Source organism: Diadema antillarum, unplaced genomic scaffold (genome assembly GCF_040938485.1).
Source record: "Diadema antillarum isolate AM-2024a unplaced genomic scaffold, OU_Dant_1.0 seq00001234_RagTag, whole genome shotgun sequence".
Classification (NCBI taxonomy): domain Eukaryota; kingdom Metazoa; phylum Echinodermata; class Echinoidea; order Diadematoida; family Diadematidae; genus Diadema; species Diadema antillarum.
Genome location: NW_027272022.1, coordinates 1,915,225 through 2,059,403, shown reverse-complemented (window position 1 = coordinate 2,059,403; position 144,179 = coordinate 1,915,225). Strand labels below are relative to the sequence as shown.

General features: G+C 37.5%; 5 protein-coding genes and 1 long non-coding RNA gene across 6 annotated transcripts; 3 read left to right on the top strand and 3 right to left on the bottom strand.

Moving 5' to 3' along the window:
* Positions 1-37,961: 37,961 nt before the first annotated feature.
* Positions 37,962-43,705, bottom strand: LOC139745137 (uncharacterized). Its single transcript, XM_071655557.1, has 4 exons — positions 43,539-43,705; positions 40,758-40,783; positions 39,490-39,626; positions 37,962-38,526 (listed from the first exon to the last, which is right to left on the bottom strand). The coding sequence occupies exons 1-4, from the start codon at positions 43,615-43,617 to the stop codon at positions 37,962-37,964; spliced, it is 807 nt and encodes a 268-aa protein (XP_071511658.1). The 5' UTR covers positions 43,618-43,705.
* A 21,254-nt stretch (positions 43,706-64,959) lies between these two features.
* Positions 64,960-115,954, top strand: LOC139745115 (histone H4). The gene is made up of 2 exons (XM_071655535.1): positions 64,960-64,970; positions 115,550-115,954. Exon 2 carries the CDS (start codon positions 115,567-115,569, stop codon positions 115,876-115,878), a length of 312 nt encoding a protein of 103 aa, XP_071511636.1. The 5' UTR covers positions 64,960-64,970; positions 115,550-115,566; the 3' UTR covers positions 115,879-115,954.
* Positions 85,480-91,873, top strand: LOC139745112 (uncharacterized). The gene is made up of 4 exons (XR_011711868.1): positions 85,480-86,218; positions 87,363-87,428; positions 88,793-88,870; positions 90,668-91,873. It is a non-coding gene; the product is annotated as an uncharacterized lncRNA (long non-coding RNA).
* On the top strand, positions 96,379-117,857 carry LOC139745136 (sodium- and chloride-dependent glycine transporter 1-like). Its single transcript, XM_071655555.1, has 14 exons — positions 96,379-96,384; positions 98,713-98,962; positions 101,515-101,646; positions 102,245-102,476; positions 103,045-103,177; positions 103,830-103,964; positions 104,760-104,863; positions 105,534-105,658; positions 106,148-106,260; positions 107,105-107,245; positions 107,837-107,936; positions 108,963-109,063; positions 110,426-110,596; positions 117,576-117,857. Exons 1-14 carry the CDS (start codon positions 96,379-96,381, stop codon positions 117,708-117,710), a joined length of 1,878 nt encoding a protein of 625 aa, XP_071511656.1. The 3' UTR covers positions 117,711-117,857.
* LOC139745114 (histone H3, embryonic-like) lies at positions 114,431-114,844 on the bottom strand. The gene is given in 2 exon segments (XM_071655534.1): positions 114,431-114,807; positions 114,809-114,844. Coding segments are annotated over 2 exon segments (411 nt in total). The 3' UTR covers positions 114,431-114,432.
* Positions 117,858-127,188: 9,331 nt separating the features above from the next.
* Positions 127,189-141,016, bottom strand: LOC139745135 (medium-chain acyl-CoA ligase ACSF2, mitochondrial-like). The gene is made up of 12 exons (XM_071655554.1): positions 140,794-141,016; positions 140,183-140,361; positions 139,006-139,124; positions 137,943-138,108; positions 137,173-137,271; positions 135,953-136,092; positions 132,877-133,048; positions 131,837-131,944; positions 130,387-130,538; positions 129,263-129,404; positions 128,397-128,507; positions 127,189-127,323 (listed from the first exon to the last, which is right to left on the bottom strand). The coding sequence occupies exons 1-12, from the start codon at positions 141,014-141,016 to the stop codon at positions 127,189-127,191; spliced, it is 1,746 nt and encodes a 581-aa protein (XP_071511655.1).
* Positions 141,017-144,179: the final 3,163 nt, after the last annotated feature.

Below are 144,179 nucleotides of genomic sequence, written 5' to 3'. Positions count from 1 at the left end.
CTTGTATCGAAAGGTACGGTCAGGCATGACAGGCAAAAACATTGTTCATGGTACATGTATATATCGGATATAACACATACATTGATCTAAAACATCACAATTGACCAATATACTGCTTGATCATTTGTTTAGCTCCTTGCATATATACGTTATACTTATCTTTGAATACCGAAATAACTCTGCAGATATTAACTGTTGATAGAAAGAGTGTCGTTTTGTTTCGCTGCCGGCTTCAGCCTCCTTTACTATATTAATGGATCCTCTGTTATCATTCTGATAGAAAAAAAGAACAATAGTGTGGAGGAAGAGACGGAGTATCCATGTTCCAGTTTATCTTGTTATCGTTGAAAGGCAGGCATGATTTGATGAATTTCATTGTACAAGTGTCAAAATTACATGCGTGATGGAGAAAAAAAAAATGTTTACTTTGTGCAATGATAGGTTAGGCCCCATCACAAAAACAGAGGTCAATTTTTGGATGATTTCGATATCTTATTAGACATGCATGATTAATACAGAAAATAAAATAAAAATGTGTTTTTGCTGGGTAATTCTGATATTGATGGTTTTAATATAGAGCATATTAAAAAAAAACTATGCCTCATTTTGCAAGAAGCTTTGTGGAACATTACAATTGAAAAACCGTGGGGAATCATAGTCAAATTATCAACGTTGATTGATGACAGTTATATTTACATACAATGATTAAAGATCAGGCCTTTTTTGTGAAGTGAGACTTCTGATCATTTACCTACATTTAGATTTGTGATGACACAACCATTTTTATGGTAAACAAGCAATATGTAAGACGAAGCGCAAATTTACATTAGAAAAGACATTATCATCGAATGACGATAATAATCTCGGAAATGTTTTATGATATATTATCTTGCGTAGACACAAATGATTGTCTAAAATACGTTCTGGGATAGATTTATATCTTCTCTTGATAAGAAAGCATACCCAATGTGGAGAAGAAAAATTGTAACAGGAATAGCGAATTCTTGGATAACATACGGAATTGTTTGTTCAATAATGAAAATAAATACGTTATTTGAATTAGCGTCCAACATCCTAATGATGCTAACGTTAATAGGCATAAATTTTATAGAAATAAAAGTAACCATGAATTTATAAGGCTTTCCAGCAATTTGCATATTATGAAAGCGTTCGAAAACAACGGAAACAGTATGTCAGCCACCTAAAGGTTATCAATGAGGTCATTAATAAGCAAAACAAGGAGTCAGCATTTCAATTTGTACATGATTGACAAACGCTCTCTAATCATCTTAAGATGTAGCATGCTTATTTAATGACTATATTTTATCAACGTTGGTCCTACTCAAACCTAAAAAAAAAAACAACAACAACAGATTTTGCGTAATATTCAGTCATGCCAAATGACAATTCATTATATTTTAAGCCAACAGATAATAGTGAAATCCTTGACATTGTTAAGTCTTTCAAAGTAACTTGCACAAATGGACATGGTGAAATTAACTCGTTCCTTTTAAAGCAAACTGTTGGCAGCATAACGACACTTCTAGTAAATATTTGTTACCGTTCAATCTCAACTGGCATACCTCCGAACTATGTAAATCACAAAAAATTGTTCCAATTCTCAAAAACAAGATGACCTCCTCTCTTGTTTCTAGCCATCGTCTTATCTCTATTCTTCATAGTCTTTCTAAAGTCGTAGAAAAAAAATGTCTATAACACATGATATGATTTTTTTTTTTTTTGTGACGCAAGATGATTAACTTAACCACGATCAATATGGTTTCAGGAAATTCCATTCCACAGATATAGCATTATTAAACCCAGTTGTACGAAAAAGTGTTGAACATCTTACCGGGGCAAAAACATGCCATCGGTATGCTCTTGAACCTAAGCAAGGCATTCGACACTTTTAGCCACGCTATCCCTTATACACTAGTTACAGTTTTGTGGAGTTCGGTGCATTTTATTAGAATGGTTTAAGATTATTTCAAAGAAAAAATCAATATGTATGCTATGAATCACTGAACTCTGAATTAGTACATAATGTGGTGTCCCACAAGGCTCTATACATTCCGTTCCTTTCTTGTCTTTGTGTACATTTAAAGTCACTTATGTTATAATACCACAATACTTTCTATTTCCTGAAGACACCAATGTATTCTGTTCCAATTTAGATTTACAGTCACTCCTAAGAACTGTATCATACTAAATCACAACAGTTGTCTATATTGTGTAAGACCGATACGTTAGCACTCAAATTAGAAGAAGAAGACCAATTTCATTCATTTTCATAATAGGAAGAATAATGAAGATACGCAACATCGTAAAATTATGATGTAGGGTAGGCCTACATTATCAGAACCAAAAAAGACATTGCTTTTCTTGGGATTTATCTACATGGAAATATTAAATGAAATGTTTGTGAGCAACATATCTCTGATGAGATTTTCCGTAATGATGACAATGTGGACTACCTTCATTTGTCTGTAAGTAATCCTTCGAGAATGCTTCATAGAAGTTCTTACGTAAAAGTCCCACCCCCTGCCCACCTCTGACATCTGCATATCGAGATAAAGACTGCATATCGAGAAAAAGACTGCGAAGCATGCTAACTATTTGACATATTTGAAATTTTACCATTGAAACGAAAGCCGGGTGGCAGCAAAAACTACTTGGAACTACTCGAAAAGAACTGTTAAGAAACTATAACTGAACTGTAAACTGAACTGTAAAAGAATTAGGAATTTTCCATAGATATGAATGCAACAGAGAACTCAATTACCACATGTGTCTATTTGTACGCTAATAAAACGACTAACGAAACCAAGTTTGTCGTGCTTGTGGAACTTGTGAATCAACGTCGGGTAGTTTTTTTTTTTTTTGTTTTTTTTTAGATAAAAAGTTCTCCTTGAAGCTTTGAATGGAAAATGGCGATGGCGATACTTTGAGTGAATATGCACTTTGCTTAGATATCTCCATTGCAGTCATAACATGCGAAGCCATTGGCCGTGACAGTATCATGATTACCCACACTTGTAGACCAGCACGTCGTGGATATGAAATCAATTTCCCAGGTTCGAGTTAATGAACTCGTGTCTTGTTGGGGCCTGTTTATTATTATCATTATTATTACTACTAGTAGTAGTAGTAGTAGTATCATTATTATTAGTAGTAGTAGTAGTAGTAGGCCTAGTAGTAGTAATAGTATAACAAGGTGAAGCTGACATGCATGGCTATCATACGAAGTATCGACAGGCATGAAAGGTAATGCTATGCTTACATGAATCAAAACATAATGTTTACAAAGTGCGTAATGAATATCTCTTATAAAGAAAAAAAAAGATCCTCACCTTGACTTTAGCTTGCATAAGTACAATGTATAAGTCAGCGATAGTGGTTTTTTTAAATTTCCGTCGATAATACACAGTCTGCAATGGTATTAGAAGCAGTTTTGTAACTACAATGTTCTTTGGAAATCCTCTAATTTGAACTTTATTTTACAGACATTAGCCTTCTCACGATTTTCAGTTCGGAAAAGTAGACAAATAACGTCAAAATTTCTCTAGTGAAAGAATTAAAGAAAAAAATTCTAGTCATTAACATCTCATTTTGATGAGCTGATATACATTTTATTAAACTAGAAAGTGCGCATCAATACATAGTCGACTATTGCAATCATAGTCACAGCAAGTGTAGTACTTGCAATTAGTTAGCCTAGAATCAATTTATTCTTTTCATAATGTAGTAGGCCTATATTGCTTACATTTTCAGCTCGATTTGTAGGCCTAGTTGTTTGTTGTGCTTGAGAAATTGGACATAGAAAAAAAAAAGCTTTATTATTTTCATTTGGATTGTCATAATATAACTAAAAAACTTGCTTTAAAACAAGTCGGTTTTGAATCTATATGTGACCTGCCACAACAAAAGGATCCTTAACCCTAACTAGGCCAGGCTATTTAGGTAGATTATAGAGGCGGGGGGGGGGGGGGGCTCCCAGCCCCCCCCCCCCCCCCCCCCCTCCGGATCTCGGCCGTTGACCGCGCGATCGCGACGAAAATTGGCACACGCATTGCCTATGATGTAATCTAAAGTACCATGAAGTTAATTTTTTTCAAAAATTATCATTTACACTAAATTATGCTAATTTATGCATAATGATGCATGAAATCAGACAATCATAGTATAAAGTATAAATTATGGTATAAAGCACTAAATAAAGCTCAAAACAGGCACATTTTTTGTGTAAATATTCTCTTAGTGTTCTTAGCAAATGTAAGAGAAAAAATTGCACAATCAGAAAAAAAATTCGAAAGTATTCTATTGTTTTTTGAATTTCTTATGTATTTCTTTGTTTTTTCGACTTTATGTTTTTCATTGTTTTTTCGATGAAATTTGTCCGTGACATTGTTCCGAACAAGAAAATGCATTATTAATTGATTTTAATCAATAGAACCCCAAACTAATCATGCTTTTATGAAATTTGCCTGTAAACACAGTTTGCATTGAAATTGTACACAAATTCACGTTTTTGAGCAATTTTTGGTCTGACATGCACGTGCATATTTATGCGCAACTTCGGAACGGATTTTTCGACTTTCAACGGAACAGAAACGTGTCCAAAGATTAGGATTTAGCGCCGCAGCTAGACTCCACCCCTAGCAATGAGGGAGTGATCTTATTGGTCAGCGTGTAGCATCCTGGTTTCTAATTGGTCATGCGTAGACCACTGGCGCTAAGCTTGAATGAACATCGCAGAAGTTGCTAGGAGCATACCTTCTACTGTCAAGAGGTGAAAACTGTCTTGCCTCCACTTGATCTCGGAAGGAAACTTTGAAGGCGGTTTTCTCGAAACGCCGATTTCCTACACCACTCAGGGGAAACTCGGTATAACGAACACTGCTATAACGAGATATCGGTTATTACGAGGAAATTTTCCCGGTCCCGAATTTCCTTCCACACAAGTCTATGCAAAATGCTACTCTTATAGCGAGATCGGCTATAACGAAATAACTGCTATAACGAGATAAATTTTGTGACTTCCAAACAAAGAAAAACATAGCCAATCAAACCTGTTATAGCGAGGTAAAGCAAAATGTCTTCGGGTAGGCCTAAAGCTTTACTTCGCCTGTGCTATCACCTTCCGAGATTGTACAGCTCGATGCGCCAAAAGCTGTCTTGTACACACATATTTTCTTCAGTGCACTCCAGCTAGCACCGTATGTTGTACGTGTATGTGTGTGTGTGGGTGCACACTGATACATGCAGAAAATGTTTTGGGACGGCCATGTATACATGACATCATCATGACGTTTAGCAGGTGTGAGGCAATCTGATGCTGTGATTGGCTTTCTACGTAGGGAATTCCCGATCTTCACACACACGCAGTTATAGTGTACATGCAGAATGTGTCACATACACGCACAGCATTGTGCAGACCATACTCAAGCTTTCCACACACAACACACACCCACATCATAACCACATACCAATCCACAGACGATCTTGACACAATCGCAAGCTATATAGATTTACAAATTCAAAACATCTACAATTAGTAAGAAACACATTCTTGATATTGGATTTCATTGGCGAAAAACATCTTCTTAGCCATAAAGGTGAGTAATTCCCTCACACACATTATCAAGTTATCAGTATTGATTGAAAGATGATGGGTAGTCCCACATGTGCAAATTAATGTCTTTATGTTATTCTTTCTTTTATGCCTACTGATATAACGAGATATTGGCTATAACGAGGAAAATGACTCGGTCCCGACCATCTCGTTATATGGAGTTTCCATTGTACAATCATCGATATCTCCGCAGCCGCGTACTTTTATGAGTCATGTCGTTCGTGACCCTGCTTTACAAAACCAACAAAAAGTCGCCAGACATGGATTTTCAGTTAAGGGCAGATTCTGAAAGAGCACACTCTAAGCTTCAAAATGATATATAACTCAATTCACATTTAGACTGATGAGTTACTGGATCAAGGTCCATGTAGTTGGGGGGTGTCCTGTCTGCTGCAAGCTGGAGTGATGTTACAGACTCATTGACGGACGATTTCTGAGACGACCCGGTATAACTGAAATAATATCATGGTCAATGAAAATGGAAATTTATGATATTCGGCAGTAAGAGGTATAACTCAAATACTGGGATCGATTGTTATGTTGTTTGAAGAATTTCAGTTGCTCTAATCAATGAGAACTTCATCTCTCTTTCGATCATTAAGTATGATTCTATCGATGGGAGAGTGAGTTTTGTGATACTGCAATAGTTAATCATTTTAGATCAAACAGTATGATATAAGTGAAAGCATTTTGGTGTAAAACGATCAAGATCTGAATTGCGTACATGACTCAATAACGTTCTCATTCCCCAATCTAAAAAAAGAAAATATCCTGTTATTGGGGAATGTACGTTGTTGTTGTTGTTGCTGTTTTTTTGCTGTAATTATCATTTAGATTTGCTCAGTACCACGAGGAATATGCAAATGGATAATGAAAATATGTTTCAGTGATGACATCCAGAAAGTACCGTGCTAACTGAGCCAAATTCATATTTTGGCGAAGTTATTTCCAATCATATACATAATGCTATCCTTGAAGAGTCGCAAACACATATCATTAGGTCACACAAACAAACAAGTCTCTTCAAATGTCTGCTCCAGAGACACACACAGACGCAGACACGTATACACAAAGTGATAAATTAGGAGGTAGAGAAGACATTGCCATGCCGCAGAATTATCAAAACTTGGAAATGATTCAAAGCGAACATAAACAGCAATATCGTGCATAACACAGGACAAAGTGGATCACAGTTTTGTTCGGTTTTGCGTTAAAATAGATACCGTCAGTACTCGCTGCACGCGCAGTGAGTGCAAGCATAAACATACCAAAACTCACAGGCAAAAGTACTGTAACATACAAAAGCATAGACAGAAACACGGCACATTGTGTACAGTGAGTGATCTTACACGCGGACACACACATTCGAACTTGCCAGGTATTCATTCAAACTTCAGAATGTTGTAAAAGAAAAATATTACAACTTTTGAAAAGCACACCTAAAAACAGATATTATGTGCAGACGTAAAGTGGCGATAGCACTGAAAGAAAATATCCCCTACATGGCTGCAAGTGAAGATAAGTTCAGTTCTTGTCAATACCGATTTGTCGTCTTGAAGACAAAGCCGATGATGCAGATATAGACGATAACAGCGACGGCAAGACCCACCACGACAGTAGCAAATGGTCCTAATACCATGACGAGATGAAAGTTTGGGATTTCCTTGTTATACATTGTAGACTGGAATCACATCTATGAATATGTTGGTATCATGTAAATTTCCTCTGTTTTTTGCTTCAACATACACGGATTAGATTATATCACAAGGTGTATAAAAAATTTATCTACGAATCTTATTTCTCGCGAATATATGTTGCGTCATGATTTCAAATTTAACGTTTCATTGTAAGTCATGTTTCTCAGCAAATTCGTCCGGAATCAAAATGTAAAATATGTTTTATATCCATTGAAAATGTTGCCTTTTAGCCTTGAAAATTGATAGTGCCACACCTCGGTGCTTAAAACGAATCCTAAAATTACTGCTTAATAGATTATGAGTTTTCTCGTAACTCCCTGTATCTTACCCACGAACAAGAAGAATAAATATGACAAAGGAAAAGAGTAGGACCAAACTGATGATCAGCGTGATAATGTGGATATCAATAGCACTTACATGAGAACAACACTTTCAAAACAACAAGAACAGTCACATCGATACAAAAAAAAGGATCTAAATTCCCCCCAAAATTGTATCAGTTTTTCCTATTTGAGGTTCAATTTTGCGGTCATATTAAATTTACTCAAGATTAATTAGGAATTGAAGAAAAGTTATTTTCCCATTCTCTATGTAACATCAAGCAGCTTCTATCCATAGATATGATAGAAGTAAATGCGACCCTGGACCACCAATCTACCAAAAGTCGCAATGTACTGATTTTTTAGTGGAATATATAAGTTTGTTCTTATAAACTTAGGAAAATATCAACTTTTTTCATTTTTTTAAGATGTTTGTGGAGGAAGGAAGGATATTATTCATGAAGAAGGGAGAAAATGAGCTGTGAGTCGATCAAATTCTTCCCATTCTTTTTTTACCGAAACCGCTAATCTATATTTTTAACAAACATGTCAAAAAAAAAGAAGAAATCGAACCATTGGTATTCGAACATGTCAAGCTACTTCCCAGTAGCAGTGTAGTTGACAGGAAAGGTAGTACAGTGTAGATAATATGATCATAGAAATGACAGCTCGATTAACTTCCTGCAGTTCCCTTAGAAGACGTATCTCTGATTTAATGACAATGAATATGTTTACTTTTTTCAAGTCAGTTTTCAGCTTGTTTTCTTAAAGAATAAAGACCATGACACTAACACCAGTAAATGAACATAACAAGTGAGGAAAAAATTATTCAACCGCACATTTCTAACATCTTCCTGAATGGTTGTTGGTCGTCTCAGAATACAGTCATGAAAATGACACAACAAAGGGATAAATGAATGCATATGAATAACTGACTATCTAAATGATATGAACGTGTTTCTAGTACAACTTATTTGTGACCCTGCACCTCAAAAGAAACAAAAAGTCGCCAGACATGAATTTTTAGTTAAGACCATATTCTAAAAGAGCAGACTTTAAGCTTTAAAATGATGTATAACTCAAATCAAATGGACTCTCCTAACCTATCTAAATATTGGAAAGAAAGCACAAACTCAGGAAAAGTGTGAACTGAGAAAAGAGGCTCTGAGGTACAGTGTCTATTCAAGCGCTTAATCTTTACCAAACCGTGCTGGCTGTGCGATGAATGGGATAAAAAACAGGAAGTAAACCACCAGAGTAACAACAATGAAGGGATTATCAGATTAAACTGAAATTAAGCATGCCTCATTAACACATTCTGTCCATGATTAATGCCAACTTTCAAAGCAATAGCACTATCCTTTCAAAGGTTATTAGTCAAGAGTTAAAAGTGAAGAGTGTGGACAAGGTTTTTCAGAAATAAAAAAGGGATTCTAAAGACACACCTATTCACACTATTCTACCAAAAATATTCGAGATAAACTGCTAAAAAACACACTTTCCTGCCCGTTTTATGATACCAAATTAAAATTTTAGCATAATGTAAAAGAAGACCCGCTCTTTCAGAAAATATGAAAAAGTCAGAATTTGTTAATTAGGCATGATTAGTTTCAGTTTAATTTGATAATCCCTTCATTGTTGTTACTCTGGTGGTTTACTTCCTGTTTTTTATCCCATTCATCGCACAGCCAGCACGGTTTGGTAAAGATTAAGCGCTTGAATAGACACTGTACCTCAGAGCCTCTTTTCTCAGTTCACACTTTTCCTGAGTTTGTGCTTTCTTTCCAATATTTAGATAGGTTAGGAGAGTCCATTTGATTTGAGTTATACATCATTTTAAAGCTTAAAGTCTGCTCTTTCAGAATATGGTCTTAACTAAAAATTCATGTCTGGCGACTTTTTGTTTCTTTTGAGGTGCAGGGTCACAAATAAGTTGTACTAGAAACACGTTCATATCATTTAGATAGTCAGTTATTCATATGCATTCATTTATCTCTTTGTTGTGTAATTTTCATGACTGTATTCTGAGACGACCAACAACCATTCAGGAAGATGTTAGAAATGTGTGTGTGTGCGTGGGTGTGCGTGGGTGTATGTGTGTGTGCGCGCGCGCAAGTGGGGTGACTAGACTTAAAAAAAAAAACTTGTGGTTCTTTACGTCGACGTTTTTAACATTTGAATTTTCCACGCAAAGACAAGAACACGGTATCGTTAATGAGCGACGACTCACCGGGATAGAGTGTGTTGTGGATGTCCTCGTTATGTGTGCCTTGTACCCTCACCCCAGGAGAGGCTTCGGTTGTGCTGTACAAATGATAATTAGGGTATTCTGCTCGTACACATGAGGTAAGGAATCAAAATCCAATAACTCCTCCAAACACATCTATGTATAAGATGAAATAGAAGTTTAAAAAGGTGCTACTTGGCCACTTTCAAAAAATTAGGAATTTTTCCTGTCATAAATGAGAGATTAAGGATAAGCCTTATTATAATACTCACAATTTCTTTTAAACATCTTGTGATTATAACTTTGCCTCTAATTCATCCTGAACTATAGCATAGATAGGAAAATGATCGCAAATATCTGTATCTAGTTATCAGAATAAACATATTTTCAAAGAAGGTTCGTGTATACATCTAGCATGATCGATCAAAACACTTGATAAATATTATTCACCTCTGTCAGAACCTGAATAAATTGTTGAAATTGCATACACTGTAAAGCTGTAACAAAGAATTATGTGTACTACCTTGATTAATAACATCAATGTTAACCTCACCCATTAAATCACATTGCACTTATCTGCTTTCAGATTCTCAAGTGTATCAAGTAAACTTTCTTGAAATTTAAAGTCTGTATGAGGTCTTCTATTATATGTCATCATAGATGTCAAAATGAAATGTATGCTTTACAAATGATGCTTCAATCCAAAGAAAATTGGCGTTCTTCACTTCTAAGCTGCTACTTAATACTCTGTATTGTACAGATGAATGAATGACATATGCACAAATCCCCTTTTTTTTGTGATGAGCTTCACGATACCTTACTTCGCATAGTGAATATCCTTCTAGACTTATGTCTACATATGTGGTATGGAGACATTGCAAACTGTAGATGACCCAGACAGAATTACTTTCTAGAGAGAGAAGAGTTTGACCGTACATCATTTTCTTATCTTAAAAAAAAAAACAACAGCAACAACAGCAACAGCAACAACAACAACAACTATATTCTAAATACGCCTGTTTAATTCGAATGAATTAAACCACTAGTTTGGTAAAACAAATACCTTGAAAACGCCATGTTGTATTTCATATACATAATGTACATTGTGTACCAAATGCTCAAAACAGCTTTGAATTACTTTCAACACTGAATATTGCTCAGTGGTTTTCTAGATGTAGTAATATCGGCTTAGAATGTGAAAAAATGCATTTGGTTTCAATTAAACCAAATCCATAGTTTTGCACACTTCCGCTTACTCCTTGGCCGCGGTTTGACACTAATTGTATCAAGAGATCTCGGATTCGAGTGACACCCCGACTCAACTGTATGTTTCTGTATGTCACAGTCAATCCCGCATGCATTACTCTTTTGATGACCTTCTGAAGGACAGCTGATATCTTATCCGCACAGTATCACCTCCCTGGTCATGTTCAGAAACTTTGCTGCTACTGAAAAATGCCAGTGCTCATTATCGCCACAAAAATCTCCAATATAAAGAAAGTCATATCCGGCACGTAGCCAATGTGAATCAGACGAAACCTAAAATTTCGTCTCCTCAGTGGTAGTTCTTTCGAACGTTTCGGGTTCCATGACGTTCATTGCTATCACTGATTTGTTTCAATTTACATTTAATGATCCTAAAACAAAACAAAAAAGGCAACGACACTGTATTTAAAAAGTTCGATTGAGAGGTCACAAAAGAATGCATGAACTGAAAGCTATATCACTGTATGTAAGTTTAAAGCACTCACAACTGGAATTTCATCGCTTTTACCAGTGTGTACATCAAAATACGATCGTGACGTATAAGAGAGAAATGAGTGTGATGCTCGTTACTCCAAAATTTCGCTAATCCAAAAATAATACAAGCTTTGATATTCCGAGGCTTTATCTATATTTTGAAACACAAAAATACCCTGTTTCTCGAGGTTCGTAAATCCGAAAATAAAAAAGGATTTGTTGTTCCGAACATTTTTGGCTTTTACAGAGGATTCGTTGATCAGAAAATGAAATGAGGTTCATTTTTCCTGAAGGTTCTTAACCTTAGTTAATCTGACAATGAACTAAGGGTCCATATTCCAGTAGTGCGTTATGTCTAAATTTTTAAATCCAAAATTCAGTTTTGAAATTATGAGGCTAATTTTATTTTCGCATGATTGAACTTTATTTCATCTTGGATTAATCAACTTCGGTAAAACGAACCTCTAGACACACTTCTGATTAAGGAACTTTATACTTTTACAATACAAACCTGTGAGATAACAAACCTTCAGAATAACCAACCAATTGAAGATCTGTAACGGAAAATTAAGTGTATGATCAAAAACTATTCAACTCTCTGACATTCAGCATAGACCTTTACAGTTGTGCCACTTTCTTGTCCAACGGAAACAAATTCAAGAATAATTTCTGAGTGATTCACTAAAGATAAGGCACAACCGTCTTTAAACAAAACAATTGAAAAATGTCTTAGCACCGTTTCTTTTTCTTTTGTAATTATTGTTAGCATATTAATGTAGGGAGTACATTGTCAATTTATCATAGTCCTCGGGTAATCTCATAAAGATGAATTAAAAGTTTATCTCTGTTTTTAACTTTGAATGGAATTTCAACATAATTCCGTCATTAGAATACGGATAAGATATCGGTATTTGTGCCTCTCGACAACATGTTTCTTCGTGTTTCGAGGGATTTTGATATGATGTTATAATATTACCACTAATTGCAATTACCCCACGTTCAGGCATTTCCAGGCAATGTCATATTCTAGGAATTACTTTACAAAACAAGACACATCAGGTTAGAATATCGTAACGCTCATGAATTCAAATAAAGATGACAGTCTTACTTGTTATCCCTACAGTTAGATGAATACACCAGGCGAAGACCACAATCACCATACTCAGACAAGCCATTTTATACCAATAATCCGATGCAATCAGAGGTGGTCTGAAATTCTGGCTTATTGAAATCGGTCGAATGAAATGCACTTCCTTTTTTTCTGGTTAATAGAAGACTAGTATTCAGTAAGAAGTGCATGGCAATCAATTTCATTTCAAGGTTGTTGATGACACACACACACGCACACACGCACAAGCACATTCCCCCCCCCCCCCACACACACACACTCTCTCTCTCTCTCTCTCTCTCTCTCTCTCGCTTTCTGTCTATCATACTTCACTTCTGCACTATCGCTTTCTAATTGGCATGGTGGTGGTAAATATTCCGCAACAACAATCTTGTTGCATAAGCATACGTTTAATACGGCACCATCGTGATTCCTAAAGTACATGGTAGATGCATTCCTACAAACATCATCTATATCTATTATAACCCTCTGTGTCCGATCAACAACCACTACTTTGGTAACGTTACTGTTTAGTTACGTTAATGTAAATTTACAAAAGAAATTCACCTCAGTTATTACCAGAAAGATATTTTCTCTTCTTTTTTTTCCTGTTTTCGACACTCGAAGAATCATTGCTTTCACGCTACCAAGTCATTTGAAATATATCTATATGATTTACAAGTTCACTTTAATAATCTTGACCAACCGTGTTGGCTGTTCGATGAATGGAACAAAAGAAATGGATGTTGACCACCGGAGCACCAACAATGAAGGAATTATTAGATTAGGCTAAAATTGAACATGCTTTATAAACACATTCTGTACATGATTAATACCGACTCTCACAGCAGTGGCATGATTCTTTCAAAAGATATTGGAATTGAAAGTGAAGAGTATGAACCGGTTTTTAACGAAATGAAAAGAGGACTTTATGAGAAACATCTAATGACAGTTTTCTACCAAAAAAATGCTCGAGAAAACCTGGTAAAAACATAGTTTCCTGTTTGTTTTATGATAACAAAATTGTAGTATAATGTAGAAGAAGACTTGCTCTTTCAGAAAATATGAAAAACTCAAGATTGGCTGGGTTGACTCATTTCACCTATTTTCAGTTCTAACATAAAATCAGTGCGTGCGACTTTTTGTTGGTTTTGTGGTGCACAGTCACATGTATTGCTTATTTTTGCTATTAACTCATCGTGACCCCGAAACGTATACGTATGTGTAAGTTTATTCACATCAATAAACGATCAAAATCCTTCAGGAAGAATATTCAGCCCAAAACCTTATCTCATCTACACCTTTCCATGACGAGTAGAAAAAAAAAATAAAGTTTTGAGCCTGTGAGAAGACGTTCCATTCAGTTCACTTTATAAACCATCATTATTAGTACAATAAAAAGACACAAAAATATATAATCATATACAAAGTAAACTTTAATAGAAAAAAGAAAGAGGAGCCCCAATAACTTTGAAATATTAGTGTAACATATTATGCGCAAAAGTGAAAGAAAAAATAATTCTACCTGTAAAAGTCACTCTTCATTTTAGTTTGCTTGGGAGAGAAAAGATATTGTGACGAACTCGCCTTCTCGTTATGAAGTAAGTGAGTGTATTCGACTGTTTGTACAAATGTCTCCGCGAGCCGTGTCAGGATGGCCGAGTAGGCGGGGTTCGTTTTGTTGCAGTTTACAACGATCCCTTTAAATCATTAAAACTACTAGTCTGTACGTTACCATGTATTATGTTGTGTCAGAGGCAGCTCACCAACACAGGCGGCACACATACCAAGTTCAGCATCACTTAAAGTATGTCACTCCCAAGCGTCACTTGTAGAGGAAGTTAAACTGGTATACTTATTTTGTTTCCAACTTTTGCTACCAACTCTGCTACCAACTCTTGCTACCAAGTTGTGCTACCAAGTTTTGTTACCAACTTTGCTACCAACTCAGTCACGCTAACGTGGAACACCTTTCACAACCATAATGGTGGCACAGGTATCGTTGATGGCACGGGGTAAAAGTGCTGTATCGCACCGTTACCAACTTCCTCAAGCGACGACTGGAACTTGGATTGGGCACAGGGCATATGCGACAAGTCACATTACCACTATTCCCGAAATCCATCGGCGACGACTGGAACTTGGATTGGGCACGGACTATGCGACAAGTCACATTACCAATATACCCGAAATCCAACGGCGACGGCGACGGCTGGAACTTGGATTGGGTACGGACTATGCGACAAGTCACATTACCAATATACCCGAAATCCAACGGCTTACTAGTTGGTCTTCTCAGGAACATGTGCCACCACTTTCCAAGCCGGAGTTGGTATTAAAATAATCCAAACTTGCCCATGACAAACAAGTAACCACATATTTAATAATGACTGTTAAAACTCATAATACTGCACTACCACATTACAGCATTTGCCAAACGTTCCAATAGTGCCCCCTTTCTATGCTATAGGCACAATCGATCATAACGCATTATAATCGAAACGGTTAAATCGAATCGGTTCCACCGAATTTCGTTACAATATGTTATAAATATACATGGATGCACTTACAACTGGGAAATCTGGGATAGAAGAGAGGAGAGTATAGGAGACAGGATGAGTTACGAAACAGCAAGAGTGTCTTAGTCAAGAGTTCGAAGAGTTGGAGTCGATATAGCCTCGTGTAAGCATCCATGATAAACAACTTTCATTCGTCATGTGCATGTAAGAAAGTGACAATGATGATAAATTTGTCAACTTTCCCTCGGCACGTTGTTTGGGAGGCGCAAGTTAAAGGACAATCTCTGTAATCGTGATAAAGTGGACTTATGTTTTATGTTCTCTGGAAGAGCCTTAATTGCTTTTGGTAATTTTACTTGAAATTAGTTCAAAACTAATATTGTGCGTACCTTGCCTTATCGTACTAAGTTTCTCTGACGTTTTCATACGAATGAATAGAGCTATTAAAGATGGATTTATCATTAAACAAACTTGGCAATAATTTAACTTGAAGTTTATACATAAAAACCAAAGAATCATATGATCTTGAAACAGGTATGGGTAACACACTTAAGGGGTGTTGCAAGAAAGTCGAGTTGCGATTGATTGCAAATATCTATTGCAACTTCGTAAAAGATAGATCGATTGCAACTTACAATCAATTGCAACTTTCTTGCAACACCCCCTTAGTTGAGGAAAACAGATTACTTGTGTGGACATGAATATAAGAATCCGTTGTAGCTCTGATTATCTTTTTCTAAAGCATTTCTATTTTCCGAGGTTGCGGCCGTAATAAGGCAAAACAACGTAACTCAGAATATCATGTTCTGAGAAAAACGAGTTTGAAAATTCAATTGGTTCCCATTTTTCCGTCATACGAGTAAAACACTTTTGAAGCTGCAAAGTTTCTGAGGCATTGATAAAGAATATCTCGGGAAAATTTCAGTAACATAGGACTTCCTGTTTCAGAGTAATTGCCATGTTTAGAATAGATACAGCACTTTACCGAATCACAGCACTGTGCTGATGAGTAATTGTAGTTTGCCAAAAGAGCGTATCATCACTTACGTTGTGCGAGAATCCTCACGCGGCAACATATCAATTAGGCAAAAGAACGTATCCTGACTTACGGCGCGTAAGCATTCTCCCGCGAAGCCACTTCAGTATGCCAAAAGAACGTATCTTGACTTACAAATATCTGCGCCTCAACCCTTTCATCAATGTAATTAGGCAGAATGACGTATCCCGACTCAATGGCAACAATCTCTATCATTTATTTACTTTGACAATTTTGTTAACTGGATGATAAAAGTCCCGTTATATGTTTTTAAATATATATTAAGAATAGTAAAACACAGTAGCTGGCAAAATAATCGATGCAATTGAACATTTTCGGGTTTTTTTTTCTTGAAACTTACCGAGTATATACTAAAATGTAATTAGTTGTTATCTACCAATTACCGTAAATTGTTGTTTTACTTCATTTGCATATACAGTTTACAGTTTATTGAGATGTCAATTCTTTTTTATTATCTTTAAGTGTATGGTTTTTTTTTAATCGCTTCTTGATGTAAGATTTTTCATTGGGAACATAATTATATTTGGTTTATCATTCATGTTGATTTAACAAAAACATGGATTTGGATTAATATTCACAACTAAACTACGAGATTGGGTAAAGTCTGTAAAATGGATTTCATTACACGTCTCATGCCATGTGATACAATTAAGATGAGCTTGAAATATGTATAATTTTTAGCATGACAATGCATGAGTGGCTACTATGATTGTATGAGAAGTGGCGAAAAAAAATAAAATGGGTATACAAACAATTGTATAGACTTTTGAACATACACTTCGGTTCAAAGACACATACACGCATTTAATGTGTTAATATTGAGACTCCTATTTTAATTTCTATCTTTTCTTTTATTTATTTAACGATTTCCATTGAGATGAAAGGATTTGAACAGAAAGAATAATATTGTGTACTTTGTTTATCGCTATAAGTTGTTAATGTTTCGTTGATTGCATGAATTGTATCCGTAAGGTTAAAACTTCTAATGATAATATGGCTCAATTCTTTGAACAACAACAATAATAACAATGATTTATCAGGTAATTATGAATCCAGGTTTTAATGTTGTTAGGTGTAACTTGACCAAACTCACACACACACACACAACCAAGCAAGTACAAAAACACACAAAACACACACACACACACACACACACACACACCGCAGACTTGTTAGAGGTGCAAACATTCTCTCAGTAGAATAACTTTGAGATAGACATGACAGAAACGTAGATGCAGAGACTAATTTACATCTTCTCAAAGGTTTATAGGGAAAAATGTGTGTACATCTGTTTCTCAAAGTCAACAGCATTACATAAATCATTCGATTATTTGTAAGTCTTAAAAATATGAAATAGATATATACGCTTTCTTTTTACAATTAAAGAGAGAGTTTGATATGCCATTATGCTTTTATCACATTGAAAGTAAATCAGCAGTAACTAAACATTATCATGATGGTAAATAAGAAATAGAAAAAAAAATAATTTACTTCCCGAGTAAAGTAGCTTACATACGTACCACAGTTGAACAAAACCCTGGGAACAAAATTTTCAATTTCAATAGAGCAGAACATAATTGTGTGTTTTTTTTTTTCTGGAGATTAGCTATACTATTACCATATCAGACCTTCGCATCAATTTTTTACCTTGGAAGATCAGAACATCTACAAATTACAAATTATTAATAGCACACATAACATTTTTAATCCTTATTGTTGTTGAAGAGTAGTAAAAAGTAAATACTTGGGTAAAGAACAATTATAAGGCAGCTGAAACGAAGGGAAAATTTGCAACAGTATTCACTTTCAAACATATTTCAATAAACGTCTTATCACAACAGTGACTTGCTGTGCTGCAATACATCTGCGTTGTCTGAGAGCTCCCGGAGGGATTAGGCCCAAAATAAATCAAAATTATGCAGGAAATAAGGTTTCTATTTCCCTGGTTTTCTGAAATATGTTGACATGTTTCAATCGACATGATATTGCTTTTGAGGGAAAGCATTTACAACAATATTTGATATGAACAAGTGATAGTTTTACCCAAGTTGGTAGTCATCATTTCAAAGGGCAATGAACCCTCATCATATTTTTTTTTCGAAATAGAATCTTTAGTTTCAAATCAATATATAAAAAAAATCTTTCTTGTGCCTTCATAACGTGAGAATAGTCATTAACACTTCACAGTTGAGTTTTGCGAGTTCTTGATTTAACTGTGAAATATTTACCTGATCCTATATAAACAATCCGAGTATTATCATTTTTCTTCTAGAGTTGACTGATCTTGTGCACAGTCCACTCCATCTTTCATGAGATTCTGACGGGCGTGCATAGCTGTTCTGAAATTTGTCCAGTTGCTCTTTTCTCTGCTTTTGAACTGTTCGGTAGACCACTGCAGGAAAATGTAAACGAAACGGAAGAGAATAATTAACAGAAAATAAGGCACTCTGCATTTTCCATAAAAGACAGCTAGTGAATTTCAACTCTGTTTTAGTTATATTATGTGATTAAATTCTTCATTAGACATGGTTGTGTGTAACAAATCCTCTCTCACAGACCCCCCTCCAAAAAACAAACAAACAAACAAAGATAATGAGAATGAGTATTTATGAAACACACTCACAATATCATTTATTCAACATCGTACAAATAACCCCTTGAGGATGTACAAGGCTGTGTGTTTGTTTTGAGAGAGAATGGTGATTATTTCATCAGTTTTCATTTACTATTATTTTTTATCGCTAAGGAATGAACTGTAAAATGTGGTATTCTCAAATTATCAGAAAGTCATCATCATGGATTCTGGCTTCTTTTCTTTTTTGCTAATAATTTTTCCAAATGCCGGCTTGTGTCGCAGTGATAATGACAGAGGGGGGTTCATTTCTTCCCCCTTCTTTTACTTTTTTTTTGTATGAATTAATAGGTGAATATTCAACTTGTACCTTTTATTGTACTTGATACACTGCATTCCTTTTCTGTGCTGGTCTAGGCTGGCGGTTGGTGTGGACACTGAAAAGAGAGACAAGGAAATATGTATTTCAACACGAATGTTAATATAACCTAAAGTAGACGATTGGGTCTTAATATTTGAACTTTCCATAGTATTCAAAACCACCTAACTTAAGAATAAATGTTTGAATTCCATGAGCTTTTGCCCTCAACATATTTATGGGGAGGGGTGGAACTTATAGCATGTATAGGATCTACCATGGCTACAATGCATTATATTGTATCGAAATGAAAAAAAAAATAAATGCTTTAAAGAATATGTACAGCTGACAAAAGTTGCACAAAGAATTTAAAAAAAATAAATGAATCAGTCCTCCATAGTGAGCTGGTACAGAGTACCATTAAATATGACTTTATTTTTAAGGCTAATTTTAAGTGGGTAGATTCCTGTATGTATCGCCACAATCACATTCTTCATCCTTTTAAGGAATAACAAACAAGATCTAAGACTAATTGTGTTTAACCAAAGATGGATGTATACCAAACATTATTTTTGTCCTTACTTTTCTTGCCAAAGTAATTATGTTAATGACATTATTAGAACATAATTATCGTCTGCCATCAGTTCATGTTGCCACTGAAGACTAAATGGAATTCATCAGTATCAAGCTTTATTGTCACTAGCTTGAAGTCGAGTCTACTGTTTACTAAAGATCCATGTCTAAAGCTGTTACTTTTTTATACTTTTAGATGAAAACTGAATTTGAGGTAGACGACGTCAAGTCGAATGATGTCGATGATTATAACAGTATATTGGGGTCCACTTAATTTATTTGCGCATAGGTAAATTTCTTTTGAGAGTCAGTACTTGATCTACTAGACCACTAGTATAGCACGAGTATCCTACATTTACATAGTCCTTATTACATTAGTAGAACCACAACCACAACCACACCAATAAGCCACGTTTGCCAAGCCCACCGAAAGGAAAGGCTCTCATACTCATAGCTCTAAGTTTGCTCTTTATTTTCATAGCTTGCTGTGTTTTTGTTTATTTTTTTTAACTCATCGGGTTTTTTTTTTAATGTTAGTGAAAACTATTATCGAAAGTACTGGACCCTACACTAGCATAGCGTACTGTCGTCCACTCTGTACAGCCCAATCACCGTACAATGTACTTCGCACGGCGTCTGGTCGGGCTAGACTTAGACCTGACAAAAAAAAAAAATAAATAAAACTTACCGGTGTTACCGCTGATTTTCTTTGTAGTGGCATTAACTGGTCAGGAGAATGTCCATTCCATGGCTGCAAAACAGAACAATGGGCATGACTTCACGGTTCACACTGCAGCAAAGCTTGCCTGCCAGTCAGCCAGAGAATACTCTGCTGCACCCATCTGCTACCAGCTGTTGTCGCAACCGGCGCGGAAGCAGCGGCGGCACTACAGTACATGTACATTCACTGTATGCCGCGGCTGAAATGGATCTGCAGCACGTAGCCGTAGGTATTACGCATAGAGTTATGCAGCGTAGCGTGTGTTGTGATGGCCACGATGTTGATACGTTGTTTTGCCGTGCTGACTGTAGCGCGCATGGCCCTGATTTTATACAGCAAAGCGCTGTATGATGACATACGTTCTTTTGGCGTCGCAATTTCTTTCTTCGTTCTTGAGAAACCACCATGAAAAAACAGTGTATGTAAAGATACGTTCATTTGCCGTAACAGCGAAAATGCTTTCTTTGTCATTTCTATACGTATCTCAGGTTACGTTGTTTTGCCTAGCTGGAAACGGCAAAGTTGTGGAAAAGGTGTGTGAGATACGCTTTTTATCTCTGAAATGGTAAACATTTGAGAATTGAGACATTCACCATTAAAAAGAGCGCATTTTATTTAGGAGCCATATGCTCATAACTCAAAATGCCCAAATTTTGAGTTACGTTCCTTTGCCTTATCACGGCCGGTTGGCTTTTGTATGTATGACCTTAAATTGTATTACAATAATTTAAATGTGGCAATATTTATAAACCTGTTAAATAATATCTTAAGTATGGTTTGGGGTAAGATCTCTTTTGTTATTCTAAGAACACCAAGGTTTTTAGATATCTTGTGTGAAACGACATTGATGTAAGTCCTTCAGAAGAGATATTTACCAGTTTTTACACCAAGGATTTTTGTACCATCCACCATTTATGATAGTGTGGCCTCAGATACACATACTTCGTGGTTGCAGGGTATTCTTCTGTTTCTTATTCGAAACAATGTGCATTTAGCTTAATTAAGTTTTAGAAATAGTTTGTTACAAATGAACCACTCAGGAGAATTAGTAAATTCTGCTTCTATTTTATCATTGTTTTTTCTTCCATTTCTGATTTACTGCTGTACAATTGTAATATAATTTATTTCATTCGTCAATCGTTATCACGCTGAATCAAGTGTGTTTTGTGTTTGTATATGTAAACATAATGTAAACATATGTAAAGATTATAATAATAATAATAATAATCATCATCATCATCATCATTATCATCACCATTATCACCATCATCAATCAAGAGCAATAGCACAGTCAACACAACAATCCAGTTTTATACGTAACAGTATGTGGTGGTCGAGGGTGTCGAAGCCTTTTGAGAGATCCATAAAGACACCAACACAATAGTTGTCAGCATCTATCTCGTGAGATGCGGATATCACCAAGTTCAATACACCGAGTTCGGTTGAGTAGTTTTTCCTTAAGCCAAACAGTTGTGGCATCAATACATCATTACAAACAAGGTGACTGTTCAGCCTGACGGGGAGTACTTTTTTCTTAGAGCTTGAAAGTATTGGTAAAATAGCAATAGGCCTGCAGTTTTCTATACTGTCTTCTATATTTGTATCCTTTCTTAAAATTGGGAACTACTCTGTAATTGTTATTCTTAGACTCTCCAGAATAGAATCATGGAGTGGATGAAGATAAAACAAAAGGGATCAGCAATGTAATAAATGCACTTTTGGACTGCATTACTGTTGATTTCGTCAGGTCTAGATGATGTTAATGTCGATTTCCATTATTTCGGAAACCGATGTTTACCACAGAAAGAGAGAAGAGCAAGATATTTTTGGAGGTAGTCTGTCAAAATTCTTCTTTGTCATTGGGATATATGCTAACCGATAATTTTCAGTATTCAAGGACTATGTATCAAACTAAAACATACTTTTTTGTTCTTCAGTTTACATTGTTGATGGTAAGTAGTTTAAGGAAGATATTTCTTCTTTTACCTAGCAAATTGTTTATGTTTCTCCAAGTCTTGTTCATGTAACCTTTTATAGCGATAAACTTATCGTAAAAACCCTTTCTTTGATAATCTAATAATTTTCGTCAAACTATTTTATGTGTGCCAGGCCTTGTGTATTTTCTCAGTTGGGTTTCATAGATTCTGTACAATCTCGTGTTTTTTTGTTTTATTTTATCAAGGTCAAAATTCCTTGAGTTATTGATTACTATCATAATCATTTTGACTCGAATAAACTTGACACATATATCTTGATAGTGGTAGAATTTATGAATAAGTGTATTCATGACAAGATTAAATTTTGTTAACATTGTAATATCATAGACGTCACACCAATATACAGATTGGAGCTGCTGCATAAAATAATATTTTTGTTTTTTTTATGGTTATTAGTGTTGCCTTTATCCATTCTTTGTTAGACATAATGGGTTTTGTTTCTGGTACTAACATATGGGGAAGTGATCTTAAATATTAGAATCAAAATAAGGCCACTCCATTAATATAAGTCGATACAATTACAGAATATGCTATCAATTAAGGTAGCTGTATGGGCGTAATTCCTGTAGGGTTTGTAATAGATTTAAAAAACCCAATTGAAAGATTGATTCGTGAAAACTATTAGTTCTGTTATCTGTTTCGTAATTGAGACAAAACTAATCTTAAAGTCGCCCATCAAAAATAGACGTCTTTATTGCCAATATTGATATCTTTAAGGTATTCGTGAAGAATCTCCATGAAAGTATAAAAGTCAGTATTTGGTGCTCTGAAGCAACAACCTACTATAATGGGATTATTTGCTTGGTATTTCAATAAAGATTGAATTACACAGACTGCTGTTGGCTGGGATTTTAGAACAGAGTGTGAATTAAACACTATTTCTCACGTAGAGGGCGACATCGCCATCTTGCCTGTTCGGTCCGTCGACGTGAAAGAGGTGTAGCCATGATTGAGAATGAAAGATTTCTGAAATATCCTATGACAATGATTGGTAGTCTACAGCCAGCAAGAAAACTTGCAATTTTTAATGATTTCGGGCTAAATTCCTCGCATTTCCGTGTATTTATGCAAAATTATCAGCTGAGTTCTTTACTTTGATGAAGGAAATCATAAGAGAAACAACATTTGCGAGAACTAGGGTCGTCAACAGTGTCGCAACCACTCAATTTGGCGTTAAAATTACAAGTGAAGAGTTTGTTCGCAAAAACCGATTTACTAAAGTCCATTTTTGAAGATTTTGAAGTACGGTATTTGTCATAAAGTACAAAATAATACCTTTTTTTAAATGATATATTGGTCACTACATAATAAATGTACATTTTTGAAGTTATGGTCGAAAGAGGCAAAAACTTTCCTATTATTCTCTTCATTTTCTTGACCTTTAATCGCAAATATCTCCATTTGGCAAATATGGACTTATCGGTTTTTGCGAACAAGCTCTTCAAGTGCCTTGAACCTATTCATGTTGATTGGATTCACGAAAAGGGAGCAAAACCTATCTTCATTGTTAATTTCATTCTACTTTGAAAAATAAAAATAACCATGCGAATTGATCATTGCTATTATAGTGGTCAAATGGAAACAATTCAGAATTACATGGATTGTTGCTGAAACATCTCTGTTTTGAAGTATTTATATAAGGATATAACGGATTCAATTTGGTAATGTCAGAATTGTGCTTATCAATAGAAAATGGCAGTTGACGAAACAAACATTTGTTTTTGTCACATATCCAGTCACAAGTTTCGTCGAAAATGACAAGGCTTGAGGGTATACATCTTATTTGTCACCATGACTTACATGAGACACAGAGGAGTGCATTTTGATTGTTTCGTACGGAGTTGTTCAAATGGTACATAAATATTTTGGATGCATTTATCAACTTGAAACAAAAGTAAACGAAAATGCACGTACGTTTGCAAATGTATAGAGATAAAGAAGAAGACGAAGGAGGAGGAAAAGAAGAACGTTTACAGTGTGTATTAATATTTTTCCTGTTGTCTGTCGTTAAAACTATGATTCTTTCATCTTAAGTCCACGTGCTTGCATCAGGAGTTATTGCGTGTATGTAGTCAGTGATTAATTGATGTAGATATCCTTGCCTTTTAGCTTCGCTTTGGACTTGTTGTGGAGTTACCTCGCGTTGTATAGTTTCGGTGGTGGCTATTTATTTTCGCGTGTTGTCACCGTTTGGTCGAAGTAGTTGTGCTAGTCTATGGCTGTCGTCGATGCCCTTGGTGTGGAGGTCAATCATGTCAATGCCGAGTTCCCTTTTGGCGAACTGTGAGATGACGATGTCGGTGCTCCCGTTACGGCTCTCGCAGAGGCCGTGGATGACGGTTTATTGCCACTTGGTCTACTATCAGATGGTCTACTTCCCAGTTCGTCTAACACCACTTAGCTACGTCTAAACTCATTTGGTCTACTATCAATTTCGTCTAATGCCCGTTTAGTCTAATCCTTACTTAGTCTAATGCCCAGTTTGGTTAATTATCGTTTCGTCTAATGACCAGATGGTCTAATAGCAAGTCTCCTTGGATTTTTCGCACTTTGTCTAATAGAATGTGGGTATATAGACGAAATGGGCATAGCCCATCTGGAAGTAGACCAACTGGTAATGAGGCTAAGTGACAATTGGACTAATGGTCAATAGACGAACTGGTTGTAGACCAAACGGGATTAGACCATGTGGGTTGAGACTAAATGGCTATTAGACGAAGTGGGAGTAGACCAAGTGATAGATCACCATAGATGACCAATAAATAGCAGTTTCGCCTACAGTTTTGCTCCTGGTCATCGATTTCTTCGTTGACTTCATCAAGTCTGCGATAGAGATGTTTGAGCTGGCTAGAGAGAGCCTGGACTTCTCTCTCTCTCTCTCTCTCTCTCTCTCTCTCTCTTTCGAAATAACAATTTCGTTGACGAAGTAATGATTTAACGAAATGATCACTTAGCTACGAAATGATCATTTTGTCAACGAAAGACCGATTTCGTAACGAAATAGGCCATGCGACACTTGGCGCTCCATACAAATTGTCCATGGTTTAAACCACGGTTTCAATTGTACCACCTTCGTTGATTCGGGCCAACGAGTTAAACTATGATACCCTACACGCATCCCGCTCCCCCCCCCCCCCCCCACATACACACGAACCTTACCTAGTAACGGACACAGCGTACTCTGATATTCAAATGTCACGCATAAATTTTGTTATCTGCTCCGTAGATGCAATGCAGAATGTAAACTTGAATTCAAACCATACAAACAAAAAGGGGAAATAGAAGGTTCATCATTTTGTGTAAGGTGGTTGTTGTTTTACAGAAAAGAAGAGGGAGAAAAATGGGACCCCATCAAACAGAATTCATGATTTGCCACCAAAATGGGCCAGCTGAATTCTTGTGTAAGGGACAGTTGCGTAAGGGACCAGCTGAATGTTTGTCAATTCAATGTCAATCTCAGGTAGATCTATATGTTTAAATCATCGGTGCTTAGAGCGGTAATGCCGTAATAGAAATTGAATATAAACATGTCATTCTCTATGGTAAGCTCAGTCACAAAAGAATCTCTATCGTTTGCTACGATTCAGTTTTGATCAGTTCTCCTAAAAAACGAATGGCTTAAACCCGTTCGTGGTCATAATCCCGGTTCTGTGTAAACCTATTATAACGTTTTGTGTCTTCTCAGGAAGTCGTTTGCTCAGTTTCTTTTCTTCTTCTTTTTTTATTGGGGGGGGGGGGGGGGGGGGGGGCGCAGCATTAAATGCTTGCCTTTCATCTAAAGATAAATCGTTCACTAACGGCGACCTTGCATTACCCAACAAACAACATTTCGCCACAAAGGACATTCTACTTTCGGTCAAGTTCAGATAGAGGAGATTCCCAGCAGTTAAAACGTACAGCTCATCAAAATGCGAAGTTATTACTGACAGGGATTCTTTCATTATTTTACTAGAGAAATTTTGACGTTATTATGGCATATTATTGCGCACTAAAACCGTAAGAAGGCAGAGTGCAGTATGAGAAGTTCAAATAGGGAGTTCCAAAGGTTCATCATATTGTTTATTACAGGGAGCAGCTGTATTCTTGTTAATTCTTTGCTCTGTCAACGAGTAGCATTTTCGTGTATATATTTGAAGTCATTGGTGCTTAGAGCCGTAACTCATAATAACAACATGGCCTTTTCTATGGTACACTCAGTCACAGAAAACTCTACTCTTGTGGTATGAAAATTGGCAGCATGTGTTTTCAAGCTTCTTATCAGGTTTGCTATGGAAAGAAAGTCGGTCAAAAGAATGGACGCGTAGTGTTGTCAATGCTGTCATAAATGATATTGGTAGGACGCCCTCATCCCCGTTCACGTTGATTTTGATGGATATCATTGACGCGCCTTTCTTTGGGTGTAGTCCCAGTGGTTGGCAACACATTTCTATTGGCTCAGTCCGAGCTATGAGTTGCGCATGTCCACAAAGAGGTCATTATTACCTATTGTATGAAACCACACACGCGCTGACACACGGACACACACACACACACACACACACACACACACACACACACACACGCACACAATCATTAACCCTTTACAAACATGCAGCGTTCTCTGAAGTGTTTGTTACACGACTCATAATTTTATGTAAAGGGACCAGCTGCATTCTGGACAATTCACTGATTTATCTACGAATAACATTCTCAGGTATATATGTTTCAAATCATCGGTGCTTAGAGTCGTGATATTGAAATAACGTGGCCTTTTCTAGGGAACAAGCAATCACAGAAAATCTCCCCTATTGTTTGTGACGATACAGTTCTGATCAATGCTGCTTAAAGAACGATCGGCTTAACGTGCTCTTTAATTATCATAATTCCTGTTGTGTATGAAAAAAAACCAGAGAAACACTACTTACTATTTAGGAAGTCGCCTGTAATATTACGCGGGGGGGGGGGGGTGCATAATGATGCCTTTCATGTAAAGATGAACGTATACTTCAAAGGCAACGGTGACCTTGCATCACCAACCAACAGCATGTCGCCACAACAGAAGGACATTCTACTTTCGATCAAGTTTAGATAGACGAGATGGCCAGCCGTTAAAATGTACAGCTCATCAAAATGAGAAATTACTGTCCGGGATTTTTTGTTCTTTCACTAAAGGAATTTTGACGTTTATCTCCTTTAAGTCACGCGCGCTAAAATCGCCAGAAGATTATTAAAGTGACGTAAAACAAGTTGAAAGAGGGGATTTCCAAAGTAGTTGCAGAACTGGTTCTACTGGGGGCGCTGTGGCATGATAGTGGATAAGACTCCCGACCCCGGCCCAGTCGGAGGACGCGAGTTCGATTCCCGCCCAGTGTTGAGTGCTTACGTCCTATAGGAAGAGATGTTTTTACCGACCACGTCCATCTCTACCCTAATATATACATAGTGTTCATTGGTAGCTGAAAAATGCTAGGGTGATAGTTGTGGTATGGCCCTCTGGTAGAGCAATGGCAACACTGAAGAGGCTACCCCGGATCACGAAGATCTCATTGTTACTATCATTACCATTATTATAATCATTGCAAGTTCGGGTTTATCTACGGAAGTAACAGAACCCACCGTTGATGAAATAACAGTTATCATACAAGGTAAAGATAATGAGTTTTTTTTGCTCTTAAGAGTTCTTTATCATCCACATCATACACATCATGCTTGGATTAAGGCAAGGATAACCCTAGTATGATTACACATACTTCAAAGTGGCACCTATTCGTATGCAACCATCTGCATGTGAGCTTTATCTTGTAATCCCAAAGATTATTCCCCAGTGAGACACATTAACTTGAGGCTGGAGAAAGGATTTCATAATTATCGATGCCCTCGACGTGCTTGTCCACAAGTGTGGATATTATTGGTATGTCACTGCCAATATCCCGGACTGGATATCATGACTGCAATCGGGCAATAGAGATATCGAACCATAGCTCACTGCCTCACGTATAATATTATATTCATTTTCATGCTAAGAACGTTTCATTTAAACAACTACACACCACTGATTCACAAGTACAGTGCACAAACACAACAGACCTGGTTTTGTTAGTCGTTTGATGGGCATACAGATAGGCACAAGTGGTAATTGAAATCTGTCGTACCCATCCATACAATATAGAGAACTTTTGAGTAGTAATATCTTTTCGAGTAGTTTCATGGGTGATACGACATTTGTTAATGCGACAATTGCTCCGGTCTTATTTTCTCCAAGGACTTCGGGTCAGAGCTGTGAATAGGATTTTAAATTTCGTTTGATGTGAGGATTAGGATTACGGTTAGGATTACAGCATATGTTTCTGGATAGGTTTTATGTTTGGGCTTAGGGGGCAGATATTTCATGGCAGCAATTGTCGCAGGAGCAAATGTCATGGAACCAGTTTCAAGTGGAGCAGATATAAGACCTAGGTGGGAGCAGAGACTTTCACGTAGGAACTTTATAGAGCATTCTCGAAGAATTTACGAACAGACAAGGGAACCTAGTCCAAAGTCACAATAATGCTCACATTGCTGGCAATGCGTTACTTTTTTTTAAAGTACGGTATCAATTCAATCGAAAGGTATTTATAAACAGCTCATCCATTTATACAGCTTTCAGACAACAGCTCAGCTTCTTTGGTAATGACTTCCTTATATGATTGGTGGAGGAGAGTTATGTGGCAAACAAATTAACACTTCAACTAAACTTTACATTTGACTTGCTAGCTTTCTTTCGGGGGGGGGGGGTCTAAGGAGTATACATCACGAGCTCGATACTCACGAGTCATGCAGCCCACGACTTATACAGCTCACGAGTCATACATCCCACGAGCTAGACACTAAGTCAACAGGGCTCTTTTGCTTGACATCGAGTAATATAAGCCCACGTGCTATACCGTGTAGACATCTGACAAGACCTTCTTAGTGGGGCAGTTTTACCTATTGTGCATTTTGTGATACAAGTACCAAATTTGGCCCATTATGTACATTCACATATTGCGAACATTTTCAGATATTGGGCCACTTGGAATTCTCTCTCTATGTCCGCCATATTGGATTTCAAAATGACCGCCATTCGAAATCTACATTTGCGACTATCTCTGGGTCTAATGGTGGTATTGACTCGATTCTGGTGTCTAAATGTATGTTTGGGTGGGGGGGGGGCAAGGAATCCAATGGTAACAATCTGTATTGCGTATTTTCACCAATGGGCCGCCATATTAGATTTCAAAATGGAAGCCATTTGAAATCTATAGTTGCGATTATCTCTGGGTCTAATGCTGCTATTGACTCGATTCTGGTGTCTAAATGTGACCGTGCATCACAAAACCAACAAAAAGTTGCACACACTGATTTCGTGTGAGGACTGAAAATAGGTGAAATGGATCAACCTCGCCGATGTTTACTTTTTATATTTTCTCAAAGAGCAAGTCTTCTTCTACATTATGCTGAAATTTGGGATCATAAAACGGGCAGGAAAGTGTATTTTTTAGCAGTTTATCTGGAACATTTTTTAGTTGAATAGTATGATTAGATGTGTCGTTAAAGCCCCCTTTTCATTTCTTAAAAACCTTGTACACACTCTTCACTTTCAACTCTTACAACTTTTGAAAGGATAATGCTACTGCTTTGAAAGTTGGTATTGATTATGGACGGAATGTGTTAATAAGGCATATTTAATTTTAGGTTAATTTGATAATCCCTTCATTGGTGTTACTCCAGTGGTGTACATCTTGTTTTTGTCCCATTCATCACACAGCCAGCGCGGCTTGGTGAAGATCAAGCGCTGGAATAGACACTGCACTTCAGAGCCTCTTTTCTCAGTTCACACTTTTCCTGAGGGTGCGCTTTCTTTCCAATATTTAGATAGGCAAGAAGAGTCCATTTGATTTGAGTTATATATCATTTTTAAGCTTAAAGTCTTCTCTTTCAGAATATGTTCTAAACTAAAATTTCATGTCTGGCGACTTTCTGTTCGTTTTGTGATGCAGGGTCACAAATGTATGTTTTTTGGGGCAAGGATCGAATCCAATGGTAACAATCTGCACTGCGTATTTCCACCAATGTGCCGCCATACTGGATTTCAAAATGGCCGTCATTTGAAATCTACAGTTGCGATTATCTCTGGGTCTAATGCTGCTATTGACTCGATTCTGGTGTCTAGACATAATATATGGTTTGGGGGCAAGGAATCCAATGGTAACAATCTTCATTGCGTATTTTCACCAATGGGCCGCCGCATTGGTTTTCAAAATGGCTGCTACTCGATCTACATTATCTACGTTATCTTAGGATCTAATGACTTGATTTCGGTGGTGGTGGTGGTGGTAGTAGTTGTAGTGGTAGCTGTAGTGGCAGTGATAATAACAGTAATGTTACATTGTGTCATTCCAGGTTCATTGTGATCTATGCATGCCTGTAGACTTACAGTGCTGGGTTTTTGTCCAAGAGGTTCAGATTAGCTCATGCTGAGCGATCTTCACCATCAACATCACCGCACCTCACCACAACTGACTGGAGGCTATGCCTCATATGTCAAGAAGACAAGATGGAGAAACTGACCAAACCTGATGGTCATGGCATTGAAGCTGCGATGGTTGCACGCGGTGCACAATATCACGAGTCGTTCAGGCTCCAGTACAACACCAAACTACAGAGGGCATAAAAGAGAGCACTCAAGAAAGAAGGGCAAACGCACCAGGGCACATTCATGTTCATCGAGTACAGAGAAGGTCCCAGAAACCGGTTTCTTCTGTGGATAACCTAGTGGGTAACCTAGCAGTCTTTGGAAAGCTGCAACATTCTAAATGGACAGACGGTTACGTGCCTGTGCAACCCTTCTTGGTGATACAGAACTGCTCAGTCATCTCAGTGGTGACATAGTAGCGTTGGACGCCCAGTATCACCCACAGTGCCTGATAGGACCAAGAGCGAGCAATGTCGGTAGTTGTCTTCGCTGAACCCGTCCTCTACATTTAAGAAACCAGACAAGATGGGAAGACGGCACCAATATTCAGATTGGCCAATCTTGCCCACCTCTATCAGTCCAGAATGGAACAGCTTTGAGTGCAGCTCGACACGAGAGTCCACTCCACACGACTGAAACAGAGACTGCTATCTCAGTTTCCTGACATGCGGGCGCACACCAAGGGGAGAGACATCCTGATGGCATTTGAAGAAGATCTCGGTGCTGCCCTTGACAAAGCCTGCGAGCTGGACAGTGTGGTGATGCAGTCCATCTTGCCCGTGCTGCACATATTGTTCGCCATCACATGTTTGGAGAAGCCAAGCCCTTCACAGGATTCCCTGAAGGATGTCAAGAAGAATCTGTGACACCGTTGCTGCTTGCCCTAGTCAGCATGATCCTAGAGGGACCCAGCATCAAGGACCAGACCGCAGACACTAACCTTGCAGCACTTTGACCGCAGCCTAGATACTGAAGTTCAACAGCATCAAACACAGGTGAACACGTGGCACCACATCATCCACCTGTGTCAAGCACAGTGTTGCATAGGAGACCCCACTTCCAGCATACATAGGGATGATGTTGATAGGAATGATGTTGCATGCTCATACACGCAAGAAGGAATTGGTCGACAGACTGTCACACGTTGGCCTGAGCATTTCTCTCTCGTCATCTTGGGCTGCATTTCATGCCAGCCAACAGCCACCAGATGCCCCACGTCGCTGCTTCCACTCTTCCTGGAAAGCGCCCACACTGTGGCCATGATCCGGCATTCAACGGATGTTGTGAAAAATGCTGTAGAACACCTGAATCCTGGGCAGACCCCAGTGGTCACGTTTGATCAGCTACTGTTTGCTTTGGCCAAGCAGATACGGTGGAAGTGGCCAGAGAGTTATAGTGAAGACCGCATAGTGGTGATGTTTGGTGGTCTCCACATAGAGATGGCGGGACTGAAAACACTTGGGGACTGACTGCAAGGGAGTGATTGGGTGCAAGCACTTGTGCAAACTGAGATTGCGATTGTGACAGCAGGGACAGCAGACTCATTCCTGCGAGCATTTCATGTCTTGCGCACAAGAAGAGCACATCAAGTGACTGCAGCAGCACTGTACATCCTGCAACATCATGCCTACAACCACTACTGTCTGGGAGAAACCAGGAACGCAGAGGACCTTCCTGCGTTTGAAGACTGGTGTCGCCAGAGACGAGACAACATCCCCCAGTTTCGCTACTGGGCAACTGTGCTAGAACTAGAACTGTTGGTTCTAGTGTATGTGCGTTCTCTCAGGCAGGGATCTTTGATGATGTACCTCGATGCTCTGACAGAGCTGGTCCCACCTATGCTAGGTGGATACCAGTGCACCTAAACGACATGGTCAAACTCACTATCAACCACCCAGACGTAGCCAGGAAATTCAGTGAAGGCCACTTCACAGTTCAGAAAACACAGAGGGTGTTCTCTTCAATCCCGATTGACCAGGCACATGAGCAGAATAATGCCTGCATCAAAGGAGACTGTGGCGCAGTTGGGCTCACTGACAACCCTAGTGCCCTTTGTCGCTGGTGGTTGCTAGGGCGATCGAAGAATTCCAGGACGGGAACCAATACTGTAGACCGCAAACATCAGACACACAAGACAAACAAGTTTCTGGGACCGTCTCTGTACTATATGAACATGAATGTGCCCTGGTGCGTTTGCATAAAGATTGTTCCTCATTGCTCTGCCCTTCTTTCTTGAGTGCTCTCTTTTGTGCCCTCTGTATTTTGGTGTTGTTGTACTGGAGCCTGCACATCTGGTGATATTGTGCATCGTGTGCAACCATCGCAGCTTCAATGCCATGACCATCATCGAGTCTTTCCAAGTGAAATGCATGATCCTGGAAGCTCTCAAAGTTCACTGAATTTGATCAATGTCTCTGCGAGTGAACTATACCCACTACCAATGTCTTTCCTCTTTGATTGGCCAGGTGTGGTCAGTGTCTCCATCTTGTCTTCTTGACATATGAGGCACAACCTCCAGTCAGTTGTGGTGAGGTGCGGTGATGTTGATGGTGAAGTTCGCTCAGCATGATCGAGCTAGTCTGAACCCCTTGGACATGGTGGAACTGTCTTGAACAAAAACCAGCACCGTCCGTCAACAGGCATGCATGCATCACGATGAACCTGGAATGGCACAATGTAACATTTCTGGTATCATCACTGCCACTACAGCTACCACTGCTACTACTACCACCATCACCACCATCACCAGAATGAAGTCAGTAGATCCTAAGATAACGACAAATGTAGATCGAGAAGCGGCATGTAATGTAAAGCAGCCATTTTGAAATCCAATATGGTGGTCTTTCCCGTCTGGTAAAAAAACGCAATGTAGATTGTTACCATTGGATTCCTTGCCCTCCAAAACATACATTTAGACACTAGAATCGAGTCAATAGCACCATTAGACCCAGAGATAATCGCAAATGTAGATTTCAAATGACGGCCATTTTGAAATTCAATATGGCGGCCCATCTGGTGAAAATACGCAATGTAGATTGTTACCTTTGGATTCCTTGCCCTCCAAAACATACATTTAGACACCAGAATCGAGTCAATAGCAGCATTAGACCCAGAGATAATCGCAAATGTAGATTTCAAATGGCGGCCATTTTGAAATCCAATATGGCGGTCCATTGGTGAAAATTCGTAATGTAGATTGATATTAAAAGATTGTTATCATTAGATTCCTTGCCCCCAATAACATACATTTTGACACCAGAATCGAGTCAATAGCAGCATATTAGACCCATAGATAATCGCAAATGTAGATTTCAAATGGCGGCCATTTTGAAATCCAATATGGCGGACATAAAGACGGATTTCTGAGTGGCCCAATATCTAAAAATATTTGCAACATGTAAATGTACATGTGGGCCAAATTTGGCTTGCACAATTCCTTTGAATATTCGAGCTAAACCGTCCCACTATTCCACAAAAATAAGGCCCACGAGATAGACAATATTATGTAGGTAAGAATGGCCCAAGAGCTCCACATTACATCACAGGGTTAAATTTACGTCCTGTCTGAGTTCATAGACTTTCTTTTTCTTTCTGCTTTGTCTATCGTCTAGCGAACTCGTGGACCTCTCTTGTTATCGAGCTCGTAATAGCCTTACTTACCGAGTGTCTAGCAGGTATGCCTGAAAGAACTGTGTGATTCGTGGGCTGTATTGTTGCGGGTGTATGACTTTAGATGGGCCTTGTTTCAATGTCTTGCTTGTGGGCAGTATGACTCGTTAGTATCAACCTGGAATGACTGCTGAAAGTAGGCTAAGAGTAATTTCTGTGGGTTTGTCTCCTATCCAATGTTATTGCCAGTGTCAATGGCATACTCACCTACAACTGATGCAGTGACTGGATAATAACTATCACTGAGGAAAACGGGAGGTCCCTAAACGACAAATAAAACACACACACACACACACACACACACACACACACACACATACACACTATGGGGCATTAAGAATTTATTATGTCCCAGCCAGTCAGTTGATGCTTGAAAATGTTCACACAATGTGGACGAAGCCAGTCAGTCAAAATGATGTAAAGGTTGATTAAAATGTTAGGATTGTTGCGAAACATTCTTCATGTGTTGGATAGAACTGCTGATACGATTATCTCGAAAGAGTTCATTTATTCCTTATCTTGCAGTTTTTGCATGGATAACCATGAAAACATATTTCATATGAAAATTTGAAGTGTATGCCTCAAGCATTTTTGTCTAGTTGCTATGTTCTTATTTGTTTGAAATTCATATTTTACATCATTGTATTATTTTTAAACTTGTTTTACTGTTTTAAAACAATCTACATTGATATTATGTTTGTCTGCATGTGTGTTTCTGTGTGTATAAAAATTCACTCTTATCATTGTCAGAAAGGTAAATTCTATCTTCTTTTTTTTTACTCAATACATGTAAGTAAAACAAAGATTTTTCGTCATAAAAACATTTAAACGCTCTTGAGTATGGTGAGGATTATCAATACATTTTTTTTCTTCAAATATGTCACGTAATGGGAATGCCTCTTAATTATAGGGGATTAACAGAGGGGGTTGAGTCGATGTATTTCTTTATACACTTTTGTATCAATGTGTAAATTTTAGTGTAAGTGTTACCCATGCATATAATTCAACCCCTGGTTGTAATGGAATAGCCTTAATAAACAATTCACCTCATTATCATCTATGTATGTATCTATCCATCTATCTATATCTTTCTTTCTATCTATCTATCTATCTATCTATCTACCTGTCTATCTATCTATCTATCTATTTATTTATTCATCTATCTATCTGTCTATCTATCTGAAGTGAAAGGGCCGAAATGCTCGACATTAAGTAAAAAAAAAACACACAAACAAACAGACTCACGAGCTATGCAGTCCAAAAGCTAGACACTATACTACGTGGTATAAACGTGGTATAAACTCGACAAATAAGGCTGATGACTCGACGCTGGGCAAAAAAGGGTCCAATTAGGTCAACTTTACATCACGGGGCTTATTTACAGCTGTACGCAGTGTCTCACGTAGCTCATAGATCTTTTTTTTTTTTCGTTTTTCCCTACCATAGTGTCGAGCTCGTGAGACTTATTTGCCCAGTGTCAAACTCACGACCCTGTCTGTTTTGCTCGTGGTCTGTATGACTCGTGGGGGCCTTTTTCTTTTCGATATCTAGCTCTTGGGTCGTACGACTCTTGGGGTTCTTGCTCCTGGCATGGCTAGGACTCACGTGCTGCTTTCAGGAAGTCGTAAATCAATTAAAGGACTTTCTAAATATCCAACCGTGCTGTTTCATTGAAAAATAAACAAACAAGAACTAATGGCTTTTAGCAAAAGTGGAAGTTGAGATTCCCAGATTTATTGCCTGAAATAAGTTCCTGAAGTACACGTACTTGTAATCTCACTTTCCTTTCTAGAAGAGGAGCTTTGGCATGGACAGTTTTGCCAATGTGCATTGCTTGAGTTTGCACTGTGAACACCCAAGGACCTTAGAAAAAAATGGTAGCAATTCCTCAAAAGGCCTATTAATCTGAACTTTGGTTAGGATTCTGCTGTAAACTGAGCTTACTACAGTATAATCATGAATGTGACACATTGAGCACACTCCTTATGTCGAAAAAACATAAAGCTTACTTTGTGATTCTACATGGTTCTACTTCAATGCGTGAGAGTGGCAACGTTATCTTGCATGCAATATAATCGTGAAAGTTAAAACGCCGTCATGGAATTGTCCAATCTTTACATGATAAATGTAGTAGTGACAGTGGCGCTGATTATACATGCATAATACATCACTGTTGGTGCTATAGTCTAGAAGAGTGAATGTCTGTCCTAAAGTCAGACCCATGTTAAATTGAGAAAGACAGCCATAGAGATATAATTGATACTGAAAGTGCCTCGACATAATTGCGTGCAAAATCTTATAAAACACACTTGGATCGAAAGTGCTTACATCCATCAGTGTCCATTCATTGACAAGTATGTTTGATGGCCTCACCAATGGACACAAGAGACTCTTAAAAGTCCTTCATTGAATTCATTTTTTATTTCCGTCATAGACGATGTTCATCAACTAGATGTATATTTACTCACAAGTAGTTTTGCCTTTGCGGTTGCCACGGGCTAGATTGTTTCGCATTCTTTCAAACACCAAGGCTGTTGTTCCCTACAGTTGATTTCAATATATCAACGTAATACAAGAGCTAGAAACGGTATACAGTTCGTATATACACAGATGAGTACATCAAAGCAATAGCACAGGCCAAATTCACGGCTTGTAGTTTACAACAGCAACACAATTTCTTATATTCAATATGAACATTATGCCTTAATCGGGCCATATGTGAAATTGTCTTGCCTGCCATTTGTGACGAAAAAGCTTATTGCGACGCGTGTTGATGAAAATCTTGTGAACATAAGAAAAATAGATAACAAGCTTAATATTACCAGTAAGGTTTGGTTTGTTTTGCATGTTTTTTTTTTTAATTTTCGGGGGGGGGGGGGTCCACGGAGGTGCAGGTGGCAAGATAGGATTTATGTTAGCTACATTAATATTGCTTCTGATTGTTTATCAAAAAAATATCAGTCTACCTCCGCCCCCAACCTCTAGACTAATAACAGCCTTTAAAAGAGGCAAATTGGCATCAACCCACACGAGGGCATCAATAATTTACACGACTGTCAGTAGTTTACACACGAAGGTTGAATCCGTTTAGTTGTGTCGACTACCTGATTTATGGAAAGTTTAGCTGTTAATTCACATCTGTCGATGTTTTCTTTGCATGGCAAACTTCCCTGTTGGTAAGTTATGCATTCATCTGATTGTGGTTAGCCATGAACACTGCTGAACAAAAATATGAATGATGCCCCCTCATTCTTAAAATGACCAAAAACTTTCAAACATGCTCTGACTCTGTTTTAATCTATTCAATGACTTCGATATACGTGGAAGGCTGCTGTTTTCCCTGACTGCCAACAGGAACGCTGTAAGAGCCTGCGATTCCTCCCTCAGGTACCACTGAAATTCTCGTCTCGTATTTGTGATCAGCCACCATTTGTCTTCTCTCGGGCAGCGACTGCTCTTCGCTCCGCTCATTATGGGTTGGATACCCTCCTTCATTACCCGTCGTCTCGTAGTTGTGATCAAAGACGATGTCGGTGATGGTCGTCTCGTATTTGTGTTCGGCCGCGATTTGACCTTTCTCAGGCGACTGTTCATCGGCCTGCTCATTGTAGGCCGCATACTCTCCGTCATTACCCGTCGACTCGTAGCTGTGATCCACCACAGTGTCGGCGGTTTGCGCGTTGACAGCTCCCTCGGACTGAGTTGGCCTGACGTCGTGGAGGGACACGTATTCGGACTGACAGCGTTTGGATGAATCAAGACCCATGTAGGTCCCGGCCGTACCGTCTGCGGTAGGCTTGAGAGATTTTACGGACTGATTGACAGCGGACTGCCGAGCAGGCCCGGTAGAATGGCTTGGTTTCCTGGGTCAAAAGGTATCGGTGGTACCATGGTTATATGGAGAGGGAAACCACTGAGGGTTCATTTCATTATTACATTCAACTGATGAGTATCTGATGGCATTCAGCAACTTTAATTTAATCTTCATTGCATTATCTATTCAATTTTAGGAATACAAAAGACATTGAATTCATATCTTCATCTAAAAGGTATAGGACTCAAATGTGAAATATCAATCAATACAAGTCAGTAAAAGTCAAAAGTTGTCATGAAAGGGGATATAAAAACAATAATATAAAACCTGTTCATTTCATATATTGCAGTTATGATACTAACCTCACAGACGACACGAAATCATTTCGTTTAGTCAATACCTTGTTCAAGTTAATCATTTTTTTTCAAATCTAACACGTGCCATCTGAATCGATGTTTTGTATAATGAGAATATGGCTCAAAATATCACTATACCAACCATGGAAAATAAACTATACATTTTTGCATAAAGTAGTTTTGTTTCATGATACCCTTGGTGCCTATACATTTGATCTTACACAGGGTTTCCAGGCATAAAGTTAAATGTTCCTGACAAACGCATTTGCATCTGATGAGCGACTACAGAGACACAAACTCAAAGTGGGTTGACACTGAAAAATATAAACTATACGCCGTATCAATTCCGATCAACTATTCTACACATCAGTGCGAGTGTACTGGAAGCTGGATCATTATCTTTAGTGATGCGTGACACAGGTCGTGATAACAAAATGTTAAAAAACAAAAAAATGTTAAGAAAACAATAACAGTGTTGGGTGTGATGTGCATACATACGGGTGTGTGTATATGTATCAAACTAATGATAACTACATAAGAATTTTAAACATTATGAATGAATGCATTTTCTGTCTAATTGTATAGAAATCTTGAAGGTTATATGCGTGTGTTCATGACCTTTTACAACTGTTTGAGAGCATGTTAGTTTGTCCTACCGACGCTTCGTTTTCATGGCTGTGATGACGCAGACGATGACGGTGACTACGATGACGAGACCCACTACGATGGTAGCCAATAGGATCATGCCACAGGGTGTGTCGAGATGCAACAACTTGGCAGACGAACTCCCAACCTAAAGTTTAAAAAAAATACTTCGGAACGGAATTTCATCGGTATCAATTACATTAAAGCATTTCAGACGTCTGTAAGCATTTTTACCCTTCAAACAATACGCCAGCATTACAACATAAGACGAAGAATGCAAGAGAGGGAAAGAAGGAAACCTACTGTGAAATGTATTACTTTTGTTGTATACCACTTGGCATGCTAGCTATCTTTTTACCGGTCCAATACGACCTGACCGACTCTGTGTGTGGGTGTTTGTGTGTACTTGCCTGACAATTTCTTAAAATTCCACATTAATGAAAAGAAGGGGAAAACTGAAGTCTTTGCGTTCCTTCATAATCTATTTTTACACCTGTTACATGTATGTCGGCATATTTTCAAGTTTAAGGCTATCACATATTTGTGTGTGTGTGTGTGTTTGTGTATTACTTCCATTGAAACTGAAACATGTAAACGCGATGAATTTCCTTGACGTGAGAGTGAATCTGTGTAACAAGTCTCATAGCAGGGACAAATATTGATGAAAGAATGTCATAATTCCTTAAAAATCTTATCAGTGATAACAAGACTATAGTAAAAGGTGTAGAGTGAACTACTTTGACTACATTGCCTTGTAAAACTGACGTAACACTGTGATAAAATTATACAGAGAAAGGGTCAAATTTACTGCATATGTTTCATTATACTCTGTGCTTTATGCATTTTCTCTCTGTCAAAGAAGAAAAATTAGATTGAGACTAAAAGGGATTACAAAGGCAGTCAAAAATTGATGATACTGTAGTATGATATCAGAGTTACATGTACTCTAACAATGCCTACTCTATTGCAATGACGTATAAAACTGTGAATGCAAGTGCAATAAGTGAACCAATTAAACCCTGATTTTAGTTCAACTATAGCACAAATGACCCTCCGTTGAAACATATTGTGAAATAGAAATGCCGCTATTTCAAATCATCTTCCTCGGTTCAATTGGTGCAATTGGACTGGTTAACGATGGAGGTAGCAGTTTTGCGACTGCACCAGACACACTTGTTGAAGACTGAGTCCGTGAGAAGACATACGCCTCGAATAATGTATGCATACAACTGTTATATAGCATATCACCACTAGAACAATGCCAACTTTCAACACGTACATGAGTTGCAGTTGTAGCCTTGGGAGCTGTGACAAGATAAGAAGAAGAAAGTGAATACGATGATGAAATAACGAACTACTCGACTTTTCTTGAACATGTCTATTAAATTTTGATTTCAAATGTACACATATTTCTTTTCACGTCTCCTAGACTTCGAGATCAATGCAAAATGTCTATGCTTTTGAGTTGTTGTTCTCCTGTTATTTTTCTGTGCTAGGGTACACTATTTAACTTATCTTGTCATTACTGCTAATTTTAAAGCATGGGAGATACCAAAAATTGATATCTATCTATTAAAAATCAAATGGATAGAATGCACAGCTGATAAAAAGCACTGAAGGCCGTGATTTTGGTAAATCAACATAATTAGGTGATCCGAGTATCCTCTCGGATCACCTTCTGTATCTGTACTGAATCTTTCTTCTTTCTTTGTTTCTTTCTTTATTAGGTGATCCGAGTATCCTCTCGGATCACCTTCTGTATCTGTACTGATTCTTTATTCTTCTTTCTTTGTTTCTTTCTTTATTTCTCCTCAAAAGTTGTGCAGAGGTTAGCTCAGAAAGTGCTATGCCTATCAAGTTCAAACTTATACCATGTATGTATCGTGTCCCAAAGACGACAGATCAAGTAAAATCATTGTGATCAGTTGACCGTGACGTCACTATGACGTCATTATATGAAAACACATTCTCAATCATATCTCATTAATGGGATGGAATTTTTAAATGAAATTTACGTCACATATATTTCAAGTCAAGCGAATTCTATTCATATTGTCAAAATTTATATTTTCTCTTAAAACGTGCGCGTACGCGCGCGTTGAAATATTTGTATGCTCCAATCAAGCCCAAAATTTTTTTGCACACGTTTCAGACCATTTAGAGCATTTTTTGAAAAAATGAAAAAATCGGACGGACGCGTACGCGCGCGCGCATATACGCACGCACAGCTCATATGCAATAGAAATTTCCCATTTTTTTCACTGTGATCAGATGTCTGAAATGTGAAGGAATATTTCTACCAAGTTTCAAGTCAATCCGACTCAATATGACGTCATACGGGCCCGTCAAAGTTGAAATTCCGCGCGCGCGTCAATGGCGATAGACAGTGCAACTATGCCAAAAAACCGCAAATCTTAAATCCGATTTTACTCGTCAGGATGGACGGTGACCCCCCATTTCCTTTACATATTCTGAAAGCTGATGAGTTGTATATGTCATTTCATGGGTTGGCGATGCTGAAAAAATGATTAAAAGATATCAAATTTCTTAATAAAGTAAAAAAAGTAAATTTTCAAAATGACGTCATCAAATTTCAAGTTTACTCGAGCGTATCTCACTTATCCTTTGCCAATTTTCACCCAAATTTCAATATGTTGTAGCTTATGAAATGCTCTTTCATAAATTAAATACACAATTTTCATTAGATGACGACATCACCTCGAAAAAATGGATTGAAGGTAACCTTGTCAAATTTGACCAGTTTACGTGTAATCTCTATGGGAGTGCAATTTTTATGGAAATGAAAATTGACATGACTATCTTTATCGAGCACTAGCTCACTTATGCTTTAGTGAATTTCTCTAAGGTTTTAATATGTTGTAGCTGAGACGTAGGGCTATCGTAAGTGTGCCCTTTGTTTTTTCATACGTTGTCGGGATCACGTGAAAAAACTTGGTTGAAATTAAAGTTTATCTTCGATGTATTGAGATATTCCTTTCTTTTTGCAACTTTATGTGCAATAACTCAAGAAAAACATACCCTATCACCACCATATTTTGCACATGTTTAGTTCATGTCACGAACATTATTTCATAAAATAACAACTACTTGATCAGACGCCATCTTGGGTATGTAAATTAGGGTCAAAGGTCATAAATGTTTCATCCTGTATCTTGGTGAATACATGACCTATCTTTCCCATATTTTGCACACGTAAAATCCATGTTACAGGGATCATTTCATAAAATAACCACTTTTTGCTCAGATGCCATCTTGTCTGTGCAAAGTGGGGTCAAAGGTCATATGTACTTCTTTTTCTATGTTCGCTATGACGTGTTATCTCTATGGGAGGGAATTTTTTAGATGTGAAAATTGACATGACTCTCTTTATCGAGCACTATCTTACTTATGCTTCGGTGAATTTCTCTCAGATTTTGATATGTTGTAGCTGAGACTTTGCAGTATCAGGACTCGAATCATTGATAAAAAAAATCGGATCACCTTAATTTGTCAGTGATGACAAATTACAATCTCTAGTTTTATTTTGTCTCTTTTGACATTTGCGAAATATTCTAAGAAATAGATGTCTGCGATTTGCAAGTCACTCCTGCATCACACACATTTCATTAGACACATTAACTGTAAGATGGGGTTGATGAAATTCGTCTTGTACTTCATGAAGATACAGCTATGGAACAAAGTTCTGTCCTTGTTTTGTGTAACATATTAGGGACTTTATATAGATACGTTGTTTTCCCCAGCAAATTCTCTATCACATCACTCTGCACCAGAATGGCAGAATCGAATAGGTGAGATGAATAAAACTGTGGAAACTAGGTGGTGTGATTGACATTACGACATCGAACATTGTGGTAAATGTCATAAGATAATAATCTCTTCCATTGACTCGTGGAACAAGACAAACTGTGTGTTCTTGAAGTCTATTCTTCCACCAATCTCATTCAAAAACTCTGCGAGTAAAACATGACAATTGTGTGCATTTGAAAAGCGGCTGAAGTGTGTGCAGTCATAGGAATTGAAAACGTGAGAAGAGTCTTACTTGTCTGCAGACTAGGATGAAAAGACGACGCGAGAACCAGAATCCATACACACACGTGAGCCATGTTTAAACAAAACATGAATTAAATGCAATCACACCAGGTCTGATGGCTAACAGATTAAAACGTCAGAGTAATAATTACTCTCTTCGGTAAAGAGTGCTGCGAAATCAGTTGTTCGGAATTTTTCGTTGACGTACTGACTGTCCGGAGTGTCTATGCAAGTGCTTTTCACTTTATCCATGGACATCAGCTTTCGTTTTCTGTTACCACTCTTTGTCTCTATTTGAATAGGTTTAGATCTTCTTCTCTTTCTTCTTTTTATCCTCCTTCCATAACTGAATGCGATACTCTCTCTCTCTCTCTCTCTCTCTCTCTCTCTCGCTCTCTCGGTCTTTTCTAATGAAGCTTCTCAATGTCACGTGATTTCTGATTTTTGCATATTTATGAGAGTTATACATGACTTATGTTCACCACAGGGGAAACCAGGCTCATGCGCTATGTGTGTCATTATCGTACTTGTGAGCACTGTGCATCGGTAAGCTCTCAAAGTTGCATTGCGATCGATCGCCTCTGCTTTCATTTCTACACTTTATGTATTATACTTTTGTATTATTGTTTGCATTTTGTATCAGTGGTTTATGAAACTTCACCTTCTTGTACCAACGGATTATCCTATTTTGCAATTATTGTTTTGTATTATTTAGATGTGGAAACAAATAAATCAATGAATGAATTTCTATTCTATATTCTATTCAACTGCAGATATCCATTCTGGTCTCAGTTGAGAACTTTGTCCAAGACTCGGTCTTGATAACTTACTGTCTTTCAGCATCAAGACTCGCTTGATGGTTATCCTTGTATCGGAGGTGAGGGCGTCCTCTCTTCCTACGACCAGGACCTGATTTGGTAAACTGTCGAACGACATCTTCACCATAAAGTGTCAAGCCAATCGGACATTCTTTCTGATCAGAACATTTTCTACAGACGGCAGCCATGGACAGTCTAGTATTTCCTTGTTTGTCACGTTGTCCTTCCGGGTCGAATACCCTCCTAATTGAGCGCAAGTGTGGCGTCATGAAAGCGTGCAATATTTTTCACCCGTCGTCTAGTAGATACTACGACTGTTCGGTATATAGATCTTGCCTTTAACCCGGGTAAATACATGGTGGTTCCATTCCTCCGACGTATGGCCAAACAATGCCCTATAGCCTTTGGTGATACCCTGCTCCCTAAATAGGGTCTATAAGTAGGGCCTAGCACTTAACTCTGTATTTTTTGTGTTGGTCTTCCGGTCGACTTTTCTCTGAGGCACCAGAGAAAACATCAATTATTTGCTGTTTGCAGATGACTGTAAATTACAACAAAAATGGCAGCTGAGACCATTCATACAACACGAATTGGATGTCTATACGTTCGAAAATACCATCTGGTGGAGAAATTCTGCTCAGAGATTGACCGCATTATAGATAATTATGAAAACAAGAATACATGTACTGAAATTTGGAAGAAACTTGACAGATCGGTAATCAGTGATTGATCAGATATCAACTATATTTCACATATACGTACTGAATGATCATCAAGTTTATGGCGGGAGCAGGGACTGGTGTTCAAGGACATCTTCGTTTATTTTTCAGCTCAATTGTATTCAGTTACTATTTAACTCCATCAAACAAAAGAATGAAACAAAGTACAAAGCATACATTACGAAAATCATATTATTTGATCAATTCGTAAGAAAGACATAATGTAGTGTAGATTATAAGTATGATAATAAGATAAACTGTGTATACTGTATGTACAACTACGCAGAACAATAAAAAAGAACAGGGATAAGCATACCTTCCAAGATTGACAGGAAAGTAAATACGGAAAAGTGTGGTCCGCTGAAAAGCAGGGCTTCTAAAAAAAATATAACTATGATGTCGTCGAAAATTCATTCATTAAAAATTTTCTATAGCAGTAACTGTACAACAGGTCACAAGAACATTGTCATTGTAAATATAGCAACTGTTTTAAAATACAAAAATTCGACATTCAGATTAAGCTAAGGATGTACAACCTGCAGGCACTATTTGCTGATCCTTGTGTACCCAGAAAATAAGATGAAAAAAACAATAGTTTGATAGTAAGTACATATGTTTTTGTCCGTACAAGTAAAAACAAGAACAACAGACGCATACACACATAAGACATATACGTACCGGAGAGATGCATACATTATACACATTAGGAAAACATTGATATTGTAGTGTAATTATCTGCAGGCTGGACATGCTGGAGTACGTTGTTGATAAACTTCTGTTTAACATTATGATCAGTGTCCATGGTACATGAACAAACCAGTAGACATGATCTGTATCTAATATGTAAGGTTACTTATCATGCATGTGGTTGTTGATATGCTTATTTCAAGTAATCACAAGTGGCAATATTTCCTAATACTAAAGTACGAGTCTATATCAATATCTTTGTTATTTCTAATGACCAAATGTTTCCGATGTATTTAGATTAATTTGATTCGCAGTTCCTGTAATACTCATATTATTTATTCTATGTATCCATGCATATTTTGTGTTAATATCTAAAACTGTGATTCACTTGAAACAAAATCATGAAAATACGTAAGATTAATAGTTTTAACAGTTTGAGAAAAAAAAATGTATACTTAAAAACCACCGACATTGTTTAAATTTCATCTATATTGCAATGAAATTACTGCAACTTGTGTACTTAACACGTGTAACAAGGATTCCAATACATAAGATGACATCGAACTTCATAGATACAAATAGGCCTCATCACATACCGCTGATGACGCAAACTCTGTTTGGCAATTACATATCTACATGGCTATATAAGAAGCATTGATATCGTGTGATAAATACACCTTTTTTTGCAGTACAATTCGTAAGATCAGAACGATTCACTATACACATGCTAAGACCATGGAGAAGGGAAATGTGTCTTCATGATGATTACACGTGCAATGGCAATTTACCTTTACAAAAATCGTCAGCTGTAATTGAATGACATTGAAAAGTAACTGTCAATAGTAAAGGGCAATTGAATGGTATTGAAAGGTAACTGTCAATGGTGAAGGGTAATTGAAATGGTAGGCTACCATGGATCAGTGGTAACTGTCCATGGTGAAAGGTATTATAATGGTAGGTTTAGAGTGGTCAATGGTAACTGTCAATGGTCAAGGGCATTTGAATGTTAGATTTATAGCGGCAGTGCCCCCCCCCCAAAAAAAAAAAAGAAAAGAAAAAAAAAGAAATTATTAATAGTAGGGGTTAAACTTGCAACAGAGGAAAAAGCGATCAATGAAAAACTTCCTTAGAAGACTCTTGAAACAGTTTCGTGAAAGTCTATTTCATAAAAGAGGAAAGTAAGTTAGATATGGACGAAATGACAAAACGTATGCACACTATTTCATAATGATATAAAGGCATTACCTTTCTACAATAATAAAAAAAAAGATATGCGTGTGTGTGTATGTGTGTGTGTGCGTATGCATGAATACACTTTGATATTAAGTTTTGATCTGCAGAGGTTGGCTGCCCTGTATTATGTGACTCAACGTCGAGTGTCAAAACAACAACAACAACAAAAATACAAATCCGAATCACTGTAACACAAGAAAGGGTCACTTATCAAATGGGAAATAACATCCTTGTGTGAGGCTAACATTAAATCACCTGACCTTCATACCGCGTCATTTCACTACAAAATATGGCTCCAAAGTTGGCACCATTTCCGAGTCAAAGTTGACATTTTCGGAGTTATATTTGACGCCACAGGAATGACACAAAAAGTGACTCCGAATCCGAGTAAATCAAGTTACTCGGAAGTCCGCGTTACCTTGACTCCAATGGAGTTGATTACCAACTGCTACTCCAATGGAGTTGATTACCAACTGGTTCCATTTTGTAAATTATTTGACACTTTCCGAGTTGGATTTGACTACGCAGAAATACGTGTGTACGATATGAGCAACCTAGATTGTCTCGTAGTCGTGATCAGAGATAATATCGTAGAGGGCGTTCTTGGTTTGCGCGTGACAACATATCTCGCGCTGATTCGGTTTGGTGTAAGATAAGGACATGTAATCTGAAGAAGTACGCGTGGTTGCATCAAGAGCCATGTAGTCGGAGGATGTGCCCACTGCGCCAAGATGCAGAGATGAGATGTTTTGATATGGTGAGCTCTGGTTACATGTTACCGACTCCCTGGTTGACGACTTCCTAGAGGGCCTGGGAGACTGCTTTTCCTGCCTGGGTAAAATAGAATAATAAAAATAAAAAAAAATGTCTGGAATTGAAAGTCCTCGTGAGTTTAAAATCTCTTTCATGTTTCGCAGCAAAGACTCTTTTCTGCCCATGGGTTCTTTTGGATAGCATATGTATGGGACAGTGTTTAATATTCTTTTCGATTTCATTTTTATGAATGCATTTTTTTTTTATAATCTTATAGTATGATTTGTTAAACTGCATTATATCGGTATACGAAACGATTACAATATGTAATTATACAAAAAACTCCTGATGGACAATTTTGAATTTCTTTTCTAAAATATTTTTTTTTCGTATCATCAATGTCTTAATTATTATTGATATCTTTATGATACCTGGGCCCAGTTTTATCAAGAGATATTATCGCTTATAAATTCCCTCTTATTTAGTACAACATACGCTGCCATAGACCTATGATAGAAATCAACTATATGTTTGGTAAAGATTAAGCGCTTGAATAGACACTGTACTTCAGAGCCTCTTTTCTCAGTTCACATTTTTCCTGAGTTTTTACTTTCTTTCCCATATTCAGTAGGTTAGGAGAGTCCATTTGATTTGAGTTATACATCATTTTAAAGCTTAAAGTCTGCTCTTTCAGAATACGGTCTTAACTGAAAATTCACGTCTTGCGACTTTTTGTTTGTTTTGAGGTGCAGGGTCACATATAATTGTAGTCAATAATTATAGCTCTTCATAAAACAGGGCCCAGGGTTTGTTTGTGCTCTCTGTTTGATCGTGAAATTGCGATTGCATGTAGGTTTACATCGAGTTTGTGTTTGTGTGTGAACGCATGCGCGTGTCACAAATGCAAGAACAGTTTTGATTCCGTTGATTCAAGTACTAAGCTGGAATCCCATCCGTCTGTCTTACCGACGAATGTGACACGCCTTCAAAGCAGTGACCACGAGCAAAATGAGAAGGATGAGAACGGCGATTGTACTTGGAACTCCTATGTACAGGACACGGTCTTGTTTTATACAATAAAAGCGGAAATGAAAGAAAAAAAATTATCACATGTCATTCATTTACAAAAGTGTGGTGATAAGAGGATATAAAAATTATCACGCAAACACTCAAACATTGAAACAAGCATATCAAACATGCTATTATACACACATATGACTCACATCTAGTTTTGCAGCATATTATGAACTCGGGGAAGAGCATACATTGTTTCAACTTACGAGTACTTAGTACAATTTGTACACTTAATACGTACAACTGGTCTCGATACGTTATTAAGGATGACCGGCAGCACCAGGATAATACATCAACTGAATATCGGTTTGAATAATCAGATGTCTTGTCTTGTACGGATGGAAAGTGAAAACAAACGATAACTGACAGTTGTATAAACAATATCTAAGTATGTGCATATCTTGTTCAACTTTAAAAATATCAATTCAATATGAACATATTTTCCAGAGAAGCAGGTGTATACTGAATTCCCCACCCACTCGTTTTTCAGGGAAATCATAAGTCCATTAAAGTTGAATAATGTAGTATACAGGCATTATAAATTCTATATACCATAAAATGCAAAGTATGATTTGTCTGTAGAGTTAAGGCCAGTGTCTTAGTGTGTGTGTGTGTGTGTGTGTGTGTGTTTGGTATCAAAGCAATACCAGAAATAGTCAGCATAAAAAGTTTCAAAAGGCAGTATATCTTTGTTATGTTCTATACTATAGTTGACCTACCTTTCAATTACGAAAATAAGGTAAAAATTACAGAGCACGTAACGTTTGACCAACGTAATGATGAAAGGGAAAGAAATTGTCTGGTTACCCTAGGCTGACACGGTATCGTCCTTGTGACCGAGCTTATAGATATAGCTCGCTCCTTGTCAACGTAAAGCAAACAATCATATTCTCTTGAACATTAAAACAATTGCATGATTGTGTGAAATTTAAGAAAACACCTTGAATTTCTGGCATTGGAAACAAAATAGATAGGAAAACTTTTTTTTTTTAATACCGGCAAGTGTTCTTGATGGCACAAATCTGTGTGAAACTTGATGAAAAGGGGCAACAAAAAAAAGGAAAGAAAAAGGGATGAGTGGATAAAAAGATTTAGGCCAGTTATCACTGACGCCAACATCTCACTGAAGGTCACTTTCGAATTTCCCCAGCAGGGACATAACTATGAGAACATCTTATTGACACCAGACAAAGACTCACCAGATTGCCATGTTTTGCGGCTGTTCTGTGTGAATGGCATCTCACTCGTCTCTTGAGTAGCATCCGTTGTGCTATTGACATTTAGGCCTATGCTTGAGTCATTTGCTGTTAGAGGGAAACAAAGAAAAAAGAAACCATCTCTCTGTACTTTTGATACTACTGCGCATTATATGCCATGATTCCATGTATCGAGCATGAATTATAACGGCAGACAAAATTCTGATTTAATAATCAGCAAGATTAATTTTCCATCTAACCCTGGAAATATTTGTCAGTCTCTGGGAATAACTGTGTAACTGTCGATTATCAAAGAAGAAAGAACATTATTAAAGGGGAAATTTTTTTTCATGATTTTATAACACAATGATAACATATACTGTAACATAATAAAGGAACCTAACTTCTTTTTCGAATTGGCAAACCTTCGGAATAATGGACTGTAACCTGTTGTCCACTCCGGCCTGTGTATCATATTCGTAATGACTTAAGCGGTAAATGTAATAACAACAATAAAATAATGATAATACCAACGCAAAAAACGGAAGAAATCATATTCTTCCCCTCATTTATCTCAAGTAACCGAAACATTGTTCAAACGCAATCAGTCGGCGGTATTCACCAGTAAATCCCGAGTATCCAAGAATAGATCGCCCAGCGTCTACAGTTGCAACCGGTTCGCATACACTTCTTGAAGACTGTGTCGGCGTATATGTAACGGGTTCTCCTGAATATGAAAGAAACAATTTGGACAACATTTCCTCTGTGGGTCTGGTCTGTAAATTACAACGAATGTAATGGGATGTGAGAAGGGTAATCCAGTCCAATCCTTAAGTGAAAACTTGTTTATTTATGAAAAGTGATACAAAAGACTATGACTGATTGTGTTACTAGTTGTACCATCATGACCATGCTACAAAACAAAGTCAGAATATGAAAATTCCAAACCTAAAAAAAAAAACACACACACACACACAAAGCGATTTGTCTGAAGGTAAAATATTTATTGTGAGCAAGGCAAGGTAAATTTTTTAGCTCATGTACCTCCTTGCCATATTTCAGAGCCCAGCTGTGCTGATTTGATGGGACCAAGCTTTGGTATTTTTGAATTAGGGGACATTATGTTTGAACTGTAACCACAATTAGATCTTCACCAATCATCGTCGGATGTTCACTCAGAAGTTTGGTGTTTTGAACTATGTTAAAAGAGGAAAGACAAGTCAATTCGATTTTCGTTTTGAACTAGATTTCGAAGCAGAAATATAGGTTATCACTGAAAGAAAGATGCGTTATTACTTAAAGCTATTTTTGAATATGTCAGGCATTTTTCCAGCTTTTGCACAAATGAACAATGTATACTATTACCGCTTATCGTGGTAGTTACAGTATTTAAATATTTTTCTTTATATTTCACACATTTCACTGTTGTATAACTATAAATCCATCAAAACATAACGAACACACAAATCACCTGACTTTATACGGAAGATAGAAATAGTGTAGGCTACTTGTTATTGAGATAGGCCTTTGTAATCACTACTTCAACTGCCACCATTTTTACATCCACCTCTTGGATATAATCACTATCAGCACATGTACCCTTGATGTGGCTGGCGCGATTCCACTTTTACTGTTATTGCTACCACTACAACTGTCTTCTTCTGCTTCTGCAGTATGTAGACAGGGACAGAAGGGACGTCTGACATGCAAAGATCCCCATTTCTCTGTGACCGATGAAGCAAATCGAATGAAGATTTCTAAAAGATGAAGTAATAACTTGTAGTTCCATACCCTGATATTCCATTTTAATTGATTTGCTGTTTCTAAAATTATTTATGCAGAATATCCGGTTTTTTGTTGGGGGGGGGGGGGTGGGCGGGCATACGGTATAACGGACAATGGACGTTTCTACCACAATATGTTCTGCTCTATCATATTATAGTAAGGCGCATAAAATAACGAAAGGAATATTTACCTTTTACAGCTCGAAGCTGAACCCAGAAACCGGACTTGCTCCTACTATGGTCACTGGTAAAAATGGCTGTTAGGTAGGACGTTTTAGTTACAAAGTTCAAATTCTGCAGAAAAGCTCCCGTCCTTGTACCTGTACAATTCTTCAGCGCTTCCCTGAAAGTGCAATATTCATCTTGCCCATTGTCGCGGAGAAAGTAGAGAAAATCGCATCCTGCTTCCAAAAACAAAGATTTGAATTCGACGGATATCACACTTTCCTTTGAAACATTGAACCTCCACAGAAAATATGAGTTGTCTGCGTAGTTGTTAGGGTAATTTGGTGACGTCATGTTAAATGGTACGTCCTTATCCAGCCAAATGCGCTCTGTAATATAAATGCAAAGAATTCATTATTGAATGCATGTCTGAATAAATTACTTTTGTAAAGGCTACAGAAGTTTTGTGTTTTTCAGGAGCTGCGAGACAACCATCCTCTAATCTCAAAGTAATATGGACGCACTGAGCTCACTTTTTACACATTGGGAGCAGTGATTTAAAAAATGTTCGAGTTACCACACAGCTGTATTACAAAACATCCTACCATATAAGAATTCTGCAATAAAGCCTAAGATGGAAGGAGAGATCACTAATTTTTTTTCTCTACATCAACAATAACTGTAGACGATTTATTCTAGAAACAATTTTATTGTAACTATTGTTCACCTTTTCCTATATCTAACAATTGATTATGGTGATTAAAAATTTTACATTGGTCGTTTCTGCCCCTGACATTTGAAACTATTTTTAGGCACTAAAGCTGGGTTTTCGTTTCATAAGCAAATTAATGGTAAAGAATGCCTTTATTATCAATAAACATCAGTACCATGTGAGCACTTTCTTCACACAGTGCATAATTATATTGAAAACTATTTCACTTTCGTTGTCTTAGCAACTATTGCAATGTATCGATACTGTTAGTTTTTTTTTTGTGCTATTATTGTTGTTTTCTCTGTACAATTGTATGCATTGATTTTGTCACTTAAGAAAGTGAGATTTATGTTTGTGTTATGTATTGTGGAAAAAACGAATAAATATGAACTTGAACTTGAACTTGAGCATAAAACGTGTGAGGAATTTGCCTGTGCAGCTAGTCTGGAACCAGGGAGGTGTGGCGAACACTGTTTAAATGGTCACTAACCGGAGCCTGAGAACAAAACTGTTATATGCGTAGCATTTCAACCAATCTCCCTTATCATTGTATAAAGACAACACGCACTAATGACTGCATCTGAAATGTATATTACATTATGATGTATAATACATTCCTATAACCAACATATTCCACTTTATAGCGCTAATGTTGGGGATCAATAATAACAGAGAAGTGAGACTCTATTCCCTAGACACACCGCCTATGCTAGGGTGCGATTAAAGACAGTTATAACACTAACACCAACTATGAATGTCTCTCTTCACATGGCCTATTTCAAAATTCGAAAAAGGTATACTTCTTGGTGCTGATGTGAACGAAGCACGTCATTGAAAAAAGAAGAGAAAGAATTTCTTGCAAGGTAAATGAAAGAACAAGAAGAAACGAGCAATCTACAAAGTGTAGATTTTTTTTTTTTTTTTAATGAACGTGTAACTCACTCGATCTTTGTATTGCTGTCACATTTATGATTCCGTGTACAAGACGTCTTCTGGAAGACGACCGGTACCTTATCCGGACAGTATTACTTATACTCGTGACAGGTTCAGGAACTTTGCTCCCACTGAAAGTAGCCAGCTTTACGAAATGCGTTCTGCTTGGATTATCGACGTTGCCATCTTCTACATCAAGAAATGCATATCCCGCAGGTAGCCGAAACGTCTGGAACGCAATCTGAAGTATATTTTCTGCATTTGTTGTAATCGTCCATGTTGTATCTTTATCGATATCTCTGATTGTTATGAGTATACTTCTGTTCACATCGATCGAGTCTATACAAAAAGTAAGATAAAGACAGCAAAATCAATATTCAGAGTCTCATTTATATATTCATGGCAAGTGGAAAAGAAACAACTGAACAAGACACTGACATCAACATGATAAGACAATCAAAACTGCACCGATATTTCCATTACAATCACAAACATTTTGCGTTACAACCGTCACAATATTACTCAATACTATGTTACCATTATAATACCGACTACATTGACGAGTGAGTTTGCAGTTCGAGTGTCAAAATTAGCATCAGACTTTTATCTTCTGTTGTCTGTATAGAGAAGAATGATAACAGAGATTACGTGAAGATGTCCGTAGAAGCTAGCACCTGCAAAAACATGCAATATCATGAATGTGAAGAAAATTTGTGACTGATTTTATTTGATTTGATTTCTGCCCTTCTTCACGAAGTGAATGAAAACGTAACAGCCAATTTTCCTAGAGTAGCCATACACTCGACAAGAAAAAAAAATACATAAAGATGACATTGTATATATAACGATAATAGGATACTTCGTTCTCTAATTTCGATTTGAAATACTGTCTTGAAATCATGCAACTTACTAATTTCACTTGTTGTCTCTAGACTTGGAGGAATGACCCAGGTAAAGAGCAGAATCCACAAACTCAGGCAAACCATGATAAAAAAGAAGATATTCGATTTAATCACAACGATCTGAATTCAGCACGTCTGTGTCCACGTCATGCATGTTTCCTTCTTGTTTGCTGACGGGCAGATAGACATAATGTCTCTTCAGTTTTGAAATTGAAAGTCACTTGTCGCCCCCTTAAACGGCCTTGTGCCATTGATAACCATATGTATATATTATATATACACAATCCTTCCTCTTCTTTCTATTTTTCTCTAGTAACAATGATGCTTCTTGAAGTCACGTGATTTATGCCACATTCGGATGACTATTCTTTTGTTTTTGCCGGTATAAAGGGCATCTGGTAAATTATTTGTCTGTACTTACTCATGTTGACAAAAAACAAACTAACTATGATTTCGTATGTATATAATCTTGAGTTAGTATATATGACCTTGTAAAATTATACCATCGTATTTTTTGTTTGTTTTGTTTTTATGTGAGCACAAAGGCCATCCTGAAGAACAGCCATGGATGAAGCTTGTGCCGTGCTGAAATAAAATAAAAAGAATGAATGAATAAAAAGATGACAGATGGAATAAAACCGAGAACAACACACTTGATCTTTGCATTTATCTTTGATACTCGCCTTGACACATAGCTCATTGTTTATGAAAAAAAAAAGACAAACCATTATTTTGCCGGAGGCAAAGCTAAAATAAATCAAAGTGGCTATGCTAGTCCGTGTAAGACGCCCTCAACGACACCATGTACAGTCAAACCTGTTGAGAGCGGCTATTCAAGGGAGATTAAAAGAGTGGAGAGAAAGGTGGTCCCTATTGAGGGGTTATCCGATATTTTGTGTGTATTGCCTGCATGTGCATGTATTTTGCTATGTGCAAAATCAAATACTAACATGTACTTGTTATGTATTGTAACCATGGCTGCACATGCATTCTCATTTACTGGTATTGAACATTGACACTATTCATCGAGTTGTGGCACAGTAGCATGCGTACAGCAGGCAAGATTTCATTGAATGACAGTTGAATGCAACGCTGGCAGTCACTATAGGGCTCACACGGGTAAATAATTCCCCATAGAGACGTGTGTTAAAATTCAAATTTCAAAAAAATTCTGTAAAATAGCTGGGAAAAATGAGGTGTTTCATCTTCACTAATCTGAATAAGTGAGATATTACCTTTCATCCATCAGATTTCAAGGGTGGGTTGTTCTGCTCTGATTCTGTCCAGGGGTCCGAAAAGCCAGACTACGAGTTCTTGTCACTCAAAAAATCACCTATTTTCCGTACACGTACCCAATGAAATATAGTCCCCTCAAATTCCATCAGAAAAGCTTTCATCTTCCAACCAAAATGCAGTTTGTAGAGGAATTCATACTCAATATCTACAGATATTCAGTTTTTTGCCAAACTACATCATTGATTTTTAATTAATTTTTTTCTTCATTTATTTTGGTATCTTTGGTGCGAATTTGTGAAGGGGTCTGGGACAGTCCATCTTATTTACAGGTGTGAGCCCTAAACTGTTAGCCATGAATGGCTGGAAAGGACATGTAAAGTTCGCTGAATTATCGGCTTGGCTGCAGCTCCGTAGGCCTGATGATCTGTGGTCGTTGGATATGCACATGGGTCTTTATAATATGGCTTTAAGCGGACGCATACTGCAGTTTGCCAAACAGACAAGTGACCGCTATGACAGGTTTGAATCTAAATCTTTATGATATTTTCTTACGCACGTAAGTGCTTGACGTAGATCGGGAGAAAGTCTTTTCCCATTTAATCTAATGATTCATGGCGCAATTATAATCATCACTGCATCGACCGCAAATTACCTATATCATCATGATCATTGTCATAACATTTTAATGCTGAGTGAAACTGCAGACAGACACATTTATCAAACTGTCAAACCTGCCTCAAACACATTTACTATTATGTGCTGATCTCACAGGATAGCGTTTCGTGTAATTTCTCGCAGTCATATTTCTCCAGTACAAGGATATTGCCTTCGTTGGAATTATGACGGCCTTGCGCAAAAACGTGATTCCCAGGCTTAGGTTGCATAGTGTTTCAAGTAGACTCATTGAGCAGACTTTCCTATGAACAGCTATTTATAGGCTTTGCTCCATCTAGTATTTCCTTTTCGCAGAGGAACTTGAACGAATTCCTTTAGATATTGTTAGAAGGCATTGAAAAAAAAAACACATCAGTTTTCGACAAATGCTGAATTGTCAAGTGATGACGACATTGAAATCAACAAAAATTTATACGGTTATGATTGATTACAAGAGCTGGTTGTCATGTTTTACAAAAATTTGCACTTTTGCCGATCATTTTGCATTTGCTGTATCAACATGCATGTTTGGAGGAGCGTTATCCTTTTTGAATCCGAAAATCACACATATCCAATTAATGTATTTTCGTATTGTGATCACAGGCTGCAGGCGGTACTGGGGGATTTATTCCGGTTAAATTTTCCTCCATTACTTTTCTTTATTAATTTTGAATTATCAACGCTGAATTCTTCCCGAAATTACCAAAATTAACCATTATCATCATCATCACGGGTACGTACCAAGGGAATCTTACCAGTCTATACCAAATTCTAATTCTCAGTACTTATGCTGTCTATGATTTCAGTTTCCTGTAACTTACATGATTGTTTCTTCACATATCATTAACAAGAACTTTGTGTGAGTTCAGTTTGGTATTGCAGCCTTTAGGATGAACAATCTCCCTAGATGAACCAAAAATGCAGACTGGAAAACACAGACTAGAGCAAACACGTTTTCTATTCGAGAACAAGTATTATATCTTTATCAGACCAGCACATGTCATTAACTAGACATTGTAAATACTTTTGAATCCATAGATCATGTTGGGCAATCAATCGAAAAAAAATATGACTACTCAGACAACACTTTTCCGTGACCGAAAGGCGACTACATTTCCACTTAGATTTTTTTTTCCTTTCAAAACTTTTTCCGAAGAGTTCCCTTTAGTAAAATATACCTTGAACATGCTGTATATCGTTCCTCTTTATATGTTTTTTTTTCTTTATACGGTTATACTCCGTAATGTGTATTGACACGTAAATAGGAACAAATCATACAATTTATTTTATTTTTTTAAGTTTTATTTATGATATCTATTTTGGGGGAAACGGAATGCAGAAATAAACTGAAGTGAACTGAACTGTGAAGCAGAGAGACCGTTAGAATGAAATCTGAAATACAGGCCTACGATATTGGAAATATCTTAGCCAGCTTATCCTACCTTAAATGACACCCATCATCATGACAATCTAAGTATGGTGATTCATTATGGCACTTAACAAATTGCATAGCATGCAAATTCACGTTTGGTGGTATAAGATTGTGATGCTAACTTCTTGCTACACAGGACAGGCTAAATCTGGTAGTTTAGCCCTTAGACAGATTCTGCACTTTGGTACGTGAAATTAAATCGAAATCAAAGCAAAGCGAAACCGTTATCAAATTCCACATGCGGTGAGGGACTGCTGAATCAACACAACGCCTGACCCTTTATGTAGAATGTAACTTAATCTGTGACTCCTTTTGATATGTCACAATATACTATATTGCATATAGCATGTTTTGCCGTCGAGTATGAATGTAACTTAAACATCGCACAGTCTTTGCACTTTTCAAAGAACTACATTGAGTGGGAGGTTTTATGTAACGATACGGAAAGTAGAGTTTATGTATGACCATGTTATTCATTGCTTATTGTCAATGGAATCTTCCTTATAAGGTCATAGTAACACAATTACCAGGTGGGAGGGGGGATTTTTTTTTCTCCTCACAGTATTTTGTAGGACATTGATTGACAGAGGAGAAAATAATTTGCATATTGGGAGCATTGTAGCCCATTAAATGACTCTATGGTGCCTTTTCCACTTGAAGATTCTTATAGAGCATTTCAATTTCTTCCAAATCAATTTCAATTTCTATTTCATTTTTCAACAAACACATGATAGACGCCACTTTTTTGGTAGCAGAAAATATAACAGAAATTAAGGTAAAAAAATTGAGCTAACAAAATGGGATTCCATCGGGATTTGAACCCGAGACATCCAGATGCTAGAAAGATGCTCTACCGACTGAGCTATAGAAAGCTCTTGTTCAGGTTCGAATTTCCGATGCAATCCCATTTTCTTTGCTCAATTTTTCACTAATAAATAATATTTATTCTGGTCAGTTTTTCTGTTTGCGTTTGAAAAATCAAACAAACAAACAAACAAACAAACCAAACAAAGTGCGTAAAACTAAACAATCAAACATGATAGCATAATTATGCTTTCATAGTAATGAAATAGGGGATGATAAAATGTGTTACATAATTCTTAATCTAACAGTTACCTTTCAAAAGACGTTGATTTTTTTTCATGAAACTTTACTTTTTTCCCGAAATGTTTTCATTTTTAGTAGTCCACTAAAGGAAATTGTTCAAAGTACTGACACTCTTGGCGAAAATTGCGAAATCAGGAGAATCGAGATGAAAAATTGTTACAAAAGGTGCTAAATTAATTTTTTTTTTGTTAAGTGCTAAATCCAGCGAGATCCACTCGAAAACCAATGCGAATGCTTCACTACACTTGAGCCCCTGAGTTCAGACTGTCTAGCTTCCTTAGTACACGTATTGCTGTGTCCCTGCTGGAAAGAACATAGTGTCACACAGTATGAACACGGTGTGAACACAATTTGAACGCAATGTGAACACATCGTGAACACAGTGTGAAATCTTCACACTGTCAAATTCGAGCGTTTTAACAATGTGAACACATTGCGAATCATCAATTCACAATGTGACACAGAACATTACCCTGTGAACACTCTGTGAAAACCAAACCACAGTGTGACATCATCTCCACACTGTTAAATTCGAGCGCTTTCACATAGTCGACAATGTGACCACACTGTGAACACACTGTGGGACACTGTGTTCTTTTCATTAGGGGTAGCTTCCAGGATTACCCATTGACGTGGTTGTAATATGTGAACTATTTCAGTTCTAAGCATTCTTTCGAGGAAGGAAGAAAAAAAGAAAGAAATATGTAGAGCTTACAGATCCCCCAGAAAAATACACAAAGTCACAGAAACTAATTGCTAAGACAACATTTACATCTTGTACATCATCGTGCTAAAAGGTTTCTTTCACAATGTGCTGTATCTTCAAAATCCCTCGAAAATATGAGTTCTTTAGATATCGATGTGGAAACGTAGATTTTTTCTGAGACACATTGGCCCGAATTCACAAAGGTTGTACAAATGAAACCATGGTTTAAACCATGGACAAAAGCCGTGGAGCGCCAAGTGTCACACGGAATATTTCGTTACGAAATCAGTCATTTCGTCAACACTGTCGATTCGTCAAGAAAATGACCGTTTCGTTAACGAAATTATCATTTCGTGGACGAAATGTTGATTTACTTACAAAATGTAGCCATTTCGTTACAAAATAATCATTTCATCGACGAAATGAGTGATTTCGCAACGAAATATTCCATGCGGCACTTAGCGCTCCATGGTTTTTGTCCATGGTTTAAACCATGGTTTCATTTGTGGCACCTACGTGAATTTGGGCTATTTTCTTTTTTCCGTTATGGGTTTCTCCTTTGAAATATAAAGACATACATGGACACATCTAGAAGTTTGTTGATTAAAATTCCAGGCATTTCTCCTTACCACTGAAAGTGGATTTAGTACCTTTTGGAAAGGAACACTTCAATTGTAACAACTTAGATTAATTGATAAAACACAATAGCATTTCCAAATCTTGAGAAAGCATAGGGGGAATGATGTGATTTTCAAATTACGAACAAAACTCGAATGCAGGGGGTGGGGCCTCAATCTTAAAGGGATGGTATAGTATTGATGGAAATAAGGATTGAACTTTAAACTCTTTGAGAAATATTAAGAAACCACACATACCATCCTAATAGGATTCAAAATCAGAAAAATCGGTTGGAATTGATTGAGATATCCAAAAACAAAGTATAGCAAAGTGATTGCAAGAAAAGTTAGGTCCCACCTTTTATTTGTATCGCTTTGTTTCGGATAACTCAGCCATTTCAAAGCAAATTTTCATCAAATAAACAATGAATTCCCCTCAGCATAACATGCTTTTTCATATTTCATAGGAGGTATCTCATCATACACCAAACACACACACACACACACACACGCACACACACACACACACACACATACGCACACACACTCAAGGTTTGAAATCTGAAGTCAGGTCTGGACCAAAACTATATGTGACCCTGCACCTCAAAACAAACAAAAAGTCGCCAGACATGAATTTTTAGTTAAGACCATATTCTGAAAGAGCAGACTTTAAGCTTTAAAATGATGTATAACTCAAATCAAATGGACTCTCCTAACCTATCGAAATATTGGAAAGAAAGCACAAACTCAGGAAAAGTGTGAACTAAGAAAAGAGGCTCTGAAGTACAATGTCTATTCAAGCGCTTAATCTTTACTAAACCGTGCTGGCTGTGTGATGAATGGGACAAACAGGAAGTAAACCACCAGAGTAACAACAATGAAGGGATTATCAGATTAAACTGAAATTAGGCATGCCTCATTAACACATTCTGTCTATAATTAATGCCAACTTTCAAAGCAGTAGCAGTATCCTTTCAAAAGTTATTAGAGTTGAAAGTGAAGAGTGTGGACAAGGTTTTTCAGAAATGAAAAAGGGATTCTAAAGACACACCTAATCACACTATTCTACCAAAAATGTTCGAGATAAACTGCTAAAAAAACACACTTTCCTGCCCGTTTTATGATACCAAATTTTAGCATAATGTACAGGAAGACCCGCTCTTACTGAAAATATGAAAAAGTCAAGTTCGACTAGGTTGACCCATTTCACTTATTTTCAGTCCTCACGCAAAGTCAGTGTGTGCGACTTTATGTTCGTTTTGAGGTGCACGGTCACATATCATCCATTTGAGCTATTGCTTATTCACATGTGAGTATGTGTGTGTGTGTGTGTGTGTGTGTGTGTGTGTGTGTGCGTATACATCACTGATCGTCCGAGACCAATGGTATGAAAACACACCTTTTGTCCGAGGACAAAATCTACGTCCGAGGACGTAACATGCTGTCCTCGGAAGGAATAGACGTGCAAAATGATATTCTACGTCCGAGGACGCATCTGACCCGATATTCGGCTTGTCCTCGGACGTTCGAAAAGTATGAAGTTGACACACATAACACTCCCGTCGATGCAGCAACGTGTGTTAAAGAAAAAGTTAAGAGCGCCCCCTGTGAACACACAGATCCTGGCGATCGCGCACGCGATTAAGCAGTGCTGCAGCTAGCTAGCGCTAGGGCGCTAGCGCGCGCTTCGCTAGCGATCAGCGATAGCGCTAGCGTGTAGCGCGCGGTAGTACGGTATACTGTAGGTGAAGTATGAGCAGCATGCACCGTATGGATCCGGATCGTAATGTGTGAAAAGAGGTTTGAGCTCGCCTTCGAGGACCGCTTATCAAATGTCAACGATGTCAATGGTAAGAAAACTAGCGGTACCGTCCGCAGATCTATTCATTCTTTTATGTTTTAATGTCAAGTTTAAGATCATAGTCATGGTGACAGAAACCACGATAATGTTGGTGTCCACTTGTTCCTTTGCACTCACGCACCTGTGTACAACATGAATGAAGCCTGAGGCTGAGGCTGAAGCTGTGAACGCCTGCTGCTAGTCTAAAATGTAATGGACGACGAACGACGTTACCAGCAGTTCACAAAGGAGACTCGATCCACTGCTTCGAAAATAATTAATTTAAAATTGTGGGTATTAGTCAATGGAAAAGGGGTGATGATAATCACGTAATTTACGGGTAACTCAGGGAGTCATTGGCATTGGTATGCTGAGCTGTGCAAATTTAAGTGACATGCGGCCCTCTATATTTGGAGATAGAAATCACCAAGATAATCAGCAAATTCTTGGAACATAGGTCTATATATAATTTTTTGGCATGTACACCTGTAATGATAAAATATCCTATATCCTATTTTCAGTCCATACCTTCAATTGGATCTAAATTACCATGATCAAGTGAATTTTTAACAATATTTTTCTGATCACTGCTCTTGTTCCTCTATATTAGAATTCTGATAGAACGTCTAGATCTAGAGAACGCTACTTTTCTATTGTGAGCAATTTGCACTATGCTAGACCTGAGTGCTAGGTTATCTGATGATAACCTGGCATGAGTGTTAGTGTGCTACAGTGCTTGTGGCACAGCTCTGTAGACTGGAGTTAGACTAGGCCTACAGTACAGTCTGTTTTTACACTTATGATATAAAGACTATAGGCTAGATCAGGGGAAAAATACAGGAGGGTAAAGGCGATTTGCCCCAAAATGTGAAAAATAGCCCTTGTAAGTTGCAAAAGAGCCCCCATAAATTGCTATTAGATTCAATAGAGAATTTAATTTGGAATGAACAGAGGTAGGAAAAAATAGCCCCTCGTACAGAAAAAAGAGGGTTTTTTTCCCCTGGATTAGATATGAATAGATATTTATCAAAGATATGTTTATGTTTTAGATTCTAGAGAAAAAGTGAAAAGAAAAGAAAAGAAAAGAAATGAAATGATATATTACTTTACATATAAGTATGCAGCTGGATGTTCATGTACAGCATTTCATAATCCCCTATTGACAGAGTATTCCAGGACGAAAAAAGCGGCGTGTCCGCATCTCACCCAGTCTTATGGCGGAGCATTGGTGTAAGCTGGGAAAAGATCAAGAAGGTTTCAGGAAGGTTTTTCTCAACGACGACATAGGTACACGTAGATTATCTCTTTGTAGTTTAAGGAGTGGTAGTATTGAACTGGTCAATGAAGAGGTTTCAAATTTTACTGTTTCCCTGCCAACCTGTACCATATATGAAACACTTTATGTGCTACTTGTGTCAAGGGCTACTTAAGGAGGGTAATCTTTCTCTGTGTAGACCCACAGGGGATCATCCTTTGTGGGGGGGGGGGATGTTGAATGTCAAGCAATCTGCACGTTTATGCCTGAGGTGCATGTATTAGACTGTCCAGGTGACCTACTTTTTGCTATCTAAACAAAGTGCAATTGCACTCATTCACCGACATTGTTCGGGGGGGGGGGGGGGGGGGGGGGGGGGATGTACATTGGGTTTGTGGGACTTTGCATTCCTAACTCCTCTGGGATGAATTAACAACAACAACAAAGATTACTGTACTAAAAAAGCACTTTTACTTTAGGATGGTATTGTATAAGGCCTCTTGTCTTCCCCTAATAAAAAGGTTACAAAAAGAGCTAGAAATTGACAGATAAGATAGTATATATGTACGTGTATCAAAAGGCTTATCTTGCAAGAAAGCATCATACATGTAAGTCCCTGTATTTATTTAGAAATCTCAGTGGAGTCAATGACAACATTATCCACTGGAGTTGGCTAAGTCTTTAGATATGGTAAAGTTCTTATGTTATCACAGTATGAATGGTCTCAAGAGAGGTTTCAAATTTTACTGTTTCCCTGGCAACCAGTACCATATGTGAAACACTTTATATGCTACTTGTTAGAAACCGGAATGGTAAATTTGTAAAGGATGAATCACTAAGGACTGTCCAGGGAGGTAGAAATTTCTCCTTGCCAAGGGCAGCGGGCTGTACAAGCGAGGCAAATGATAATGACCACATAACGATTTAATACATGCAAGGCCATACACAGAATTTTTTTTTTTTTTTTTTTTTTTGGGGGGGGGGAGCAAAACACATACAAACTTTGAAAACCTGAAAACGAGGGAGCGAAGTGACTGAGCTGGTCACAAGGGTGCTTTTGCATTTTTAACAGTGAAATTTGGTGCACACTTTTGATGGATTGTCTGAAAATTTTCAGTAGAAACAAATGTCAGTTTTCAAAATTTCTGGGGGCAACACCCACCCCCACCTCATTTCTGTGTATGGCCATGATTGCTTGAAACAGTATTGTTGAAAACTTTGTTTGCCATAAGTTTTATAAAAATATAAATGTGTTTTAAATGTAGTTTTCCTTCTCCATTTCTAGGACATGGACTTGTGACCACAAGACCATTTCTTAAGGGAGATTTCCTGCTTGAATATCGTGGAGCTCTGTCCATTGCTAATGACGAAGATGAAGAGAATGTGGATTACATTTTCCATTTTTCTCACAGAAATACGGAGTATCGGTCAGTAATTTGAAATAGTATATTGACTCTTATATGTTCAGTGTATGCTGGTTGATATTTGCATGCTGTAAAATTTATTATTTTAGTGTTTTGGATAGGGGCAAGTCCAAGATAACGCGCACGTTACGTATGGGACATTCAGAGACTTTTATGACCTGAAAAATAGTGTTAATGGCCTTTGATCATATTGAACTTCATCATAGTGATTGATATCTAGGAGAAGTATAATCATGTAAAAAATTGAGAAAAATGACCTTGACAATTATATTCTAGAAGAGAAAATATGTGCCGTTACGTATGGGACCAGAAAAATTGTGTTTTTTTGAACATTTTTTTCAACCTCAAAACTCTCTGAAAGTATATCATTCTACAACTTGTAACTCACTGTGATGAAAGTCACAACACTCAAGATTATCACTGGTAAGTTTCATGTCATTAGGCAAAAAGGTCTAATTACAGGTTCTAATTAAAGACAGACATGACGCGTTACGTATGGGACCGTTACGTATGGGACAGTTTGTCCCCCATTCATTTAGTGTGTGAAGAACCATGTTTATGGGTATTTTGCATAATTATTGAAGTAGAATCAGTTGAAACTACTCAAATACTGATCCAGATTGTCAAGGAAACAATATTCCCCAAATATTCACCATCATAATCATATTCAATCATATTTTTATATTTTTTTGACCAACCTGGGTATGCATGCCCTTTGTCCCCCATTCGTTTAGTGTGTGGAGAAGCATGTTTATGGGTATTTTGCAAAATAATTTTGCAAAATACCCATAAACAAATTTTTCCATAATTATTGAGGTGGAATCAGTTGAAATTACTCAAATACTGATCCAGATTGTCATGGGAACAACATCCCCTAAATATTTACCATCATAATCAAATTCAATCATATTCTATATTTTTTATGACCAACCTGAGTATGTATGCCCTATTTTTATCAGGATAGTTGCTACTAAAAAATTGAATAGTTTAAAGTGTTTGCTTCCATTGATGAAGGGAAGTTTGCCATTTAGTTTCAATAAAAAACACTTTACACAAGAAATATTAAGTTTAATAAATAAGCAATACCTGCTGCGTGGAACCCCAGTGATCGAGTAGATATATGATGTCTGTCTAGCAGTCAGGTCATTGATTTGAGTCACACCTCAGTATGTATACCCATGAATTTTGTTGTGGCTACTAATGTACTGAAAACTGAATAAGGACAATTTGTGTATCACTTGCAATAGAAAAAATAATTTTGTTTTTATTTTTTTTCTATATATATCACAACCATTTCAAATTGGATCTCCATCACATAAACTTTGAATTCCTCTAGTCTTAGGATTTTATGTTGTTAAGTAATTCATATAATTGGTTTCCAATCATCTCTTTAAATGTTGAAAACTAAATCCCCATTTCTCAAAAAAAACCACTATACCATCCCTTTAATGCTGATTTTTCATTGTGTATTTTGCCATTTTCCCCTCCCCCTTTCTGAAAATTGTTCAGTCAAGTTCATGTATTGTTTCAAGTGTCTATAACTCAAAAAGTAGCTACAATGTTGGGATGCTTTCTTCAGGATGATTGACCATTTGTGTACTGAGAGACCTTCCCAGCTAGCTACATGCATTCACATGCAATATGTATGAGGATGTCCCATACGTAACGCATTTGTCCCATACGTAACATTATTTCAATGCCTAAAAAAAAAATATTTCTTTTACTTTTTTTTCTTTTTTCTCTGGTATTTAATATCTCTAAACAATAAATTAGAACTTTCCAAAAGGGCATTAAAATAACCTTAGCAATTTCAGAAAAAACCTAAAAAAATGACCTCATTTTGTTACGTATGGGACACCTCATGATAGGACACGAGCTAATTTGCATAACCATTTGCATAATCCCTAAATTTTCATACCAAGTTAAACTATGTGATGAACTTCTTATGTCCACATATTAATCAAATAGTATTTGCTTTCCTTTGAATTAATATGAATTTCTATAAATGTCCCATACGTAACGCTGTGTTTCACATATATGCAAATGAAGCCCTTGAAATTTGCATAAATTTACATAATATCATTTTTTCCTCCACGGAAATCAAAACTTCAACTCATAAGCTTCAAAATGATACCAAACATGTCAATATTGAGCAAAGATGAAATTTTGCCTTCTGAGGGGACCTTATCTTGGACTTGCCCATAGGTCAATTCTCAACAGAGCAAATAAATGCAATCCGTTAGCTACCTACCCAAAACAAGAAGAGCAAAATCCCCCCCCCATCACCAATCTGAAAGGGAAGATTTGATGCCATGAAATAGTTTACTAATTTATTTTACTAATTTAATTGCACTGTAAACAGATTTTCACTAGTTCATGGATAAATGTTAAGCACCTTATCAAAAGTCAGAGCCCATTTGGAACATGTTTTGTTAGTGTCTCTCCTGCACAGCGTCTTGCTCAAGCTCCCAAAGCTCTATGAACAGACAATAGGGGATCGGGAAAGCCGATGTAAGTAAAAGAAGAAGACGATTAAAGACGCAAGACGAGACTTTTGATAAGGTTCCTGATTCAGACATACAGACTGTGTTTCCTAAAGTGCTATGATTACTCGAAATATGGATATGAAGAATTATTCTTTATTCCCTTTATTTTGATGTGTATTGTCTGTCATATGGTACAAAGCTAACGAATGTCCTGTTTGTTTAAATGTTGTTGTTTTTTAGGCCTCTGTAGATGAAGTCTTGAGGGAGCATTAAAACATTGCACCTTTTTATCCTTCTGTCCATCTGTCCTTCCGTCTCCAAATTGGGTTTCCATGGGATATCGGTCTGATTTCAATAATTGTTGGTTTGGGGGAGACGAAACTAACATACAAAGGTCACACTTCATTATATTTACAAATTGGTCAAATGTGGTTTTCCATCCACAAAACTGATTAAATGATTGATGGATATTAGTATTTTTTGGTACATGTATATCACTTGTTGTTTTATAATGACCCCCCCCCCCCCCACGAAGTCTGGAGAGTGAATTAACTTTTGCACCTGTTAGTCCGTCCATCCCCCAAATTGGTTTCCACCCGATAACTTGAAAAATATTGGACAGATTTGAATAATTTTTGTTGTGTAGGTACATCACACTAAAATACAGGTCGTTTGAATTTGGAGTCGGCAGGTCGCAACTCATTCTTTATGCGCATTGGTTTCCACACAATAAATTGACAAATCTTGGACAGATTTAAGTAATTTTTGGTTTGTAAAATATCACACTGAAATACAGGTCAAGTTCGAATTCAAAGTTGGCAGGTCAAAGGTCACAGGTCATAATATATGCAAATTTGTTTCCATGCAATAACTTGAAAAATATTGGGCAGATTTAAGTAATTTGGAGTATAGGTAGAGCACACTAAAACAGGTCAATTTCTAAATTCAGAGTTTGCAGGTCAGAGGTCTGAGGCCAGAGGTCACAGTCCTATATATGCAAATTGATCAACATTTTTGATGAACTTTTTCACACCAAAGAACTAAGAAATGCTTACTAATCACATTAACTTGGGCATCCGTGTCCTATGGACACAGCACAGCTTTTCTAGTTAATTTTTCATTTTAGTGCAGTGATTTACCATTTGGGACAGATAGGGGAGTTGAAAACTTCCAGTACTGTATATAAAGTTCCTGTTCTGGGTATGTTCACTCTCTCCAGGATTGATGCATCAGATAGCAATTCTTGCCTGGCAAGGTGGGTCAACGATGAACACATCCGTCCAAATAGCATCATGAAAAAGGTCACATTTGATGATAGCTTCCCCCATCTGTGCCTGTTTGCTTTGGTGGACCTTAAAGAAGGTGTTGAACTGACATACGACTATGGAGTAGAGAATTTACCGTGGCGACAGGTAAGTGAATATATATGTTTTTGTTGCTTATTCTAGTGTATGCACTTGTTAAAAGGTGGACCTTAAATGTGAAAAACTTGCTTATAAAGTAACCTAACATTAGTAGACCTTTGACATTCAAGGTAATTCCATTGTAAAAGAAAAAAAACCCTGCTGAACTTACGTAATACAGGTGGTCCTTACAGTGTGTAAATGACTAAACTTAGCTATAAAAAAAGGATCTCACTTTGATAGACAGGTCCACATTTCAGAATAAACCCTCAGAAAACGTCCTTTAGGAATATTCTGTTAAGTGGTAATTTATCAATTGTTTCAAAAAATTCCAGGGTGCTTAATGAAAAAAAAAATTGTTTGCCCTAAACTTGATTCTCAAGTCTTCCTCCCCAATTGTCCCCCCCCCCCCCCAAAAAAAAAAAAACACAAAATGGCGACAATTTTCTGCATAAATAAAACAGTGGAGAATTAAAAAAGCGAGAGGAAGAGAAATAAGCAACTCAGCAATATAATGCCCTCAATCGTACAAGTATTTTAGGAGAGAAATAATAAATTTGACCAGTTGATATTTAAGAATATGACCGTCTTATTTGTGCAACTATGAAACTATCAAGACAATAATGAAATGTTTTATGCCTTTTCCCATGAATTGCAGTCCACTCTGGCCAAGGACACCCCAGTAAATAAAGGAAACAGCAGAAAAGATGCTCATGAAGAATCTGTGGTAAGTAATACCTGCAAAGGGTTTCTTTAGGGATCCTCAATAAATATGCTGATAGCTCAGCTATGATATGTCCTCGTTTGAATATGATAATAATTTCTGTGTCAAATTTGCAGTGTTATGTCCTCATACATTTATTGAAACAAGTTCATTGTTGTATTTGCAGTGTAATATTCTCACACATTTTTGCAAACAAGTTGTGTGTTCTTTAGTGTATCAGGGGGAGGGGCATGTCTATACCATTGCCAGCACACTGCACCAAAAGTGCAATGGAGAGAAAGAAAAAGAAGAGAAATTAGCATAGGGAGCAACGTAATGTCCTCATTCATAAATGTAAACAATTTCTGTGTAAAATTTGCAGTGTAATGTCCTCATACATTTATTGAAACAAGTTCAATGTTGCATTTGCAGTGTAATATTCTCACTCATTTATTTCTCTCCGAAACTACTTTGTTCTTTAGTGTAAAGGGAGGGGAGAGGGGGAGGGGGGAGGGGGAGGGAGAAGGGGTATGTCTACACCCTTGCCAGCACACTGCACCAATAATGCAGTAGAGAGAAAGAAAAAGAAGAGAAAAGAAGAGAAATTAGCATAGGGAGCAATGTTGTGTCCTCGTTCATATATGTAAACAATTTCTGTGTCAAATTTGCAGACCTGTGTAATGTCCTCATACATCTATTGAAATAAGTTCAATGTTGCATTTGCAGTGTAATATTCTCACACATTTATGCAAACAAGTGCTGTGTTCTTTAGTGTATAGGGGAGGGGGAGGGGGTATGTCTACACCCTTGCCAGCACACTGCTTCAAAAATGCAGGAGAGAGAAAGAAAAAGAAGAGAAAAGAAGAGAAATTAGCATAGGAAGCAATGTAATGTCCTCATTCATATGGCAATAAACAATTTCTGTGGAGTGTAATATCCTCATACATTTATTGAAACAAGTTCAATGTTGCATTTGCAGTGTAATAATCTCACATATTTATGCAAACAAGTGCTGTGTTCTGAAGTGTATCGCGGTGGGGGGGGGGGGGGGGGGGGGAGGAGGGGGAGGGGCATGTCTACACCATTGCCAGCACACTGCACCAAAAATGCAATAGAGAGAAAGAAAAAGAAGAGATATTAGCATAGGAAGCAATATAATGTCCTCATTCATTATGTAAACAATTTCTGTGTCAAATTTGCAGTGTTATGTCCTCATACATTTATTGAAACAAGTTCATTGTTGTATTTGCAGTGTAATATTCTCACACATTTTTGCAAACAAGTTGTGTGTTCTTTAATGTATCAGGGGGAGGGGCATGTCTACACCATTGTCAGCACACTGCACCAAAAGTGCAATAGAGAGAAAGACAAAGAAGAGAAATTAGCATAGGAAGCAATGTAATGTCCTCATTCATGTAAACAATTTCTGTGTCAAATTTGCAGTGTAATGTCCTTATACATTTATTGAAACAAGTTCAATGTTGCATTTGCAGTGTAATATTCTCACTCATTTATTTCTCTCATAAACTACTTTGTTCTTTAGTGTATAGGGATGGGGGAGGGGGAGGGGGAGGTGTATGTCTACACCCTTGCCAGCACACTGCACCAAAAATGCAATAGAGAGAAAGAATAAGAAGAGAAAAGAAGAGAAATTAGCATAGGGAGCAATGTTGTGTCCTCGTTCATATATGTAAACAATTTCTGTGTTGAATTTGCAGCGTAATGTCCTCATACATTTATTGAAACAAGGTCAATATTGCATTTGCAGTGTAATATCTTCACACATTTATGCAAACAAGCGCTGTGTCCTTTATTGTATATGTGAGGGGTAGGGGGGGTATGTCTACACATTTTCCAGCACACTGCACCAAAAATGCAGTAGAGAGAAAGAAAAAGAAGAGAAAAGAAGAGAAATTAGCATAGGAAGCAATGTAATGTCCTCATTCATATATATAAACAATTTCTGTGCAGTGTAATGTCCTCATACATTTATTGAAACAAGTTCAATGTTGCATTTGCAGTGTAATATTCTCACACATTTATTTCTCTCCTAAACTACTTTGTTCTTTAGTGTATAAGGGAGGGGGGAGGTGTATGTCTACACCCTTGCCAGCACACTGCACCAATAATGCAGTAGAGAGAAAGCAAAAGAAGAGAAAAAGAAGAGAAATAGCACAGGAAGCAATGTAATGTCCTCATTCTTATATATAAACAATTTCTTGGATGAATTTGCTGTTGTGATGTCCTCATATAGTTCTATATTTCAATGATGAAATGTTTTATGTCTTTTTCTTATGAATTGCAGTCCACTCTGGCTGAGGAAACCCCAGTAAATGGAGGAAACAGTGGAAAAGATGCTCATGAAGATATGGAAGAATCTGTGGTAAGTAATACCTGCAAAGGGTTTCTATAGGGATCCTCAATAAATATGCTGATAGCTCAGCTATGGTATGTCCTCGTTTGAATATGATAACAATTTCTGTGTCAAATTTGCAGTGTTATGTCCTCATACATTTATTGAAACAAGTTCATTGTTGTATTTGCAGTGTAATATTCTCACACATTTTTGCAAACAAGTTGTGTGTTCTTTAATGTATCAGGGGGAGGGGCATGTCTACACCATTGTCAGCACACTGCACCAAAAGTGCAATAGAGAGAAAGACAAAGAAGAGAAATTAGCATAGGAAGCAATGTAATGTCCTCATTCATGTAAACAATTTCTGTGTCAAATTTGCAGTGTAATGTCCTTATACATTTATTGAAACAAGTTCAATGTTGCATTTGCAGTGTAATATTCTCACTCATTTATTTCTCTCATAAACTACTTTGTTCTTTAGTGTATAGGGATGGGGGAGGGGGAGGGGGAGGTGTATGTCTACACCCTTGCCAGCACACTGCACCAAAAATGCAATAGAGAGAAAGAATAAGAAGAGAAAAGAAGAGAAATTAGCATAGGGAGCAATGTTGTGTCCTCGTTCATATATGTAAACAATTTCTGTGTTGAATTTGCAGTGTAATGTCCTCATACATTTATTGAAACAAGGTCAATATTGCATTTGCAGTGTAATATCTTCACACATTTATGCAAACAAGCGCTGTGTCCTTTATTGTATATGTGAGGGGTAGGGGGGTATGTCTACACATTTTCCAGCACACTGCACCAAAAATGCAGTAGAGAGAAAGAAAAAGAAGAGAAAAGAAGAGAAATTAGCATAGGAAGCAATGTAATGTCCTCATTCATATATATAAACAATTTCTGTGCAGTGTAATGTCCTCATACATTTATTGAAACAAGTTCAATGTTGCATTTGCAGTGTAATATTCTCACACATTTATTTCTCTCCTAAACTACTTTGTTCTTTAGTGTATAAGGGAGGGGGGAGGTGTATGTCTACACCCTTGCCAGCACACTGCACCAATAATGCAGTAGAGAGAAAGCAAAAGAAGAGAAAAAGAAGAGAAATAGCACAGGAAGCAATGTAATGTCCTCATTCTTATATATAAACAATTTCTTGGATGAATTTGCTGTTGTGATGTCCTCATATAGTTCTATATTTCAATGATGAAATGTTTTATGTCTTTTTCTTATGAATTGCAGTCCACTCTGGCTAAGGAAACCCCAGTAAATGGAGGAAACAGTGGAAAAGATGCTCATGAAGATATGGAAGAATCTGTGGTAAGTAATACCTGCAAAGGGTTTCTATAGGGATCCTCAATAAATATGCTGATAGCTCAGCTATGGTATGTCCTCGTTTGAATATGATAACAATTTCTGTGTCAAATTTGCAGTGTTATGTCCTCATACATTTATTGAAACAAGTTCATTGTTGTATTTGCAGTGTAATATTCTCACACATTTTTGCAAACAAGTTGTGTGTTCTTTAGTGTATCAGGGGGAGGGGCATGTCTACACCATTGCCAGCACACTGGACCAAAAATGCAATAGAGAGAAAGATAAAGAAGAGAAATTAGCATAGGAAGCAATGTAATGTCCTCATTCATGTAAACAATTTCTGTGTCAAATTTGCAGTGTAATGTCCTCATACATTTATTGAAACAAGTTCAATGTTGCATTTGCAGTGTAATATTCTCACTCATTTATTTCTCTCCGAAACTACTTTGTTCTTTAGTCTATAAGGATGGGGGAGGGGGAGGGGGAGGTGTATGTCTACACCCTTGCCAGCACACTGCACCAAAAATGCAATAGAGAGAAAGAATAAGAAGAGAAAAGAAGAGAAATTAGCATAGGGAGCAATGTTGTATCCTCGTTCATATATGTAAACAATTTCTGTGGTAAATTTGCAGTGTAATGTCCTCATACATTTATTGAAACAAGGTCAATGTTGCATTTGCAGTGTAATATCTTCACACATTCATGCAAACAAGCGCTGTGTCCTTTATTGTATATGTGAGGGGTAGGGGGGTATGTCTACATATTTTCCAGCACACTGCACCAAAAATGCAGTAGAGAGAAAGAAAAAGAAGAGAAAAGAAGAGAAATTAGCCTAGGAAGCAATGTTGTGTCCTCATTCATATATATAAACAATTTCTGTGCAGTGTAATGTCCTCATACATTTATTGAAACAAGTTCATTGTTGTATTTGCAGTGTAATATTCTCACACATTTATTTCTCTCATAAACTACTTTGTTCTTTAGTGTATAAGGGAGGGGGGGGGGGAGGGGTATGTCTACACCCTTGCCAGCACACTGCACCAAAAATGCAGTAGAGAGAAAGAAAAAGAAGAGAAAAAGAAGAGAAATAGCACAGGAAGCAATGTAATGTCCTCATTCTTATATATAAACAATTTCTTCGATGAATTTGCTGTTGTAATGTCCTCATATAGTTCTATATTTCAATGATGAAATGTTTTATGTCTTTTTCTTATGAATTGCAGTCCACTCTGGCTAAGGAAACCCCAGTATGTGGAGGAAACAGCGGAAAAGATGCTCATGAAGATATGGAAGAATCTGTGGTAAATAATACCTGTAAAGGGTTTCTATAGGGATCCTCAATAAATATGCTGATAGCTCAGCTATGGTATGTCCTCGTTTGAATATGATAACAATTTCTGTGTCAAATTTGCAGTGTTATGTCCTCATACATTTATTGAAACAAGTTCATTGTTGTATTTGCAGTGTAATATTCTCACACATTTTTGCAAACAAGTTGTGTGTTCTTTAATGTATCAGGGGGAGGGGCATGTCTACACCATTGCCAGCACACTGCACTAAAAGTGCAATAGAGAGAAAGAAAAAGAAGAGAAATTAGCATAGGAAGCAATGTAATGTCCTCATTCATATATATATACAATTTCTGTGCAGTGTAATGTCCTCATACATTTATTGAAACAAGTTCAATGTTGCATTTGCAGTGTAATATTCTCACACATTTATTTCTCTCCTAAACTACTTTGTTCTTTAGTGTATAAGGGAGGGGGGGGGGGGGGAGGTGTATGTCTACACCCTTGCCAGCACACTGCACCAATAATGCAGTAGAGAGAAAGCAAAAGAAGAGAAAAAGAAGAGAAATAGCACAGGAAGCAATGTAATGTCCTCATTCTTATATATAAACAATTTCTTGGATGAATTTGCTGTTGTGATGTCCTCATATAGTTCTATATTTCAATGATGAAATGTTTTATGTCTTTTTCTTATGAATTGCAGTCCACTCTGGCTAAGGAAACCCCAGTAAATGGAGGAAACAGTGGAAAAGATGCTCATGAAGATATGGAAGAATCTGTGGTAAGTAATACCTGCAAAGGGTTTCTATAGGGATCCTCAATAAATATGCTGATAGCTCAGCTATGGTATGTCCTCGTTTGAATATGATAACAATTTCTGTGTCAAATTTGCAGTGTTATGTCCTCATACATTTATTGAAACAAGTTCATTGTTGTATTTGCAGTGTAATATTCTCACACATTTTTGCAAACAAGTTGTGTGTTCTTTAGTGTATCAGGGGGAGGGGCATGTCTACACCATTGCCAGCACACTGGACCAAAAATGCAATAGAGAGAAAGACAAAGAAGAGAAATTAGCATAGGAAGCAATGTAATGTCCTCATTCATGTAAACAATTTCTGTGTCAAATTTGCAGTGTAATGTCCTCATACATTTATTGAAACAAGTTCAATGTTGCATTTGCAGTGTAATATTCTCACTCATTTATTTCTCTCCGAAACTACTTTGTTCTTTAGTCTATAAGGATGGGGGAGGGGGAGGGGGAGGTGTATGTCTACACCCTTGCCAGCACACTGCACCAAAAATGCAATAGAGAGAAAGAATAAGAAGAGAAAAGAAGAGAAATTAGCATAGGGAGCAATGTTGTGTCCTCGTTCATATATGTAAACAATTTCTGTGGTAAATTTGCAGTGTAATGTCCTCATACATTTATTGAAACAAGGTCAATGTTGCATTTGCAGTGTAATATCTTCACACATTTATGCAAACAAGCGCTGTGTCCTTTATTGTATATGTGAGGGGTAGGGGGGTATGTCTACATATTTTCCAGCACACTGCACCAAAATGCAGTAGAGAGAAAGAAAAAGAAGAGAAAAGAAGAGAAATAGCACAGGAAGCAATGTAATGTCCTCATTCTTATATATAAACAATTTCTTGGATGAATTTGCTGTTGTGATGTCCTCATATAGTTCTATATTTCAATGATGAAATGTTTTATGTCTTTTTCTTATGAATTGCAGTCCACTCTGGCTAAGGAAACCCCAGTAAATGGAGGAAACAGCGGAAAAGATGCTCATGAAGATATGGAAGAATCTGTGGTAAGTAATACCTGCAAAGGGTTTCTATAGGGATCCTCAATGAAAATGCTGATAGCTCAGCTATGGTATGTCCTCGTTTGAATATGATAACAATTTCTGTGTCAAATTTGCAGTGTTATGTCCTCATACATTTATTGAAACAAGTTCATTGTTGTATTTGCAGTGTAATATTCTCACACATTTTTGCAAACAAGTTGTGTGTTCTGTAGTGCATCAGGGGTAGGGGGATGTCTATACCATTGCCAGCACACTGCACCAAAAATGCAGTAGAGAGGAAGAAAAAGAAGAGAAAAGAAGAGAAATTAGCATAGGAAGCAATGTAATGTCCTCATTCATATATATAAACAATTTCTTCGATGAATTTGCTGGTTTAATGTCCTCATATAGTTCTGTATTTCATTGATGAAATGTTTCATGTCTTTTTCCCATGAATTGCAGTCCACTCTGGCTAAGGAAACCCCAGTAAATGGAGGAAACAGCGGAAAAGATGCTCATGAAGATATGGAAGAATCTGTGGTAAGTAATACCTGCAAAGGGTTTCTATAGGGATCCTCAATGAATATGCTGATAGCTCAGCTATGATATGTCCTCGTTTGAATATGATAACAATTTCTGTGTCAAATTTGCAGTGTTATGTCCTCATACATTTATTGGAACAAGTTCAATGTTGTATTTGCAGTGTGATATTCTCACGCATTTTTGCAAACAAGTTGTGTGTTCTGTCGTGATTCAGGGGGAGGGGGATGTCTACACCATTGCTAGCACACTGCACCAAAAATGCAGTAGAGAGTAAGACAAAGAAGAGAAATTAGCATAGGAAGCAATGTAGTGTCCTCATTCATATATGTAAACAATTTCTGTGTCAAATTTGCAGTGTAATGTCCTCATACATTTATTGCGACAAGTTCAATGTTGCATTTGCATCGTAATATTCTCACATATTTATTTCTCTCCTAAACAACTTTGTTCTTTCATGGATAGGAGGGGGAGGGGGAGGTGTATGTCTACACCCTTGCCAGCACACTGCACCAAAAATGCAATAGAGAGAAAGAAAAAGAAGAGAAAAGAAGAGAAATTAGTTTAGGAAGCAATGTACTGTCCTCATTCATATATGTAAACAATTTCTGTGTTAAATTTGCAGTGTAATGTCCTCATACATTTATTTCTCTCCTAAACTACTTTGTTCTTTAGTGTATAGGAGGGGGGAGGGGGAGGGGTATGTCTACACCCTTGCCAGCACACTGCACCAAAAGTGCAGTAGAGAGAAAGAAAAAGAAGAGAAACTAGCATAGGAAGCAATGTAGTGTCCTCATTCTTATATATAAACAATGTTTGGATGAATTTGCTGTTGTAATGTCCTCATATAGTTCTGTATTTCAATGATTAAATGTTTCATGTCTTTTTCCAATAAATTCATTTATTGGTACAAGTTCATTGTTGTATTTGCAGTGTAATATTCTCACACATTTTTGCAAACAAGTTGTGTGTTCTTTAATGTATCAGGGGGAGGGGCATGTCTACACCATTGCCAGCACACTGGACCAAAAATGCAATAGAGAGAAAGACAAAGAAGAGAAATTAGCATAGGAAGCAATGTAGTGTCCTCATTCATATATGTAAACAATTTCTGTGTCAAATTTGCAGTGTAATGTCCTCATACATTTATTGAAACAAGTTCATTGCTGTATTTGCAGTGTAATATTCTCACACATTTTTGCAAACAAGCCGTGTGTTCTGTAGTGCATCAGGGGAGGGGCATGTCTACACCCTTGCCAGCACACTGCTCCAAAAATGCAGTAGAGAGAAAGAAAAAAAAAGAGAAAAAAAAGAGAAATGAGCATAGCAAGCAATGTAATGTCCTCATTCACATATATAAACAATTTCTGTGTCAAATTTGCGGTGTAATGTCCTCATACATTTATTGAGACAAGTTCAATGTTTCATTTGCAGTGTAATATTCTCACACATTTATTTCTCTCCTAAACTACTTTGTTCTTTAGTGTATAGGGCAGGGGGAGGGGGAGGGGGAGGGGGAGGGGGAGGTGTATGTCTACACGCTTGCCAGCACACTGTACCAAAAATGCAGTAGAGAGAAAGAAAAAAAACAAGAGAAAAGAAGAGAAATTAGCATAGCAAGCAATGTTATGTCCTCATTTATATATATAAACAGTTTCTGTGTCAAATTTGAAGTGTAATGTCGTCACACATTTATTGAAACAAGGTCAATGTTGCATTCGCAGTGTAATATTCTCACACATTTATTTCTCTCCTAAACTACTTTGTTCTTTAGTGTATAAGGGAGGGGGGAGGTGTATGTCTACACCCTTGCCAGCACACTGCACCAATAATGCAGTAGAGAGAAAGCAAAAGAAGAGAAACGAAGAGAAATTAGCATAGAGAGCAATGTTGTGTCCTCGTTCATGTATGTAAACAATTTCTGTGTTAAATTTGCAGTATATTGTCCTCATACATTTATTGGAGCAAGTTCAATGTTGCATTTGCAGTGTAATATTCTCACACATTTATTTCTCTCCTAAACTACTTTGTTCTTTAGTGTATTGGGAGGGGGGAGGGGGAGGTGTATGTCTACACCCTTGCCAGCACACTGCACCAAAAATGCAGTAGAGAGAAAGAAAAAGAAGAGAAAAGAAGAGAAATTAGCATAGCAAGCATTGTAATGTCCTCGTTTATATATGCAAACAATTTCTGTGTCAAATTTGCAGTATAATGTCCTCATACATTTATTGAAACAAGTTCAATGTTGCATTTGCAGTGTAATAATCTCACACATTTATGCAAACAAGTGCTGTGTTCTGAAGTGTATCGCGGTGGGGGTGGGGAGGGGGAGGGGGAGGGGCATGTCTACACCATTGCCAGCACACTGCACCAAAAATGCAATAGAGAGAAAGAAAAAGAAGAGAAATTAGCATAGGAAGCAATGTTATGTCCTCCTCATATATGTAAACAATTTTGTGTCAAATTTGCAGTGTAATGTCCTCTTACATTTATTGACACAAGTTCACCGTGCATTCGTGATGTAATATTCTCACACATTTATTTCTCTCCTGAACTACTTTGTTCTTTGGTGTATAGGGAGGGGGGAGGGGGAGGGGGAGGTGTATGTCTACACCCTTGCCAGCACACTGCACCACAATGCAGTAGAGAGAAAGAAAAAAGAAGAGAAAAGAAAAGAAATTAGCATAGGAAGCAATGTAATGTCCTCATTCATGTGTAGACAGTTATTGTGTCAAATGTGCAGTGTAATGTCCTCATACGTTTATTGAAACAAGTTCAATGTTGCATTTGCAGTGTAATATTCTCACACATTTATTTCTCTCCTAAAATACTTTGTTCTTTAGTGTATAGGAGGGGGGGGGGGAAGGGTGTGTCTACACCCTTGCCAGCACACTGCACCAAAAATGAAGTAGAGAAAAAGAAAAAGAAAAGAAAAGAAGAGGAATTAGCATAGGAAGTAATGTAATGTCCTCATTCTTATATATAAACAATTTCTTTGATGAATTTGCTGTTGTGATGTCCTCATATAGTTCTATATTTCAATGATGAAATGTTTTATGTCTTTTTCTTATGAATTGCAGTCCACTCTGGCTAAGGAAACCCCAGTAAATGGAGGAAACAGCGGAAAAGATGCTCATGAAGATATGGAAGAATCTGTGGTAAGTAATACCTGCAAAGGGTTTCTATAGGGATCCTCAATGAATATGCTGATAGCTCAGCTATGATATGTCCTCGTTTGAATATGCAAACAATTTCTGTGTCAAATTTGCAGTGTTATGTCCTCGTACATTTATTGAAACAAGTTCATTGTTATATTTGCAGTGTAATATTCTCACACATTTTTGCAAACAAGTTGTGTGTTCTTTAGTGATTCAGGGGAGGGGTATGTCTACACCATTGCCAGCACACTGGACCAAAAATGCAATAGAGAAAAAGAAAAAGAAGAGAAATTAAGAGAAATTAGCATAGGAAGTAATGTAACGTCCTCATTCTTATATATAAACAATTTCTTTGATGAATTTGCTGTTGAAATATTTTATGTCTTTTTCCCATGTATTGCAGTCCACTCTGGCCAAGGAAACTCCAGTAAACGGAGGAAACAGCGAAAAAGATGCTCATGAAGATATGGAAGAATCTGTGGTAAGTAATACAGTCAAACCTTGTTATAAAGAGCACTGATCTAACAAACTCTTGTTATAACAAGGTATTTTTTCTGGTCCCAACTCTTTGTATTCTATTGTATTTTATGCCCTGATATAACAAAGTTTTGAGAGAAAGAAGTAATTTCTCTGGTCCCAAGCACCTTGTTATAACGATGTTCCACTGTACCTTCAAAGGGTTCCTATAGGGATCCTCAATAAATATGCTCAAATTGCTTACGTTGTAGTAGTGATACATGTATGTCCTCGTTTTAATATGTAAACAATTTCTGTGTCAAAATCCATCCATAGAGATGATGCAGAAAATACCAAAGTTTAGGTATGAAACATATTTAGGGTTGACCATAAGTATGTGGCATTGAAAGTAAATTGAGACTTCTCAGACTTTCATGACATTTCTTCTGTTCCCCAATGTTAATTAAACATGTAAATAATTTGTTTCCCTCCCTGTTTTCTTTTCATTAAAATTTACTTTTCCCAGGGTTTGGTTTCTTTCAATTGTTAGATAACTAAGTGTGGTCTATCAGTAGATTCTAGTTCCGTGGGGGGGGGGGGGGGGGGGGGGGGGGGGGGGGAGGGGGTGCTGTAAAAGAAAGAAGCAAATATTTAAAGATTGATGTGTGTTGTGTCTGGTATCATGTCATAAAGTGACTTATAGAGATGACTCTTTATGGGGGGTATTAATAGAAATAGGTGATAATTATGAGGAGACATTCCTCAGCTATTTTCAGATCCAGCTTTGCTTGGCAAAATATTTCATTTTGATTATTGCATTTGCATTTACTTTGTGTTTTATTTGTTTCCATAGGAAGAAATAGATGATGATGATGATGATGCTGACCCAACATGGGTGAATCCAAGTGGAGTCAGCAGTGATGATTGTGATTCTGATGTCTTTCCATATCGCTTACCGCGTACATCCAGAGCAGCTCATCCATATGAGGCTAATACTAGTCAACCTGGCTTTACACATAGGTCAGAATCAGAAAACTATGCTGGAAATCAAGAGATGGACATACCGTGTACATCCAGAGCAGATCATCCATATGAGGCTAATACTAGTCAACCTGGCTTTACACATAGGTCAGAATCAGAAAACTATGCTGGAAATCAAGAGATGGACATACCTTGTACATCCAGAGCAGATCATCCATATGAGCCCAATACCAGTCAACCTGAATCAGAAAACCATGCTGGAAATCAAGAGATGGACATGGCAGAGAAACCTCAGGATATCAACTGCCAATGCCAAAAGAAGTGCCTGTAAGACTTCGGGATGAGGTCTTCCGTCGAATGACTCATGATGATGTTAGTTTGGCAGTGCGGCATGATGATTTAATCATAAAGCTAGGTGCACAACTTCTGTCAAAGTTCCAGGATTCAGAAAACCATTACAACTATGTTGGACAAAAGTTGAGGGAAATGGGTCGGCTACTCCTTCAAATGAGATCTATAAGACCAGGCATCAACTGCTTGTCTGAGACCATTGACCCACAGGTGTTTGATGATGTGGTCAGAGCTGTCAACAATATAGCAGGCTTGGATGAAAGCTCAGGGAAGTATAAGACACCTTCACTAGCGCTGAAAGTAGGACACTCACTCAAAAAGTGTGCCAGGATTCTTATGGCTGATGCACTGAAAAAAATGGACACAAGTCAGAAAGAAAAGGCTGAACAGTTTGGTGAACTGTGCTCTATTGAATGGGCTGAGAAAGTTTCAACAGGTGCCCTCAAGACTCTGTACGCAGCAAAGAGGAACAGACCAACAATAATTTCTTTGTCATCTGACATACAAAAGGTGCACAAGACCATCCAGGGCCAGGTGCAGGAGTCAATGGCACACATCACAGCAGGTTCTGTAAGCAGGGAAGATTTCTCCAAGTTGGGTCAAGCTATGCTTGCCCAGACTGTCCTGTTTAATAGGAAGCGTAGTGGAGAGGTGGAAAGGATGACAGTAGAAAACTACAAAAAACGTACTGGAGAAGTCAACAAAGACGTTCTACAGGGCCTCAACAAGCTTGAAAAGGAGCTTTGCAAGAAACTGTCAAGAGTTGAAATACCCGGAAAGAGAGGGAGAACAGTTCCTGTGGTTCTGACGAAGGGAATGAAAGAAGCACTTGATGTTTTGGCAGATGAAAACGTTAGGCAAGATGCTGGAGTCCTAGAGTCCAATATGTACCTGTTTGCACGCCCAGGTTGTACCACACCGTATAGGGGTTGTGATGCTGTGAGAAAGTGTGCTCAGTCGTCTGGAGCAGAACATCCAGAAAACATCACATCCACTCAGCTGAGGAAACATGTGGCGACCATGTCCCAGATATTATGTCTGAAGGACAATGAACTGGATGTACTCGCCACCTTTATGGGCCACAACATTCAAGTACATAGAGAATTTTATAGATTGCCCGAGAACACACTACAGGTAGCTAAGATCGCAAAAATACTGCTGCTAATGGAAAAGGGACAGATGAGCGAGTGTTCTGGGATGTCCTTGGACAGTATCAATGTCAATCTTAATGGTGAGTACAAGTATTCTTAAACATCTTTATTCCAAAACACTTTTCATTCTGATATACGAGTACAACATTAATCCACAGAGGCTTATTCATATATGCTGGAAGTATACATTCACCCGCATGTTCCTAGAGTTGTGGTAGTACAGCCCAGTGTAGTGAAAAAAATATCCTGGTTCATTCGATGAGGAAAAGGGAGGGGGAAGGTATCTAGAAACCCATGGAATGATTTTTGATCCAGTTTAGTTCTTTAGATCTATTGACAGTCACAGTAACACAGAGGTACAAATTTCAATGTCTGGGAGTATGACATCTTTTTAAGACATTGTACAGGAAATGATCACACCCACTTTTCGAAAGAGTGCTGAAAGGCAGTGTTTTAGTATTTTTCTTGTAAAATATGCATAGAAGAAAAACATACGTGAGAGAGAGAGGTGTGCCACTTTTGTTTCTCATTCCCACTCAGTTTCTTCGACTCTTTTTTCCTGTAGTAGCGTTGCAGCTCATCGCAGATATGTTGATTCAGTTGCATTTGTTGCTGAGCTTGTTGTTGTCTGTACTGGCTGATCTGACTCGGTTCAACATAGTCCATCAAGTCAAGACTCTCCTTGATCTTCCTGAAGAGTTCATACTTCTCACACCCTTGAACCAGAATGTAGAACGTCTCTTTGTCCTTCTTCGCCTTCTTTGAGAAAGATGTAACGCCCACCACTAATGTCACTTTGCTCCAACCTCTCGAGGGGTTTACTATTTCTTCTGAGGTGCTTTGGACCTCTCAAAGGCTTTCTCTTCCGTTTTCCAATCCCTCCCTGGGCAAGCGCACACCCTGACATCCAACACCTGACGTCCAAGGATATTCCCACTCTTGTTGTCTAGTGTGGAGACCAGCTGGATCTTTCTCCTGTTGAGCCCACCTACACATGATGTAAAACATTTGAAGGTGAAGAGGTACTTGGAGTACTCTGTGCCCACTTGAGGTGCGGTGTATAGGGCCACAAGGCTGTGACGTCCAGAGGAGAAATCTGTATAGTAGGCTGTTGAGGGATCATTTAACATAATTAGAATGACAGCTACTGAAAGTGCCACATACCGGAGAATTGTGCTTTAAGTAGGTCAACCTTTCTGAAGTCAACTGTCTTTCTAAAATTTGAAACATTGGACAAACCCCCTCTCCCAAGTCTCTCATCTCTCTATTTTCACTGCAGAGTCGTGTGAAGAAGACGATGCCCCTGATGGAGATGTTCAAGAAGATGACCAGTCAAGTAGACGTAAGTTTATTTAATGGGCAATTCCACGATAACACTGTGACACTTTTGATTAGATTTTCACTCAATAAATGTAAATAATAAACAAACAGTGAGACTTGAGAACAAAGTTTTATTGTGTATCTATGACTATCATCACAAGCAACTTTGAAAAGAAAAGAATGAATAAAACTTCACAGTGATAAATGAGTTATGAGCTATTAATTAGTACCATAACACCATGACGCAAAATGGACATGGATATTTGCGCACTTGATTTTCTGTCCAAACTCTGTGAAGTTAATGAACATTTTGAAAACATGGTAATGTTGAATGGGTGTATCAGAGACTCAATGACAATAACCAAGTAGAACCCAGTGAAAGAAAATTTTGATTGACAGTAGAATTGTGACTTAGATTATAACTAAGTGCACAGTAATACCGTGACTGTAACAACGTGACTTCAACAAAGTGTGTACAAACTGTATGTAAAATCTTATTGTCGTACTCACAACTCATATATTTTTCCCTGTAGGTAGTTAGAAGCAATCATTTACAGTGAATGTTTGACATAGCTGTGTAACACGTCAAGATAAAACAAGACATGATTGAAATTATAAATCACTAATAAAAAAACAAAATAAGGTAAACTTTGAACTGTAACACTGACACTTTGATTAGATTTTCACTCCATAACTGTATTAAAATAATAAACAATCAGTAAGACTTGAGAACAATGTTTTATTGTGTATCTATGACTATCATCACAAGCAACTTTGAAAAGAAAAGAATGAATAAAACTTCACAGTGATAAATGAGTTATGAGCTATTAATTAGAACCGTAACACCGTGACGCAAAATGGACATGGATTTTTGCGCACTTGATTTTCTGTCCAAATCTGTGAAGTTAATGAACATTTAGAAAACTGGTAATGTTGAATGGGTGTATCAGAGACTCAATGACAATAACCAAGTAGAACCCAGTGGAAAGAATTAATTGACAGTAGAATTATGACATAGATTATAAATACATGTTCTGTAACACAGTGACTGTGACACCATGAGTTCTGAAAAGTGTGTACAAAACGTATGTACAATCTTATTGTCATATTCACAACTAATACATTTTCCCCTGTAGTTAGTAAGTAGCGATCAATTACAGTGAATGTTTGACATAGCTGTGTAGCACTCCAAGATTTAAAACATGACATGAATGAAATCATAATCCACTTATAAGAATAACAAAATAAGTAAAACTATGCACTGTAACACTTGTAAAATATGCATAGAAGAAAAACGGACGAGAGAGAGAGAGGTGTGCCACTGTTGTTTCTCATTCCCACCCAGTGTCTTCGACTTATTTTCCTGTAGTAACGTTGCAGCTCATCGCAGATATGTTGATTCAGTTGCATTTGTTGCTGAGCTTGTTGTTGTCTGTACTGGCTGATCTGACTCGGTTCAACATAGTCCATCAAGTCAAGACTCTCCTTGATCTTCCTGAAGAGTTCATACTTCTCACACCCTTGAACCAGAATGTAGAACGTCTCTTTGTCCTTCTTCGCCTTCTTTGAGAAAGATGTAACGCCCACCACTAATGTCACTTTGCTCCAACCTCTCGAGGGGTTTCTTCTGAGGTGCTTTGGACCTCTCAAAGGCTTTCTCTTCCGTTTTCCAATCCCTCCCTGGGCAAGCGCATACCCTGACATCCAACACATGACGTCCAAGGATATTCCCACTCTTGTTGTCTAGTGTGAAGACCAGCTGGATCTTTCTCCTGTTGAGCCCACCTACACATGATGTAAAACATTTGAAGGTGAAGAGGTACTTGGAGTACTCTGTGCCCACTTGAGGTGCGGTGTATAGGGCCACAAGGCTGTGACGTCCAGAGGAGAAATCTGTATAGTAGGCTGTTGAGGGATCATTTAACATAATTAGAATGACAGCTACTGAAAGTGCCACATACCGGAGAATTGTGCTTTAAGTAGGTCAACCTTTCTGAAGTCAACTGTCTTTCTAAAATTTGAAACATTGGACAAACCCCCTCTCCCAAGTCTCTCATCTCTCTATTTTCACTGCAGAGTCGTGTGAAGAAGACGATGCCCCTGATGGAGATGTTCAAGAAGATGACCAGTCAAGTAGACGTAAGTTTATTTAATGTATCTTAGAGTTACACCTTGTTTGCACACCATCCTATTACTGATATTCAGTTACTTTTATATTTATATTGCATCTGGCATCATTTCTTTTTTTTAAACAACTGTGTCCTCATGATATTCAAATTAAAAGAAGTTAAATGTACCTAGAAATACATCTACTGACATCACAGATATTTAACTGGTTAGTGTAGTGTTTGGTCAGTAATCCATATCTCAAGGTTTCTCAAAGGAATTTGTGTCTTCCAAACTTCTTTATTATATATTCTACTTCATTTTTTGCCAATAAAGTATTTCATGAAAACATTGTACTTCATGAAAATATGGGTGTATGGTGGGTATCCCTATGTCTACATGTAACATATCATAAGCTGAAATTGAGTAAACATGTTATTAGTAATGTGTCATGCTTAATCTTATTTTGCTCTTTCTGTTATCTTGAAGAATGTATGCATGGCCTAAATTTTGTATGCCTTCGCCCACCAAAGGTGGGTGCTGGAGGGATTATGTTTTCGGGTTGTCCGTCCGTCAGTCTGCTGTCTGTCCGTCCGTCGCGTTTTTGTTCTCGTGATGACTTCAGAACCATTTGACGAATCAACTCCAAACTAGGCTCATGTATGCATATGGGAGGAACAATGATCTGATTAGATGAGTGGGTCTCAAGGTCAAAGGTCAAAGGTCATAGAAGTCATATACATAAAAATGGGTTGTTCTCACAATAAGTTAACCATTTGACGGATCAACTTCAAACTTGGCTCATGTATGCATATGGGGAGGAACAATGGTCTGATTAGATTTGAAAGTCATGAGGTTAAAGGTCAAGGTCATAGATGTCACTGTATACATGAAAATTGCCCTTTCTCACGATAATTTAAGAACCATTCGATGGATCATCGTCATATATGGCTGACACGGTGTCATTTGAATAAGACCAATTTCCTACTTTAAATGTATCCTGATACATTTCCCATAATTAAAAGTGATATTCATGCACACTGGAGTGGTATGGTGCCATGGTATATTATTTGTAGTAATCTCAGATATTAAATGCAATAAACAGCATTAAGTTGTGTGGAGTGATTTAGTTGGCTATAAGATTGTACTTTGTGTTGCAACTATTTTTTTTTTCTAGAGCCCTCAGATGAGAGGGATGGAACTAAGTTAAGCAAGAGCCATGGAATTGGAAAGAGATCAAGAGGTAACTATTAGTACATATTTTTCTGATGGTCCTATTTCAACTTGGAAAAAGTTAAAAGCAAAGAACATGTATTTAGAAAGTTTAATAGAAAAGTACGAATGAATACAAAGTAGTCCAATTAATATCTGGGGGAGGGGAAATGCTTTTTCATTGGCTTTTAAAAGAGGTGCAAAAAAAGGCACAATAGAGAAAGAAAAAGAAGAACGGAAGAGAAGTTATAAATTCAACAATGGAATGTCCTCCTTTGTATAGGTGAAAAATGTCTGTGTCATATTTGCAGTTTTGATGCCCTCATACTTTGTGCGAACAAGCACTGTGTTTTTTCTTTGCTGTTTAATGTCCTCATACATTTATGGCAACAATTTCTGTGTTACATTTCTGTGTAAGGTCCTCGTACATTTATGCATACTAGTTCTGTGTTTCATATGTAACATTAATCCAAACAAGAACTGTTATTTTTGCAATGTAATATCCTCATGCATCTATGGAAATAAGTTCTGTGTTACATTTCTGTGTAAGGTCCTCGTACATTTATGCATACTAGTTCTGTGTTTCATATGTAACATTAATCCAAACAAGAACTGTTATTTTTGCGTTGTAATGTCCTCATACATTTATTGAAATAAGTTCTGTGTTACATTCACAGATGAATGTCCTCACAAAGTTGTTCAGTAAAGTACTGTACTACATTAGGAATACAGAATTTCTACACAGACACATGAAATTTTGTCCCAAATATTTCTCTCGCCTGCATAGTAGAAGCGAGACATAGGCGCCGTTTTTAAATGGCGGCGTCATCGACATAAAAAAACCTAACCTAAGGTTAAGTTTTCGAATTTTTAACATAATTTAGAAAGTATGCACATGCACATTCTATACAACTTTTAGGGATATTAAAGAATTTGTGTGATATTTCCATGTCACAAAGTCAAGAATGTTGCCATGAATTGCATAATGCAGGGGAGACTGCCAGTTGCACTCCACTTGTGCTAATTTATATGATTTTTTTTTTTTTTTTTTTAATACCACAGCCAAACTAAATTTGAAGGAGGTGTATAGGGATCAGCGTGTGGTTGGTCGGCTGGTCCGTCCGATGCAAATCTTCTTCCTCAGTTTCTGGGCAATGCTCATAAAATTTGGCACACACATTGGTCTTATGGTGAAGATATGCAAGACCTCTTTTTTGAATGTGTCAGAAACTGCATTGCCATGGTAACGGCATATGGCAATAAATCAGGTAGAAATATTGCGGATCGAACTACTTCCTAATTTTTCAAGCAAGACGTCATGTTTTAATGTGTTGGAAACTGCATTGCCATGGTAAATTAATGTAGGATATTAATGGGTTGTTTTTTTCTTCCCAGAGCTCTCAGATGAGAGCGATGGACCGTGTGGGACTATGAAGCCAAGCAGGAGCCATCCTGTTGCAAAGAGATCAAAAGGTAACCATTACATGTAGTTCATATTTTGCTGGTAGTCCTATTTTAAGGGGGTGTATTTACTTATCTCTCGGTCAACCCAAAGGTGGTGCCAGAGAAATTGTTTTTAGGTTGTCCATCCATAGATCCATCAGCTTAACCTAATCTCAAGAACTGTTTGAGATTAAAACTTTGAACCTGTTCAAAGCATGTATCACCCTGGGAAGAAAATCTGGAGATCTAGAGTATGAAGGTTAAAGGTCACAGGTCAAATTTAAAGAAATTTCAGGTTATAGCTTCTTTAACCCGTTGCCTATGGGAACCGGGTGGGCCCTGTACAAAGTCTATGGGGATTTACAGAATATAGTAGTGAATGGGTTAATATGATATGTCAAGGTAGTGAAGAGTCAAGACAACATACCTGTCGCGCTATGTTCAGGTTTATAATTCTATCACAGTTAAGTTACGTGTGAATACACAGAAAGTTGACTCAGACGTGAATCCATTTTGTTTGTATTAATCTTGAAGACCTTATTGGAAGCAAAAATTTGAATTGACAAATTAAACACTAATGGAATGCTTGTAAGCTACAAAATACAACAATGCAAGTTTCATGCATTTTCACGGATTGCCAGCCGAGTATTTACTTTAGAACTCAAATTCACAAGCTCTGAAGATGGGCTGTATTGCATTGTACATCAGCCAGAATTCTCTGACATCGTCTCATGAGAACTAAGGTGTGATTACTTGCGTTAGTATTGTGTTTGTTTACTAGCCGGTTTCACGCAACTTGCTACAACCAATGACGTCACAGGCTTTGGAAAGGAAAAGACGACTGGTTTTTGCCATTTCTGGTCGCTAGGAGGTGCATATGAAAATTGTGACTGTAATTAACATATTTGAGCATTATAGATAAATTTCTTCTTACATTTAAGTTCTTTAGCTCACAAGCTTTCTATTGATTTATAATAAGCCATTCTTTGAGGTTCTACTATAAAAAATTCAAATTCTTGATGTGGAAAATAAAAAATAATCCATTTTTTCAATGTAAAACCAATGTAATCACAGCCTTGCTCTCTCATGACATGATGTCAGATAATTCTTCTTCTTCTTCTTCTTCTTGGTAAGCCCACGTCCTTCACTGGAACATGTGAGGGGTGCAATGAAGCCTATATTTGAAGCTCGCATATTTTAGTGTTGCTGAAGCAAAATGCTCAGCTGGTAAGCGGTGAAAATGCACGAAACTTTCATTGTTGTATTCTACTTCTTAGCTTTCTACTGATTGGTTTTGCTTCTGAAATGGTCTTTAAAGAATACTGCATGGACAAATTACCGCCATTTATTTTGATTCTTTTACCAAGCTTAAAATACACCACACTATTAGTAATTCAAGTGGGACAATATAGGGGTTTGAAAAAGGTCAAGTGAAAAAATGATGAAATAATACCTACCAACTGTACCTGTTTGACAGAGACAGTCCCTATTTCTCGGGTTAACAGGAAGAGCAAATTTCACCCTTCACAAACTTTTTTTGTAAAAAAAAAAAAATAGATAAAAATTTGTCCATAGTAATGTATAGGGAATTCAGGAATGTCCCAGTGTTTGACATTTTCTGAATCATTTGTCCCAGTTCCTTGGTTCCATGGTTTGCACGTACATATATGTGACATCTGTACATTACTAAGTAAAACAGATTTTGAAAAGTTTTCAATTTTAGTCGAATTTTTGCATCACATGTGGCTGTCCTGAAGTTATCAAATACGTACGTGAATTCTTTTCACTCACCTACAAAAGCTCTTCTTTTCTTTTTCTTTTTTTCAGCTGAACGTATTACCTGGACAACAGCCCAACAGCATGCTGTGGACACATTCTTCAAAACAAATTATAGGACTTTCAAAGTCCCAGGGAAAGTAGAATGCATTGAGTGTCAAGAGAAATATCCTGTACTTGCGAAACTACCCTGGACTAAGATTAAATACAGGGTTTATAACATTATCAAACAAAAGAAACTAAATTCTCATTGAATTCCTCTTAACTCAATGAGGAAAAGAATACAAGAGCTATATATGTACACACACAAAGATATGGGTCGCAATTATTAGGGATCACCATGATGAAAATCATAGCTGCAAGAAATGGTTATGTGTATAAACTTCCATTGAATTATCAAACCATGAACAAACATTCCATGCACAATTGCAAATGTTTTGCATGACTAATTGTATTTTCTAAGAAGGTGTGAAAAGAAACTCATCACATGACACTTGTGAAAGGTAAGATATCATAAATTCATTGCTGAAATAAAACAAACATCACAATTGTATCTATCCTTCCTAAGAAGTATGGAAGTTATTGACATTAGATCTGCATGTTATACCATGGACTGCAATGGATTATTTGTAATCAAAGAGAATGTGTGTGTGTTTGCATTTAATTTTTTTAACAAAGTGTATAAAGGAGGAAAGCGTCCACTTGTGCAGTATACTACATCCACATTTTATAGATGTATTGTGCATTACTTGAAGCGGACATGTTTTTGTAGCATATCTGATATCTGTCCTAAGTATATTTGTGTCAAAGGTCAAACAAAATATTCTATATTTGCCCATTATTTGTCAATAAGCAATCATTGCCTTCACAGGAAGTGAAGAGGAAATAGAAGAATAAGGCATTCACTTGATTAGATTTAGGGTGAAATTGGCCTGAGGTCAAAGGTCAAGGTCGGATCATGAAATTTATCCGTTTACGCGATAACTCAAGACTGGAACGAGCAAATTTCCCCAAACTTGGTGCAAGGATGAAGTGTGATGGGGCAATCACTTGAGTAGATTTGGGGTGAAATCGGCGAGAGATCAAAGGTCAAAGATCATGGTCAAATCAAGAAATTTATCCGTTTACATGATAACTCAAGACTGGTGGGAGCAAATTATCCCAAACTTGGTCCAAGGATGTTGTGTGATGGGGCAATCACATGATCAGATTTGGGTTGAAATCAGCATGAGGTCAAAGGTCAAAGGTCAAGGTCAAAGCAAGAAATTTATCCGTTTACATGATAACTCGAGATGGGAAGGAGCAAATTTCCCCAAACTTGGTCCAAGGATGAAGTGTGATAAGGCAATCATTTCATTAGCTTGTTAGTTAACTCAGCTGGAGGCCAAAGGTCAAATCATGAAATTTATCCTTCAATGCAATAACTTCAGACTGGAAAGAACAAATTTCCCCCAACCTGGTCCAAAATGATGAAGTGTGATGTGGTAATCACTTGATTAGCTTTTGAGTGAACTAGGCCAGAGGTCAAATTTCAAAGGTCTAGTGAAATGCTCAAATTTCACCCATTTTCCACGTTTAAAGTGGCTCCATGTACTGTCCTGAAACTCTTTTTGTGAAAGCCCATTGTCTACAACATTGCACTGTTTGCATCGGACGCTAGGGAGCGTTGCTCAGGGAGACAAAATGTGTCAATACGATTAGGTTGTGAATTCAATTTTGTTTGTGTGTTATGCATGACGTGCATTTGATAGTTATAGGGACTACTTTTGAAATGTAGGAGAGCCCTTGTATTTGTTTTACTTTTTGACAATTCGTAGCTATTGTGTTTGTGTGTGTTACGATGGATATCGTATCGTTTTATAGTGGGATTTCTGGAATATAACCCGGATTTGGCTGGCATTACTGTTGGACTTGGTGGGGATGAAGTATAATGTTAATTCCCAAAATCTCAAAATGAGGCTGGGAATGCACTGGAGAAATACGGGCCAATTATTAGGAACAGTAGGGATTACCTTTTTACCTTTGCTTTTCTGTTAACCTCACAAAGAGACTGGGATGGATGCATTGGTAGCAGAGAGGGTTGGCCTTTGCGTTATAAAATTTATCTGTATGTTGCAATAGTGGATTTTCATTTCTTAGTAGTTTACTAAGATATACGTCCCATTGCATGAGAGCTTACTGATATAATAACTTTGCCATTATATTAAGTACATGCACCATGGAAAAATTGATTTTGATTGCTTGCTGAGCTCTGTTACCATGGTAGTTACCATAATGGCAACGTTACCATGATAGTATTTATGCAACGGGACCCTGGAAAAAATCCATTGGGCATTACTGACATTATTTGTTCCTTTGTTTTGTTATGGTTTTTTTATTAGGGTGTGTAGAGGTACCGTAAAATAAATACTTATCAATTTCTTGGTGCTTAAAGAGACACTGTGTACAGTCATTGGGTAAATGCTATGAAGATGATGTGATTTGTTTGTTAGGGATACATGTAATGTGCAGATTTATGTAGGTAACTAAGGTTTGTGGTACAGGGAATCCAGAATTGTTGGGATCAGTTAGGTAGCACTTACATAACTTCTTTTTCTCCCTCTCTCTCTCTCTCTCATTTTTAGGTAGAGGGATAGAAGTTAAAGAACAGAACATTAGCCTTGCATAAGTTTAAAAGTGGATATATGCAACACTAATTTTTCCCCTTGTGTTGAACCAATTATATGTAGTTTGCACATGAGAAAGTATGCTTATGTACCAATGTAGTAATCTGTTTAACTTGTCATTTATAATTTCTATGCTAGAGATGAATATTAAAAAAAGAAAAATCGGCCCTAGAAGACAAAGATTCTAAAAATATTTTTTTGGTTGATTTATACTATGCTTTTTGAGTTCTTAAAATAAATCCTTGGTCGTGGACAACAAAAGCCATCACCTGGGCATTTTTTTTTTTTTTTTTGCCCGATTTTTTGTAGTTGAAATTTAACGAAGTCCTTCTGTAAAGGGGGTTTTCAGGTTAAGTTACTTCTGTCCTTTCAAGTGAAATGAAGAGGTGATTTCTGGAGATTTTTGCATTCCATCAAGATTTTGTACATGTAAGAGAAAAGTTGTTTATACATTATGAATGCCTGACAGCATGTATGTCAAGTTCCTTCTTCCATGTTGAGTTTTATTAAAAAAAAAATTGTTAGAAAACAATCTATATGAATATTTGTAGTGGATGAATTTGCTTGTATCTGAATTCTATAAGTAAAATGGAACCTTGTTATGATAATCTCCTTATGATAGCTAAAATTACCTAATGTAAAATGCATTTATATTACTGCTTTTTTGTTTTGTTTTTTGTTTTTTTTATAAAGAACTGGCCCAGGGCCTAAACGTACTTGATACACGTTACACAGAATGATTTTTTGTTCCTTTAAAGTATGGTTCCACCTTATTGAATTATTTCCTCATCTATTTGGCTTTTATTCTTTCTTTCAGAGGTGTTCCACTGTTAACTGAATCTCTGTCACTTGTCTGCTTGTCTCTACGAATAATTCTGAAACAGGCCAAAGCACAATAACTGTATTAAAATCTTAGTCTTATTGCTGTTCACTGGATTGCAGTAAGAATATTAATGATGATGATGTTAATGATAATAGCAATAATATTCAAGATTCAAGATTCATTTATTTCACTCATCAGTATAAAAATACATAAAAGTGCACAGTTGCACATGATGATCATACATAATTATAAAGTACATACAAATCTGAATGAGTGAGAATCGAGATGAAAGATCATAAGGAACTTGGCTGTTCGACCCCAAAGTCATAAAAATCATACCAGGATTTCTGGCATTTACAACACACACACACACACACACACACACACAAAGATGAAGAGGGGCTGGGTTGCAGAGAGAAGAGAAATGAGAAGAGAGAAAAGGAAGAGATAAGTGAAGATGAGAGAGAAAAATAGAGTTTGGAAAATTGAAGAGATTATAAAAATGATAAAAAGAAGAAGACCACTGTGTTGTTTGAGATAATAATAACAACAATAATAATAATCATAATAAAGATAATACCAAAAGTACTCTTTTCAAAAGATACGAAGTCCATGGTACACCAAAATAAACAAAACAGTACAATGAGAAATTTAAAAAGGGATTAGAAAAGATGCTTGTTTCCAGATACACGTACTTCTTGAATGTTGTGAGAGTTAATAAAACGAAACGTATGAGGACATTAAATTGTATAGGAAACACATACCGGGTTTGCAAAAGCTTTCGAGGACATTACATTGCAAAGGTAACACATATCAAGTTCGCGTAGACTTATAAGGACATTAAATTGTACAGGAAACACAAACCAAGTCTGCAGCAACGTATGAGGACCTTACATTGTACAGGTAATTTACACAGACCGAGTTTGCATGAATGTATGAGGACATTGCATTGTAAAGGTAACACAGATCATGTTTGCATAAACTTATGAGGACATTAAATTCTATTGGTAACACAGACCGGGTTTGCAAAAGCTATCGAGGACATTACACTGTATAGGTAACACAGATCAAGTTTGCATAAATGAATGAGGACAATGAGTTGCAAAAGTAGCACATTCCAGGTTTGCATAACTGTATGAGGACATTGCATTGCAAAGGTAACATAGATCAAGTTTGCGTAAACTTATGAGGACACTCAGTTGTATTGGGAACACAAAACGGGTTTGCATAAACGTATGAGGACATTTCATTGTATAGGTAACACAGACCAGGTTTGTAAAAACATTCGAGGACATTTCATTGCAAAGGTAGCACAGATCAAGTTTGCCTAGATGTACGAGGACACTACACTGTATCTATAACACACATATCCGATTTACAAAAGCGTTCGAGGACCTATCATATGCGTTTAAAAAGAACATTTGTATGAATATTTATGAATGTGCAACATTATTTTGGAAAGGAAACAAAGTACGTAGGAGGACGTACAATGTAAAAGTGATTTACCAAAGCCCTATTGCATTATAAGTTACGATTAAACACTCAACAATAAAATTACCGATCTTTAAAAAGTGAGGCATGTTGGAGATTTTACGACTCAAAAGGGGGGCATGTTCAAGGATATATTTTTCAAAAAAAGCGACCCATCTGAACGGCACAGGCCGGTATACAATATTAGGCGAGTGCTCCCCCTAAAGAATAATAATAATAAATGGACATTTCATTATGCTTTTCAATGTATAAATGCATAAACTGTAGCTATTGACCTTAGTCACAGAAATCTTATTTTGTTAGAATAGCAAGTTTTAATCAAACAGAACCCAGGTTTGCATTATAATGTCTGACAAATGTAATTGTGTGTGGTTGACCTCTGTCGAATGTTGAAACATAAAATGTTAACATCAGAGAAAGCTATCTCGGACGTATACCAAAACGAGAAATCATGTCCTCTGATGTATAGGTCTATGATTATTTTGTGAACTTAAAAAAACGCGCGTAATCTTGTGAGCGTCGTTAAAGGCATTCTTTTTTATTATGAGTCTTTTAACCGTATGACGATTGAGAGCTAAATAACATCTGTCCTCAAGAGGAGGTAGTTTGTCATGGTCCTCGGACATACTAGGCATGTACGTATGTGTGTGTGTGTGTGTGTGTGTTCGTCTGTTTTGTGTATTCTTGATTTCCTCTTTCTTCCAGAGTCTGTTCGGTATGTGTGAGTGCGCGTTTATGTGGGTGTGCGTATAATCATGGAGGTAGAACTCCATGGTATAATCATGGAGGTAAATACCTCCATGGTATAATGTAGGATTTGTATCCATTGTTATATCAGAGTATCATTATTTTGGTATATTGGTATAATGATGTTTGGCGAGGATAGAGAGGTGGGTGGTTTAGTCATGTGCGTGTGTGTGGGCGTGTTTATGTGTGTGAGTGGGTGGGTATGTGAGTATGGTTGTGTGTGGGGGAGGGATGTGGGTGTGCGTGTTATGGGTGTAGCGTGTTCTGGCCTAGGGAACAATAAGGATATAATAAGATATTTTGATTGATAATGAAGGAATGTATAGTAATAGGAGGAAAGGAAGGGGGAGATTGTTGTTTGTGTACGGAGTATACTGATTTCTATATTGTTTTATGTTCACTATACGTGTAATACAGCTTTTGAAAGAAACCTGCTTAGTATTATCCGTTAAATTATATTGCTTTTTTTAAATAAATGTTTTAAAAAATATTTAAGAATTATAACGGGGCGGGGACATCGTTTGTTTTTATATGTAAGATTTCATTAGCTTTTAAGTATTTAGTATACTTCTTGACAGGAGATATGTTTTGTATTTTGTATTGTTTGAATATTGTTACGGGTTATGCAGTCATCCATCCCAAGGTCACCAGTCAATCCACCCATTGATGAGTATAATACCACAGATAAAAACTTTGGCGGATTGTAAAGTTGATCAAATTTGATACCAGCCCGTATGATTGTTCAGAACTCTCTTCCAGCTCACGTGAAAAATAATTGACAGATTCATAACAATATGTGTTGTATAGGCTACATTATTGTTCATCCTCTGAACATTTAAGTGGAGTGTATCGTAGTAAAAGAAATTGAAATAAACAAATCTGTGTATTTGTGCATTTTTATGCTTGAGTAAGAAAGAAAGGGGGAGAGAAAGAGAATGAATAGAGATTGTAGTGCTAATATTGTTGTAGGAGGGCGTACGATGACCTGATGCATCAAACCGGTTTATGACTTTCATTCACGGTCTGGTGAAGACGGAGGTTTCGCGTAGGCGATTCACATGATACTATAGAAGGATTTCCGATCGCATATGAGAATAAATCGACATTATCGACGTAATCCAAAGCCATTTTTATCAATTTAAATGAAAATAGGAGGGGGAGGGCCCCACGTGAGTTGGCAATCCTGTGACCATCGTCTCCCGTCGGTGATCGCAATCAGCTGAGTCTGCACATGATGGCTTATGAACGTTTGCGTGGGAAGGGGAGAGAAAAAAAAATTGAGGGTGTCGAAGTCCGAACCGATGACCATCCGTAATTTGACGTTCGTATGCGATGTGAACAAGTGCTTTTCATGTTCATTCTTAATTCATGGCATAAAGCGCGGCATCGTTTTCTGCACATTATGATTTACAGACTTTGATAAGGTATTAGTTATGCTGTTGGCATGATATACAAAGAACCTAATTGGCAAGACGTATAACGATAACGAAGCGAAGAGTGCTATCATAGTTATCGTAATCTGTTCATAACATGTCACGGGAAAATCCTTTTATTCTGAGAATATTCATATCCGCACTCAGTTTTGTTGTTTTTGTTATTTTTTGTTTTTGCCATCGAAATCCAACACAAATAGACCGTTATACGGTATAGCACATTTAAACTGGCCATTATGACCATGGACCTATGTACACCAAGTAGGTATGACCGATAGCTTGTTCGTTTAATCCGTTATCGAGAAAGTGAAAAAAAAAAGGCACGGAAGGGAAGATGGAGAATGGAGACGCGGTTTATAAGATGAATGATTGTATAACTGTGTCCATCCCTCAAAATACAAAATCCCGCCAAGATGTCTTTCACGGAGAGCAGACGTAAGAAAAGTAAACAGTGAGGAGCAGGAGGGGGGGGGGGGGGGGGGAGTGGAGTGGGATTGTCGGAGATGCGTCACACGGAGACGATAGATGCGCCCACCGCATCATCACGGGTTTTATCCATCTCTCGCGTTCCCGCCGAATGCAAACATCACTTTATTTCCGAATTGACCGAGCGACGTATTATCATCCCGTCGTCGTGCCCTTCTTGAATGACGTCAATCGCTGACCCAGTTCATTTTTTTTTTTTGGGGGGGGGGGGGGAGGGGGACCAGCTATCAATAACATCGCGCTTTCTTATGATTTGAAATTGCTCTGCCCAATTATGTCAGTGAGAAGTTGAGTTACCAAATCAAGTTATTGCATTCCAACAAACTTGTTTCTCTTCGTATACTTAAGGTACTTCACAGCCTAATTATAACAACGTTTCCGTGTTAACATTTGTTTAGTGGGATGTAAGTTTATAATTTTGTCATTTCTTTTTTCCGTTCGCGACGACAGAAACCCTTGGATGGGACCGACGGCAGTGATCGGCCGAACGGTGAGAAACCAGCCGTCAAATCCGGACCGGACGGAAAGTACGAAAGTTTGAACCCTCCCGTACATCCTCGGGACCCCGCCGACGACGATGGCAATCCTTCCCGCGGGAACTGGGGCAGCAAGATCGACTTCATCTTATCGTGCGTCAGCTATGCGGTCGGGATCGGGAATGTATGGCGATTCCCGTTTCTATGCTATCAGAACGGTGGAGGTGAGTGACTTCGATTTACTTTCTTTTGAGATTTGAGTTATCATACATCTTCTGTCTGCTTTGCTTTCTTGCCTTCTTCTGAATTTAATTAATTTGTCTAAATAATGATAATAGTGATAATAACATATACGTGTTATATTGTGCCAAATCCACTCTATATTAATGATTTTTTTTTTATTGTGAATTTGTTCTTTTATTCATATTTGCTTTATATTTAGGATAAATTTCCTTTCTGATTTCTGCCTTTAGACTTCAACTGACCCAGATGTGGGGATTATGTCATAGGTCAAGGGTCAAGATTAGTGGGAAGTGAATGTAAACTGTATAATTTTGAATTTTTTTCAAACTTTTTCATCTTCATTTTCATCTTCATTTTACATTTTGTCTGAGGAAAGCAAATCAACGAACCCACATTTTTTTTTCCTAGAAAGAATGCAACTTGCCTGTAAGGTCGTCATGAAAGGTCATTGCACTTTTGTAATGGTGTCATTATAAAGTGTCTTGGTAAGAACTTTGAAGGTTCTTGGTGTGGCCTTGCAATAAGAAATGAGAAAAGGTTGTATCCATAATGTTCAGTGAAGTTGGAGATAGCTGCAAGATCAGAGGTCAAAGGTCACTGCACTTTAGACCCTCATAATGGGAGTTACTTTAACAGTATGCATCTAGTAATATTCTTCATACAGTTAGTGACATTATAAGTCTACTAGACTTGAGTATAATTTGCTGCTGTGGAGACATAATTATATCAGTGTGATACTTTTTCCACCTTACATACTTAGGTCATGGCCTGTATTTGAGAGTAGCTTGAGCTGCGTGCGTCATAGTGTAACCAATTGTAGATTCAGTCAAGCTTATGTAAGATTGCATAAGTCAGCAGTGCTGAAGTAATGAAAAAAATTACCTGTGTTAGAGTGCTGATTGCATAATTTCAGGAAATTGATACTTTTAATTCAGTATCCCTTAGAGCTGTCTCTGTGTTTCTCTTTCGTCTTTCAATGTAGACCTGTTTGAGTTTTTTTTGTTTTTTGTTATTTTTTTTTTTTGTGATAAGTTGACAGGGCCAAAACAAGTTTAGTTGTTCCGTTCACAGTAATGAATTAAATGTTCATGCGAAATTCAGGAAATGTGCACTTGCCTAAACACCCTTTGAAAGCTAGATTACTCCTCCCCTCCTCTCTCTTCCTCTCTCTCTCTCACTTTCTTATGAAACAAACACACAATATATGAAGAGTTTGTTTGCAAAAACCGATAAGTCCATATTTGCCAAATGGAGATACTTGCGATTAAAGGTCAAGAAAAATAAAGAGAATAAAAAGAAAATGTTTGCTTCTTTTGACCATAACTTCAAAAATGTACCTTTATATGTAGTGACCAATATATAATTTAAAAGGTATTATTTTGTACTTTATGACATGTACCGTACTTCAAAATCTTCAAAAATGGACTTATCGGTTTTTGCGAACAAACTCTTAATATGTAAACTATGCAATTAGAATCTGTTGTCATGCCAACAACTTCTGTCAGTCAAGTATCTTTTCTTACTTTCCCCATATTCTGAAAGTTTCTTAGTGTGTATGGCATGTTGCATAGATGAGCTTGTAAACTTGTATGTAAAGGGACAGAAATCAGTTGAATGAATACAGCATCGTCAATGCACTTGGCTCATGACCAGGGTGTTTTTTTTTTTTTTTTTTTTTTTTGGGGGGGGGGGGAGGGGTAACAGGCAGGGAAACGTGTAGGAAAACGTGGCTGTGGAGGTAGGAAGAACACATCCTTTCCTTGGCTAGGGCACTGGAAACAAGGGGGGCATCGTCATGCTTTAGTCTGTCTTTTGGGGGTTGTAACGTCCTACGAGGAAACGTCTCCCCGTCCAAACTGATGACAAATTGATTCCTGTCTGACTACTAAAGCTTGATAAGGCCCGACAACGTTTGGTTTGCATTAGAGTGAATAAGTCAAAAGGTTGATGACACTCTGCTGCCAAAAGGTAAAACATATTGCAGCTTTGTCGAGTATGACAATAAACAAACAAATGGCATTGATAATGCAAGAAACAACAGCAGCAACAACAAAGCAAACTGAGAAGATGGTTTTGAATGGTTAAACATTGTCATTAATAGTCCAAATGTTGTAATAAGCTGTTGTGTTTATGATAAGTCAAGATCTAACCATGTTGTAGTGATATTAGGGTGATATTCTATCAAGATACCTGTCAGGCAAGTACCCATTCTGTATTTGCCTATCAGCGAGCTTTAGTTGCCCTGGGTAAAGGGCCTATCTCACTAGAGGGATGTTGCCATGACTAATCATTTGCCATAACACTCGCAACTTGAAAGACAAAAAAGTGGCTTGTGCTCTCACCAAGAAGGTCACTCCGTGGCGACGTCTGAGATGTTCCCAAACATGATGACAACTTGTTTGCCCTTAAGTTGCGGGGATGTTGTGGGGACGTCACCAAGACGTCCTCAGCAGTCACACAAATATGTATGATATACTTTTCTAGTGGCAGAAGAATTCTCTGTAATGAGTTTATTAATCTCTTGTTCCCCCAGGAGCTTTCCTCATCCCCTACCTCATCATGCTGGTCGTAGCGGGTCTTCCCCTCTTTCTCCTTGAAATGAGCTTCGGACAGTTTACGGGTGTCGGTTGCTTGGGCATCTGGAAGATTTGCCCCATGTTCAAAGGTGAGGGAATATTCACCAGTACTGATTGTTTTCTCCAGAGTTGTCAGATTCATTAAAAGAAATGATTCTGAGAATAAGCATGGAAAATTTTGTAGTCAGATATCGATGGTGGTATGTATGATTAGCCAAAACTGTAGGACTTCTTTTGTGTGAGATCCACAACAATCAAGCTGTGTGTATATTTCTACAGTTAAGGGCACAATGTAATATAGATATATAGAACTGTCACTGCATTTGATGTGCATATCGTATTCATTTTATAATAATTGGCTTCATTTAATGATAATTGGCTATCAACTTTTGATCAAAATGTCCAGCCATATGAAATTTGTGATATTACAATTTGTTGAGAGAAATGGTTTAATGGTCAAAGCGACCAAAGCGGGAAGTTGATTCAAGCAAAATATTGTAGATTACTGTTAAATAAAGATAGAAAAAAAAGAGGTAAGCATATGAATTTGATATATTGGCTGTGTGTTCAAGTTGAATGCTTTGCCATCTGTTTTTTCCCACTTTTCATGACCAAGTAAATTTCTTGACCTATGCCTTGGTCTCTGACCTTTTCCACCTGTCATTGAATCCCACCCTTCTCCCACAGGGATTGGCTACGGTATGCTGGTCATCTGTTTCCTGGTGTCCATCTACTACCAGGTCATCCTGGCCTACACCATCTTCTATCTCTTCTCCTCTCTCACCTCCGTCCTGCCCTGGGCCAGCTGCGGACACGGCTGGAACACAGACAATTGCACAGAACGTGTTGCCGATGGCAACACCACCTTCAACATTAGCTTCCTCCTGAACCCAAAGCCACCCAGCGAAGAATATTTCTAGTAAGAGTGCTACCTTCCTTTTGCTGTGCCATTTGTATGAGAGTATTATACCAGTGAAAGGGGGGGGGGGGATTGCTAAATTGTGTCCTTTGAATAGTTGAGTTTTGAATAATTGATCACTAAATTGAAAGAAAACATAAATGAATATCATTTCACACCCTGATAGAATAATATACAAATCCCCTGGATTCTCAGATTATTTCTAAGCATCAAGATGCATGTAGCATACAAGTATCTTTCTTATTGCTTTGTGGAATCTCCTGGATTTTGATAGGAGAATGTTGACATGTTGATATGATGCTATTAGCACTCAATCATTTTAGCAGACATCTCTTTCTATCTTGTGTAATTTGCGAAGATTGTTGACTGCAAAGTGTAAATAACACTTTTTTCACAATCAATACTTTCAGCAGACATAAGAATTTGTAAGTATTTTGTAAATACAGAGTAACGTCGAGTAAGTATTTTGTAAATACAGAGTAACGTCGATCATTCAAACTACATTATTTTCCTTTGTGTATGCGGTCTTCTGATCTTTGATTTTTATCCCCATGTTTGCTTTGTGTAGCAACCATGTGCTGGGAATGAGTGACGGAATTGATGAGATGGGAAATGTCAAGTGGAAGCTTGTTCTGTGTCTTGCTGGTGCTTGGGTTATCACCTTCCTGTGCCTCGTTAAAGGAATCAAGACATCGGGAAAGGTATGCCATTTTCCTCTTGATCATTCAGTCATTTTTCATACTTCCAATTTGGGAACATTGTTTTAGGTGGTCATGGTAGTCAGTTTAACACAAGTATGTATTCTGTTACTCTTTCACATTAAAAGATACAGTGTAGGTATTCAAAAGAGGAACAAACAAAATAATTTGATGTTAAACATAGAGGCTCTGAATGAGCCCCAATATTAATTTATCATACAGGAACACAACAGACAGTATGCTGAAAATTCATTTAACCTGTCGAGGACGGGCTGATTTTGCTACAACATACATTTCCCATGAGACATCTGCCCGAGTATACTCAGGACTCGTCCTCAGCAGGTTAAATTGGCTCATTCTCAATGTCAACCTTGAGCACTTTGATTATTGCAATGCCATTTCTAAGCACCCTTGGTTACAGGAATTTCAGATATCATGAAGAACTTCTTATGAACACTTATTGCCCACTCCAAGGAAGAAAGAAAGACCCAAAGAAAAGGAAAGAAGATGGATGGTTGACTGGCCTATGTCAAACTTTTTCCCATACAGCCATCAACATGATTTCCTTCAGCTTCTTTCATCTTCAAGATGAAATGAGCTTTGGTCAATTCTTGCTTCACCCTTGACTTTAGCCTCTCTTTCTTGTTTTTCCCAGGTTGTGTACTTGACCAGCACTTTCCCCTACCTGGTTCTCTTTATCCTGCTTGTCCGAGGCTTGACCCTTGATGGGGCAGTGGACGGCATTGTCTTCTACATGAAACCGGACATTTCAAAGCTTGGGCGACCACAGGTATATTTTTGAATCCCCTTTATTCTCTGCGTGAAAGGTACATGCTTAAAGCTAATTCTTTCTTTGTCTATATTTTAGTTGTTATTTATCTGAGGTCGGGATTGGTTGATTTCATCTTCTTTCATATGCGTGCTTCAATGAATGATATTCAATAGTTTGGCATCACTGATGAATTGCGGTATGCATGAGAACTAAGATAATACTAATAAAAGGGCGCTCTTAGGATTTTGATTAAACCCTTCATGTTAATGTCATAGAATTCCGCTTAAATTTGGGTAGAATTTGCTAATACTGATGATAGGCAATGAGACAGTAAGTACTGTACAATAGGAAAACATTGATGTTACTCTTGCCGTTAACCAACCATTTTAAAAAGTCAGAATTACTGTCAGCGGGATACATGTCCATATGGGCAAAGCGTAGACTGAGAAAGAGGAGATTTGAAGCCTTATGTGCTCTTGATTTAGCCTAACATCATTTGTTGTCCTTGATTGTCTATAGTACCAGCATAAGTTCAATTTTTGGTGAAAGAGTGGGCGTTGGGTGTGATACGAATGAAATTGTTTGTGTATGCATTGATTGATTGTTGTGTTATCAATTCAATTCAATTCAATTCGTTTATTTCCATTTCAATTGCAACAAAAACAACATGAAGCATTCAGTGTTACAGATGAACATAAAAAAACAATTATGATCACCTTGCAGTAAAGTGTGGAAGAGTTGGTCCTTGTTTGACTCACGTTGGAGTTTCCCTGTCTGAATTTGATTTAATTTTTTTTTCTCTCTCTGTCTCAGGTGTGGCAGGATGCAGCAACACAAATCTTTTTCTCCCTTGGCGTTGCCTTTGGTTCCCTACACACCCTATCCAGTTACAACAAGTGGAAGAATAATTGCTACAAGTGAGAAGGCCAAGTCTGTCACCATTCAAAGTTTAACCAGGCAAATAAAACACAAGCAGACAAAGAATTTACAATGGATTAACAAGTTTCAGCTGCTTTATTTAACTCTCTGACTGCCTACATAGGTACCCTGCTGTGCCTCAGGGATTTCATAACAAGTTTTGCCCACTGATATTTTGCACCAGTCAGCAAATAAAAACACATAAATGGTGGAGTCCATGTTGTTTTGTCAGATGTGTTTCAGAGCTTTCCAAGGGTGTGACCCTTTTTATTTTGTCCTTTTATTGGAAGCTCATCACCTGCAAGATAGAGTGAATTTGTTGACATGTTATGACAGGATCAATGTTTTCATGAAATAGACTTCCCCCCTTCACATTCTCCCATATGCTGCTTCCATAATGATCAATTCTCATTGAAAGCAATTGCTAATTAAGGATTGTTTGTGCTTGAATTATATCTGCTGTTGGCTTGCTCTGTGGTTGAAAAGAGTGAGATGTTACATGACTCACTATAAAAAAGTTCTCATAGCAATGCTCAGAAAGTGACAGCTATAGAAACTCCATCCATGGATTGTTATTAGTAAATATGAATCATTGTATTTGTTCTTATTCTGTTGGTCTTTTAGAGACCAAAGTCCTCATCATGTTTTATTGTTGATCTCCCACACCAGGGATGCCCTCATCGTCTCAGTCATCAACTGCCTAACCAGCATCTTTGCTGGCTTCGTTATCTTTTCCGTCCTGGGGTTCATGGCTCATGAGGCTGGCGTTTCAGTGAAGGACATCGCACAATCTGGTAGGTATCTACCGAGATCTGTATTGGCCAGTTTAATAACGTGTTCAAATTAATGGATAATTCTTTTCCCAGGGAAAACTTTAGTATGGAGCTATTCCGTCTGCCTATACTTGCTCAATGCATTCCTCTGCCTAGCATATGATTTGCATGCACTAGTTTTTGCTATGTCAGTCAAGTCTTTGGCAAAGCATTCTGGGTGTCAAGGATCAAATTTTGTCGTGAGGGTCTTAATGAAATTCTTGTTACAACAAAGTAAAGATTCAGATCTCAAACTTATCATCCAGGTATCTTTGTATACTGTTTGGCTAAAGCAATATTTCAATATAACAAAACAAATCTGCTCCAAGGACTTTGTTATAATGGGAGTCCCCTGTAGTTACCACGAAAGAGGCAAGACATGAAATTCTTGACAAAAGAAGTGACATCCCTCTTCTTCTCCCCATCCCATTCATTTTATGTTTGTTTGTTTGTTCTATTTGCCTGCTTCAGGACCAGGATTGGCATTTGTAGCCTACCCTGAAGCCATTGCGAGGATGCCGCTGTCTCCGCTGTGGTCCATTCTCTTCTTTATTATGCTCTTCATGCTTGGATTGGGGTCACAGGTGAGCTCCAGGCACCTTAATTTCACCCCCTGAGAAACACCACAGATATTTTCATGACATGATAGATACAGTCCTTGGTGCTCCCAGCCCCTGTTAGTAGTAACACTTCAACATTTCTGCCTGTTTCATTGCCTTGCATGATTATGTTTATCTTTTCTATATCTGATTTTGTGTAATACTTTCTGATATTGTATCTGAAAGGATTACATGATGCAAATATACCAGGAAAAAATAATATAATGATGATTGTAGTTATTTGATATAGATGATTCAATGCAGTGATTATGATTTAGTGAATGCCATGCTTGATGAATTCATTGACAGATTGGTTAATTGATGATGTTGATATTATGAGGTGTAGATAAAGGTATGCACACCTGCACAAAGGAAAACATAAATTAATGGCATAGTAATTAATAGATAATGCCTTGGCAAATAGATTTGAAACACCATTCCACAAAATGAGAAGTGGCTGTTAACTAATGTGCACATATTCTCATCAAAATATAGTATAAAGAAATGTAGTATTGCTGAGCACTTTCCTTTATATAGTATACAAGCTGATATAGTATACATGCTGCAAGTTTTATAAGATTGATGAAGGTACAAGAGCAATACATGTTTGAAACTGATAAGATAAGTTTGTTAAGTATTCCTCACCTGCAGTTTTGTATTATTTTTCAATTTTCAATTTGTGTGTGTGTTGGAATTTTGTGTATGATAAGAAAGAACAAAAAAATCTAAGGGATTTTGTTTCAGGAGTGTAAGAACGCAGTGTGCTTTCCTATGGCATTCTGTCTGACCCACCAGTCTCTCATGGGGTTTGGTTTGGTTTGGATTACAGTTCTGCCAGTTTGAGACGGTCAATACTGGACTTGCCGATGAACTGGAGAAGTACAGCAAGAAATTCCGGACATACAAGTGGATGATCACTGCTACCATGTCTGTCATCTGCTTCCTCCTTGGCCTTCCGCTGGTCAGCGAGGTGAGGACAAGAATTTACGCCTGACCCTCTCCCTCTTTAATCTTTGAAGCCACAGTACAGTCTAATTTGACTGTGTATGCATTTGGGAATGATCTGTACCTGGGTAATCGACGCTGTATGCGCTGTAACTTTAAATGAATCTTGGTTGCATAATCTTGTTGATTTTCATTTTTGTCGCTGCACAAGAACATAATGCATCACTGTCACATTGTTTGACTTCACAGTATGTCTAGCTAACACTTTTGGGTCTTTTTTTTTTTTGGGGGGGGGGGGGGGGGAGGGGGAGGTAGGAACGTGTGTTGAATACCAGTAAAGTGCCCCAATTAATTACTGTTTAATGTAGGAAAAAATGGGAAAGGGGGAAGGTAATAATAAATATGTGTTCAAATCTTGCTATGATTGTGTTCAATGTTATTTGTTTTAGCTCTTACGTGTGATAAATATTCCTGACTGCCCAGTGTGTTTGTAATAGCATGGTGGTAGGTGTTAGGAAGGAATGAACACACAGTATAGATGGCACATGTCTCGTTAATTGTGTAAAGTTAGAAAAGATGCTGACAGCAAATTTATACTTTGATGTTCACTTTTCAGGGTGGCATGTACCTTGTCTCACTTATGAATGATTTCTGTGGAGGTCTCTCGCTGGTCTTTGTCGGTGTATTTGAAAGTATCATCATTTCATGGATATACGGTGAGTGGGTTGTAGTGGTCTCCAAGGCCCCATTTCATTTAAAAAAATGTTAGGATAGCATTTCTTACTGGAATGACAACTTCCCAAAGCAACAGCCGATCAGGAAGCTGAATTCTTGTTGTTACCATGACAATTGCCATTCCAGCAAGAGTTGGTATAATCTTTTATCAACTTTCTAATGAAATAGTGTTCAGTAAACGAGTTTCTCTTTTAACTTTTTGACTGTCTATTATCAGAGGCAGATCCAGGAATTTCATAAAGGGGAGGCGCCTTTGCAAAATCAAAGGGGGGGGGGGGGGTGGGTGCATAGCACCCCTTCCCCATTTTTCTCTTATTTCTTTTGTTCTTCTCTACACTATATGCTTTATGCATTGAATGTTAGAGCCAACTTGCGGGAATATCATGTTGCGAAAAAGGCAGTCGGCTCCAATTCGCGAAAATTTCATGCCGCAAAAATATTTTGTTTTACAGTAGCTTCTATACCTGTGGTCGCATTTGATGAAAAAAAGTAATGTGAAAGAAATGAGAAGGTATATCTTCTTACTTATGCACCCTTACCATTGTTGTACAAAACAGGGCCATACAGGTTACTTGTATACTGTATACGCCATTATATTTAACGAGTCTAAATTTTTCGCGAATCAAGACTTCCCGACAATTTCGTGGATGGTTAAATTCGCGATCATGGAGTCCTGTACTGAACGGAGAAATGTATACGCATACGTCACATTCATATCAACATTCAGTCAATATTTTCATATGTCTTTGATTTCGCGAATAGCAGCTGACTTGCAAAATTCTTGAAAATAACAACCTCACAAAATATTCGGCGCACACGGTATTCTCCAGTTGACAGCTCACTGAAGTTCATCAGAGGTTCAATGACAAACCTTGTTTGAGGGAGATGAGAGTTGAGATTGCAGGAATGGTGGACTAGCTACCTTTAAGCTGTGTAGCAATGTGAACTTATCAGCTGTTTAGTTGCTATTTGCACAGAGGAGGATTTTTGTTTCATTTTGATTTCAGGTATTGACCGATACCTGGACAATGTAGCTTCAATGATAGGATTCCGACCAAACATATACTGGAAGGCGTGCTGGAAATATATCTCGCCTGTCTTTCTTGTCGTAAGTATACTATTCCTTTGTTGTATGGGTTCATCGAGGGTTTATTATTTTCGTTACAAATGTTGCTTGTGTTGTTGATATTGTTGATGCTGCTGCTGTTGTTGTTACTACTACTACTACTCTACTACTGCTACTACTTCTACCACTACTACTACTACTTACTACTACTACCACTTCTACGACTACTTCTACTACTACCACTACTAATCTGGTTGTTTGCTGTTGTTCAGCTCAGATACTCTATTCACAATTCATCTTTATTCGTCCAATAAAAAGTATTACAGGAAACTCATCGCGGGATTTTCACATATAAATGACTAAGCATAACAAATACAATATATACATAAAAAAGAACTAGCTACTAAATAAATAACTGTATGCAAAATCAAACTGAAAAGAACAATCGTATAAAAACGTTGCATAAAAACTACTCCATTGGCATGATGCTAAAAACTTCAAAAACCTTCTCTCTTGTTACGTCCCAATACAACCCCCCCCCCCCCCCCCCCCAGCCCGTAATAGACTGGAACCAAAACCAACTCGCACTAAAATACAACACAGCAAACAAATCAAAACATACAGAAACAATATCAGTGATTATATCATCATATCATATAAATTTCTTTCTAAGTCCACCAATATTGCACAGAGTCATTTCCCAAATTCTGAAATATAATAAGGCTAAAAAATATAATCATTGTAGTTGTACATCAACTTGCCGGGGAAAAAAAATATATAGAGAGAGGGAGGATCAGTGGTAGAGAGAAGAGAGAACGAAAAAGAATAAGATAGGAAAGGAAGCATATATAACAGTTCATAAATGACATATATCAAATATCATTAGCTATGGCATCATAAGTCCAAAACTGTAAAATCCCAAAATGAAGTGATGATGATAATGACCAGTCTGTGTCAATGACTAAAATAAGAAAAGGAAAAAAAAAGTTGAGGGTGATGATGATAGTAATGGTAATAATAACATAACATCTTCAAAACTACTTTATTGTTTTACAATGTTTATTGTTTTACAAATTCATGGTTTCCTTGGTGAGAAAGATATTCGGGATACCTCTTAACCTTGCCATCAATTGCTCACATGTTCATTTTATTATTCTTAATGTATTACATACCTGTCTATAAACCTATTGCTCCCATAAGCTGTCTATATTACTGTTCTAAACTATGAAACACCTGTCCTCAAGATATTCTATCATACTTAGGACTATTTCTAACCTTCCCCATTATTGGCCAGTTGCTTCTCACCTGAAGAAAATGAAAATTTTTCTACTTAAGATCTTTTGCCTGAAGTTCTAAAAATCCGCTGATTTTGATGATTGTTGATTTCCATTCTCTGTTCTCAAGGTGGTAATCATCTTTTCCCTGGTGATGTATGAACCAAGGAAGTATGGCGATCATTACACCTACCCAGCCTGGGCTGAGGCGATGGGATGGCTGATGACATTGGCTTCACTGGTGCCCATCGCTGTCTACGCTGTCTGGTTTGTTTCCAACCAGAGCGGCACGCTCAAGGAGGTGAGTGAGAAAGCCTCTTTTATCCATTATTGGTCAGATTGGACAATTGTATTGACAATGATGAAGAATTTACTGATGGTGAGAGTAGGGGCATAGTGGTGATGATAGTAATGATGGTTGGGGCTAATCGTAATGATGATGAGGAGGAGGAAGAGGAGGATGTTGATGATGTCAATGTTGATGATGATAATGTTGACAGTGATGATGTTGTTGATGATGATGATGATGGTGATTATGATGATGATGATGATGGTGATGATGATAGCTGTGATGACAATGATGATAGTGCTGCCAGTAAAATGAAAGAAGTAACAATGATGAAGGGATGATGGATTCATCACTGTGTGGGTGACATAATTATGCTAAGTTGCGCATAATTCGTTCCCAAAAAGCTTTCATATCCAGCCACAAATAACTTGTTTTTCTCCCCCTTGCCTTGAAATACATTTCTGTGTGTTAGGCATGTACTCAATCTCTAGTGTAATTATTGATGCATAATTATGTACAATGTTTGGTTTTCATGAATTGTTGCCACAACAGGTTGACCCATGATATTGTGCAGTAGTTATCGTATGTATAGTGCATCTAAAGACCTGTATTTATCAAGTCTCTGAAAGTGATTAGGTACTCTTAATTTGTATGTATGCATATGTACTGGTATTAACGTGCAAATTGCCAAATGAGGGAACTTGTACTTTTTTCTCTCTCTTTTTTTAAAAAAGATTTTCAAGTTGACCACTAATTTTGCAGATAAGGAAGATTCACATTGAAATGAAAATGTAAAAAGCTCTATAGTTTAGCAAGAAGTCTGTTCAAAAAAGAAAGTCAGACTTTTGAAGATATGGATAGTACTACTCCAGTGGCTTTTCAGTCACCTGATTCAGATGACTACCGTACATCAATGTACCATGTAGGATAATTTACTTTTGGAATTTTAGGCCAGTTGCTGTGGTTATCACTGAATTGCTGTATATCAAAGTGCAGTACCTGCAAGGCATTGTACAAGATTGTACGCTGAGTGAATTTGAGTTATGTTTGTTAACTGTGTGGTTGTAGCTCTCAGTGGTGAGAACTTATTTTGGGTGGTCGCATGATTTTGATAGACCTTTTGGAGCATGAAACGTTGGTTTAGAAAGTTATCAGTCAAGCTTTAAGAGGTAACCAAAGTTTTTATTAAGGGTGTGTGAGAATATTGAAAAGTGTGAATTCAGAACGGAAAATGACACCGGTATATTTTACCAAGTGAAAAGGCTTATGGACACTGGGAGAAAATTGAGGATACCTTTGTGATACCAGAAACTACCTGCAGAGCAAAGTTTGTTCAAACCAATCATGCTGAAGAGGAAAGGAACCGTTAATTCATTTTTTAGTAATCACCAAAAACTAGTGAATGCTTTGCTGTCAAAATTTTTTCATGCTTAAAAAAAAGATCAAAATGGTTTGAGTTTGAATTTCAATCTCAATCCACTTTCTTTTCTTACAAATTTCTGTTAGTTGTAGAAAGTGAAACTACAATTACATGACATGAATTATGTTCAGCGTATATCATCATCCCGATCAGCTTTTCAAAGCGCTATGTAACTCAAATACTGATGGTGTGGTGTGACTTGTCATGTTGTATATATTAGTATCACAGGGCTGCCAACTCTCACGCATTCAGCGTGAGACTCACGCATTTTGGTCCTTTCTCACTCTAAAACTTTATTTCATTTGCATGCATTTCTAATGATCTCACTCATTTTGACTCCTAAATTATAGCATTGGCCTATGGGAGTCTCACTCTCAACTAGTTTCCAGTGTTGGCAGCCCTGGTATCATGTCTCAAAAGTGCAGCTCTCAGTAAACCTCAGAATCTCTGTGCAGGTCAGCTGTTAATGATTATGTTAGAAGGAGAGAGAGAGAAAGAAAGAAATGCTTTTTTAAGCAGTCCTATTAAAAGCTTTTGATAAAAAGTTCTCTTCTGCCTGGTCTAGTTATTGATTTTGCACTGAGGTAGTAAAGGTGAAACTTTGAAAGGTCCTTTTACATTGGTGTTGAAGCTTTTGAACTTACAACCCCTAAACAAATATCCACATGACCATTTCCCCCTCACTTGGTAAATACATAGTGGGCCAACCCTGCGTTCAACAGTCCTGTCTCGGATAGTCATGAATGCCTTTTGTGTGCTTGAGGATTACCCTTCTTTGTGTTGGTGTTTGGCAATGATTTACATTAAAAAGAGCACTTGATATAGCCTTGCTCAAGTCTTTTTACCATTTTCCTCCCACAATTTACTAGTGTGAATCATGTAGTATCCAGTGAAAGGCACTGTATGAAGTGAAACCATTCTTGTTCTTGTTTAAAGGGATGGTATAGTATTGGCGATTGGGAAACTTTTTGTGAGATATCCTAGAAACCACTTATGAATAGTACAGACAGAGCATACCATTCAAAGAGGAATTCAAAGTTTATTTGATGAAAATTGGGTTTGGAATAGCTGAGACATCTAAAAACAAAGTAAAACAAAGAGATCATAATAAAAGATGTGTACCACCTTTTATTAGGATAGCCCTGTTTTCGATACCTCAGCCATTTCAAAACCAATTTTCATCAAATGGTGAATTCCTCTTGGAATTACATGCCCTTTCATATTTCATAAGAGGTTTCTTGTAATCTCCCCAAAAAATGTGAGAAACATGAAGTTAGGTCTTAACTAAAACTATGCAGTCCCTTTAATATCACAGATGCTTTAAATCAGTTTGAAATACAGAGCATTTTTGTTTAATCTTGACTCTTTTGTATATTATCATATTATTGAAATTTCAGGTTGTCTGAATGTAGATGTGATTTAAACTGAAAGTTATATTTTTTTTTAAATTGAAAATAAAAACAAAATTGGAGGGGATGGTCTGCCTACCCCCCCCCCCCTTTGCCAATTTTTATTTTAAAAAAAATGAAAATAAAAGTACCTGGTAGATCCATGCATGCAATCGCATGACCAAGTCTCCCTACCTTGGGGACCACCTGCCTTGTCAGCCAATTGTGTCAGAGAATTGCCTTTTTCTTTTTCTTTTTTTCGTTTACTTGTCAGCTGATGAAGTTGCAACATAAATATTGAATATAAAACTGCTTTGCACCCCCTTTACGAAATTCCTGGATCAATCCCTGCTATAGAACCTCTGCTGACATGATCTAGCTTCATACAGATCCTTTTATAGAATTCTTGACACTAACACTAAGTTAGATTAGATACTTGTATTATAGAACTGTGGAGTGATACACACTGAAGTTGTTACAATTTCAGCCTAACAAGTCATGAGTTTACATAAATGCAAGTCCTAATGTATGAGAAGAACATTACTTCATTTAATGTTAGTGTTGATTTTACATGTGTATTAAAGTGGGAGTAGTGTCCACTTCACAGCGTAAAATACTTACTGACTACGCCAGGCTGACGATGGACTGGATTCAGGTAGATTTTATACAGGTGTATGCCTTGTAGTTGTTTCCTTCCTAATCCGTGAGTCCATTCAGCGTCGAGTCAAGGTCATGGGGGTCAATTGTCACCTGATATAGAGTTGGATGTGTCAGTCAGGTGACCCCCTAGTCAGGTTAAAGTCACAGTCCGGGTCTGGTTAAGGTCGTGAGGTACAGTAGATAGGAGGGGAAGTTAAAACCAACCATCCCCCAAAACCAAATCCCACTACAGTATTTTGAAATATTGGTTTGTTGTTGACTCATATATGACTGCTTAAAATTAAACCATATTGAGAGAGCATCTTCGAATTCTTTTTGGAATGAGTGGTGGCTCTAAAAAGAGCCGGTATTGCGCTTGAACGCTAGGCGAAAGCGACTTCTTAAGCACGCTCGCCACGGATGCGGCGGGCAAGCTGGATGTCCTTGGGCATGATAGTCACACGCTTGGCGTGGATGGCGCACAGGTTGGTGTCTTCGAAGAGACCGACCAGGTAGGCCTCGCTGGCCTCCTGAAGAGCCATGACGGCGGAGCTCTGGAAGCGGAGCTCAGTCTTGAAGTCCTGAGCGATCTCACGGACCAGACGCTGGAAGGGGAGCTTGCGGATGAGCAGCTCGGTGCTCTTCTGGTAGCGACGGATCTCACGGAGAGCCACGGTTCCGGGCCTGTAGCGATGAGGCTTCTTCACACCGCCGGTGGCTGGGGCGGACTTGCGAGCTGCCTTGGTGGCAAGCTGCTTGCGGGGAGCCTTTCCCCCCAGTAGATTTGCGAGCGGTCTGCTTGGTACGGGCCATTTTAGAAATTGATGAAGATTCACCTTTGGATATTTCGAAATAAGCGCTCTGGTATATATACCGTCTGAGAATGAACGCTGATTGGTCGTCAGTCGTAGCCAGCAGTGATTGGCCCTGTTTTCACGGTCCATCGTCTACTGCATTATTCATAATGTGAGCCAAGCATTCGTCGTCTCAAGATTTTGCGTTTAATTCGATTTTAGCACTAATAACGAAAATATTTCTGAACATCAATATCCAATTGCAATTGCGATTTTGCTTTGCAAGTCAAGTAAGACGAAAATTTTGTCAAAACTTCTAACGTATTGAAGAAAAACGCGATATTATCCAGAGCTTCCCCTGTCTCTGTTGCTGCCTCATGAATCATTCATATTGGACGAATTCGTACCCGTGTACTTCAACACGAAATAGTTTCACTAGTTGTGGTCATGTACATGTTGATATCTGATAATCTTTTATATCTTTGTGGAAGATGAAACAAGTTTTGTTCAAGTGGATAATTTATTAGAGACATATCTACCCCTTTCCGTACAAAAAGAGCAAAATAATGCGTGTGTTAGTTGTAAGCCGATACCCACTGCATAATGCATTATTCATAGCGCGATTGGCGCCAAATTGAAACCGCGCCCCTTGCGGTCACTTACGTCCGCATAGCAGCTATATATAATACTGCGCACCAAGTTTCGGTATCAATTTGAATCTCGCATCATATTGAAGCAAACATGTCTGGACGTGGCAAAGGAGGCAAGGGACTCGGAAAGGGAGGCGCCAAGCGTCATCGCAAGGTCTTGCGTGATAACATCCAGGGAATCACCAAGCCCGCTATCCGCCGCCTGGCTCGCCGTGGTGGTGTCAAGCGCATCAGCGGTCTCATCTACGAGGAGACCCGCGGTGTCCTCAAGGTTTTCCTCGAGAACGTCATCCGTGATGCCGTCACCTACTGCGAGCACGCCAAGCGCAAGACCGTCACCGCCATGGACGTCGTCTACGCCCTGAAGCGCCAGGGACGTACTCTGTACGGATTCGGCGGTTAGACAATGACTCTGAACATCGCCTGAACCATCACAAACACGGCTCTTTTTAGAGCCACCAAACATTCAAGAAAGAATCTGAAGTTGCTCTCATTCAGCCATGGCACTCCCATATAAAATAGTGGGCTGTGCATGGTTAGTTACGTTAGGTACGGGTTCTTAGTAATCTTACAATTAATCTAATGTTTAGGGGGTCTAAGATTCTGGAAAATGCATGCATTAGAAAAACAAAACTAAAACACAAATTACATTTAGAGTCTATGTAGATCCATCTAGTAGTAGGGCCTAACGTTACATAGACTCTAACGTTAGATCTTGTCGGATCTAGTAGAACGCTACACGACAGAATAAAGGTCAACATAGTATTAGTAATGGTAGACGGTAGACTAGACCCTCCATTCTAATGCTTGTATTGTGTAACCAGTTAAATTTAGTAGCAACAGGTAGGCCTACCTCACCTGTTGGGGTCGCCGTTGCGGTTGGTGGCAACCTGTGGAGCGGCCACATCCCTTCGTCTCGACCCCTTTCAAGGGGTTCTATAATGTCCCATGGGAGTGCTTCCCACACCTGGGTCATGTTAACATTGGTTCCATAATATGCCAATGTCCGCATCGTTCCACATTCAATTTGGGTTTGCATAGGCCCAAAATGTTTGCAAAATCTACTTCAAATAGATTACTTTCCAAATATAATCATTTGTCCCTTATTTATTTAGCCGCTAGGGCTTTTTTTTTAGCGACTGTCGCATACACAAGCCATTCTCTTCACATCATTAGAGTTCTTGCAGTAATGTCCCATAAAAAACCTGGAAAAGTCATAGAATTTGGACAATGTTTCCAGGCCTGAGAAAAGTCATGAAAAATTCAGAGTTATAGAAATATGGAAAAGTCATGGAAATGTATAGATAGACACGAGGTCTTTTTTTTAACCCTACAGTGATCTTTTTTTTTTTTCCAATTAGAAAATTCTTCAGTAACATTTAGGCCCCTAGCAGCTTCTATTTAAAAATAATTTTGTTTTAAACGAAAACATTTCATTGAATCAATCACATCAATTCAATTCGATTCAAAGTTTATTTCATTTTCGACGAAACATATGTTACACTTCTTTTGACAACAGAGAATAAGGTAGATAGAACATTATGTATTGACAAGAATGTACAACAATTGAGGACCTTATAGTAATTATACTAGTATGTTGTATCGGCCCGATACAAGCTGTGCTTTTAATTGATGCCTCTCCCCATCAATTTACTTTGATCGTCATTAATTGCATTTAAATTGTCGTTATAGGCCTAGTGATTTTGTATTGAAGAAAACGAATGTTATTGAATGAACCCGAGGAGCTCACTGATGCGTATGCATCGTCATAACGGCGGCATAAATCAATTTTTTTCTTTTTTTTTTGAAAAAAAAAAATGGTTTGTGTGCTGGTGTGTTGCCTGTTTGTGTGTGCGTGTGTGTGTTTGTCCCCGAGTCATTTCAACATCATTTAACTGCTCAGCAAAATTTGTATTCTTTTTCCAAATTACTAGTTATAGGGTCCTAATCCATCCAATTGGGAGTTGGTTTCTTCACTGAATATACCGTAGACCGAAAATGTAGTTGTGATACTGAATTTCATTTTCATTTTTCTTCTTTCTGTCTCTCTGTTCTTTTTCCTTCCTTTCTACCCTGCTTATCTTTCAATCGTATGTGCAGAGACTACGAAAGTCTACTCGACCGGCCCCCGACTTCGGGCCCGTGCTCAATCAACACCGCAAGGAAGCCGGCTTCGCTCCCCTGCCCGACCCCAAGGCGGTTGACCTGGACGCGACCACCAATACCTTCGTTTGATGACAGGTCCTTGTACCCGATCCTATTCGATGATCTGCTTTAGGGTTCGAGTCTTCGGATGCTACGAGCCGCTCTAGCGATATCTCTTGATTTGTGCCAGAAAAAGAAACAGAAAATATGAAAAAGACAAAAAAAAAAAAAAAAAAAACCTAGGAAAAATGAAATCTTGAAGAAAAAAGAGAAACAAAAAGGGAAAAAAAAGCAGGAACCCTCCCCCCCCCCAAAAAAAAACAACAACCAACAAATAAACAAATGAAAAAAAAAACAACTAAAAAGCAGGACAATAATCACTTTCTCCTATAACGCAAAGGGATGAAGATAGTGAGCGCATGCCAGGGTTTTAGTGCCTTGCCCCTTGTGGTGATCAAGCAAGGAGAAATGTTGAGAGTTAGAGCAATTCAATACTTGAAGAAAAAAAACCAACAAAAATTGCTACAGCTGTATCACTGTCATAGAATTATGTTTATTTTCTCTCTGATTATTTTATTTGCTTGTGATTATTCAATATTGTCTTTTTTTACGTTTTATATACAAAATTTTGCCTAATGTATTATGAAAGCAGTTTTTTACTGAAAGTGGTTGGATGTCTCTTTCCTTTATTTTGGAAAGGGCAGATTTAGTAGGATGAGTGATGTCCTGGTATTATCATTGTTATTATTATTGTTATTATTATTTTTTGTTTAAATATTATAATTATTTTTGTCATCATCATCATCATCATCATCATCATTACTAATACTTACTACACTTACTGCCTTTTTATTTATCTTTTTTCTCCAGTCAGTATTTTGATAAGATTATAAGGAGACCCAGATTCATGCGATGAACTATGAAAAATGGAATGAAAAAATAAGTGTGCTACTTATGTGTAGTTCCGGCATTGTAATCATCATAACTAACATGAGAAAGGAAAAAAACCGGCTCCTGGGTACCGTTTCATGGGAGTCGTCAGTTTCTGACGATTTTAAGTTGTTGGTTTTTTTTTTTTTTCTTCTTCTTCTTCTTCTTCTTTGTGATTGGCTGAGAAGCTCGGTCACTGACTATTACTATGCTGAATGCCAGAGACTGACACCTTGTCAGGGCTGATAACTTTCATGAAACCAGGGAGGTGGAAGAGAGAGACACCTCACTGATGAAACGGTGCCCCGAAGTCTGTACTCCGCGCGTGTCGAGCATAATACGGGTAATTCCTGCAGCTCCCTCTACGTTCATGTAACATGCATGTTCATTCGAAAATCTGAAAGCAGTCGGGAAAACGCTTTCATACCAACTCAAGGGTGTTTTGTGCATTACGTTAGCGAAATTAGAGGGCGTGTTTTTCTTTTGTTGTTGTTCTTGTTGTTGTTGTTTGTTGGAAAGCCATGTTGCTTTTGACTTTATTTACTTCGCCGAATTATATTGCGACTTGTAAAGGATGAATGTTAGACTGAAAGTTCGTTGTAGGGGCCTGTTCATCTTGCTGAGCTCATTGGACGCACACACGTATATTCGGCTGAATTTAAATGACAGCAGGAACAAACGTATACCAGTAATTAAAAAAAAAACAAACATTGTTTGTCATGAAGGCTGAAGAGTCATAATTTAGTTGCTGTCCATTGACTGTTTCTTGACATTGTGGCTGGCAAAAGTTATTACGTTTGGAGCCTTCACGTTTTGAAACAAAAGAACATTCTGTGTGGCTGTATTTGAGCTGTGAGTATTGTATTTTTGTGCTGAACATTTGCTGAAATGTATAGGAATCACTCTATCTTGAGTGACCCAGTTTATTTCTTTACACTGCAAGTAACTCATGTGGTGTATGATACAAGCAATACAGCATTGTTTGCTGAGAAAACAGTAATGACTATGTTACGGCAAGGTCGTGTGTCGAAACACAAACTAGTGATATTTATTATTTCAAAGCAGTTTTATTCAGTTCCTCATAATTCAATGATATCATTATGATATCATGTGTGTACCAGCATGGAAGGTTATCTTTGCCAACGATGAAGAAGTAATTTGTGACTATCTCTTTTCTTTTTCTTTCTTTTCCGCCCCATTTCTTTCTACCGTCGATTTCCAACTGTCTGAAAAAAAGAAAAAAATATAAAAAAAGGAGAGGTCGACGAGAAAGGAAAAACAAACAAACAAACAAACAAACAAACGTGAGAACACATATTTTCTTTCCTCTTTCTCTACTTCTGTGATGAATATGTCATACTGTAGGCTTCTTATTTCTATCTTGGGAAGAAGAGAAAAAAAATGATACTGATTTTTTCATCAATTCAAGCCAAATTGCTGATCGAAGGTGCCAGATGTATTGTACCTGTGCTCCAGTTGTTTTCATGTATATGAATGAGATATGATAATATATTATATTTTATTCAAAAGGAGAGATCGTTTGTCGCCAGCCACAGACCCTTTATGTAACGCTTGTTGAATGTTTCATTTTGTGATATTTTGTTTCTTTTTTCCTTTTTTTATTAACAAAATGCTGCATTGATGTGTAATTTGGATATACACACTTAATTCACTTAAACCTGCACATTCAGATTTAGGCTTATTTTGCATAAAGCAGGAAAATCACCAATAGCTTGTGCTGACTACAAAAGGGAATAATGAATTACATTGTATAAGAGAATGGCTGCATTTGGCATTGATGAAATGTTCATGCAATTACAGTGATTTTTTTGATTATATTCTGCCACGCTATTCGACAATACTGTGCGCAGTTGGCAGTATATTGTCAAAATCTTTGACCACCCTTCTGCAGAGAATGACACATGTTGTGTATGACATTGTTTCATAAGATTTATGTTGAGGAAATGAAATGTTGTGTCACAAAATTATGTATTTCTCTGTTGTTATTTTTTTTTCATATGTCGGCAGCGTTTTATATATACAGTGTATTTTTTTTCTGTAAGCTATGTACATAGGATGTATTTCGAGATGTACATATTCATTGTACTTTGAATAGGACAATACTGAAATCGCTCTGTAATTTTTTAGTGATAAACACTAAGAGATATTGAGGTGTGATGTGATGTATAAAAAAAGAAAGAAAATACAGGGTATTGCAAAATGTTAGCAATGAAGTCAATTTGAATTGAGTTTCTAGTTTTTATAAGACTAGTATGCCGCTAGCAGGCAATTCGTGTGATTGATAAAGAGTAAACTTTAATTGCCAGTGATCCCATACATGTTGAAGAAAGAAAACAATTTGTTTCAACGAATGTCACGTGGTATGACGGGACGGAGTACGTCGAAATTTTACGAACCGACATTTGTAATAAACGCGTCAGTTTTTGGTTTGTTTGTTTTTGTTTTGTTTTTCTGTTTAAGACTTTGACAAAGCATATATAACCAAACAAAGTAGACAAAATTATGTGCATATATGCGTCCTTATACTTTGCTATGTTTTTTAAATCGCAAGTAGACACGCTTTATGAGCTTAGGAGTGGAAATATTGATAACGTGATGTTTTGCGGACGGAAAGTGAAATAGACGATGTTTACTCCCGCAGAAAGTCTTGTCAGAAGACACAACTTTTGTTTCGCCCAAATCTGCGAGCGATGACTTCCGTATAAATTTTTTGGATGAATTACCACTGTAACATGCTTGACATGTGGTCTTTAGGTCTCGTGAATGTATATTAATACCCGCTGAGAAATATTCACAATATTTCTTTTAATTTTGATAACCTATGATGAAACATTTTGATAAGGGAATGTTTGAGAAAGTGAAGATCATTTCTTGATGCCGGATGGATTTTGTGCTCGAGATCGAATGTTCGGTAGAATTTATCCCCAATTCGGTTTTCTACTTGGTTTCTTTCAAATTGTAGTGATGATTTTACATTGTTTCTTTCGAACTGTGCTTACCAAGCCTTGTGTTCATTCGGGTGTATATCCTTTTTAATTGAAAGATTATTTTGTTTTAACTTTCCTCTCCACTGTATTATGTGCACATGTATTATTGGTAAAATGTAACGAATAGTGACGTTGAAATTGAAAAGAAAAGAAAAAATCTCTTTCGGCGAACCCACATGACAAAATAACACTATCTAAGGTTCTTATTGTCGGGCTTTGGAGCGTCCGATGCCACTCAACTAGCGTCCATTCAACACTTCGTTTCCCAGGTTTTAGACTTAAAAATTGATTAAGCAATACATCAATCGATGTATACGTGATAGCTTCCAGTTTTTGTCATCACTTATCAGAGTGGCTTTAGGGTTACTACGTTATTTTCGCGCCATTTCTGATCTGCACATTCCAGTAGTAGGGCATGTATATGCAGTATTAAGGCATACCATTCTTTGATAAAGAATTGCTTACAGGGTGGTTGGATTGGCTGAACACTCGTGCTCTATCGAATAAGACTCGATAGAAAACCTCTCAAAATCAACTCATAGCGTGTGTGCTATGTATATTTTCAGGTCATGATATGGGTTCACCTGAGATATTAATATGGGACTTATTTTCTTACTCTATCATTGTGGCTGAAAAACGTGTACATTGTGTATAATAGTATTAGATGCATTAGTCTTGTATATAAGAAGGTTAGTTCAGCTTTTTCGTGTATATAATGTTTAGTGAACTATTCTTATAAATTCCACCCCCCCCCCCCATGCACACACACACACAAGCGTACGTATTGATCTTTAAAATTCCCACTTCTTCCCACGCTGTGTATAGCATTATGGAGATTGATGGTAGATCCTGTATGTAATTGACTCTGTGAAACGTATGTAGTTATGTCAGGGTAACGAACCTTACTATTTCGGCAGACAGAGAGACCGTGGTGTTTTGAAAATGTAGAAAACATTTTGTCTAACCCAAATTTTCGTTGTTTTTAGATTCAGTGTAAATGGCAAGCAGACACACCTTTTTCTTGTGCTCAAAAATTTGTCTTCCATCTTGCTGTTCAAACCAAATACTAACACTGCGTTCTCAAGTCCGTGACTCCAAACCAAATACCCTGTACGCTATTGCTGCAGGCCCAATTACGCATGTATTATTAATGCGTGCTATAAGCCAGTTCAATTCTGTGGAAGTTATTACGACTCTCAATTTTGTACATAGTGTAAATAGGGTGTAAAGGTGTCTCCCTTTTGAAATTGTGTCACAAAATGTTTTTGTTTAAGAATGGTATAATAAAAAATCGGTGACAAACTATGGAATTGTCGTTTCTGTTTCTTTAAGTAGTTTTATTCTTTCTTTCATTCTTTTTTTTTTTCTTTTTTTTTTTTTTTTTTGCTCGTTTATTAATTTTGTTTGTTCTAGTATTCAATTTAGTACATGTATTGCACATTGTGTGCTCAGCCATGATAGAATTTACGTGAAACGCTCTTCGTATCAGGTAGATAGATCACGGTATAATGTATTATACAACGATATTTCGTCAAGTAGCTATAAGAATGCAATGCTATTCCATGTTTCCGATGAAATGAAATATAATAAGGTGTATATATATATATATATATATATATATATATAACGTTAGGGGTTAGGATTAGCAATATCAATCGTAACCGCCTATTTGTGCACACTCACTCGATGAGACAATTCCAAATCAAACAAAACAACCGGCTTTCGTCCTTACATCAATCAATATTGTTGTGTTGGTGTACACATATACCATGTGGAATAATCTTATTTCATTTCATTTATTTCCACTTCAGAACGTTATTGAGTTTACAAAATTTGGATAAAAAAATACATGATATCAAGACATAATAATGACATAATCATGAGAAAAACATGCATAGGAGGCTTATCGAAAGTGACCCCTAAACAAAATGTCCCTTCGCATATACATGTAAAGTTTATATGGCATTTCATACAGTTCTTTTACACTTTTTAACAGAAAAATGCTACGACTGACAGTGATGTTACTCTTAATATAAATGTTTTTACCACTTTTGATACACTCCTTCCAACTTCATCCCTCGTAATAGCTTTGATTATCTACGTAATTATTATGTTTTATGCCAGAGCCAGGGTTTGTTTGTTTGTTTGTTTTTTGTTTTTTTCGACTATGTCCGTTTTTGTTCGTTGACCATCGGTAGACCTTTTTGTACACGGTGGTCATCCAACGGTACAATCTCAAAATATCAATATGGATGTTTCGTGAAAACGTAGTTTTGTCATTACATGCGATTTTAATGAAATTTCTATCCTTTGATTTTTTTAACGTTTAAACATGACGTGGAAATTATGAGCTATACAATCCATGTCAGTCAATCAGTTTTATCAATAGCACAAACAATATGATTATATAACATAAATTACATGGACACTTGTCATAACATAGAAAAGAAGAGAGTAGCATTGGTATCAATACACGCCCAGATAACCGACACCAAAGTATCCTCTCGGTCACCATAGATATTATAGGGCTCACACCTGTGGAATATGGAATATCCCTGACCGAAAAATCGTACTAAAGATACTAAAATAGTAGTAGTAGTAATAATAATAATAGTGGCTACTTGTGTAGCGCACAGGTCTACCTGTCAGTGTTCATGGCGCTTCAAAAATGAAAAGAAAAAAAAAATAGATATATACATGTATATTCATGTTCAAACATGACAACAGAGAAGAAAATGGCAAACAACTAACAAACCCATACTAGATAAAGAATACATTATTGTTCCGAACATTATAGACAGCAATAAAATAGTCCTAAGTGTGAGAGGAACAGATACGTTTTAAGTCTGGATTTGAATGTTTCTGTAGTTGCCTTAACTGAATAGGTAACTGATTCCACAATTTTGGTCCCATAACGGAGAAAGCACGATCAACCCATCCGTGTTTTACTCTGGGTGTTTGGAGTAACAACGCATCTGATGATGAACGTAGACTTCGTGTCGGATTGTATTTTGAACAGAGTCACGTAGGTATATGGGGGGGGGGGAGAATGAACTAAATGATGTACTAATAACAGAATCTTGAAAAATATGAAATAAAATAAATGAAGAAAAATAAAAATTAGAAAAGGCAGTTTGGCAGAAACTGAATAGCTGCAGATATTGAGTAAGAATTCCTCTACAAACTGCATTTTGGTTGGAAGATGAAAGCTTTTCTAATTGAATTTGAAGGGACTATATTATTTTGATTGGGTGCATGTACAGAAAATATTTGATTTTTTGAGTAAAAAGAACTCGTATATGCTTTGCGAACCCTTGGACAGAATTTGAGCTGAAGAACCCTCTTGGCAATTTCATGAATGAAAGGGTATACAACGTACCTGCTTTTTTCAGGTTACCGAAGATGTAACACCTCATTTTCCCAGCTATTTTACAGAATACTGATGTAACACACGTGGGAAATCATTTACCCGTGTGAGCCCTAGCAATCATAGAGTATGCATGTAATACACACAAGTCAATGGAAAGTATTCATCCAATACAAGCTCTGCTGGTTAATGTTGGTCTATTCTGTCAACTCCCTCCCCCCCCCCCTCCTCTCCCTCTCTCTCTCTTGCTCTACTTAACTACATTTTGTTTTCTTTTATGTTCTTGTGGTACTACATCTTAGTAGTTGAATTCATGAATAATAAAGTAGTAATTATCACACAAGTTTGAATGATTTTGGCTACCACTGAAACATAGATGAAATACATTGTACATAAAGTCAATCTGTTTGATAAATCAAAGTCTTTTACAGTACTTTATAGACAATAAGGTGAAGATGATTCCCCCTTATGCAAGGATAACTGCATGTATTATATTTATCAATATTATTATAACTATATCGACATTGCAAGATTTATTTTTGAAAAACCCAATGTGCATTGTTTTCAAAAGAGTCCCTTTAAGCAGCTTTACAACCCTTCAGTGTGCAATTTCTCATATGATGTAGGTCGAAATATCATGAAAAACACATTTCTAATTTTTTTAAAATCATTGCCCACCGTCAACGTCATCATAATACCTTTCTATTCGATCCGGTTTGGACAACGCTTCACACAATGTTCTTTTTTATGACGTCATCAAAGAAGTAAGAGGAGCAGACAGATCCCAGAAACAATGCTCAGATCGATACACCCTGTGTTGCATACTAGTACTTCAAGTGGTAGATAATATCCAAAGATATCACACAGAGATGCAATGTAATAGAGATTCATTAGTATATTATTATACGTAACATGAAAATAAGAGAAAGCATCAATCATAACTGTAGTTTGACGAACCATTACCTCAATTTAAAGTCATTTTGTAACTAAATTTAGATGCTTTGCAATATCTATAAAATATCTAAATAGATTTTAACGATATGTCTGCTTCTGGTGAGGTTCTTCCCCCTCTAGAATGCAATACATGAAACGGAGTGTGTTGTGGAGCAGAAATACTATCTGACAATAGATTTATAAGGACATTTCGGATGAAATGTATTTTAGATTTCCCGCAGATGATTAAAGAGGAAATCCAGTCAAAAAATATTTGTTAGTCTGAAAAGAAAGAGTAAAATATTACGAGTTCAACGGTAAAATTTTGATCGAATCGGGTGAAAAATAGGGAAGTTATGACATTTTGAAGTTTCACTAATTTTTGAGGAAACAGTTCTTGAACGGTCAATATGAATATGCAAATGCAAAGTGAGCATGTCATCCCCTCACAACTTGTCACACAGTTTGCACATAAAATTTTGAAATTTCCAGTTTTTCATTCAAACGCAATTATGCCCGAAGCTCAAATCACATCTAACTGATCACTATTCTGAAGTTATTCAACCAGGAATAACATCATGTTTCAGACTTCAGTGACAGAAACATTGAATTTTCGTGTTTTGTTTTGTTTTTGTGTTTTTTTTTTTTGGGGGGGGGATTTGTACACGATCGATGGAAAATTGTGAGGTTATGACATGGTCAGCTCACTAATTAGCATATTCATATCAACTGTACAAGAAACTGTTTTGCAGAAATTAGCAAAACTTCAAAATTTCATAACTTCCTTATTTTTCATCCAATTTCAGTCAAATTTTTACCGTTGAACTCGTAAGATTTTACTCTTTTTTTTTTTTTGTCAGACTAACTTATTTTTGGACTGGATTTCCTCTTTAAGGAGTACATTTACATGCCACAAATTTGTCTTGTGAAAAAATAGCATGTTGACAGAATTGCAACACAGTCCTTAGTTGATACTAAAACACACTATCATCAGGTGAAGATCTGGAGTGAGCCCCAATATTCAGAGAAGAGAAACATGTTAACTGGCGATTGGCCTGCAGACATTATCACACGTTTTTAGTTGCATCACTTTATCTTCACATCAACACACACTATAAGTTGTCTTCAATAATATTAAAGTTCAAATGCATTATTGTTTATGGATATAGACTAACAACAATCATGAATACTATACGAATACATTCCTTATATACTTCCTGGTTGCGTTTTTCCTTCCATCATTCGTGTTATACAATAATCTCGGACGTCTTAAAAGCGATGCTTTTTATCCACCAATCCGTTGTGAACCGCGTCTTCTTCGAAGGCTGATCTAGTCGACTGATTTTTCTAGTCCGAGCTTTTGAATCATCTCTTCCGCGAGTTTAAATTTTTGTACTTTGTTCGACATTGTCAGCGGGAAGCTTGATACAAACTCGACGTAGCGTGGAATCTCGTAATGGGCGACCTAGAAAATGATAATTATATGCAATAAGATAAGAAGAGGCAAGATAGCAAGATATCCATTTAACATGATGTGACATGGTATAAGTGTCATGTTATACTTTCCTTCTTTGCGATTGAAAATTAAAACAAAATATACAACACACTGTATTGGAACCTGTGAACAATGGTTTCTTCAATCCCATTAGTCAAACGCACAACGTAATAGACGAATATCACCCTCCATAGTATACGTGCAGATGGTGATGAGGATAGTCGTAAGGTCGTAATAAAGTATATGGGGCGCCAAGTGTTGCATGGTGTCTTTATCAATTTCGTCAACAAAATTGTCATTTCTTCGACTTAATTGACATTCTGGTTGACGAAATGACCGATTCTATGACGCCAAGAGGCCATGCGACACTAATGGCGCACTTTACCTACTTACGAGCTTATCCTCGAATATAAAGATCACCGTCTGAACCTAACTTCTATCAGCAACAAGATACAAAAATGCAGTTATAAATTCTCAATCATCCGCAATGAAAGAATGAGCTCTATCTTTCAAAAAATAAAAAAGTACTAAAATTCGAATCACAGACGGCATTTAAAGTGCACCGTACGAGCACTTCGAACCACCTTCAGAAATATGATTGCATTGAATATTACAATTTTTCAAATTCAAACGCACACAAGATAGCTATAACCGGTGTCTTTTTGATTTTCTCTATTTTGTAATTGGGTTGTTAATATACAAAATATGCAAAAATAAGCGTATCCGGGCAATTACCCCCAGAGGGCAATTACCCCCGGTTAATTACTGGTCAGTGGCAGGATTAGAGCAAAGATTAGGGTTAGGATTAGGTTTATGATAGGGTTGAGAGTTTGGGTAAGGGATAGATTAGAATTAGGATTAGGGCCAGGGGAAGGGTCCGGGGTAATTTCCCATGGAGTAATTGCCCTAGACCCAAAATAAGTACTTTTATCTCTGTTTGTGTATGTGTATGCGTGTGTGTATGGGGGGGGGGGGGGTATTGTTTTGAAGTGACACTGTAATACATCTTGGCGTGCTATTGTATCTCAGCTATTAAGTCTCACCTTGCCCTTGCAGTACTGGCGGATCTCGTCGGCCGAGCACGTTAGGCCCTCCTTTACCTTCACGCATGCGCACAGTTCCTCTATCATCCGTTTGTCTGGAACGCCTACAATCTTTGGAATACAATTAAAAAAATGCATTATGTGACCTTATCTAATACATATTATACAGAACAGAACTACGCATTAAGACGATAATTTTAGATAATTTTATGTGATGTATAGTTGTAGTTAAGTTTTTAACTGGCTTATATGCTATGCATGTTACATGTTGACCATGACTATAGTGACGATTGATGGGTTCCGTATATCATACCGGTACTAGTTGATTACAAGTACACTAACAGTATGGAGGCGGACGGGGATAGATCCAGCAATGGATTCACGCATAGGTCTGAGCATATTGACATGATGTTTGAAGGCAACACACACTATTCCAGTATAGGTTGGCTTGTCGAATTGAAGAGTTTGTTCGCAAAAACCGATAAGTCCATATTTGCCAAATGGAGATATTTTCCAAATGGAGATATTTTCGATTAAAGGTCAAGAAAAATAAAGAGAATAAGAAGACATTTTTGAATCTTTTGACCATAACTTCCAAAAATGTACCTTTGTAGTGACCGATATATCATTTAAAAGGTATTATTTTGTCCTGTATGACAGAGACCGTACTTCATAATCTTCAAAAATGGACTTATCGGTTTTTGCAAACAAAGTCTTCAATTTGTTTGATTATCTCTTGTGGTCTGTATAACATTTCAATTATCACTGCACGTGCCGTAGAATCGTCTTTGCGTAGGCCTCTGCAGCATCAATGGCATTCTAAGACTGCTGTCAGTAAGAGTAATGAACATAACTCTCCAACTTACATAGACATCTTCCACTTTGGGATGATTAAACAACAGCTGTTCAATGTGGGCGGGGAAGATGTTTTCTCCGCCCCTTATGATGACGTCTTTGCTCCGCCCCACGATGCGTACATAACCGTCCTCATCCAAAGTTCCAAGGTCCCTGGGTGGGCGTCGACGGAAAATATCCAATCACACATGTATTCAAATATGTTATGGATATTTTTTTATATTGTTTCATTTTGCTGATGACCTCGTGAAGGAAAATCCCCTTCACCTGCTTATACGGATTACATCAGTACTTGAAGTCCAGTTTGCCTGCACCATAGTTCATTATTGTTGCTATATAGGTGTGGCAGTCCGAATTGGTTCGGCTTCCTGGTTGCCAGAGACAAACATTATAATAGAGGTATCTTTTGTGGTATAGGCCTAATAGGCGCAGACTGTATTGTTCACCGCGCATGGGTACTAAATGATTTTACACTGTGATGAGTCGGGCGTCGCCACGTTGACACACTCAATCCGGCGGTCAAACAATAAAGCCTTGCACCTTCTGCGCTCCGATGTTTTAACCATAAACATCCGTGTACTGTGGTTATTGTCCAGTGTCTGAGTTACCACTAACCACGTAGTGCCACAGTATCCACAACAATAGGTGTTATTATTATAATAATACAGTAAAAGCAAAACCAATCTTTTGGCACAATACATTTTGATTCGGAAGATGCTGTGCACAACAATGATATGAATTGCTGAAACCACTACTACTTTGTACTTAGTACACCAGCTACTAAATAATGTGTATAGTGTTATTATGACAATAAAATATTTGAGGATCTACTCTATAGTATCAAATTAGGGTGGTAATAGTGACGGAAGAACTTAAAATTTTGTTTGTTTTATTTACCTTGCAGCATTCTTTCCATAAAGGTAAATCTGTACCACTGCCGTTTCATTAATCATAAAGAAATTTAAAAAGAGCAGAAGAGAATTAAAATAGGATCCTATTTCATGTCATTCATCAGTCGAATGAATCGTAATAACTGACTTTTATCCGTCTTATAAATCTATGAACGTAAGAGTTGTTTTACTGGAGGAAATCTCTTAGGTATAAAGATGGTTATTAAAGATTTGTCTTTGCTCACCCTGTGTGAAGCCACTGTGCTTGGTCTATTGTCTCTCTGGTTTTTTCTTCATCTCCCCAGTAACCTGTCATGTTACACGGCGAGCGTGCGCACACTTCCCCGGGGGAACCCAGGGGGACAATCTCACCGGTTGAAGGGTCGACGATTTTAACCTGCACTCCATGAGCAAAAGGTGACGTCATAAAAAACAAACAAAAGTCATTACCATAGGGAATATCATAAAACATAACTTCAGCTGTCTTGGTCAACAGTGCTTTGAATGTATACATGATCTCAAAAACTTAAGTGGTTTAGTTTGCGTTTAGGAAACATTGTCTTTCTTAATTTTATTGTTTCCAACAAACATTCATTCCAAACATATTCATTTCTTATTACATGTACTGTATTTGCTAAAGCAGCATAAAACTAATTATATCTGATTTCTTGAAATGTTTAGCAGTATCTGTATAAAAGAACCATAAGCAAAGAGAAAAACTTTCTATGGTTCTCAGTTTGACGGAGGTGTATACCTGTTTCTGGATTAATTTGAGGATGTTTAATTTTCAAGAGCTCAGAAACTCAAATTTCCCATCTTTAAGATTTAAGACGGTTTGAAGGTGGTGGTCATGGGAAGGGTTATTAAAGGCTTGACAGGTTTTGCAAGAATTTATGATGGTTTCGCTCAAGTTTCCTGTGAATAAGAAATTATTTTTATTTTCATTCATTTCTATTTATCACAATGATAATCTTAAATCTTGGTCAACTTGAATTTATTTGATAGAAATCGTCAGCTTGTAATTGCTAGCAAATCATTTTATTTTCCTTTGTCTGGGGAGATCTGATTTTCATCAATGTGCCACCTCAAGGAGAAACTCGACTCATATGAATTAAACTCGGCTCAAAACCATAGAGTAATTAAAACAAGCACAGCAGGGTGACGAAAAACACGAGTCGAAATGACACTCTCATGTCCATTTAACGTCTGCTGCAATGTAACATGGCAGACAGATACTTTTTATAATCATTATACCTCGATAGACTTTCAGCACGTTATTGTTATTACTCTGTTCTACAGTTAGACCATGGAGCTACAACCTTTCATGGCTACTATAAATACTTTCATGAAAACTGCTCATGCAAGTCATAAATTCCGTCGTTTCTATTCACAATAAGGTTTCCCAATTTCCTATACATGGATTACGTGGAGTGAGTATCTGCGCGCAAACCGAATCAAATAATACTCTTGTTATATACCAAATCAAATCAGACAACACCAACTCATATCAAATCCAGTTATCTCAAACCAAATTGATTAAATCGCATTACAAGAGAACTTAAAATGACAACATCAGCACACAAATCTGAATTAAACCAAGTCAAAGTATCAGACTATGACAGATGATCAGATAAGATCAAGCCAGGACAGTCCATGTAATAAACTTATTATGATTATAATAATCGAGTATTTTACCTCGTACCAAGGCGCGGTACGCCCCACTGTGGAGAAGCGGACATCTGGGACGTCGTCCTTTCTGGAGATCGTGATTACACCACTCGACTCAGTCATGCCATACACGATCTACGATGACAGAGAACGAAGGAAACGTACAATTTCACCGTTATTTTTTTTGAATTGTTTGTAGTTATTTCTTGTGTGTGTGTGTGTGTGTGTGTGTGTGTGTGTGTGTGTGTGTGTGTGTGTGTGTGTGTGTTTCTTGTTATTACTTATGGTTCTACGTGTCCCATTTCAGTGCCTCGCCTAGACAGAAAGATCCGTCTGTCCGGAGGACTCTTTTATATTTTGCCATTAACGCTGTCTTGGGATCCGTGAAGCCAGACGCAGTCTCCGCGGAACATTCCCCGACGGACAGATACAGACCGATCTTTCGGTCAATGCCTCGCCCTGCATGGGTGAGGGGTGAATGGGCCAAGAATACCATGCTCATCTTTCTGCACCAGCGGCATCCCATAAACTGATGAGGCAATTTTTGCGCAAACGTACATTGCATGCAGCGCAAATCGATTTAGATTGTCCATTCACTCTATCTTTATAGATAATTATTACGATTACATAATGAAAGCAATTCAAACTGTTGGCAAACGCCATTACGATTCCCAAAGTCAGCGCTGCGCTGCGCTGTGTTGATATCTCGAACTTTCCTTATTGGTTTCAGTTTGTTTTATTTCTCCACTATATGTACAAATAAAGTCATTTTGACAAATTAACAACGGTCACATCAAAATGAATAAGAGTTCAATTAGGTGTGTACACGAACTCACATTTTAACTCATCTTTAAGGCACAGGACCTGGGTGGAGGACACCTTTATTGATAATCAAGCTGTTTAACTGTAACGGCCTCTGGGCGATTATGATGCTGTGATTCTCTTCTATCTTATTTTCATACTAGTTTATTACTAGTAAAGAGATTAAAAATGAAAATGAATCGAGAGTGGACACATAAACAAAACGAGCTGATGAAATATGAGTGACACAATATTTCAAGTCCTACCACAAAGTGTTCCATGGACGGAATTACTGAGCGGAGCTTGTCGGCCAGCGTTTCAGGCACCATACTTCCACCGGTGAGGGCGCAGGTGAAACTTCTGAGGTCGAAAGCTGTCAGCTCTGGGTGGTGTAACATGTCAATGAGCATCGTGGGTGTACCAAAGAAATGTGAACACCTGTGAGAAGAACAGAGAGGTAGAATCATCAGTTACGTGGACATGCTTCATTTATATTAATAACTAGAATTATCACTGAAGGTGGTTAATACCCCCGCCCTTAGTGTTGCTTTATAGTATGTGATGTCATGAGGGCAATGACGTTAATACCAAGTTTGTGCACTTGTCGAATCATCATACAAACAAAATGTGACCACAGTTGCTTGAGTGCTATGGTAACAGTTGGTTCCACAAGGTTTGGGTAAAAAGTGTGGTTACCATGGTAATGCATTGTCTGATACAAACACAAGGGACATTTTGCATAACTACCGTACACTTAAAGACCATCATACACACCAAATTTGACCTTCATAGCTTGAATGGTTTATTCTGATACAGAAATGAGTGGTTACCATGGCAACACATTTTCCTTATACTAACACATTGGTGTCTTGCAAAACTACACTTCTAGATCATGATGCATATTAAATTTGACTTTAATTGCTTGAATGATGGAAAAGTTATTCGATCTGCAAGGTTTTGGTAAAATTGTGGTTACCATGGCAACGGTTTGTGTGACAAACACAAAAATTATGTGTTCCACATCTATACCTCAGGGCCATAATGCCTACCAAATTTGGTTTCAAATTGCTTGAAAACTGTGGAAGAAGTTCACCCCACAGGATTTAAAAACAAACAAACATACGGTTGCCATGGCAACGCATTGTCCGATATAAATACAAAGGACATTTTGCAAAACTACACATAAAAAGCCAAATTTCACCTTCATAGATTAAATCGTTCAATTTGATACAATAATGAGAGGTTACCATGGCAACACATTTTTCTTATATTAATACATTGGTGTCTTGCATAGCTACTCCTCCCGATCATCATACATACTAAATTTGACCTTAATTGCTTGAATGATGTGGAAGTTATTCAATCCACAAGGTTTTGATAAAATTATGGTTACCATGGCAACGCTTTGTCTGACAAACACAAAAATTATGTGTTTCACATCTATGCCTCAAGGCCATAATGCCTACCAAATTTGATTTCAATTGCTTCAAAACTGTGGAAGTTGTTCACTCCACAAGATTTCAGAGAAAACATACGGTTACCATGGCAACGCTTTGTCAAGAGGGTACTTAACAAAGCGTTGCCATGGTAACCGTATGTTTTCTTCGAAATCTTGTAGAGTGAACAACTTCCACAGTTTTGAAGCAATTGAAATCAAAGGTTTTGGTAAAATTGTGGTTACCATGGCAACGCATTGTCCGACAAACACAAGAAAACATGTCTTGCACATCTATACCTCAATATCATCATTTACTTTAAGTTTCATTTAAATTGCTTCAAAACTGTAGGAGTTCGCGACGCAATATTTTGCAACAGACCGACTGCCCGACCAACATCACGGTGATTCCTATATGTACCCCCTTCACACTAAGTGTGGCGGGGTATAATAATTTCGTTATCGATCAGTTGGGAAGTTCTTTTCAGATACCGAAAATATACTCACAATCGACACAATGTCATCTCAAATGATTCCTATATAGACCAAATTAACACGACCAACTAAAACAGAGTAAAGCAGTGTTTGGTTTCGTTTAGCTAAAAAAGTTTTTTTTTTTTTCATGAGGCACTTTATTTATCTGTTAAGGGCTTTTTACACTTGTAAATTTTTCCTTAGCCCCGGACCAACGGTGGGGCTAAGGGGGGGGGGGGGCCTTAGCCCCACCGTTGGTACGGGACTATCCTTAGCCCACTTTCTGTTTACACTCGTTTTTGCCAAAGTGGGCTAGCCCCACCGATAGTACGGTACTATCTGGCCCTGCAAAATAGCAGGGGTTAGGACCGCAATTGCGGTGCCAAGCAAGTGAGTGTAAACAGAACGAAAAAATAATCCTGGGCTAAGCGACGGAGACGAAGTCCGACCCTCACTGACCAATCAGAAACGAGGTAATCAAGTGCTACCGGTGCGTGCGTGTACGTGTACAGTACACAGCGTAATTATGAATATTCATGTGGTTTGGAAAGTCCGGGGCTAAGAAATACGAGCGTAAAAAGGTCAGTTTTCTCCTTAGCCCCGGACAAGAGATAGTACGGGACTAATTGGCGAGTGTAAAAAGCTGAAAAAATTGGTACAGGACTAACGATAGTCCTGGGTCAGAGAAAGTCCGGGGTTAAGAAACACAAGTGTAAAAAGCCCTTTAGTCTTTGTATATAATCATTATTCACCTAAGCATACAATTTTACTTTCGTAGGTCTATCAGTGACGGCAAAATGAAATATCACTCTAAACTGAGTCACTTTCGACAAAATAATTGCGATGAGTTGCAAGCACTTGAATATCGATGTATATACTAACCATAGTTCAGTAAATATCATAAAAAGCAGATCATCAGTGAATGTATAAAAGTGCTGAGGTATGTAATTCTATTATTACGTTTAAAGGTACTTAGTATAAGTTCGTATCTTGGCTGCTACCAATCAATCAATTTGAGAACTATAATATCTTATCTTATAACTTTCTGAGTTTTTGTTGTTGTCAATGTCCGCGAATTTTCTACATGCTAGTTATTTGTTTGTAATCACTGCATTCAATCCTACACTTTGAAGATCTAGTGGATTTTGTCTTCAACGTGATTGTTTGTTTAAGTTTGTGTGAGCAAGTCATCCTGCCGTTATGGTTATCTTGATGAGGGCTAAAACAAATCCAAGTATAAACATTATTGTGTAAAAAGAAAAATTAGGTGACCAGTTACATCCACGGCTATAGAAAAATTAGGGGCTTTGAAAAAAAAAATCACAGTCACTCTTTGTCTAACAGTCCTCCTCTGCGGTGTCGATGCACTCTTCTGAGATGTGTATGAAGACAATAAAATCCATTAATAGCTGTATATATTATTGAGTGCCCACCTTTCTTCCTCCATGGCCCGCATACATGCGTCTGCATCGAAGCCAGCCGAAGGTAACACCACTTTCCCTCCATTGAGCAAGGAGATGATAATAGCTCCCATGCCGAATAAGTGGAACAATGGGGTCGGCACGCAAGACGACTGAGAAGAAAGAATATTGGGAATTATTATTATCATTATTATTACTATTATTATTATTATTATTATTATTATTATCAGTAGTAGTAGTAGTAGTAGTAGTAGTATTGCTATCATTATCATTTTTATTATTACCGTTATTATATATTCCTTTGGCAAAATCTCTATGCACTTTAGAGGGAGAAAAAAAGAAAAAGATGATTACAGAAATGATATAGTAGTGCATAATCATATAGGCCATTGTCTAACAATCATTATGTTACCTTTTAAACAAATAAGTTTTTAAGGATGTTTTGAACATTTCACTGGTACTTGCATTTTGCGATGTTGTTCCATAGTTCTGGTGAAGCATGCCTGAAACTTTCGTTTACCATTGTAGTTTGTTGAAATGGAGGGCATACTTATTAATCATTATGTTTGTTCACTTCTTTATTTCAGTCGTTGTCGTTCTTTCTTGCCCTTCTTATCGTGTCTAATGTCCTCAACTTGCCGCTGGAAACGCTTACTGCATAGATATTTAATCAGATTTGTCATCCATGATCGCAATGAATAATTCCTGATCCTACCAAAGATACAAATGTATTGAAGCAATGTGGAAATCAAACCTCGTATGCTCGTTTGATGACAACTTAGTCAGGGGACAATAATAAAATGATAATTACACCTTGGCGGATTTCAGAAATTAATGCTATCGAACGTGCTAGTTATACAGTACAGTATACGTCTTTTCAAGACCTCTAATATGGGCGATACAAATGATTATAAAAGCAGAAAATATACGCAAATTACTGTATCAAATCTTGCAAAGTTTGTTGCATAATAGTAATAATACTAATGACAATAATAATAATGATAATAATAATAATAATGATTATAATAATAATAATAATAACGATAATAATAATAACAAAGATAATTAGACAAATTTGTATAGCGCAGCTACTATGTAAATATACTCTACTGCGCTGTGATTAAATTTTAACAGAGCTCCTAACATTGTTACATCACAAACAACAATAGTATTCTATTTAGCAAAGAGCAATAGATTTTGAAAGGAAAAGAAAACAACATGACCGAGCTCACAATGTGCGAGGTTTTCGGTAGCATGAACTCAACGATTCCCATGTTGTTAAGAAGACCAAAGTGAGTTAGAGACGTAGCCTTGGGGCTCCCAGTCGTTCCCTGAAAAAAAAAAAGAAGAGAAAAACGTGTTCGTCATTGTCGTCATCACGAATAATAAAGTATATGATTATAATCATATTATTCATAATGACGACATATGACCACATAGTACCCTATCATCATTGCGAGAGACACTTCATTTATCATTTTCATTTCACATAATTTTTATATAGTAATATTAAATTCTTCATTATCTCAAGAACATACTTATTACGAAACATTGACAGTGAATGAGTGTATGTGCTTGCATTCATAAATCAAGTTAATGTTTGATAAAAGATGTACTTGTCTTGCAACTGTTTGAAGCCAAGAAAATAAAAAAAAAAGTAATTCAAACAATTTGTACATTGCGTCCTACTTTAAAGAGAATTGTGTCCGAGGGGAACATGCTGTACGTGTGATGTTGGCGGAGATGGAACATTAAACAGAAACCAAATGAGGATCTATAACTTCCCTATTATATGAAATACAAAAAAAAAAAAAAAATGTCACCAAACCTCTCTGATGCCAATACTAGTACTCTGGCAAGTCCGATCTTACAAATTTTCTCGAGACATTCAATAGAAATTGCACGGAGTGACAAACCAACACCAGACAGCCCATCTTTTATTCTTGAAAACGATTTGTATGGCGGTAAAAGCCGTGCGTTGTTTCATCGGGCAACGTCTCACCGAAGTAAACTGGATGTTGATGACGTCATCAAACTGCAAAGTTTTTCGGCCTTGGTCGACAAGAGCGCGCTCCTCAGCTCCGCCCATCTGCATGACGTCATTCATAGAGAAAGCTCCCGGATGGGCTTCGTCACCCATGACGATTACTGACTCCAACTGAGGAAAGCTGGGGAGAGTGCGAGGTGGGCATTATTTGTTTTATAAAACAAAATAGCGTACATAGTTTGTAATGCAAGCAAAGTGTTACGTGAAAAACATCGCGCTCATTTTCATTTCTACATCTATTAAGGTGGGAAAAAAATCTACACTAAATCCTGCATGTGCTGGAAAATAGTCCTGCAGTTGACATTGACGAGGATTTCACCCTTAGAAAAGGATAAGAAGGAAATATCATGACTTGTGCAATACCTATAAATATTTCTGAAAGACAAAGGTACACTTATTATACGCGTGTCGCACATACTATGTATTTCAGAGAGTTTGGACACGTGTCAGTTAGAGCAAGGTCCGGTCCATCAGTATGCATAGTGTAATAATAGCTCTATTAATCAGAGTAAACATAATGCTGTTACTATTTTTGCAGTTGGATACCTGAGAGAGACAAAGCCTTGTATTAGTGTCTTATCAACATTCAATTAGATCCCCCATACTAGAGCGGTGTCTCAAAATAATCAGCATTCCCACACTGCGATAACCAGCAATCAATCATTGCAATAACGCAGGCCATAAGGTTCAAGGGGCCGATTTGAATAATGAATTGTATAGTCAAGTGGCGTCATTCACAAGGGTAAATATAAATCTCTGTCCTACGGTACGATGTCCTCATAATTATTTTCAATACATTATTGCCAACGTTTAATATTCAATTGGATAATGTAATTATTATCGTGCGTCAGTCTAAATTATGTATGTAAATGTCGATCAAAGGCAAAATCATCTCATTAGAATTTTGGTTATTATTTCACATTGCACTTAGCGCTAAAAACTGTATATTCATTTACCATTTTTAGGTTAGAATGGTTAAAAAAAAAACGGAATAAATTGGTTGCGATGGTATAGATACGTTTTGCTCTTGATGTGACCTGGTGTTGAATTTTGAAGTTCGGGACACGACTCGGCCAGCATGTTGTAGTAGTGCTGCGTCTTATATGGACCAGATGCCACGATAGCTTTGATGCCAACCTGAAATGAGACAAAATAAAATAACAGCAACACATGAATAGAGTATAGTATTATAATTGGTCTTTTGCGAATTACTGTTCTGCCTCTGTCGGAGGACAGTTCTTTCCATTCCTATTGAATGTATTCGAGTTGGATAATGATATATCACACTGTATTCAAAAGCTATACCTTGTATGCGTTTTTAAAGTGAGATATAGGAGGAAGAGTAAGTATTGCTCCTTAAGATCCGAGAGGGTAGACGGATTTTGTTGTTGTCGCTGTTGCTGTCGCAGAACTGATTAGATATTCAAGCAATAACTAAATGGTAATGAAAAGATAACGAGAGAAGATTTAATTTCTTTTCATGAAGGCTTTCAGGAACTTGTCATCTCTCTAAAACATTGTGTATATTTATGATATTTGCGACACGACTATGACTTACAATCGAAGCTCCGTCTGGTATCATTATTTTGCATAGTTATCATAAGTTAATTAAACCGTAATTGACATTGATCCTTTGATGAAGAATAATTCTCGCCACCGACAATAGGCAATATCAAGTGATATCGTACGATACCTCCGATATCAAACCTCTCAGACTGGGGCAGTAACTTCCGGTTTCATGCATTAGTCACGGGGAGGAATGCTGTTTAGCGCCGCTCGGCTCGTCCATGTCGATTTTTGTCCAGTTTTTTCCTTTTAGCATCATCACAAGTACACTCTGCTGCCTCACAGAAAAAACCCATGGTGTAATGGATAGTTATATTCGGGAAATAAACAAACTAAAGTCTAAACAAATATATTTCTTTGGATCCAAAACAAAGCTGGCAAGTTCACGAATCGAAAAGCACACACGCAAATCAATAACTGCATGTCATTACCCCTGCCCTAGAGGTTCGATATCGGAGGTATATCGTACGATATCCCTTGATATCGCCTTCATATCGCCTATTGTTGGTGGCGAGAATTGTCATAAGAAAGTTTTCTTTCTTTCGTTCTTTTTTTTTTTTTTGGTTACTTGTTTAATTGCTGTTTTTTGTTTGGTTTGCTGTCGTTTTTAGGGCAGATGAAAATCTTGCCTTTTTCAGCGAATACTGGATGTCGTCCTTCTGGTAGGCTGGGTTCAGGTTGACCAGAATGGCGCCGATCCTGGCGGCAGCAAACTGGGTCAGAACCCAAGAGTAAGAGTTAGGGGCCCAGACTCCCAGTCGATCAGTGCGTCGGACCCCGATGGACAGGAGACCCGCAGCAAAGCGATCTGCCTGTAGAAATAACAACGAATTATGCATACCCACACTTCTTTTCTCTATATCTATCCATGATTGTATAAGAACAGTGTACATAATTATAACTATGGATCCAGCCTTAGGGACACAGTTTGTGTCCCCTTGTACATTTTCAACTACATCACATTCACATTTTGTACTGCTGACATTACCTATAACCTCTATTGCTTTCTACAATGTGTCTCCCAAAAGCTGGATAGAGGATTATTATGTTATATCTTTCTCTCATTCTGAAGAGTTTACTATATAAATATATTAAGCATTGTTTCTATATGTCTGGAATGTCTTTTTTGTTGTTGCTTTTTTACGATTTTAGATGCTGTCAGCTGTTAAAATCATTGACAGTTCCATTATAACCATCATCATTTTCATGATTGTTGATTCATCATCAGTGAAAAGTGCACCGACCTCCTCCCTAAACTGGTGATAGGTCTTCCGTATGCCCTCTGCAGAGGACACCACAAACTCCCTGTCGGGCGATGCCTCCGTGACGTCATCGAGAACCTGGCCAATGGTCTTGCCCTGTAAGGGCAGTGACGCAGGGAAGTCGTTCCCATGTGAGTAGCTGATAGTGTACTTACTCCTGACTGGACTTTGGAAGCTGCTGATGACCGGAAACAAATGCATAACCATAGGTATTAGCTCAAGTGCCATGGCTTTTTCTCCTTTGTTTTTATCATTTGTACATTATAACTTACTGAACTTCCTAATGGGCCAAAGATGGATCATTTTTTCTCTGGATAACGTCTGTTTCTTCTGAATCGGTTATACTTTGTATACTATAAAATATACCAATATAACAGCTGCGAAGAACGATACAGTTAGTACAAGTAATGATAATGGTGAATCAGGGTGATAAATACTGGTAATAATGATACAAGCAACAAAAATGGTTTACGTTTACAAAGTTACTTTAGTTTCTTCAATGATGGCAAATATCTGTCTGTAGACTGTATAGGCCCTGCTATTATTACCTCCACCCCGCAAAGTATATATACGCAACCCAACACGTGGGTCGAAAGGGGTACCGCAGTAGTATAGACTGATGTTAGTCAATAAAGTCTCCGTTTTCTGAGTCATATATTGTCATCATCCACTATTAAAAACCATGTGATCTCACTATAAGGATCACTATATCCTCAAATGTTTTTTTTTTTTTAAATATGGTGTTTCTACCACTACAGGGCCTAAACATTGTCGAAATAACTTTGGGCGCCATGGCCATGACCGGCTCACACCTGACCTGTCCACTCGTATAATTTTTTCTCCTATCGTGTATTATGGACAAGGTTAAACCCATGCACCTGTTATGATGACTTTATATACTCATTAATCAAGTAACAAACAAACAACACGCGCACAACAAAAATTCACACACACACACACACACACACACATACCTCTGCGAGGATGTGCTATATTATATCATGAAAGATAAAATACCACTGTACCGATACGCAAACATATTACGTGAGTGATAATCGTCCCGACCTGCGATGATTTTCAGCATTCCAAAACCTTCGCTGGACGATCAGCGGTAAACATTGGGCGATTGGCGTTCTGTGACACGGGAAAGCTCGGACAACGGTTAGCAGGTTCGCCATTTAGACGAGCGACTAATCACGGTTTCGGGTGAAGCACGAAAATGTATAACAACCTCACAAGAATGCTGGTAATGGTGTCTAAGTTCATGACACCGACATGTTCGTGTGATGACGATGTTCTCCACAGATGTTATTCGAGACGAACAGCTTGAAATCAAGTGAAAAGTTACACCCGCCACTGACCTCGGTGGTGTATTCAACCATGAGCTTGCTCCGGGGCCCCTGCTCCCCGAAGGTTTTCAGTCGTTGTAAAACTTTGAGGCCCTTAGAAGATCTCAACGACAATGGGTCAAAGTTCAAAGTGAAATAAAGGTAATGTAGTCAGGAAAAAGGGCCTGACTATAAGTAAATACCGACGCACAACATGAAAACATATATGGCAGTGAAGCGAGGCATGATCGCTTGGCTGATTTCGCTGACATATTAGCTTGTACTGTTATGGTGAGAGGAATATTCTGCAGATGAAATATTTAGCTGGGAAAGAAGCTCCACTTCCTCGTCTATAGTCTTACTTCTGAGCATAGTTGTCAAATATGTTTAGACCCAAATACCGCTGTAACTTGTCACTATTTTAGAACTGTAACAGCAGCTCCTATTATATCGTCAGATCTGGGCCCTGTTTCATCAAAAGATGTACTAGTAATCGATTTTGAATTTCCTTAACACACAGGCTGCCATAGACTTATGATAGAAATCAACTTTATAATTCATAAAACAGGGCCGTGAATTATTAGTGCTACTATGGCATATCACAGTAATTTTTGTAAATTATACATTGTGTACACCCGCTTTTCTGTAAAGGAATGTATCAGATCAATGCTTTATACTGTATTGATATATCGTTTAGCCAATTACAAGAGCAGGAGACTGCATGATAAAACAAAGAAGATACAAAACATTGAGTGTAAGACAGCATTGCCTGGGAAATGTATGACCTTCAAAGATACTATTGTAGAACATAGATTAACTATAATGGGCATCAAAGTTTTAGCTGGAACATTGATTTACTTCCAAATCTATGGCATATTTCTTTATTTTCCCTTTTGAACGGTCAGGGCATCAACAGAATAACTACCTGCTTTACTCATTGTAATTATAGGTGTTCGTCTCTCTGACAAAGTGGAAAGTCTCGGACACTCGAACATGTTGGCACTTTTTTGTGAAAATCTTTGCGTTTATAGAATTCAAAAAGACGAAGAAACGATTGAAGATTTTTAGTGTTTTCAAAACCAGGACCCTCCTTTACTTCTCTTCTTTTATAATCTCCTTCTCCTGATTAAGATGTTCCTAGAAACAACCATAAAAACAAAGGGCTAACTTCAAAGCTTCAACGGAATATCGATTCAGACAGGACTGCTCCCCATTGTCGGTTTGATAGACGAATGCTGTTCTCCGATATCAAGAAATACGCTCTGTGATTTCAATTAGTCGTGCATTATAAACAATTTCTCATTTACTTCATTCTTTGCCACAGACCAGCAAGGCGTTGTATTGTGGACAAGAAGTGGAATCCCTTCGCAATTTGAGCAAGTGGGGGCAGTGTGGTATACTCGTGGACAGGGCGTGGATTTGTAAGACTCTTTACTTCATCAAATGGAGGTGCAAGTTTCAGGTTCTGCCGATTTTTTTACCTCCTTTGATGGGGGCGTTTGTACCCATCATGTCCCTCTCAATCTATATAATAGGTGTAACTGCTTGGGTACATGACAGCGCTATAGGGTAATAATAATGACACAGCCCTCTGGAAAACCAGAGGATTTACTCTGCAGGCTAACCTAAGTAAAATCAAACTATGATTATTCATGCGTAGGTTATACGTTCTACAGTATGACATGCGGATACAGAGAATTAAAATGCCTTTGATTTCCCATGATCCAAACCGCTTTTTCATTGAGTTTGGACAAGGCGACCGAAGAAGTAGTTCTTAATTCTAGCAATTTTGTATGGTATTTCAAAGAAAATAAATTCTTCAAGTTTTTCTTCAAATTAATGCCAGTGGACGGGAAAAGGGAATCTTAGTATTTCACGCAAAGTTAACTTTTAATCCCCTTCGGCACCCTTGGTTTAGCAGTGAAATTTCGGACTACAGATAAGTAATTGCAGCACAAATGCGCCGTTCTGCGTATCAATGCTTTCTCTACAGTCAAAGAAGTACTTTTTGCTCCTTTTAAAAACTGACTTTTCTT

Bases quoted from the DNA above. Each gene is read 5' to 3' on its own strand.
- LOC139745137 (XM_071655557.1), bottom strand. From the start codon at position 43,617: ATGTTTTGTTTAAACATGGCTCACGTGTGTGTATGGATTCTGGTTCTC. The intron at 40,784-43,538 runs GTAAGACTCTTC...ATCTTGTCACAG, and splicing joins TCATCCTAGTCTGCAGACAA to CTCCCAAGGCTACAACTGCA. The intron at 39,627-40,757 runs GTACGTGTTGAA...TTTAAACTTTAG, and splicing joins AGGCTACAACTGCAACTCAT to GTTGGGAGTTCGTCTGCCAA.
- LOC139745136 (XM_071655555.1), top strand. The intron at 103,178-103,829 runs GTATGCCATTTT...TGTTTTTCCCAG, and splicing joins GAATCAAGACATCGGGAAAG to GTTGTGTACTTGACCAGCAC. The intron at 107,246-107,836 runs GTGAGGACAAGA...TTCACTTTTCAG, and splicing joins GCCTTCCGCTGGTCAGCGAG to GGTGGCATGTACCTTGTCTC.
- LOC139745115 (XM_071655535.1), top strand. From the start codon at position 115,567: ATGTCTGGACGTGGCAAAGGAGGCAAGGGACTCGGAAAGGGAGGCGCC.
- LOC139745135 (XM_071655554.1), bottom strand. From the start codon at position 141,016: ATGCATTTGTTTCCGGTCATCAGCAGCTTCCAAAGTCCAGTCAGGAGT. The intron at 129,405-130,386 runs GTGAGCAAAGAC...ACGCCCACCCAG, and splicing joins GCACAGTGGCTTCACACAGG to GGACCTTGGAACTTTGGATG. The intron at 127,324-128,396 runs GTGAGACTTAAT...ATCATTTTCTAG, and splicing joins GCCAGTACTGCAAGGGCAAG to GTCGCCCATTACGAGATTCC.